The sequence below is a fragment of the Dermacentor silvarum genome, chromosome 4 (assembly GCF_013339745.2).
Source record: "Dermacentor silvarum isolate Dsil-2018 chromosome 4, BIME_Dsil_1.4, whole genome shotgun sequence".
Taxonomy (NCBI): domain Eukaryota; kingdom Metazoa; phylum Arthropoda; class Arachnida; order Ixodida; family Ixodidae; genus Dermacentor; species Dermacentor silvarum.
Genome location: NC_051157.2, coordinates 21,218,998 through 21,338,110, shown reverse-complemented (window position 1 = coordinate 21,338,110; position 119,113 = coordinate 21,218,998). Strand labels below are relative to the sequence as shown.

The window sequence follows — 119,113 nt, the reverse complement described above, 5'->3', positions numbered from 1 at the left end:
TAAAAGTTAGCTTATGTGCTACTACCTCTGCATTTACATGCACACATACATAGGTATACATGGGAGTCCACCGTTTCCCCCCGCCCCTCCTTTGAGCATAGAGAGGCCTTGAGCACTGGTTAGAGTTTTACATCACAAATGGACTAAAACATTGGGCAGCCCATGGACAAACCCTCAATTTACCACGCTTCCGTCATGCAACAACTGAGTTCAGTTTTCCAAGAACACGCTTTCACTACCAGCTACCTGCCCTGCCCCAACACAGACTTAATCCAGCACTGCCGTGCGTGAGTAAACAAATTCTAGCTTTCTTTAAATGTATATGTCGCAAAGTGTAGTGTTGACCGAGTGAAATTTTATATGATGGGAATTGAATGTATTTGCCAAAAGGATACAAAAATGATGAAAATACAAGAGAAGCATCTGGATGACTCTTCATTGCAGTCGATGACTGTGGATTAACTTACTGTATTTGTAATTTTCAAATCTGACCCAAGTCATGAAAATGTTTCGTAGAAAATACTTAAACACTACACAAGTAACATCTATGCAGCTGTATTACATTTCGCCAGGTGCACACAACATACCGACATATAAATTTTGCAAGTTTATAATTCCGAAATATTTGTTCATAATGGTTTATACTACAAAGTTGAAAGTAACATTTGTGTAAGCTAACCTGCTTTGACGAGATTTTCGAACTAAATAGTGTGTGCTCATTAGAGGGACACATAAAGACTAAATATAAGTTGAGCTGTATTAACAAGTTAATGTTCTCCACCGAAAATGTCACTCTTACTGCTAAAGGAGGCTTGGTAAGCCAGATAAGGCACAATAACAAAAGTCTGGTGGCGATACAACCTTCAAGTTCCCTCCTTGGCGTGACGTCATGGATTTTGACGATGTCTACTCGGGCCTAGAAAACTTTTTTATCGCTAAAAATGTGTGTTCTAACAAAGCCAGAGACTGAACGTAGCAAATTTCAAGGCTTTGACTGAGCCACCATTGCCCAAATACGAGAAAACAGTTTAAATTCCGTCGCGTTACACTGACGTACAGGCTCCAGGGTTTCGGCGCGAAATGAAAAAGAAAAAAAAACTTTGACCTTCGTGTTTTTTTTTTTTTTTTTGGTAACAGTCAACCTCTTTCCGGGAAATTAACGAAAAAGGAGTTTTTAGTGTATGGAGTTTCAGCGTTAGTGTAAACTAATTAAATTTTTCTTTTTAGTGTCCCTTTAAATGCAGATCCTCGTTGATGTGTTCCTGTTTGTTGTTTTCCCGGCTCTTCTGAAGCACCACAACGTTTCGCTTCCGCAAGGTCACGTGTATTAGCTTCCCACGTGTTACGCCCGAAAACTGCAACGGCACACCACCGACGGGGGTGCCTACTTTGACCACCGTGTGCCACTGCTGAAAACAGTCACTCCGCAGAACCTGCCGTGTGGTGCAGGAAGATCCCCATCACCATGTCTTGATCGTTACCGGTCACCCATCTGAACACGGCTCATGAAGTTGTATACAAATCCAGGAAGAGCTGGACAAAGGCACAATAGGTTGCCTAACATCCACGTTTGCTAAAGTTTCTGTGTGTGGCTTCCTAAAGAGAGCCATAAAGAGTAATTCTAACATTTGCTAGTGCCCCTCATTTGCAGATGCTGTCTCGTGACCTTCGATCAATATCTTGCATGGTTACTTCTGTATACAAGGCTACGGCAACTGAGAAAGGGCTGCGAGTGCTCAGAAAGAGGCAGTTGACCCATGTGCCTCATGCGAATTACAAGCCCCGTCCATTTAGTCTGATTAACGGCTATGATCGACTGCTACAAGAAAGTGCTTAACATTCAACAAGTTTTACTCTCCTCTAACGTTTTCTGTGAGTAATATTTTGTCACGTCAGTAGTGCTGCCACAAGCATTATCGGATGTTACGTTTTCCCAGACCGTGCGTTATTTTTCTGTGGTCTGCCCAAAAATGTATCAACGGGGCTTTGCTCTACTACAAACAAATATGCAGTCAATATGCTTCACTTCCTAAAATGAAAAAAAGGTGTGCCGTCTTTCTGTGCAAAGTTTGACAGGCAGGCAACTTCCCAAGTGCGAATATGTTGCGTGCATTCGTTAGCATGTCCGGCTCAAACGACAGATTGCGGCAGGTGGCACAGGTAGGTATAGAGTGTATATAGCGGTGGGCAAAGACTTATTTGCCATATGGTAAGGAGGTGGCCTGACAACGATGATGCAATGTAAGGGACGAATGCACATGGCAAACCCGCTTTTTAGTGCTGTTGCGCTAAAAAAGAAACACAAAAAAAGAACATTTTAGTTTAATGTACCTTTGCAAGTTTTATATAATATATATATATATATATATATATATATATATATATACTCCGATATTAACTGTTATGAAAAATTTATTGAAAGCAAATTTTCATCAAGTTTTGTACAATATTTTAGGGCCTAAAAAGTAATCTGGGCCACAAAATAGTAACTAAAATTGCACTTTTTCGAACAATTCTGCATTTCTAATGCGTTTCAATAAAGAGCTCGACATACCGAGTGTTGGGTAGGATGCGCCTGTTGCACTGGTGTTGCCAGGCTCGGCAATGCATCGGAGCACTTTGTGGCACAACCACCTATGGTGTGTTTATTTTTACTCACGGCTGTATCAGTGCGTGTCCTCTGCTTGTGCATCGATATAATATACAGTGTAGACCGCTTAAAACGTAAGCCGCCGGAGTCGTGAATATCTGCACTGTAAGCGGTACCGCACTATAACCAAAACAACCAATTTCAAGCCCTGCACCAGTGGTGTACCGACAGGGGGGGATTCGGGGGTTGTAACCCACCCCCCTTTTGTTTAACCCCTTTTCTTTCCTTACGCATTTGAGTGCTGCAACTAAGATGTAAGATGCGCAATCGTCTGCACACTCACAAAAAGCGAATTTTTTTGACAATTTCCCGTGAAGAAATCGAAATTAGTGCTGTTTAGATGGTATTGGCAAACTGTCAACCCCCCCCCCCCCCCTGGGAGAGATCCAGGGTGCGCTACTGCCCTGCACGTATGCAAAACATGTAGACCAAGCAGGCCGCGCGTATCCGAGAATCGAAGCGTGCGACTGGGAGTTCTGCATCCGTTTAAATTTACGAACGTTGAAAGGTTATGTCCAAGTACCCACGATCTTCGCATGAAGCAGACAAAGTAATAATTTTTTTTTAATGTCTCAGTTTCGCCCGAAAGGCGAAGCAGCGACAGCAAATTAGTAGAGAGCTATAAGGAGTAGGGATAGTAGTTTTATCGGCTGCATAAACTTGACACAAACTGAATAACAAGTGTGGTGTCAATGCGCACAAGCAAACATGAATAGACTAGATGACTGCAGACAACCACTGTCAAAACGCGGGGGTGGGGAAACGCGGCCGCCGCAGCGAGCGAAGGTTCGTGCAGTCTATCGCTTCAACGGAAACTGAGCGGCGTAAGCACAGCACATACAAAGGTCAGAGCCGTGTGGAGATCGCTTTCAAGATACGGTGCGCGCCACAACACCGACAGCCAGCACAGGCGTGAACGCATTTGTTGGCAGAGTAGAAGCCCCCGTCCCTCCCTCCCGTGATGCCTTCCCGCTTTGCTCCTTTCGCGTGGGATATTGCGTCGCCAGTTTCCCTTGCGTCCGGTTGCAAAATACGCATTTGGTGCCGCAGCACAGCGTCGCCCACCTTCCCTCCCATACCCCCACGGCCTTTCGCGCAATGGAAGTCGCGTTTGCTCTCCGCTGTGCGTTCGCTCTCCGTGAAGGCGCGCGCTTTCACTCGCACATACGGCGCGCGGCGACGATTTTATCGCCCTTGGACTCGTGCTCCACGTCTCATGCTCCTTCTCCGCATCGCCCTCCTTGATCTCCTCTCCCATCGGTGGGCGCACCTCGTTGAGAAGCGTGCTCGCTACCGCCCTGGTCGGAGAGATTTTCCCACGGAAGCCGCATTATAACCGGTATTTCGTCTCACGCGGCTGCACTGTAAGCGGTATGCGTATACATGGAGTGCTATGGGAAAATTAATGGGAGTCGCAAAAGACCGCACTACAGTTAAACCTGGATAAAACGAAATTGACGAATTCCCGAAAAATTTCGTTATAAAGAGGATTTCGTTATATGCAGGTTCAGCACGAAAATTCGAAAAAGAAACGCTTACTGTATTTACTCGATTCTAACGCGCCCTCGATTGTAACGCGCACCCGTTTTCCGTTTTCGTCGAAGCACTTATCCTTGGAATGTCACACCAGGTACTGGACGCCTGTCGTTTCGCACAAGCGCGAGGCATCGGAAACGAACGTCGTAGTGTTACGATGGCGTCGTATAGTGTTACAGTAGAACCCCGCTTTTACGTTCCCGGGTGCTGCGTTTTCCCGGCTGTTACGTCGTTTTCGACCGGTTCCGGCACAGCTCCCATAGAACCCAATGCATTGGTAACCCCGCTGTTGCGTCGCAACTGTGGGACCGTTCCCGCATCATACGTTGTGAACTGTCGGCCCGAGCGGCCAACTTGACTTTTCATGTCGCTTGGCTTGGTGGCTTGACGATGGCATTGGCCGCCCAAAGTGCCGGGGGCGACAACTATGACGTATTTTCGGTCTCCGCCATCAAAAGTATGGCCCTTGAGATCCGTAATTGCTATGTAAAGATGGTGTCTATGACGCATTGTGGCCCTAAAATTGGTTTTGGCTCATAGATATTCCGTATAAAGTCCAAGGGCGATAACGCAGTTGCTGCGCGCCGTATGCTGTATGTGCGAGTGACAACGTGCGAGGGGAGCCGACGACCGCGTCTAAATCTCGCGCGCGCAAGAAAAGCAGGGAGGAAGCGCGCCTTCTTCCGTTGCGCTCGAGGCACCGGCGAGGGGGGGGGGGGGGGGGATAGCGGGCGGCGTTGTACCGTACTCTGGCATCAACTGCGTACTGCGCGGCGGGTCGCGCGGGCCGTATCTTGAAAGCCATCTGCGTTGGGGTGGAGTCTAGGCAGTGTGGGTGCGTCGGCGCTTGGTAGCTTCGTGCGTGATGTGTGTTCTCGGCGCTCAGTTTGCGTTGAAGCGATAGACAACAGCACGAAGGTCACTTCGCTTGCTTCAGCAGCGGCGCTTCCACACGCCGCCAGCGTTTGACAGCGCGTGTCCGCGGTCATCGAGTGTGATGTGTCACAGCGTCTTCCAGCGCGTCGGCAACATCAACTGGAAAAGGAGAGTGCCGGCTTGGCGGGCTGGGCCAGCTGCAGCAAACGGCAGAATCAGGTTTGAATGAAGGGAGGGGGAAAGGTCACGCCCGCGGCGGCAAGGTCGCCGGGTCGAGGGATGCAGGCCCACCTCGCACATGCACGCACGCACACGTGCGCTCGCTTCACATTCCTTCGCGGCGGAGAAGGTGCTTCCGGTTGCCGCTCGCGCAAAAATGACAATATTTGGGGCGAAATCTCTAGGCTGTCGGAGGGGGAAATTCGTTATATCTAGGGGGTCTTCCGCTGCCACTTCGTTACGTAGAAGTATCAAATACATCTGCTTCTGTGGAGTAACGGCGGGGAATAGAGAAACTTCATTTTATCTAGGAATTCGTTATATGGAGGTTCGTACGCAGTTGATGCCAGAGTACAGTACAGAGAGTGCTATCCCTCTCCCCTCGCTCCCTCGCCGGTGCTTCGAGCGCAACGGAAGAAGGCGCGCTTCCTCCCTGCTTTTCTTGCGCGCGCGAGATTTAGACGCGATCGTCGGCTCCCCTCGCACGTTGTCACTCGCACATACAGCATACGGCGCTCAGCAACTGCGTTATCGCCCTTGGACTTTATACGGAATATCTATGAGCCAAAACCAATTTTAGGGCCACAATGCGTCATAGACACCATCTTTACATAGCAATTACGGATCTCAAGGGCCATACTTTTGATGGCGGAAACCGAAAATAGGTCATAGTTGTCGCCCCCGGCACTTTCTACGGCCAATGCCATCGTCAAGCCACCAAGCCAAGCGACATGAAAAGTCAAAATGGCCGCTCGGGCCGGCGCGGGGTGGCAGTTCGCAACGGTACGATGCGGGAACGGTCCCGCAGTTGCGACGCAACAGCGGGGTTACCAATGCATTGGGTACTATGGGAGCTGTGCTGGGACCGGCCGAAAACGACGTAACAGCGGGGTTCTACTGTAACACTATACGACGCTACGACGCCATCGTGACGCTCGCTCTTCGTTTCCGATGCCTCGCGCTTGTGCGAAACGACACGCGTCCACGCATCCGGTACCTGGTGTGACATTCCAAGGACGAGTGCTTCGACGAAAACGGAAAACGGGTGCGCGTTACAATGGAGGGCGCGTTAGAACGGAGTAATTACAGTAAGAGTTTCTTTTTCGAATTTTCGTGCCGAACCTGCGTATACCGAAATCCTCTTTACAACGAAGTTTTTCGGGAATTTGTCAATTTCGTTATATCCAGGTTTAACTGTATATTCATATGCTTGAGCTGCTGTTGCGCATAAGATAGCTCTTGATACTTGCCAAATAGATTATTTGGTTCCTTTAGAGCTCTTGCATAATCCTTGCTTCTTGTAAGTCTCCGGTATATCCATGACGGCACATATGCGGGACCTTCTAGGCTGTGTCGTCGTCGCCACGCGGCTTACCTCTGCTGGTGGAAAGACTTTTCTTTTGCATTTCAGATGTGTAAGGTGCTTCATATGCCACAGAGGCTGGAAAAAACTGATGCTAGAATGCTTGTTGCCAGAACATCGTGCCCTCTCGCTGTGCCCGCATTCATTGTGCTAAGTGACAAAATTAAATTTAAACAAAAGATGTGCATTGCTACAGCATGCTGTAACATGATTAAAACTGACTTGTGTGTCAAAGTGGAATTGAGCAGACTTGGACTATGCCTGCAGCCATGCCCAAAAGAGCCGTTAAAGAAGCCAAACACATGAAGGGTTGTGTTCATACAAGTTCGGCCGGGCATGTCCAGTAAAGTACACTGAAAGGCAATCGGTCCAGTGTGTACACTGATGTCCCAACTATTTGCATACATTGCTTTGGAAAACAACTTCATTATGTCACTACAATGACATCCATGAAAAGGAAACATTTAGTAGCTAACAGTGAAGACATGTAACAAATAATGAGAATAATTATGAAAACAAAAGGTTTAAGAGTCTTTTATTTAGAGACAGAGGCACCAACATAAATCAGTACACCTGACAATATACAGCAACTTATCAAATAGCAAAACCTCTTTTCAGTACGGATTCTTCTAAAACAAAAATAACTGTCAATGAACATTGCTGAAATACCATTATAGTACATTTTTTGCCAGCTACAAAACATATACTGGTCTGAACATCATGTACATAAAACCACTGCTTTCATTTCTAGCCCAGACCACCAAAGTGCTAGCAACAGAGAAGGCTAATGACATCTTATGACATCAGGCACAATTCCGTCACACCTCATCTCGTGAGGAACTTATAACATTTGATGTTTACCTTTTCCATAGTTTTCTTGCATGTCTTGTTATAATACAATATATGAACTCGACTTAGGTTCTAGGAAGGCCAAATGGCTAGTCATGATGGGGAAAACTTCAATTGCACGATGTCACGAGAATAGGCGTGCCTACCTCCCACCACAGACTTGATTTTTCATGGAAAAAATCAGTCAATGTCAGTGAAACTGGCATATTTAATTTCAGCCTTCTAGAAGCTAACTGACATGTAAACTAAAAATCACAGGGAGAGTGCGTTCAAATATTATTTTGTACACTAAAGATAACTGATAAAAAAAATACAGAAAGAAAGTGACACCAGTAGGAATTCCATTAATAATTTTTGGCATAAATTCGTAGAGCACTGCTTAATACAGCACGTGAGGTAGTCTCTCGTAACCATAGCGTGTGAGGTCTTGTTTTATTAAAAGTCAACAATACTATACCCCTGTTGATCACTGCAGCTCTACGCGAAGCAGCTCCCAACAAGCGAGACAGCAGTGAACAAAGTGTTCTGCTTTTTAGATAAAGCATGCTTTGAGCACATGCATGAGTATCTGCTTGCAGTTCATGTCTCACAGTGTTAGCACCAGCTTCCCTTTTAAGTTTTTTGTCACTTGCCTTTAGCATCCCAATAACGAATAACGAAGGCTGCATTATAAATTTGACTGAATCTCGTAAAATAGCTGCACAAACATCATACATCTGCACAGTACTCAAATATTGCCACCAATATGTGAATCATAACTTCATCAAGATTGTTGATCAGCACAGTGTTCCAAACATGAATACATTTACAATGTAAATCATTGCTCAAACTTGGCAATATTTACGTGTTTAATTGTTACTATACAGGAAATCGGGTTACAAAAAATTTTTGTTTAGTATGTAATATGAACATCAGAGTGCAAAAACATCACCAGAAAAAAGCAGCCGACAGCTCTCTGAATTGAACTGATTTATGGTGCACTAAATTCTGCACTTCAGTGATGCTGCAGCAGAGATTACGACAAAGAGATCAAGTTGGTCATAGGCCAACTGCTACACTGATCTGAGAGGGGCAAATATAGTGATGCAACATGGAATGTTACTGCCATGATTTCAAATCTTCGATAAATGTGTAGACTAAACTCATCTGAGCCGAGTCAGTCCAGCAACAAGAGCTAGCATTCAAATGCTCTGCCTTGATAGCTGCTTGCATTTTTTAATGAACTCTACACAAAAGCTGCCACCTGTTTCATAACTCAGCAATATCACATGATGAAGGCCAATACAGAGAAGCACCTAGAAAAACGAATAGCATTTTCACTTAGTTCATTGTGAGCAGCAGTTGTTGGCACACAGATAATAGTGAAACGAAGCTTAGTTGTAAATATGTTTCAGACAATGTAACATTGGTATTCCACTGAGGCATGCATTTACCTGCTGATTGCGCATAGGTTAAAAGCTAAAAGAAGGGCGCTCAGTGTGTAAGCACACTATGTCAAAACAAGACGTCATTAGCACCCTGAATTACAACGTGACGCACACAATTTAGCATGTGTGTGCAATTACTGATGTGTCACTAATACCTTATGGGTCGCAGCGATCTTGACACATTCTAGTCCTCTCACCTCACTGTACACAGTGGTCCTTTATGAAAGAGAACATGCGAGCACATGGCCTGTGCTCTGCAGCGGCAGCTTAGAGCTACAGCAAGTGGCAGCAAGAGAAAGCACGTCCGCTTCTGGCATCATCTATTGGCGGCCAGAATAACTAGGCATAGTTGATAGGCAAGCGCCTGCTGGATTTAGCTGGACTCGCTCCCCCGCATGACTTGTGCAAGGAGCGGGGCTTGCAGCGCAGCATCTGCTGCTAGCAAATTGCAGTCGGCACACAACCGCACTGGAAATGTGGAAGTGCCAACATATGCCCGGTAGTTATTAGGTACTCCCAGCATATTTTAATGCGTAAGCACTCTAGGGCTACTTTACTCGGAAATCTGACCGTCTGTCTGTCTGTAACACGTCACAATGAGCTCCATAGATGTACATGGGGTGCTGCAGGGGTTTATATGAGAATGCCTTGTGACTTTGTGTGACTACTGAGGTTTATGATTATGACTATAAATAGTGAGTACTTGGAGGTATTAGTTGCAATTAGGTTAATAAAATACTAATAAGATTAATTACCATTAAATTATTAGGCCTGAAAAAGACTAAAAACAAATGAAGGTAAGGAAGCCTAATTAATATCAATTACAATGAAATTACTGAAGCACAATGACGATTAATTAAGGGCAATTAAGAGTAGGGAAGCTAAAATAAATCTAGGTTAAATTAGCATAATCCATTAGGATTAAATTAATTAATCTTCATCAAAAATAAGTACTCCTAATTAATCAATTAGCCTTCATTATTGGTGTGTTGGTGACATTTGCTTAATTAATTAATTGTGTTTATTTGCCACCACCAAAGTTTCAATTGAGTGCATCGCTCTCTCCTAAATCACTTCGAATCAGGTTACATTTATTCACGCTATGCGGGGAAGCAGGAAGCCAGAGCTGCGTGCTGTAAAAGATTACACTTGGAGTACTTATTAACTATCGGGTGTATGTTGGCACTTACAAGTTTCCACTACGCTCATGTAGAGCGCAGTTTGCTAGCAGCAGATGCTGCACTGCAGGCCCCGCCTCTTGAGCATGCCCATCAGTCGTGTCTGGTTATTCTGGCCGCCAATAGATGACGCCAAAAGCGGACGCGATTCCTTTTGCTGCCACTTGCTGGCGCTCCAAGCAGCCGCCGCAGAGCACAGGCCACGCGCTCGCGTGTTCCCTTTGATAAAGGACCACCGTGTACATTTACAACAGCGATGTTGACAGAAAGCGAATGTCAAAGCCAAAAGAAATTGTGCCTTAAAGCAGCAATATAAACACGTCCTTCAGTCAAACCACTGTACATCAATATGCTAACGTCGGCATCTGGTCACACATAATGCACTGCAGCAGAAGCAAAAACAAAGGGACCAGATTTTGCTGTGCGTATGCCATAGGCAAAAAGCTAGAGAAATGTCAATAAGATGAAGTCTCAACAGGCGCAAGAAGACTCTGAATATGATCGATCATTGGCATGACGTAACATGACAGAGCGTGAGCGCTCCTCTGCCTGCCAGTGTGCTGGTGTCATCATGGGCTTGCTGTTCTTTAGCTTGTGTGCCAAGGTCATGAAGATGGCCTCTATATGGTCCGACTCACTCTCATCCATAGCCGAAGTCTCAAAGAGGGGCATGTTGTGCATATCAGCAAACTTCTGTGCCATGTTGGTGCTCACTGCAGCCTGTAAATATTGAGGCAAATTGCTGCACAGTCAGATTATGAGAAGGTAACAGATTATATAACGCCCCTTTCTCATGACCTTCACACTTTCCCAACCACACCTGTACAGTTTTGATCTCTATGCAGCTGTACCTCTCTCTGTTTGGCAGATACTTCTAAGTGAAGTGAAGTTTTATTCAAACCTGTAGCAGTTATACAGTACACTTTAGCAGAAGGGCAAAAGACAAAATTACTGACGACGCCCATCCCCCTACAATCAGTCGTAGCATTTGACACACAGCAACGAAGACACTTCACTACATAAGGAACATAAAGCAGGGTCAGTTTCACAATAAGAAAGCATGCATTGAATAACATTGTGTAACACCTAATGGCACTTGCTTTTTGTTATGTAGCAACCACTCCGTACCGCTCTTTGCAAGCCCTAAAAGAAGTACTCTGATAGACGAGGTCTCAATTGTAGAACATCATAGAAGGCTACAGTGAAGAACCGATGAAGACAAGAGAGGCACACAAAGTACACAGACACAGCACTGACTTTCAAAACGAATGTTTATTTTGCCGGTGCAGAGTTAGTTTTATAGTGAACACTTGAAAAAAAAAAAAAAAAAAGAAACAAGATCACACATGCGCACACAACCTGCTCATAACGCTTTCGCACCCTCAGAGGAAGGTCAGCTCTTTTTCACACAAGGCTATCGATGGATGACTGAAGCACTTATTACCCGCACATGTAATTGCGGCAGCCTCGATAATTTACCTAGTAAGGCTACAATTGCTCCTAGATACAATCTTACATTTTTTGAAGACAGGTTTGCACCCAGTCGTGACAGTGCACACCTAGATTACCTTGAATTGTGTTGTAAACGTTGTGGTGTTCCCTTAGCCGATCGTTAATGCATTGGCTAAGTGCATGTACATCATCATTAGGAGTTCTCAGCATCTCAATAATGTCTGGCTGTGCAGCAACCTTGATTCAACTGTTGAGACTAGCCACAAAACATATCTAATCTGCCTCTTTTAACAGTGTCCCTGGCGCATGCACTATGGCACATTGCGGGAAATTTGCTTCTTTATTTGCCGATGTGTAAATTCGCAAAAGGAACAAAGAACACAATGACTGAGTGTGTTGGCATACAGGCAAAGTTAGCCTTGCAGAAGGTGCAGGCATTGTTCCATCTGAATGTACTGTTTACTTTTTCTTTTTAATTTTACTATCAGGGCTATGAGTGGGATGGTTGCAGAGGAGAACATAAACTGCTTTTAATGTTCACGGGCCAATTTTCTGACAGAACAATTGTTTTCATTTTTAATTCTGTCTATCCTTCATCAATGGCTCACATGACACCACACCTCCAAATTCCTTTGATTGGCCATTCATCACGATGGTGATAAAATGAACAGGGCCGAATAAAAATTATTCTGACAAAATATGACCCCATGTTCTTTAGTGCAAACATTCTGCCCTGTAATGATGTGTGCTTCTTGGAGTAAAACAAACAAATGGAAACACTTCCAACTGTAGCTGTGCATCTCCTAATTAGTGCAGCCAAACCTTGTTTATAATGAAGTCACATCCAAGAAGAATATGCCTTTGTTGTATTTGACATCTGTTATAAGTGTAAGTGCGGATATTGGTGGAAAATAATAATAAAAATAAAAGGAAATGCAAACACACATGATGCTTTTTATGGGCCAGCAACAGGTCTCCTGTTGTCTTGAATGACCCTTTGGAAGTGTTTCTGGGCCGATACATGACATGTGAATGATACCAAATTACAAATGCGCTTTGCGCTATCTTTGGTACACAACTGGGCCTGTATTTTGTAGCGATGCCTTATGCTTTATTCTATGCTAGTTTTATCATCCACCGCTCATGGCCGGCTGATCCCGTTGATAATGTGAGCGGACCGTCGCTCTGACCACTGACCAAGCGCGAAAAGGCATTAGCATCGGAAAGGCATCGCTACAATATACCGGCGGCCCTGTTCCACTGCTGTGATCACAAAGGACTGGCACGTTGGCTTTCCAGCAGTGGACCAGTCAAGCCAGACCATTGGCCAAAAAGAGTCCGCATACACAATGTGCTGTTTAAAGTTGCTCTTGATGAGTATTTGACATTTTTGCTACCAGAATACATACTCCTGGGCTACCAAGTGAAATATTTGTTTCCCTGTAACCAATATTATCTTGCATCTTGCATTTCTGGTTTTGTTATAGCAGTAAAATACTCATGGAAAGAAAGAAGCGCCAATAAAATTTTGATTTAAAACTTCGTTATATCCATATTGAGGTATGACTACCAGCAGCGCTGTGGCCGCTTATAGCTCTAGTTGGTAGATGTAGCAAGAACAGTTTGGTGTGGTGAAACAGTAACCTACCTTGTCTTTGCAATCACACTTGTTACCAACAAGAATGCGAGGAATGTCCGAGGTGAGTTGGTGCTCATCGCATTCCTCTACCCAAAGGGGCAGGCTCTGGTAGGATGCCATCCTTGTGACATCGTAGACAAACACCACCGCATGCACATTGCGGTAGTAGTGCTGGACCATGCTTTTGCGAAACCTTTCCTGGCCAGCTGTGTCCCATAGCTGGAGCTGCATTTGAACAATGAATGAAAAGCTGCACCAAAGCCTCACTCATGTGATTGTCAAGGAACAGGGAAGGGACCAATATTTATGAAAGTACTTCCTTAGGACATGAGAACAATACCAGGGAATTTGTTCCACAGATGCTTCTAAATTCTAAGAACAAAAGACTGTGTTCTTCTCGCTATAATGAACTGAAATAATATACTGCTTCTTTCACCTTCAGCCATTTAGGTTCATCTTTGGCTTGTGTACTGCTTGAAGATTCCTTATAAAAACAGAAGTAAACTAGCTCACATAATGCAGCAGCCATGTTGGCACATGAGCATTTATGACCTCACATAAGGGTGACACTGCTTTGCTGCAGACTTGCTGCGGTGCAGTGTTAACACAGATTACGTATTGAGACAATTTGGTCATACGTACGTGTACCTATTTCTGTGTTTAGAAAACTATGCAGTGGGAGCTGAGCTGTACAATAAATCATCTTGGCATCAGCATTAAAACAACAGCAGCAGCTCTATAAAGTGGTGTTCTGGGCATTAAGCAGTTTAACGAGATCCAAAACACATGCTCGGCTATGCGGTATGTGGGGCTTGATGTCTGTTTAGCACGTTGCATCACATAGCCTTTACATGTGCTGATGGCTGTTCTTTTGGACATCATGAAATGGTTTTTCAAGATGCAAAGCATGCTTCGGGCATCCTTGGCTTCACTGCTTCATTTTATGCAAGACGTGTTCTGCCTGAAAAACAGCTTTTTCAATACCAGAATTTCCTTGTATCTGATCTGGCATCGGAAGATAATTGCATTGCTATATGCAATTTTATTATTGCATAGCATTAGCACGTTGATGTTGGCAACATATTATACGCAATAGTATTCATAGATTGAACTCTAAATTACACAGCCATTCCTGCATTTTCTTTAATATCATGCACATGACAGAGGTCACATACCTCTACATACCAGAAACCACTGAGCATTAAACGAACTTGAACTGAATGCAACAGTCATAGTTTCCTGGAATTTTTTTTTACAATGCTGAATGCACCAGGTCATGCTGCTGGCAGTCAGCAAACACACTATGTTCAGTGACAAAGCTGCCAGAGAAAAGTGGATTTTCAGACGCAGCTATGAAGATACGCTTACAAAAGATTACTGAAACCTTCATTGTGAACACTGAAATAATCAAGCATCATATAAGCCGAAACACTGCAAACTGTCGAGAAAATTCAAACAAAGCTTCAAGGTTCGGCGACGGGTCGCTTCCTTTCGCCGCCTTGACGTTTCAAAACATCATGAATGCGTAAGAAGCGCCACACAAAACCAGCATGTGCCAGGTTTTACAGTAGTTGTTACAGGTGTGAAGTGCGCTAGGACAGCGTGCGACGTGCTGATTATCCCGGTCATAATACCAGCAAAACAAAATATGCGAATTCACACAGGGCACTTTCTATCACGATGGAACTCGATCCGTATCACCGTGCTCAATCGCGATTAGCTCCTTTGTACAAGCGGCTGAAGGGAGCCAAGCGTGATGGAGAAATTCGATTCGGATCGGACTCGATCGCAATCGAAAATGCCCCGCGTGACTACCGTCATTCTAGCCAGTGATAGTTCCGGCAACCAGGTAAACTTTGTTTTAAAGAAAATAAAGGCAAGTGATGATCAACCAAACAAGAAATAAATGCTGTCAATGACAATCAAATACGCAGACAGACATAAAATACAGTATTGTTTGTGTACTCTGAGGAAACTTGGCAATTCGTAAGTACTTTACGCGCATGCAAAGCATTCTTGAAGAGAGGAAAACTGCAACACAGAGGAAACAGGAAAATCAGGGCGCCAGAAAATTGCGCAGCCGCGCATATATCGCAGGAAGTACATGCAATTAATATTTACATACCTTAATCTGCTCACCGTCTACTTCCACTGTCCTTTCGCGAAAGTCGACTCCAATGGTAGCCTCTGTTTTAGCAGGAAACTTTCCGCAACAGAAGCGGTAAGTCAGACACGTCTTGCCCACATTTGTGTCTCCAATGACGATGATCTTGAATATGCGCTTCTGCTTCTCGACGCTCACTCTGTTCGGAGAGCCTGCGGGCGATTTCTCTTCCATGCTCTGCCAGCAAGAGTCCTTACGTAACCAAGGAGCTCGGCGCTTCCACCGTTCGCTGTCGCTTCGGTGCTCACACCAAAACAAACGCAGCTGTTGGACGCGCCCCGACACATCAACTTTCGCGAGGATTAAGCGTTAAGCAGCTGCCGGGGCGAAACACGAGCGATCCACAAAATAACAAAAGGTGCTTTCGTCCACTCCACCGGCCAGGTCACGGAAACATACAACCGTAGGACGTGTCAAGCGGCACCTTTGTCACAAGAACATCGGTTTCGATATCCCATTGCGAGACTAGCGAGACCATTGAGACGCCATGTTTCATTACGGCTTGACTGATGATGATAAACAATGGAACCAGTATAATAAATTGTAACTGCATTGAATCAATGCAGAGTAACTTGTAATCAAAATATAATGATAACCAATTCAAGTAAATTATTTTATTATTATATTTTGCGAAAAAGGGTTCGAGGATACAATGGCAATGCCGTGCGTCCGCCATTCACGCTTTTTACCACGCGGTTCTGACACGAGTGTTATCGGAAGGAGTCCTCTGTGAAATTTCCCGGTTCCTCTCTTGGCTCCGGGATGTCTCCCAGCCAACCGCTACCACCAAAAGAGAATGCCCTATTTAAAAGAATATTGGTGAGTATTGACTCGTTTTGTCCCGCAGTGCGCGCTTGAACAACAGTCTAAGCCTACTTACACAACTCGAATGCACAGAGAAGGACATCGTTTCCGCGCGATTACAGATTTTTACGGCATTGCTTTAGGTTACAGTTGGGGAAGGCAAGCTTCGAGTTCAATTCCCAAAATCTGCGCTGTTTTTAGCGTGACTACGTTGCTTGAAACTTAAAATTCAAGGCGTCGTCTCCGCTCAACCGGCGTCATCCGATAGCTGTGATCGATCAGAAATTCAAATAATTGCACATATTTTTGTACTGTCTCGCTCATCTTTTGTTGAATAAAAACCTGCGATCGCTCGCTGTTTCTTTCAGAAATGCTACGAACACAAACAATACAAGAATGGGTTGAAATTTGCCAAGCAGATTTTAACCAACCCGAAGTTCGCGGACCATGGAGGTGGGTGTGCAATTCCTTTTAAAGCAAGGGCGCGTATTGTTATCGAAATAGCTGCCTTGTTGGGCAGCGAAATTGTGTCAGCGTTATCGGCTCAATTGAATTATTATTCGTAGTTATTCGCGCTTTGCGTATATTTCTTTCCTAGAAAAAAAAAAAAAAACAGCTTAGCTAACATATCTTGCAGGTGCTATCGGCTAGAGATTATGTGCCAGGCTGCGTTTTTCTCAAACTTAGTGGTAGAGCTAAAGGCAGTGCAAACAAAAGCATTATTTTTCACGTTTCGATTGCCGTTATTGACGCTTTATCGGCGCTGCCTTAACGTGCGCTACGCGCAGCTGCCGGTCTTATGGGTGTGTCGGTGCTTGATGTATTAACCGTTTTTCCACGGTTTTTCGTTCCGTCAGAAACGTTGGCTATGAAAGGGCTGACTCTGAACTGCCTAGGGAGAAAAGACGAAGCTTATGAATATGTTCGGAAAGGGCTCCGGAACGACCTCAAGAGCCATGTCTGTATCCTTTTATGCCGCTCTGATGAACAGCAGTTCGCTGCGTGGTGGTGAAAAGAAACTTGTGTGGTTGCTGGCTCGCATACTCGAATAGCTTCATGTCTGAAAGGGGTATTTTGACTGGTTCAATTTGCATGGCAGTAGGCTGCTGGTTTTAAACGAGTGCAATTAAGCAGCATTGGTTTGCACTTGCTGATGTTAAAAATAGGACAGTATGTAGTAAAGGTCATGTTGTGCTGGAACCAGTGTTCTGTAAATACAAACAGGAACCATTGGCTCTGATAAGCTGATAGGATAACAGATGATCAGCCTTGGCTATCGTTAGTTTTGTTGGTGCAGCATGGTTATGCATGCCGAAGATGAAGTGAGACATTTGGTTTAGCTTGTGGAAAGTACCCGCCGTGGTTGCTCAGTGGCTATGGTGTTGGGCTGCTGAGCACGAGGTCGCGGGATCAAATCTAGGCCATGGTGGTTGCATTTCCATGAGGACAGAATGCTAAAACACCCGTGTCTCGGTCATTGGGGGCATGTTAAAGATCCCCAGGTGGGCAAAGTTAATCCGAAGCTCCCCTACTATGGCGTGCCTCATAATTAGATCATGGTTTTTGCATCTAAAACCACAGAACTTAATTTAATGTTAATCATGCACTCTATTACAGCACTGTTTTGTAGTTGTCATGCACATCGCTACAGTGAGAATGTAGAACTTGAATGTTAATCGACGTCTTGGGTTGTATTCCCATTTCAATCTGCTTGCCAATCCTAAGGTGCCTCAGAGATGCTGAGTGGTGTTGTGTATAAGCAGATTGCAAACTAATGCAGCATGATTTGGCACTGCTGAGCGATGTCACGTGTAGTCTGCAGATTGTATTGGTGGTTGATCTGTCATGTGAATGCCCCATAAGAGGCTGTAAGCAGAGGTTCTGGGCATTTCATACAAATGTGAACTTGCCTAGTGTTGTATCTGAGTTCACAGAAGAAAGACTTCAGTGCCCTCACTCCTTATGGGCACTACTTCCTCTTCACTATATATTTCCCCAACTGTTAAAACACACACACACACACACGGCACATTATCTCTTGCGCAGTGTATAAGCTTTTAACTTTGTGAGACGTTTTCTCACTCGAGCGCTCTTTCTGATGGTGTTTTGACGCTGCAAGGATGATTCTGTACGCTATGGTTCACTGTTGTGTGATTGCACTGTTTCTTCTTTTCGTGACGTAGATGGAGAGGTAGCATGCTGCTCAGCTGCAGGACAAATCATGTTCCTGTAGAGATTGCGGGTCGGGCTGCGATAGCGTCCACTCTAGAAGACTAGGACAGTCTGTTATCAACTCCTCCGCAGTTTCTGGGTGCACTGTTTGAAACTTGGAAGCGTTCTATACTCGTCCATCTTCTGAAAGAAATGAAGCTATGCCTCGCTGGTTCATTCATCTTCTTGGGATACGAAAAGTGTGGGGACATCTGGCCATGGGACTCCTGACTTCCTTACGCGGTTATATTTACCGACGTCAAAGTGTCTTGTTTCTGCTTGACACACTGGCGCAGCACTTTCATCACTTGTGCAGGGTTTTTGCCAAATAAATCACCTGGTAGTCCGATTATGTTTAGTCATGCGTGTGGTAGTTATCTGTGCAGCAAGACGTCAGGTGCAACTCCCCCTGTGGCATGAGGAATGCAGCGGTTGACGCCCAAGTAACCTGTGGTGGTGATGGACATGTCATGCCACTCATGTACTACCATCTCTGTGTAAGACTTCAGGACTCTGTTGAACCACTCCACGAGACCGTTTGCCTCTGGATGGTAGACAGAAGGGAAACAATGGTGTTTACCACGATCCCGAAGGAACACTTTGAATTCAGCTGAGGCAAACAGTGGTCCATAGTCGGAAACTATCTCACTGTGGTAGCCCTCATGAGAAAACACTTGTACCAGGAAGCTCTTAATTGTTGCAGTAGAAACTTCTCTTGAAAAAGTGACTTCTGGCCACTTGTTATAATCAATAAACGCCACTGCATAACCACAGTCAACATGAGCTTGCTCGAAAGGTCCAATAATATCGATAGCAATCTTACTCAAAGGTGTTTCAGGGAAAGCTACTGGCTGCAGAGGTGCTGCAGTTAGCCGTGCAGACTGGTCACAGGACTGGCAAACAATACAGGTTCTTCCGAGTTGTTCACCATGTTCGTCCATCTGTGGCCACCAGTACAACTCTCGCAGGCGCACTTTCGTTTGACTTATTTCCGGATGTTATTCAGAAGCGACGTCCATCAAACAACGTGTAAACGTACCTGGAACTTTTATTCTGTCACCCCGAGGAAGTAAGTCGTGTACAACGGAGAGTTCAGTGTGTAAATGAAAAGATGGCATAAACTTTGTTTGTAGGGATTTCTTATGAGGCCAAGATGACGAAGTAAAATCCATGACCTGGGCAACAACTGTCATTGGCATGGGCTGCTTGTAGTTCTTGTATCTTTACCATAGGAGAAAGAAGGCAAACCCATCTTCAACAGCATTATCGTTGTGCGCCTCCTGCGAAGTCAGTCGAGAGAGTGCATCGGCCACAACGTTATTGCTTCCCTTGCGGTACTGGATGGTGTAGTTGTAGCTGAGTAGGAATGCCGACCTAGGTGAAATGCGTAAAGGCTGATGTCCGGCTTCTTTTGTTGACAACAAGGTGACAAGAGCACTGTGGCAATTTTGCAAGGCAAAGGTACAACCCCAAAGATACACATGCCAATGCTCCCATGCCCAAACACACGCTAAGGCTTTGCGTTTGCCTGCAGAGTATTTCCGTTCTTGTGGACCCAAGGTGTGGGAGGCAAAGGCAACCATCTGTAGGGATCCCTCGTTGTTGCGCTGCAGTACAGCACGAACTCCGTACCCAGAAGCATCAGTCTGATAATCACAGAGAGGCTCAGCTCGAAGAAATGTGGCACATTGCAAGTTGTCAGTCGTGGTTTTAAATTGGTGATGCTGTCTTCAGCAGCTAATATCCAAGCAAATGGCTTGTTGCCTCGAAGCAGAGTGCGTAAAGGCTCCACGACATCTGAAAAATGGGGAACGAACTTGAAATAAAATCCTGCAAGTCCAAGCAGAGAACGAAGTTCACTTGAAGGCGCAGGAGCTTGCTTTATCGCTTCAATAGATGTAGCTACTTTAGTCTCATAGCCTGTGTGTCGCTTTGGAGACTTTTTAAGCATCAAACAGTATTATCCAGACTATTTCAAACTTTAGCACTCAGTTCATGGCATTGACAACCACTGAGCTGTGGTGTGGCTGATTTAACTAAACTGGCAGTATGCAGAGCCTAAATTGTACAGATTTACTCACTATGGTAGCTTAATGGCTGTGGCATTCTGCTGTTCAGCACAATGTCATTGGTTGCATTCTCGGCTTAAGCGATCACACTCTGAAGTCTGAAATGCTAAGAACACTTGTTTACCTACATTTGGTTGAGGATAAATGTCCTCATGTGGCAAAAGCAGTGTCTCATAGCCCACTGTTCAGCTTCAGAATAAAAGATCGTAAATTAATATATCTCAGGTTTTTAATTTGTGTTAAATTTTCGATATTGTGTGTATTCTTAAGTATATCTGCCCATTATTAATGTTTATATAATATCAGCTTGATTAGATTCACCTTGAACAACAATCAAATCAAGTTCAGAGTAGCAGTTTGTGTTCATTTTATGTCTGCAAGCTTGTTGTGTTTTCGCCTCCCTATCTGGTTGTTTTTCTTGACATGAGACCTCCTGAAGGTTGGCACGTGTATGGCTTACTACAGAGGTCAGACCGCAAGTACGATGAAGCTATCAAGTGCTACAGGAATGCTCTCAAGTGGGACAAAGTAAGCTATCTTTGAACGTAGTATGATGCATACACCTGTCTGGTTGACCATTGGTTTCAGAACTTGCAGCTAGTCCTGTAACTGCTGTCATAATTAAATTGTTACTTGCAAATCCATCTGTTGCGCATGTTAGAAGGAGGGTATACATAAAGGGCCCAAAGGCCCACTCAGTATAGCCTTCTCACATAACTGCCTGTGCCTTATAGCCTTCTCACATAACTGCCTGTGCCTGCTACTGCAAAGTGCAATGCAACAAAATTGGTTCCTAAGTAAAGAACTTCGTGAAGAACCATGCTGGGTTAGTCAATACATTGATCCACAAGGCCAGACACAACGTGAAAGTATAGTGGCAACTTCGTCTTAATGATAAAGTGTCACTTGCGTTAAAACAATGTTTTATGCACCTTACTGATACTTTGTTAATCATCAAATAAGAAAATGAAAGAGAACATTTAGTTCCTAATTGTTTGCAGCTTTTTAGTAAAGTGAGTACATTAGAATGGGCCATGCATGTGCTCACAGCTGCCAAGTTAAAAGCACTGTGCAGCTGTTGCCTGGTGTCAGAAAGCACCAAGTTCATAGAAATAAAACTAAAGCAGCGCTGTTCGTTGATGTGCTCCACTACCTCTTCTGTGTGTTTCATTCATAGCTGCAATCACCTGACATGTGCCATCTTGAATGTTCACATGTGCGTTGTACTTGCTGATTCATGTACGCTGTTCGCTTGACTGCACTTGGTACTGTTCACCAAGTGGTTCTTCCAATCTGCTTTCTTAGCAAGGGCAAAAGCCATTGCAGTAAAGGAAAGAAGCTTTTTCTCAGTTTCATGGAGCATAGAAATCAGCCTGGCAAAAATTGGTCTCAAGCAGATCAGTATGTTGCACCCTCTCTACGCTGCATAGGTATTTTCTCTGAGGACTTCATGGTGCATTACTGCCTTATTAGTGATAGCTTATAAGTCGGTAACGCCGCAAGAAGTCCCTAGAGTAAAAACTCGCAGACACCTGGTTATATGGCCGCTGCGAGGCTCTGATATAGTCTGTGCCGCTGGCTGCTTCTAGCTTACATTCAGCACTGACTGCACGACCACACATCACATCTCCTTCTGTGCACAAAAGCCGTTCCTGAAGTGGAGGAAAAACCTTTTAAGCCCCGCTATTTCATGCTGGCCACACAGCACGCACGAGATATGCTCACACTCAAGCTATGGCCACTTGATCTTGTCATAAAGTGACCATGCTCAGGCAAAGGCAGCGGCAGGCATGGTTCGAAAGGACACACCCAATACCTGCAGCCGGCATTTTAACGTGGACACCATAGCTGGCACTGCATCTGTTTTCTTGGGACTTTAAGAAAGCACAGCAAACAATGTCATTGGTGGCAAGAACTTTCTCTTGACATGAGACAGGTGATGTGCCAGGAGAAATTGGAGTCAATGTTAAAACATGTCTAGGAAAAACAGCAAGTTGAGTACTCAGGCACAAGAAAAAGGTTCTGTCCCAGAGTCTACTCTTTACATCATTCTTTCTAATAAAAAATTGACTTGAAGGCCATCAGCGGCAGTCTCATTGTGACAAAATTTATTGTGCTAGAATATGCTGTAGCTCACTTTTCTCATGCAAAACTTGAATGTTATCTTTTGAATGATGTTAGGATATGTTGGAATGGTTGTAAGTAATAACTGGGCTTACACTGATGTAATCACTGTCATGTCTACTTGATCATAGCATGTTACATTTCTTGTCTTTCTTCACAGGATAATATTCAGATTCTTCGGGATTTGTCACTGCTTCAGATCCAGATGCGGGATTTGGAAGGATATAGGGTAAGCAGTCATTTCCTCAGCAGAAGAGACCAATTGGCTTGTTTTGGATGTGTTCAGAATGTGCTCAAATTTATGCAACCTCTTTTGACAAGTAAAAATACACAGCATAAGGGGGGCATTGTACGAAGCAATCTTTCTATTGCATTGAGTGTTGGCAGCTTTGCTATTGCTGCAAAATTCTCAAAATTCTTGCGGAAACACACTCTTATTTCAACTGAACTCTTTCGGTGTTCATGTTAGCAAAAGGAAGAAGTGGATTGCAGAGTAGCTTTACCTCTACTTTATAATAGGTAGTATACCTGTAAACAGCAGTATTATGTGGTTGTGCATTTCCTTTCAGGATACTAGGTACCAATTGTTCATGCTGCGGCCAACACAGAGGGCATCGTGGATTGGGTTCTCGATGTCAGTATCACTTGCTTAAGGACTACGATATGGCGCTCAAGATATTGGAAGAGTTTAGGAAAACGCAAACGGTAAGAGTACTTCAGTAATGCATTATATTTGCTTTGTCAGTTTAGTTGAGGAAACCCACTCCTTTGTGATATGTAGTTGTGTACTGGGCTTGCTTACGTGCATAAGCGGACGTTAATGGCTTTAAACAGAAGATGTACTTCATTATTTGAGATAATTATTTTCTAAATTAAAAATACATAAGAAACATATTTTGTTAGCTCTAAGTATGTGCTCATTATTTGTTTGAAAATGATGCATGATGCTTCACGTTTTTGAGTAAACAGGCTTACTAGTTTGTAAGAGTAACGCTAGTTTAAAGTTAGACTGGTAGATTGCACTACTGCATTTGTGAATTTGTGTTTTCTTATGACAGGAAGTTTCATTCGTCAGAAGAGGCAAAAATGAAAGGCAGGTGGCAGTGCCAGCTTGAAAGTCCTGCACTAACACCCTGTGATGTCCAATTTTAGCAGTGTCTGATCAAGGCTAGTGGATTATTCATTAAAGGGGCCCTGAAACACTTTTCAAACATAGTAAGAAAACATTGCTGATCTGTCGAAGAGGCTCTTGTGACCATGTGAGCCAAATGTTATTGCACTGCATGCATCAAGGAATATACAATCACCTGCAAAAGACAGCAAAAAATGCTTGCTCTCGCTTCCGCAATGTCGTCATGCAGCATGATTGCAAGCAGAAGGACCCACTAACAGCTATTGGGCTGATTTCATGATTGTGAGAACATTCTCAGTGATACTACTATAATTGCTAATTTTGAGTTATATAAGTGAAACGCATATATGCCCACAATCTCAAAAAGACAAAAAATAAATAAAAATAACACTTCATCTTTGCACTGCCGGTCTACGCACGACAGTAGTGCGTAGTGTAGTCTACCACGTCCGCCATGGGCTGCCACTGCAAGCCCTCTCGACACCGAGACACTCAACTTTTTGGTGGGGCTTTGGCCCCTTGGCATCTTTCCTGTGTAGCTTCCAGTGCGCTAGCGAAGATGCAAAGAGAAAGAAAGCCGTGCATCTGTGCAATGACAGCGCTTATACTTGGATTAGAAAAATTGTTGCGGCATGAGATTAGTGAGACGTCCTTTAATAGTGAGGCCATTCTATGATTAGTTAGAAAAGTGTTTCAGGGCGCCTTTAATAAAGAGGACTGAAAAATAAATCTCCAGCTGGCAACTTTTGTGCACTGAAAGGATCTGAGCACATGACAGTGAAATCCTTGATCTCAGCATGACGTAATGGCCAGCTGTTTGGTTATGAAATACAACAGGAGTAGATTAGTTTTCAATTCTCTCGGTTACTGGGTAATTCTATCCCCTTTGTACAAACCTACCGAGTCGTTAGAGTAAGTCCTTCTGATCATTAATTGATGCATCTAAGTGCTCCACGTAAAGCATGTAACTTATTATAAGGTTTTAAAAAGGTACATCGCTACCAATTGCAGCACGCCAATCGGCTGAGTTTTGTGACCAAGTGATGCGATTTGACCATACCACGTCAGTAGGGCCAGCTATTCGATTGGCTGCCCAGGGCGCGTCATCGATAATTCCTCCAACATTATGGTTAGTTAATTTGTTTCTATAAAAAGAAAGTAACAGAAAGAGAATGCACAAGGACGTGTATCACTACACTAAAAGCACTTTGGGCATACTGCAAGTGTCGTCTGCTTGTGTTAAAACATGCTCAGTGTTGACGAGAGCTGCGCGGTCAGTGTTGGTCTTGTTCTTTCTTTTCGCGAGCACCATGGTTCGCCCTTGTTGCATTGTGGGCTGCTAACGTAGCGATCGGTGACATGTCAAGCTGCGACATTGTGCCCCGCTGCAAGGCAGCAGACAAGCGGAGTGGCTGCAGTGCATCGGACTGTCGGTGTCTAAACGGCGCCAGCACCTACGTGTTTGCGGCCGTCACTTCACGTCGAAGGATTGCCACAATAGAGTTTAGCGTGTCCGGTATTCAGGAAAATGCAAGTGCAAGTGTACTTGGCCGTTTTACGCGATGAACGTTGGCACAAACGTGAACTGCTTGCACGGTGCAGCCACCTGGCGGCACAAAGCTCAACCAAACACACATCTAATATAGCAATAACCAAGTTTTTTCTACTTTGCTGCTGGCTCAAATTTTCAGCAGGAGCGTAATCTTGAACACGTTACCTTTTTATATGTTTAAAATGTTTTACACTCGGTTACAGGAATATTAGCTCTGTATTTGGCTGGTTAAGCTCTGCGCCACCAGATGGCTGGACCGTGCATGCCAATCAGGCCGCTTACGTATGTCTACGAAGCTCCTTCATTGCAGCGGTATGGAGGGATTTTAGTTTACTCCTCTGCCTATCCGTCAAAACACCCAGCTCGCCTGTGGTTACCGGACAAGCTCGGCGCTGCGACCAAACGCTCGCTGCTTGATCACTCTTGTTGGGGATCGATGGCTGGGCGGCTAGCGGAGAGGTTGGAGAGCCTTCGCGCTGGCTCCAAGACAACCGGAAGTAGACAACAACACGTAGAGCCAGCGAAGGCGGAGCTTAGCCCTGATCACTCGGCGAACGAGTTGAGGAGGAAATGCATGGCTAGGGAGGAGGGTAACCTCTAATCGTCCATAGCTCTCTTAATATGAGACCCTTCACTTAAATTGTGACGCGAATGTTTTACTGTAGCTGTACCCTACAACTCAACAAAATTTGTCCGAACCAATTCAGGGACTCTTTAAGAGGTGATAAAGGGTCCGTAAACAGGTACAAATGTATTGAAAGAACAGTCTGCAGGACCTAGCTTCATCTTTTTTTTTTTTTTTTTTACCCTGTGCCAAACTTGAGGGCTCAGTACATCACGATGTTTCTGCTAATTCTGGCACACGCCATAGGTGTCTCCTTGCAAGTAGCAAATAAATAGTCAGCTCCAGTTACTGCTCAGGTTTTTCGCTATACTGCATCACAAGGTTTGCAATGGCAGCACACTGGCCTCATTCAAGAAAATCTGCTGGTGCAGAAACTGCTGTTATCTATCCAAAATCTTCCAAAGGCCTGTAGAGGCAAGGTGGGGCAGACAGTGCATAGTGTAGTCAAATGTTTGTAATGTGGCTGTTGTGGGCATTGTTTAGAAAACTATTCAGGCAGGAGTTTAGTTCCTTAGAATAGCCAGCTGGAAAAAACGACTGAACATAGCTTGTGGTCTTTATGAGCAGGTTTAAAGTGCAGGGTGTGCCTTGAAGGCACCAGTGATACTGACAGTAGAATTTTTTCTTCTTTTTCTGACTGCAGAAGCGTGGGTACGACTACGAACACAGCGAACTATTACTCTATCAGAACATGGTGATGCGAGAGGCTGGTGAACTAGATGAGGCACTTGGCCATTTAGCACGCAACGAGGAGCAGATCTGCGACAAGCTGTCCGTGCTTGAAACAAGAGGTAGGTGCTTGGTATTTGCATGGCAGCTTTTTTTATCAATTCTAGGCTTCATTTTTGTCTGGCGCAGGTATTGCTGTGAAGTTCTAGAGCAAATTCGAACACATATTGCACGTAGAGTAAGACCACAAGCCAACTAAGGAGTTCTGTATTGCGTTTTTAAAAGCACACTTTGTGAACTTTGTCATAATTTGGAACATTCTAGTTAGAAGTCCAGATTCCTTGTACTAGGCAATTGTCATTGAATGCTATTTTAAAATTTATGGTTTTCTAATTAAAAGTGTGTTAGAACTAGAAAAGTGCGAGCACAGCTTGTATATAATGCCTTAATTACGCTGGTGGCAGCTACAAAATACCAGACATAGGAATCCTTATTACTGCTAAAACTAAAATGTGTAAGTAGAGAGTTTTACATGTCTGGCATTCTGGTAAATGCAAGCGGAGTAGGCGTTTTACCGAATTACCAGAGGTGCAAACAGAATCGGCCTGCATGGTGCAGCCACCTGGTGCCGCCGAGTTTGCTGCTGGTTTAAATTTTTTGCAGCAGCACGATTATGCCAATGCTGAACTTAACACCAGCAGCAAATTCGAATACACTTGGTTACTACAGTATTAGCAGTGTTTGTCAGGTTGAGCTCTGCGCCATCAGGTGGCTGCACCATGCAGGTCATTCACATTTACACCTCCGCTCATCTGGTGAAACACCCAGTCCGCTTGCCTTTATCCGAATACCGGACACGCTAAAACTCTCTAATGTGTCAAAACAGTGCAATGGTAATAGATGCCGGTGAGGTGTTGGGGTTCATCTCGCATGAACAACTTGCAAGTTATCCTTTTGGAAAGAATGCATGACAATATCAAGTGAAATGTTACAGGCTGTTTTGTAAAAACGAAGCCTAAGATGGCAACCTGGAAAACAACTATACAAGGAAAATTGTGCAGACCTTTTCTTACTTGTAGTACTTCTTTTCCCCCTTATTAAATGTTGTCATGATGCATGTAGGAAAGATGGTAGAAGCTGTGAACTGTGCTTAAAAGATTATGGCAGGCATGTTTTAATGCTGTTTTCTCTCGGTGTCTTATTCAGCAAACCTGCTGATGCAGGTGGGTCAGTATCCAGCGGCTGAGGCAATATACAGGGAGCTGTTGAACAGAAATCCTGAGAACCACGAATACTATCATGGCCTGATGAAAGCACTACGGCAACGTGAGTCCTTGTTTTTTCGCGCGGCTCTAGAATGCTCTTTTATAGCTTCAGTTTTGGATTTGTTTGTAGCAGCATTGTGGTCTTTGTTTCCCTAAGGCCTTTTTCTCCTTGTCACTTAAATCAGTTTTGCATTAAGTTCTGCAGTCATTAAGGTTGCTGCCTGTGGACTGTCTTTCTTCAGGGGCTATTTCGTGCTAGCACTCTTTCATTGATGTGTCCGCAGCATCAATGGATGTGTTTGTGACAAGAATTAGGTTGTGTTTATGTGCTAGCTGCATAAGGTAGCCCACCTGCATACATGGCACTTGGTCAAAAATAAACAGATGTTATTTTTGTTTTTCCTTTGTGCCAAAAACACCATGCATTTTTTCAATCATCCCTTTGCTCAATGCAGAGGGTGTTGAAGATGAACTCAAGCTGTTCGAGGAAAGCCAGGAGAAGTTCCCCAGGGCGCAAACACCTAGGAGACTGCCACTCAATTTTGCCACAGGTGGGCTGTCTGGTTGGCTATGAAGAGGGTCCCTAGGTCCCTGCTTGCCTTTGTTGTAAGATGAAGCTCCATTCTCAGCCTAATTCGTTGTCGTGCTTGCAGGTGAAACATTTCGCACGCTAGTGGACAAGTACATGCGGAAAGCACTTCACAAAGGTGTACCGCCACTCTTTGTAGACCTTCGGCCTCTCTACAGCAGTCCTGAAAGAGTTGAGTACTTGCGACTCCTGTCATTTCATTTGTTTTTTGGGCTTGGCTAAGTGCCTTTGTGCCAGGTGCCCAGGGCATAGTAGGAAAATTTAGAGGTTTGGGAGAATTAAAATTATACCTCTGTTTGCCCTCTAAATGGCCTCTCCCAACTTCTCTTTTGCTTTCAAATAAGCGCTAGCATTAAAGCTGCACACTAAAAATGTTTGCAAATCGGAGTGGCTCACTGGCAAAACTTAATCTGTTGATGCATATGTATTTTCTATTTCAGGTAAAAATTATTGAGCAGTTGTTGACGGGTTACATTAGTTCACTAAAGAAGTATGAAGTCTTTTCTGAAAAAGGTAATTGTGCGTTTTGGACTGCGGCTAGATGTTTTTGATTAGTTTTCAGACCAGTGTGGGCTGACGCTTGGTGGATGTTTGTGCGCACCTTGCAGAAAAGGACTCTGAAGAAAAGGAACCTGCCACGGCGCTCTTATGGACTTACTACTATGCAGCACAGCACTACGACTACCTGGGCTGCACTGCCAAAGCTTTAGACCTAATAAATGCAGCCATTGAGCACACCCCAACACTCATTGAGCTGTTTGTCGCCAAGGCTAGGATATACAAGGTGGGCACATTTTTTTCTTCATTCCCTTTGGCTCTATAGTATGGTGTACAGTAGTACAGTAAAATCCCGGTCGCACGTCGCAGATCGCTTTCAAGATACGGCCATTTGATACGGTGCTGGTGCGGCCGAACCGTATCGACAACGTGCCGGTCGCTTGTTGCAACGCACCGGTCACGTGTTGCAACATACGCGCTGAATGTACCGCTAAGTTTACGTGACCGCCACATTCAAACGCAACGTACGATGCAGAAAAATTGAAGATTGACGACGTATCAAGGGGAACTTCTTAATACATGGAAGTCAATGTAGGATTTAGGTTGGAACCGGGAAAACGCGAAGTAGCAGCAGCGGGGAACGTATATACATATGGGATTCACTATTAGGAATTTTTTCTGGTAAAAATAAATTCATTTTTATTGCGATAGCAATTATATGGACACTTCAACCGGATTTCTGCCGTCGGCGTCGGCGCCGCCGTCGCCGTGAGGTTCCCTATAGATAAAATCTTCGCCGCGCGCCGTATGCCCGAGCGGAAGCGTGCGGGGACGCGCGCTATCACGGAGAGCGAACGCACTCAATCTCCCACGCGCAAGCAAGGAAGCGGGAAGCCAGCGCCGGAGGGAGCGGGGGGGGGAGGGTGGGGCGCACTTCTGCTCTGCCAACAACCGCGCTCGTCGCTCGCTCGCACCGTCGCTTATCTCCACACGGCTCTGACCTTTATGCGTCGTGCATTCGCCGCTCAGTTTCCGTTGAAACGATAGACCGCACGTACCTTCGCCCGTTGCTGCGGCGTATGCGCTTGCTGCCAGCGTTTTGACAGTCGTTGTCTGCAGTCATTCAGTGTGATCTATTCATGTTTGTTTGTGCGCGCTCACACCATGCTTGTTCATTCAGTTCGTAATAGTCGGGCCACATTTTCCAACGCACGCTACACATGCAATGCTGCCCGGATCGGCAGTGCAGCGCTACAGGTGTGTCCCTTCGCACGCGCTGCCCACGGGAAGCGCTTCTCATCAACACCACCGTTTCACACGCGCCTTCTCGTGGTCATCGAGTCTCTCTTCATGTCTGTCTACTTACGCCGCAGCACACCTGCTTACTTAATCAGCTCATGTTTACTACAATTCATATTGCTACCAAAGCCGCTCACCTTACTTCGTATGACATTGCTGTGTTGCTATCGCATTCATTGCTTCGCCCTTAGGGCTAAACTGTGACATTTTTTTCTTGATTTTGTGTATGTTTTGATGATACGAATTTTCGGTGATACGAATATTTCACGCGACCCCGCGAGATTCGTATCACCGAGGTTCTACTGTAGTTATGAAGCCTAGCAATGAAATTTGGAGATGTTTAGTGGTAGCTTGGAACAACTATCCTAACATGAACGCTTTGTCACCTACACTGCTGTCTGTCCCTCAAGCAAGGCATTCTAGTGATATTTGCAATGCCATTTGTACGAGCTATGGTAGTCCAAATTTGTGGTAACAATTGCTTTATTGAGCCAGGGTAAAATTTCGTCATGATGTGTTTACAAGATTGTTCCTTCAAAAACTTGGTTTGCCAGGTGTATTTTTTTACCAGGCTGACGAATTGTCATTTGCGTGAAGGGTGTGTAAGTTATGAGGCTAGCTCTAATCTAAAATATGAAGAGGATGTGCTAGTCCCTAGTAGTAGAACATCTCGGTTTACCTAACCAATATTCCTAAGCATTGTGGAATCTTTGCCTGCTGTGAGGGGGCCCTGCAACACTTTTTAAACATGTTAAATAGACCTTTCTTGCTTATAGCAATGGTGTTGACGTGACACTAACTTAGCTTTTCTCGGCCAAAGCAACTTGAGATGTCTGAATGTCATGCTTTTTCTGATGTCACCTTTCCATGGCAATGCTTGCCAACTGGATTGAGGATAGTCAACATAATATGGCACAGTATTGAAAACAAATCAGCAGAGGTGAGGTAAAGCAAAAGCCTGCACTGATGATCTGCAATTCATTAATCCGTTCAGTTTCACTGACATATACTGGCAGGTCTCTGCGTTCCTGTCCCACCCACCATTTCCCTGACATACCCATACATTTTCCGCTTTCTCCACCCGGATGTGCGCACTAACCTAAAGTTTGCAAGCTCTGAGGTGGTTCTGCCATCTGTTGTATAATTCTAGAAGCATATTTTCTCCTCTCTCTTGGTTTACTCAGTCTGGGTTCTTGGTACGCTGCGGAACACGCCCCTTCGTGTGTGGTTGTGTGCATGTCCACGAATGGGAGGGATGTTTCCCGGACTTTGATGGCAATCCTCTGTTCAAACATTCGCCCCGTAGCGCAAGGCCACCACTCTAACACGTTTCTGCCATATGTTGTGCATTTATAAACTTGGTCTGCTACTGTCTTTGCTACGGCGCACCTCCTTTCCAATGACAAGGGTGCTCCTTTCATCAGTGTGCTTTCTCCAGGATGGCTCTACCCTCTGCCATCTCTCTTTCATTTCTTGTTTTCTGTTTCATCTGTTGCTCTCTTTTCTTTGTCTGGTCACGTTTGAACAAACGAAAGCATTCCATCCTTGAGCATGGTTACATGAGCCACCTTTAAGGTGGCTGTTTGCGAGGGTCCTTCAACTCTTGATTGGCGCGGCGGCTCTCCGACTCTGAATAGAAGCCATGTTCGGAATTGGGAAAATGACAGCTTGTCATCCGAAGCAGTGGCAACTTCAACAACGTCGGATTCTGACCCTGACGCGGCAATGCCATCGTGAAATGTGCGCATGTTTTTGAGTCTGCTGCACATTTTATTCCTTTTGCTAGATAAGAATATGACGAACATGTTTAGAGTGTGTTTGCCATTATCCGTGTCATTTCTTCCCTTCTACATAACCAAAAAAAATTAAGCCCGTCTCGCACTTGTGAAATCTGATGAAACAGCGGAACTCTGCAAGCGTGGGTGTATAGCGTTTATATTGTTTTTTTTTTTTTTGCTTTCCTCTCTCTCCTTTCTCTTGCGCTCTCATTTTCTCTTTCTCTCGCTCATAGCAAGTTGTTACAATTGTCGGTACAATGCAACCATATGGTTCCCATAAATGCATGTTCTGCAAGCTTAGGTGTAGAACGCAGTGGTTATGACGCTTGCCTTCAAACCGTGGGTACCCGGGTTCGAATCCCGCCTCGCCAAAAAAGTTAATTTTGTTTTATTTATTTCTCGCCCTTTGTCTCTCTCTCTCTCTGCACCTCCTCTCTCGCCACTCTCCGACCACCTGTGGCTACCGCTGATCAACGCTCGGCAAGGTTCAACCTCGGCTTTAAACAGCTCCGTTGTTAACCGTTCTGTTTGTTTTATAAGATTCAAAAAAGAATCTCGATACTGTAGGGTGCGTCACCTCCGAAAAAGCCTGACATTAAAAGGGTTAAGGATATCTAAAGAGATGCGGTCACTATACCTATTCAAAAACTACACATTAATGACTACATATGTGCCAACTGATAAGCTTTCTTTTAAATTTTTTTCTTTGTGTATTTTGGAATTTCAAACTGTACCGGGCAATTCATTGTTTAAATATAGGAGGTTGTAAACATTGTGCAGGTTTATTTTTATCACACTTCACACATTTTTATAAACTGAATCTCTTAACAGCTGCTAATTTCTACCTATATATATTATACTTTGCTTGTTTGACACTGCCTGCGCTGGGGTTAAGTGCTCCTTGTGTTGCACTCTTGTTTTCACAGCATGCTGGTGATATCCACGAAGCCTTGAGGTTTCTGGATGAAGCTCAAGCTCTGGACACAGCGGATCGCTACATCAACTCAAAATGTGCGAAGTACATGTTGCGGGCAAACCTCATCAAGGAGGCAGAGGAGATGTGTGCAAAGTTCACTAGGGTGAGTTCAAAGAGGTTCGTGCACACTTGTACGAGCACTGATGCAGGACATTTTTGTTTTTGCATTAATAGGGGTAGTAACGGCTTGCACCTTCATACGACCCTGTGGGCAAAAGATGTGTTACTTTCATTGGTACTGGTTTAGGTTACAATTGTCATGAGTCCAAGTTTGGCATTATGTCAATGTGCCATCATGCTGTTTCATTGATCACAATTGGTGATAATACCATATAATCTCAAGTAAGGGCCGCACCCCCAACTTGGCAGTGTTCCTCTTTGGCAGTGTGCCAGTTGCCAGCACCATCTTTTCTTCATGCAGTTAGTTTTCACAGCCAGATCCTTTGGCTCATCTGTCAGCTCCCGAGAGTCCGCAATGAAGAGGAAGCTTTTCATGGCAGACAATGCTGCATTTAAGCTCAAGATTGTTGCGTACGCCTAGGAGAACAGCAAGCTGGCAGCTGGCCGCAACTTTGGCATCGTCAAGTGCATGGCTGAAGCAGAAAGATGAGCTCACTGCAACAAACAACTTGAGACAGGCGTTCTGTAGAAGAGCATGCAAGTTCCCAGAACTTGTAGTCGGGAAAAATTAGACAAAGTGACCCAGTCCCGTGTGAGAGCTGCACCCCGTCAAAATTGTGAAACAGAAATGCACCCCTTACACAAGTCTATTATATGGTAGACAGGTTTAGTTTCATGTATCCAGGGGCTTAAAGCTCTAATGGGCGAGAAGTGCACATGCTCAGAAGATCTGACCCAGAGCTTGCAAACATGTGCAAGTTCTGCATGTTTCTGTAGCATGCCTTCTGTACATGACAAGTTGGTGGGCACCAAAGTAAGCTTGGTCCTGACCACTGTTTGTTTCAGCTAACCTTTGCTACAGTAGCATTGTTGGCGCTTCATGACATAAGCTAGGCCATGGCTGTTTGGGGGTTCATTTGTTATGGTCAGTGGCATCTAGCATGCGGTGTGCACAGCAATGTACTATGTTGCATTGATGAAGCCTGTATACGTGGGAAACCAGAAATGTCTAATGTGGGTAACCACAGCAGTGACTCGGTGGCTATGGTGTTATACTGCTGAGCTTGAGGCCGCGGCTTCAATTCACAATGAGGGTGGAATGCAAAAATGTTAGCGAGATTGAGAGTGGGATCGAATTCTGTTGGGTCGGGACAGAACACAAGGCAAGATGGTAAAAAAAGAAAATATTCAACCACAATAGATTTAGTAATGTTTGCGTTTTAGTGCTTACGCGTGGACCTTGTTCACACCAAGATTATAATTGACAAAACAGTCGTTGCATAACACGGCCGAGACACCTTGTGTATACTAAATAATCTAACCGTGCTTCTTTATCTACTGTAGAAATTGTAGTATTGGTTGACCCCTGGCTTTGAGGTGACCCCTGGCTTTGAGTTAAAATAATTACTGAAGTAAATGCAGCTAATGCACCACCATGGTAGCAACCTAATCTGTCTAAGTTCTGTTTGACCGCTACAGGAGCTTGAAAACATCACAATGTACCGTAAAAACCCGCGTATAATACGGACCCGCATATAATACCAGGTGTTATTTGGGGATAGCAAAAACTAAAAAAAAAATGTTTTCATCCGCGTATAATGCGAGTGAGGAAAACTCACAGAAAGCATTTATTTGCATTGCAGTTAACGTTCAGTCCTCGTTCGTTTCACTGGCACTGTCTCCTGATAGCCCCTTGTCGGAGATATCTTCCCACAGAAAGTCATCTTCAGTGCCGTCAAGCGCGTTGGCGATGCCGCATTTCTTAAAGGAGTGACTGACGAGCTCCTTGTGGATGCTGGCCCATGCATCTGCAATCCAGCTACAAAGCACCGCTGGAGAGGCCCGTTTCAGCCGTCCGGTAGCCGTTACTTCCAGGTCTCCCAACCCTATCCACTCTTGGTAGCAGCACTTGATCCGGTTTTTAAAAGGCTTGTTAATGCAAACGTCCAGCGGTTGCAACTGGAGTGTCATCCCAGCCTCGAACACTGCCCTCGGTGTCGCCGAAATGCCACCCTGCAGCGCAATTTCTGATGGTCTTGGCAGCTAAAATAACTTTCCTTTTAAAGGCAGCTGGGTGCTGCTTTCGCGGTCCCAACATCGTGCGAGATAGACTAGCGAATGTGCCAATTCTCAGCGTGGTCAAAATGGCACCCGTTGAAAGCAGCAGCAGCCTACCAACGCCACCGCAAGATGATGCATCCTCTGCTACGAGTCTTGATGATGATAGCACTGAGGAAAAACGAAACCGAAACTGCAAATTTTAGGCTGAAAGCTTTGGGATCCGCATATAATATGCAGCAGAAATTTTACATGGTAAAATTTAGAAAAAAGCTTCGTATGATACGCGGGTTTTTACGGTATTTTATTTACATTTATAGGGAATGCTTATGATGCAAGCTGCCACATTTTAATTAGTCACATCACTCCTCTACAGAGTACTTGAAACTAAAGCATGTCAGTGGACAGCTTATTTAGAGAAATTGGACAGGGATATAGAAAAATGCCATGAAATTTCATTTCACATTTTCTTTAGCATGCAGTAATTATTATTAATAATAATACAGGGATTCTAGTTAAGATGAACCTACTCCCTACACCAGTGGTGCAACGAGAGGGGGGGGGGGGTGTTCGGGTGTTGTAACCCCCCCCCCCCCCTGAGGCCGAGTTAACACCCACCACACGTCCAGCCCCACCAGTCCAACGTGTAGCTACAGTGCTCTGTTCACATTGCCGTTACAATTTAGGAGGTGGCTTGAGGTGGAATTTTCCTCATTAACGAAAACACTCTATCACTGTCTTGTATTTATTCATTCACTCTTAAATTACATTGAGTAAAACGCTGAAATAAACATCGTCATCATCCTTGGTGACTCATTATATTACTATAAATATTAGGCATTTTATTTGGTGTTGGATTCCTGTGGCTAAAGCAAGGAAATTGCATATAATGCAAAGTGCATGCTCCCCCCCCCCCCCCCCCTGGCAGAGATCCTGGGTGCGCTACTGCCCTACACCTAGAATTGAGGTGTAATGCATGAATTCCTGCTTGTTTGGCACATTTCTTCTTAAGTTCATTCATTTGCTTGGGCTGCTCTTCAAATGCTGTTTCAGTGACTTAAATACCTAGTTTCGAGAAGATGCTCACATCTTGCAAGTTAGTATTATGATGAAATAATCCCGAGTCTGGACATCAAATCAAGTAAAATGCATACTCACGGCAAATTTTCTTAATAATCACAGTTAGGCCTGTGTCATACTTCTAATCTTTTTCCTCTCACTACTGAAGCCATGCAACAGGCATTTAGTTGATGTGGTTACTCACCTGCATTCTCACAGATGGAATATATTTTTTTTCTTGCCACTTTTGCTTCTGTCTTTGCAGCTGTACAGTGCTTTTTGGTTTTAAGAGGGCTGTTACGGGGGCAAGTGGTTGCACTGCTTGCAAGCTACTATTTTCACACTGTGTCAGCTCCCTCTGGCTCAGTGCAGTAACAGTAGCAAGATCAATGGCATATGAGCCTTTAGCGATGAGCCTTCTATAAGGCAGTGGTCTTTCCTCCTCCGCTGTCTTTTCCAGCTGTCGCACATGTACTCTTGTATCTTTTATTTCTGGCTCGAGATTATGCTGTGCTGGCTGAAATGTTTCTTGCAATTATCCATTCCATCATATGTGTGCCTCTGGTGTAATAATTATTCTTTCCAGAACGCCTTTCACACGTGCTTGTAAGCGGACAGGCAGCACACTGTGTAACTTCATTTGCATCAGAAATAGAAGTGTTAATGTGCCTTTTCCTCACCCTCTGGCATTGCCTTTTATTTTTGTATGCTACTGCATAATGCTTGGCTGATGATTGAATTGATAGGGCTACAATAGGGGCCACAAACAATAAGTCTACCGAGGAAGAATCGTCTCCTTTATGTGTGAGGAGAATGTACTTCTTCCCAGTGTCTGTAGCGAAATCTCATTTCATATGCATACAGGCAAGAGCAGATGGATTTGACAAAGCATGTGCCCATGAGCATGCACAAACACACGCACACTTTCCATGTAGATGCTTGCAAACCTCACAGGTTGCATTTCAGTTATTCTGCTATGTTAAAGCTTAAACTGCATCAGTCTTGAAATGTTAACTGTGCCATAAACTAATTACATCTGGGGTGTTCAACGTGTTCAGCATGGCTCAACATTAACACTATCTGTGGCCGCTTTTGGCAGCATATGAAGCCACTCGCATTGCAAGGTTCTTTATGCACTTGTAGTGCTAGCATATACAATACCATATTTTCCCCTGCATAGCCTACTCGTGCATGTAACCCCTGCCACTAATTACAGCCATTGAAAAGGGGGGAAATGAGTGTACTACTGATCCAGCACAAGTACTGACTGCACATGACACTCATAAATTTTATAAAATCAGCTCAGCACAGTTGCCTTCAAAGCACTTTTGTTTGTTTGTTTGTTTGTTTGTTTGTTTGTTGTGTGTGTGTGTGTGTGTGCATGCGTCTGTGTTTGCTGCTACCTTGTAGTTGCTTCTTGGCAATGCAGAGTGCACTGGTAGGCGAAACTTTGTCTTTAGGCGTGGCTTTGTGCTGATCAATGCCATAAAGTTGCATTAGAGGGCAGACACTACCAGTGCATACTGAACAAATCCTAAATAGTATTCTTGGTGTGGGTTAGTGTACACATGAAACTGTGGTATAATGTTTCAGTGCAGGGTTGTGATTCATCACTGTGTGTCATCCTGTGATTATGTTCTTTATGTGCAGGAAGGGGTGTCTGCAGTGGAGAACTTGAACGAGATGCAGTGCATGTGGTTCCAGACCGAATGTGCCTTGGCATACCAGCGGCTAGGGAAATGGGGCGAGGCCCTCAAGAAGTGCCACGAAGTGGATAGGGTGAGTGGGAATTCAATGGGCACACACGTATGCGGCCTTGTGTTCAGCGGTGGCATATATGCCAACTACACAGCCACTTTTAATAAGTTTTCAGGCTTAGTGAAAGTACTGCCATCATTGTGTGTGTGTCTGTAGGTATGAATGAAATGTGAATAGGATGTTTAAGCAGGCCCACTACATTGGAGCACACTAGCTGTGGCGTGTCATTGAACATGAGGTTGCAGTTTTGATTTCTTACTACAGCAGCTACATTTAGGTAGGGCAGGCTGTTACTTGGCACTCCCAGCTTCAAAAAGTTTGGAAACCCCAATGATGAGGTCAGCATGATTTTTTGGAGCATGTTAATGATGCACAGCAACTTTGAAGTTAGCCTGCAGTCATCTCATAGCCCTGAGGCAATTCCATCTCTAGTACAAACACATGTGCAAGAATTCAATGGCTTTGTTGATAAATGTCGATATCGTCCGCACTAATGTGAACCTGATCTTGGAAACGGGGTTCTTATTTTTCAGTTTCCGAGCAGTCTGGTTGCATGCCTTCTGTGCCCTGGTGACAGTTATGCTCACAGCTTTAGCACTTGAAAACCTGTCTACCTTGATGTTCGCAGCACTTTTCGGAGATAATGGAAGACCAGTTCGACTTCCACACGTACTGCATGCGCAAGATGACACTGCGTGCCTACGTGAGCCTCCTAAGGCTGGAGGACGTGCTCAGGGCTCATCCTTTCTACTTCAAGGCTGCCAGAGTAGCCATCCAGGTAATCCCAACATCAAATATTCAAGCATGCAGAGTTCATCAACTTGTAAATTCTGCCGCCAACTTGTTTATCACGTTAGCATGGGACTGTGTTGAGTTTGAGCAGGGGGCTGTTGTGCAGACGAAAAAAAATGCATTCACTAACAAAATGTCACTACAGTAAAATCTTGTTACTACAAACACCACATTAATGAATTTCTCAAATTTACTAACACTATTTTTAAAATCCCCACCAGGATTGCCTATGCCTTCAATCAAAAAATATTTCAGAACTAGAATTTGAAAATACTACATAGTATTTCAGAATAACATGTAATTTTTTTGCTTGTTTTTAATCAGAGCGCATCAGCATTACTAATTCAGCTAAACCTGTAACTCTCGCATCTGTTGGTAAACTGTTTACAGCGTGTCCTCTCCAAGGCAGAAGTAGCTATCATCATTAGCGCATTTAGCGCCACCATACAGGTGCTGCTAAATACGCAGCACCCCATTAGGCCTTTGTAGCCTGTTGCATTGTGCGTGGTTGTTTGTGCCGTTCACGTGTACAATAATTTTTTATAAGATTGTTACTTGTGCATGATCTTGCCATAAAGTTTGTGTGAGAGGTTGGTGCTCTACTGACAATGGATGCAGCTAGCGACGACGTTAAAAAGAGGCAAAGGTGGTTCTGGCTGCAGGAAAAAGTGGACAATTTGGGAGAAGTCGATGCAAGAAAGAAGCAGATTGATCTTTGTTGAGAGTGTGGCATTGCCCTATTAATCTTCACGACCATTTTGAAGAATAAAAAAAAAAGTGTGAAGCTTCATCGGGAGTAGCAAATCGCTCTTACAGAGAACAGGCTGCGACCTGAAATTTGCAGTATAGGGATGAGGCAGTGCTTACAAGGGGACACCAAGTCATCGAGCACTGAGCGAGATGAATATATATTCTATTGATAGAGCATAGAGATGATAAAGTATTGAATTCGTACATTCTAGTGGCCATCACTAAAGTCCATGCTTTCATCTGGAGGTGTAATGACATTCCCGATCATGTGATTCATCAAGTGGAAGGTGTGGAGTCGTTTCAGAAGTCCATGCAACCTTTTCGTTTTGAGTTTGCTCGTTCACACAACTGTGTCTATTGTTAAAGGGCCCCTAAACCACCGAAAGGTCGAAATATAGTTATGGTGTTGCAGCTGTGGCGAGTCTACAACAAACATGTAGCCGCAAGAATTTTTCGAAATGGTGCCGTAATAGCAGAGTTACACGCATTTGATGGTCGAAACACGGCCCTCGCTCGTTTTGTTCTTTTCTTCGCTACGCTCCATTCATCGGCTGGTCTCTCCTCGCCGAATGCTCCTCCAGCGTTTACGGTCAGTCATGGCTTTAAAAGCAAGGAGCGCTAGCGCAAAAAGTATCAAGTATTTTAATGTAGTGCTCAGCTGAAGTGACTCTGGGTATTTTGTTGATACCACAGAGCAATGTAGAATGGCGAACGGCAATTTAACATCGTGAAAAATACGAGGACGCAGTGCCGCTCATCCATGTGTCGCTCGTTCAAGTCGCTGGGAAACGTCATGCTCCTCCAATAAAATTCTAATGAAGTTTCATCGGGGAGTGTTTGACAATATCGACATTGGAGGGGGGGAGTGTTACCGACTGACTCCCCCCCCCCCCCTCAATCTGGAGATCTTGGCAGGTATGCTTTTTACACACCTCTGACATAGTTTCAGCCAGCCTTTGCAGCTGCAGCAATGAAGACACATCTATGGTGACTTTTTAACAAATACTAACTACGAGTTGCAAACGTTCAGTGTTTTGTAGGGAAGACACAATAAGCTAGCACATGCAAGGACGTCAACCAAAAATCCTCTGCTCCTTTCCCAGGAGAGTGAAGGCACTTAAGCTGTGTTTGGATTGATGGTGATGATGACTGGTCATGCAGTGTCGACGCATAAGCTCTGTGCCGTAACAACATTCAAGGACAAATTACAGGACAATAAGCAAGTCATGACTTGCTCAACGATGAGCCGCAAATACGACAGAAGGGCAGAGATAATCAGGAATATGCCCTGGTAAAGTATTGCATGGTTTGGCTACAAGAAAGTGCAAGTGTACTGCATTGCCAAGACTGTCGGGGCAAGGAAGGCAGATGGCAAGGCAAAGAGGATCGTGGCTTTGGGATAACGGGCCCTACCACTGGTCACCCGACTTGTGGCCCCCCTTCCAGCCCTAACTGCAGCCCACTCAACTAATATGTGTGGGGTGTTGTTGAGGGAAAAGTCACTGCGAAACACAACACCAAGAAAGCTTTGAAGTCATCTATAAAGCAGGTGATGATGAACCTGGACAGAGAGGAGGCGAGGCATGCTCAGCCGTTTCAGGTCTAGGCCTAAGGAGGTCGTGGCAGCTGACGAGGTTACATTGAATAGTTTCATTTGACAAGGTTTTTTTAACTATGTACAAAGTTTTTTGTGTGTACATAGATTTTGTCCTTCCATTTCGGGTGTTGTTCATTGTGACTTTTCCTTATATTTCCGGACAACCTGTATAGGCTTGTGTAAATGTATTGTGGTTTTTCTGCCCGATTGCTGATGCTTTATATATATATTATGTCGCTACCTGAGCTGTAAAACGTTGCATTTGCAGGTGTACCTTCAGCTTCACGACCACCCTGTTGCGGAAACGGAGGCGACAGAAGAGATCAACACGGGTGAGTCAGCTCTTCTTTGTCATTTGCTTTTCAGGCTGCAGCGGAAGATATTAGCAGACCAGACATTGCCTGAGACAACACGGTGGCACTTGTGCGTGGCAAGCAAGCAGCAAGAAAATGCGACACTGGCAATTTGCCTCCGTTTGCAGGGAGCCACTTGCATGTTCTGAAGTCCTGTGTCGAAGCGCTGGTGTGAAGGTGCACCAAATGTCCCCTTTCATCTACAATTACCACCATTCAGTGCTATTTGGATAATTACTACTGTAGCCGCTGTTTGGCATAGTTTGAAATAGTCAAAAACAATTATATCAGACCTGGGTAAATTGAAATGATTCTTGTGTAGAACAATTTCTGTGAATTGTGGACTTGTAGAAAAACTCGAGTTACATAGAAAGTCGCATCCACGCCCAATAGATGGTACTCCGTGTTGTGCCAAGTGCCTCCGTAAGTTGGCTTTGCCGCATAAAAAGGCCACCAATTGGTCGGAATGCCTATTCATTAGGCGGTGCGACTCGTTCGGGTCCATGGGCCCCGGCCAACGAAGAGGGTTCGGCTCTGTCCTTGTTTGGTAATGAATGATTTGGCATGTCACCCTTCTATCGTTAATGACGCTGCCTGCCACCGACTGCGCATGCGCAAGGGGGTGTGGAGGAACCGGTAGAACGGTAATGCTATGCAAGCAGCAATTCTCAGTTGTGAGAAATACTGTCCCGTTTGTTGATGGCTCAATCATATGGAAGGCAGGTAGTCTGTTGTTCATACAAGTTGCACCGTGTGATTAGGGCAGGTCCGGTATAATGTAAAGACTTTACTAAAGTGCAACTCCTTTTTGCGCTTCGTCAGCGGGAGCGGCGCTCCGCTGTTATCCCGCGATCGGCCGCCTGTGGATGGTGGCTAATAGACCCTATCCATAATTGCAAATCTATTGCTTTTCTGCAAGGCAGTTTGCCCAACTAATGGCGGCTTAGTCATTTTTGCAAATGGCGTGTGCAAACACAGTTTGCTTGTGTTATGCCATGGAAAATGTAGACGTGGCTCTCTTCATGAAACCATGCGCAAGTGGATGAAACCATACTAGCCCCAGCGTGTGCAGCTAGCACTTCATCTTCATTGGAATGATGACCGGTGCCGCCACTAGTTGCGTAAATGCGCAGTGCAGAGAAGCGCGCTTGCGAGTTAGGTAAAAGGGTCTATATGAAAGGCATACCCAAAAACAACTTGTATGTTAATGCTCGACGGGATTAACCGAGTCTCGCAGCGACACCGCTTAGCTGCCGCCGGCTCCCACTGTCACGATGGTGTCGCAAACCAGCCTCGGTCACCCCCGCGCGCTCTCTCCTGAGAAAGCAAGGCAAGGCCAGCGGGCAGCGAGGTGTTGTGTCCGACGGCCAGGTGGCCCTGGAATTCCGTATGCACAGAGGGCAGCTCGTATCGGAGATCATTAGCACCGGACTTACATCACGGGGCTGGTGGCCATACCGCCCCGTTGCCATAGCTCCCCCTACCGGCTGGCTGCCCTGCACATCCCGCGCGCTCGTCCTGAAGAAAGAGAGCAGGGGGAGAGGGCTCGCCGGGCGTCTGTGAGAGCTGATGCTTCCTTTGTTCTCTACATCGAAGTCTTTCTCTTTACTTGGAGCCCCCTGATGGCCCCCCTGCGAACAATGCAAGCCCTCCCCCTCTCTCTCGTACCCCCTCTCCCGTTGACCAGCCTTTTCCCGTGGTGGGCTGGAGGAGATGGTGTCATCCTGGCCGAGCCTTTGTTTCTGTGCGACCTCGTTTTCTTTCTGTTCTTTTGTTTTTCTCGTTGCCGCTGTCCAAAGGGCAGCTCTTCACTCGGGAGAGTTGCCCCTTGGCCTTTTGATTGTTCCCCTCGGCCGGCTGGGATGGGAGTCTCTGGACCTCTGTTTTTTTTTTTTTTTTTTTTTTAACTGTTGGCCTTCTAATTTCTCCCCACATTGCGACGCTGTTTGGGCATGACGTGCTACTCACCTCTGTGAGCGGGATTCGTTTGTCGTGCGAATCAGTAGTATGCGCGTGTGCCAAGTTAATCGAAGTCGTGGTACTCTATGCCGTTTTCACGCGGCATTCAGTGCTAGCATTCAGCGAAGTGTGCGGTGTTTGTGAGTTCATTGAACAAATCTGTTCTGCAACTAGATCAAAAAAGAAAAAAAAAAACGATGATTTATTCTCTCTGTGCAGCTACAGGGATGCTTGAGGCTTCCTTTTTTATTTTTTTGGTTAGGTTGAAACAGCTTACAGCAATAATTTTGTACTTGCTCAAATGGATCAGTACTGGTTTTCCGCGGTTATTGATTTAAGTAAATGTTCGTTGTACTGATAACTGGCTTACTGTACGTGTCCAGAATAGGTGACTGCAGTGAAGTAACAATCGCCTTTACTTAATATTGTTGTAGCGTTGCTGGTAGCCGCGTGGGGGGTACACTCCGGTCGCGTCTCTTGTTGACACATAAGGCGGCGTCACGCATCGCAACACATTCATTTCGCGTGTCCATACTGAAAAATCGGCGGTACAAAGCGTTTGAGCGCCTTTCTTCTATCTTTTGAGGGAAAAAAAAAACAATGTAGCCACCTGCTTCACCAAAAACAGGAATTTCTTTCACTCTATCATGCTTGTGTTTCTGCGACCACTGCGTTTGCCGGTTCGTAGTGTCATCGAATCGTTCTCGGGCTGACTTGATGCAGCGTTGCCTCTCGCCTCGCGCGAATGACATAGGCACGCGCTCGTCGCACTCTCACGCATACCGCCCGCACACACCGCCGCGGCTTTCCAATAGAAGTCATTGCTATGAGGGTTCCCCGCACAAACGCGCACTTCACGCACTGCCGTCAGCCTGTTTCGCCTCGTGGTTCGGAACCGCCGTGAGAATGCCGAGCCACGCGCTCACCATATCAAGATGAGGGAACCCAATGTTCCGCTAGGGGGCGGGTAAGGGCAGGTCGCGACACACGGCACTCGCGGGCCTAGCGAGTTCTCTATATGGGTTGTGGTGTGGCGCGTGTCAGGTCCTGATGAAATAGACGAATCCTCCCGGCTTGCCCTTGGCGAAGGTGGGCTTCAGCGGCAGGAAGTGGTAGCGCGTGGCAGGCGGCGGGTCGGGAGATTGAGGTTCCGGCACCTTGTAGGGCGCGAAGACGGGTTCGCTGCGCGGTGGCGGCGGAGCCACCAGGTTCCCGTACTCCTGTTCACGGGGCGCCTTGAAGAGGCCGCCGTGGAAGATGAGGAAATTGTTGCGCGACACGCGCTCCGGGTCCAGGGCATCTCCGCGGCGCTTCGTGAAGCGGCCCTCGCGCTTTATGCGCTCGAACTCGAGGATGCTGATGCGCTCGTCGTTGAACTTGAATATCTTGGGGTACTGCGGGCCGCGGATGTAGTCGTACTTGGGGAAACCGCCTGGCGGGAGCCTCGCCTGGGGCCGCGGCGCGGGTGGTGGCGGCGGCGGAGGGGGAGGCGGCGGTGGCGGCACGTGCTCCACCACGGCTGTCGGTGGCGGCACCGGGTCCTCGATGAAGTTGACCACCGGCTGGAGCAGCGTGAGCGGAGGCGGCGGGGGCGGCGCCGGCGGCTCGGTCAACTTGGGAGGCGGCTGGAGCAGCAGCTGGGCGGCAGGACCCTTGGGCGCCGAGAAGGGGTCCTCGAAGAGCCGCGGCAGCTGTGGGATGAGCTGGTACAGTGTCTCCGGGTTCTCGTGGAAGCTGATGGGCACCGCGTTCTGATCGAACACGCCGCGGTACTCGAAGTGGTTGGGCCCCACGTTGGTGAAGAAGAAGGACGCCTGTGCCTTGGGTCCGGGCGTGGTTCCGTTGCCGGAGCCGCTGCTTTCGTTCACGGCGGCTCGTGTCCCATTCTTGCTGGTGGACGGAGGAGAGACGGATGCCTTGAGCGGGCTCTTGGCGCCGCCGAACGTCTTCCTCGACCTGAGCGCACCTTTGACCTTCGGAGACGGCGGCACTGTCGGTCGCGGTGTCGTCAGCTTCGACGGTGTCCTGAACTTAGTCTGCGGCGGCGCTGATAGCGGAGGAACGGTCGGCCGCGCGGTTTGCTGTGTCGTGCGAAACTTCTTCTTGGGGCCGACGATGTCGTCCGGAACTAGGCGTCGTCTCTGCGGACCGCCGCCTCGGACGGCCGGCGTCCGTGCTGATGCAGTCGGCGGCGGCCGCGCCAGGGTCCTCGGCCTGACCGTGGTGGTCGGGCGCGTAGCCTCCACTAGCCGCGGTTGCGCCGTGGTCGTCGGTAGAGCGGCGACTGTGAAGCCGTACGGTCGTGGTGGCTTGAGACGCGTTCCGTACGGCAGGTCGTCGGTGTTCTTCTCCTCGCTCTCCGGCAGCTGCAGCTTGCGGCTCGGCGAGGATATGCTCTCGGCGGCGGCGAATCCCCGGCCCCTCGCCGCCTTTGGCCGTGTCGCCTCCGGTGGCTGCGCCCTCAGGTAGGCGTCCATAGGGTCGACGGGCTCCGAGGCGCGGCTCGCCGGCACGACCAGCAGCAGGCCTAGCAGCAGCAGCGGCAGAAGCGGAGCCTGCGACATCAGAAGGGAGTGCGATCACTTAGTGAAGTGCGTGTGCCGGAATTGCGACGCGCTTTTCACCAACCGGATTACATCTTCATTTGCTTTTTGCTTAGTCGAGGTGGTGGTTAGCAAGATCTATTTGAACATCTGCGCTAAGTGTGATTTTCTTTCTTTTTTTTTTAAGGAGAAATTGAGCTCGGTATTCGCGAGGAAGTGGTGAAAGCGGTGCGGCATGCATTTGTCCAAGCACCGACCGCATCATATGAAAATGAGCGCCCAGCGTGCCCTGTTCTGACCTGTCTCCTCTCGAAAGCGGCCAGGGATGGGCACGTTGCCAGCGCACGCGCCTATGCCACTTACGCTCTCTTTCCTGGAATTGCTATTAAGCGTACGCTGCGATGTCTCCTCTTATGCGAAATTACCGATAGCAGATATTCTGCGCGAAAAGCTCGTTTTGTCCTGGCTTTTCCCGGAACGCTACCGTTTCGACACCGCGGCCTGCGTCGCGCCGTCCTTCTCTTTTCAGTTCGCCCATCGAGCTCGAGTCTCCACGCCGCCCTTCGAGCCTCGTCAAGCGGTCGATTCCGACGGCCACGTACTGCATAGTCTTAACTGCTTTGCCCGCTTGCATAATCGACGGGGTCGACATGGGTCGCCGCGGTGGGCAGCGTGCGCGCGAGGCAATACGGAACACACCGTCCCCTAGAGCGGCGCTGATGCAACAAGCGGCCGAACTCGCTCGGGCAGTGCAGCAGGGAGCAACTTGGCAACAAAACGCGAACAAAAACAATGCGGCCGCCCCCCGTGCGAATTCCCGGCGCCACGACCTGTCGGTTCGAAAGGTTACTGGATCGACGGCGCCGAAGGAGACCGGCAGGTCGTCGGGTTCTTCGTGTCCTTGCGCAGCTGCGTAGAAAGCGAGCGTGCCTCTCACGCTGCTTGCTCGGCGTTGACATTGTCGTCGCGCGTTCACCTCGTTCATTTGCCGAGTCGTTTAGTGCGTCCTAAGCACTGTCGTTTGCATAGCATCCACTCTCCGGGCCGCGCCTACGCGTTCTTTTTCTCCAACCTCTCTATCTGCCTCGTGTAAGCGTTCGTCGCGTGCTCGCGCATGCGACTCATAATCCCTGGCCTGCCTTTTCGAGGGTGGCTGTAGGCACGATGCCGCCCGCAGCGTCGCAATAAACGTTCGCGTGTTCTCGCTTGCGCATTCGCCGGAGGACGGTTCCCTCTGTGTGCGGCGGTTGTCATCGAAACTGGCTCTGAGTTGTCGCCCCGAACTATAAGCGCCCTCCCTTCTAATACCCGTCGTCTCCCGCGAGGCCATCCCGAGTGTAGTTTTTAGCGCTGACCGCAGGTAGTTCTTGTGTTCATCGAACTTGGCACGACGCGCTCATCCTCGGCTCTTCACGATTGTTGCGGCTTTGGCTGCGCGTGCGGCATTTGGAGGACTCGGGGAGTATCGTGCACGCCGTCGTGACGGCGAGCGTGCGTCGTTCTCACGCTAGCCGCTCGGCCTTGTCTAGGCGGCCACCATTCGACGGTGGCTGAACGTCGATCGCTTGCCTGGGGGGAGGGGATGTCGGGATCGATCGTTGTTAACTGTGCACTAACTGGACGAAACTAGGCCGTAAGAATGAGTGAAACTAGGCTCAAAAAGTCGTTTGCAATAGTGTACTGAGTTCACAGAACGTGGCACATCCGTTGAATTTCCTGCGCGCGGAGCGCACAAGTGTCCGTGACTCATTTTCAGCGACTGGCTGATAGGTACTTGCACTGTCGCGTCGATAATTCACCGATGTCCTCGCATAGTCGCCTTAACTCCAGCTTTGTCGTCTGCAGGTTTAAAGCAAGAGGACACACGGTACGACAGCAGCTTTCGATCTGGCGTGCGACCCGTCGTACCAACAGCTGCATCCACTTAGTTTTGGGTGGGTTCCATCAGGGCCCAGCAGTCAATGCAGCGACCTTTGAGGAACGTTACATGTCGTCAAAACCGTACACCGCGTTAAAAAAAAAAAAAAAAAAAGGTTTCAGATAATTTAGAGCAGCCTGTGGTCAAAATTTTTCGTTGAATATACGAGTGGGTGCGTCGCGAAAAGCTTGCCAAAATAGACATTTGCGATACCGAAACCACTCGCCGGATGGGACGCATGATCCAGAACGCGCGGATTCTCGGCATGGCCTCCGAGATGAGGCGGGGCCCGCGGAGCACTCGCAGATCTCGGAAGCCACGAGCTGGAATTCGAGACGTATTTGCTAACCACCAAGTGCACACGTCGTCTGCTTAGGCGCTATATTAAATGTTGTTAATAAAAAAATTAAGTTGCTATATTAAAGGTTGTTAATAAAAAAAAGTTATCAGCCATGCAGTTTTGCCAAGATTGCTTCGATAGTGTGTACTGCTCATTTATAACCAATTTAACCAAAGTGAAATGTCATCGCAGTTGAACTTTAAGGACTCCGTTAGGCGTGACATCATTTGGCGGCCTCTCGCGTCAGGAGCACGCAGGAACGCGGTGTATAGTCGCTCCAATTGATGTCGGTGCCGGTCTTGCCTGAATCGCGCTGTAGGTGCACCCCGCGCATCTTCCTCGCTTCCGGATGCGTCGGCGACGCGCAGGGCAGCGGTTCCTATCGACGCGTGCTTGGTCCATTCATCGCGACGCCGCCTGCGCGGGTTGCTTTTGTCGCCGGACCCGCGTGAGACAAAAGGGGCCTCCTCCATCCACTCTCACCTCCCCCGCTGTGCGGCCGTTCAAGGTCCCCCCACACCCGGTGCCTGCGAGCGAAGAATAAGTGCGCGTGACCTGCTTCGGCGATGTGCCCGGGGTCAGTCGCTGCCGCCGTTTGCTGTGCCTCTGTCGCTATGATCAGGGAGGGGACGCTTCTTGTGACCGGAAGTGTGTGTCGCGGCGACGAATAGGCAGATGTCACGTCCAGTTTCACTACGCCACCGCTGCGAAGATGCTGTAAAGTTGTAATTCTCAGGTGTACACTAAATAGCAACACCTGTTTAGTTTAATCCCGTAAAGTAAATCATTCAAGACTCTGTTGAGAATATCGTGCCGAACCTTGGCGCTGGCACGTTAGTACGACGTCACTGATGTCAAAGTATGCTTTCGCATGTTTGGGCCCTTTTTGTTCAATAAAGGTTGTCAAAACTCACTTCTGAGTTCCTTTAGAATGCAATGTAATCCTTGTTTGTTGACAAATTTTTAACTAGTCTTGAACAGACAATGGTTTAAATCTGATATCACGAGGTGCTAGCGCGTGAACTCCAATCCCGTCTGTGGTTATTGAGCCTTTTCCAGCCTGCCGAGACCCCGCTCCCGTCAAGACCAAAGTTTCTGACATTCCAGTAGTACAGTTTATGAATGCTCCTTAACATTCCTTTTTCGTATTTCCAACTGACAAGTTTGATTGAGGTGGCGTGCGTTTGTTGCGGACGGCTTTTGGGATCTTTGCGTGCCCCGTGCGCTGAAAGCGCCGGTTTCGGAATATGTGCCTGTGTTTGCATCTAATGGCGATGGCTCGACGATGAGTCGCCAGGCACCAGTTAGCATGGGAGACAAATAGAATGGACCAACCGGAACGTCGTTAGGTTTAACACCGATATACGGTTTGTCTCCGCGCCCGCGAGTCTCATACGTGTCATTCACATGACGGACCCTATAGTACCGACACTCATGTTCGCCGCGGACGTAGAAAACAAAGGAATGCCGGGGCTGCAGCAAGCGACTTTCTCAACACAGAACTGCGATTCCGAGCGGATAACGGCGGTACTAGCGTCACGCAGCAACAGTGCGCGTGGAAGACGCGTATGACCTGTACGTTTTAGACATCAACTCATCACATTCCTCTAGGTCTCCCGCAACAGTGCGACATGACGCCGATATCGTTACTCGCATATCGCGCACTATCCTATACTGTGTAGGCAGCGCGTTTTGTTCGCACTTCATTGGCATTCAATTCATTCCTGTCGCTACGCGCTTGTAGTGAGTACATTCAACTGCGCCCTCTGGCAAGCGCACGAACCGCGGCCGTTGTGTTTTTGGATGCGTTCGCTGCTTGGCCGCTTGACACACTGCGCCGTTTCGTCCGCGCAAAGTGGTAGCATTAAGGGGACTCGCTCGTCGCCGTGTGAGGTACAGGAGTAGAACAAGTTCTCGCGCGTGCCGCTGAGCGATCCTGCTCCGTTGCCACGTGACCAAGGTGTGTATAAATATGCTGAGTGAGTCAGAAATGGGCTTAAATTAAAAAAAAAAAAAGTGATCCTCTCCGGCGCAGAACGTGTGCTGCGGTGACTGCACTGCCCCGTTGTAGCAGCAGCGGCGGCAGTGCAAAGCGCTCGGCAAGTCGGCCTTTTTTCCTAGGAAGCTCCCGGCATGGCATTTGCGTGCCACGGCGGCCTCTTTTGTGTGTGCGCGCTGTGTTGTGTGTGTGGTCTCGGCCGGCGCGCGGCGGTTTACAAGCGCGGCAGAAAAAATAATGCGGGCTTTCTCACTCCCTCTCTCACCCTGTCTGCCGGGACGAAGGGGTTGCCGTTGAAGAAACAATCCATGCTTCGTCGCCACCGCCGTAAACGCCGCTTGTAGCGGCATCCGTAATGCCCGGCTCCCTTAGCACGGTAGCCGAAGTAGCCACGTCTTCGCCGTCATCGTCACCCCACGCTATGCGCTGTGCGTCGCCTCTCGCCATTGTTCGCAGTGCGCGCGGGCCAAGTATCACCCGGCGAAATCTGCGATATTCCCCGTGATGGCGCCGGTGTTTCTTCTCACCTCGTTCGCCTTCGGTGGGATCGCTTTTTTTGGGCGTGCCCTCTTAGAGCCGTTGCCCCCTTTATCGTTCTATTTTTTTTTTTTTTTTCCCTGTCAGGGTTATCGCTGCCACCATTTTATGGTGCCTTGATAAAAGCGCTGCCGGTGGTACTATCGAGGCATCCTATGCCACCGGGTCTTTGGTATGTGCCCTCTGGAAGACTTTGCATATATAACGGAGCGACGTCTCTTATCTTCAATCCCCCTCCACTCGGGCGACTGACTCCACAGTCAACCCCTGTCGTTCCAGTCGGCATTGTCTGCAGTGCGAGCGAGTTCGCCGTGCAGGCTTGTGCCCCGCGAAATGCTGATTTCGTGGGAGGAGACGTCGTCGTCGCCGTGGCGGATTTTCATTTTCGTACATCTCCTTCTCGGACGCCAGTTTCGCTGCCTTTTGATGGCACACGCCTCTTCATTCTTTCTCTGCGTTCGCTCGCGGTAGGAGGCGGAGCTGCGAAATTTCTCAGTGCGGTTGAAAGAAGTTTCGGAAAAGAAAGAAAAAAAAAAAAGTAAACGCCCGGCGCGTGCCTGCACCGGGTCTTGGTTTCCGCGTACTCTCTTCGCTGCATTTGTGATGAGCGAGGTTCTGTGTGTTTTCTGCTGGCGCTTGTGGCACGACGCGGAAGACGACGCGCCAGCTTTACGCCTCACGTGAATGAAGTACGAAAGCGGTTTGGACGCGTGGCTGTGGCGATGGGGAAATTTTAATGCAAATTAACGCGCCAGTGTGAGCTCGTATGCTTCGCTTGGCGCGGTTGGCCTTGGCCGCAGTTTTTCAAGAGTGGCCTTGAAACTGACTCTCGGAACGATGCGCGCCCGTTACGATTGACCATCGACCTGTGCCTGCGGCGGTCCTTCGCTCCGGTTCTCGCGTCTGCATTATCAGTTCGACGAAAAATGTCTTATCTCTCGTTTAGCGGTCGTCTTTTTCATTTCCAAGAAAGTCGAGAAACGTTAGAGGAGTTGGGTGACCCGATGTCTACGCTTTGCTATAAACCTGAAAGACCTATCCGGGAGTAGAGCAGCATCGCCGGTAGTAACACCTTGTAGCTCTGTATCAATCGTAATGCGTTAGAAATGTAGCAGTTCCTTTTTTCTCTGGCACAGCCCGGCTACTGCTCTTTGCCAAGGTGTCCAAGGCGAAGATGACAGATTTCTGTCATAGCTGGAGGACAGACGCAGCAGCTGTATACGTAGGACGATCGCGGCTGTGTAAAGGGGTCGGTACCTTGCCCGAGCCCCTTCACAAACGTGCCTTCCGGGTTTATTACGTCGCTCCCGGTACGTTTTGCACCAGCAGATACGCAGTAAATGTTGACGGAGAAAGCGCCACGTTGTGCCGCCACCAATACTGTCGAATGTCCAGCTCGTCTACGTCGAGCTGGTACTCTGCGCCATCGCGAGCGAGTGTCGCGTGGTTGTAAATATTCTGTCGTGTTGCGCGTCGCTGTGCACGTGACCGCCTGTGCTAATGCATGCTGTGCTGTCGTCTCATCTTTGTGCAAGACACAGTATTATCTTATACCGCGCGTCTCACACACCGCAGTGACCTTGGCGTTGTGCTGCTGAGCACGGTGGCGCAGGTTCGATTCCCGGCCGCCGCCGCATTCCGGTGGACGGCCGAGTACTAGAACTAGGCAAGGCTCGCTCCTGCGCCGTGTGCAAGTTAGGATAACCCCAAGGGGTCAAAATTATTTCTTAGTCATCCACTATGACGTCTTCCCATAGTCCCTGTGTTGCCTTGGGATGTTAAAACCCACCAATCAGCCAATTACATCCTATCGTACGTCGCTGTGAGCGGAGCCGTATATTTCAAGCGCGCTGGCTTTGTCTTTGTGCGCGTTGCATTCATTATCAGACAGGCGCATGTGCGTGTGTGAGTGATGGGTAAGATCGACCGGGGCACCTTGCCGGCTTCCTCTCTTCGCAGCCGTTGGCGAGGGGAGTTCCTCGCGGGGGACATTTTGCTGCTGATTCTCTCTACCTTTTTTCTACGTGCACGCACGCGTGAGTTGCGAGAAGAGTCGACCTTCGCGGCCGCGAGGGGCAGCTGCCTACTGAAGTCACCTCGTTCCACTGTGCGTGTTCGCGCGCGCACGGATATGCAAATTGGCTTACTGCGGCTGCTGTTACTTTTTGTGCGTTCTCTCTTTGCTCGACACCGGTCTTCAGCTTCGTCCAGTGTGGCTTGCGCGAGCGCGCCGTGCCTACCGCTAGCCTCGACGACTGAGCCAGCCTCGCTTTCTTTCTTTCTTTCTTTCTTTCTTTCTTTCTTTCTTTCTTTCTTTCTTTCTTTCTTTCTTTCTTTCTTTCTTTACAAGTGACACGTTCCGAACGTGTCCCGCTGACAGGCCGCCCGCCGCTCGACCACATGGGGTGCTGCTGTCTGTCTTGTGGCACGCGCCTTGCGCACGTGAATTTTTTTTTACCCTCCTGTTGCTTCCACTCGCAAATCGTGGTACATTCTTGCACTACGTGTACGCGTATGCAGACACGTTCTTTCCTTTTACCGTCAAAGGACATTATTTCGTTGTTTGTGCGCAGGAAGATGGATTGGCCTTTCGGTCTATCCTTTCTCTCGTCTTTTTTTTTTTTTTTTTTCTCGAGGGGTGTGGGCGGAAGGTACGGAAACAAAAATAGTATAGAAAATAAGGCTGAAAATAGAAACGCGGCACTTGCAGACTGGTGTATTTCAGCTTCAGCGCCCGTGAGCGTCGAAGCAATTTAGCTTTACCGCTGCGCCGAAAGTGCGTGAACTTTTGTTGTCCCCCGGTGTGTGGTCCCGACTTTCATTCATTGGAAGCTACGCTGTCTCCCCGTTACTCACTTCGCTGAAGCGACCAGCTCTCGCACCCGGATGTGTGCCTCGGGGACGAAGCGCAAATAAATATGGCAGTGAAATTTGGGCTAATTGGTAGAGCCTAACCGCCGTATTCAGAAATGCAACTTAGCTTGAAGCCCATGCTTGACTTGATTTAAAGGACGCCTGGCGTGAACATGCCATGGACACTCATTGCGTTTGCTTCGGCACGTTCACAATAGGCGTCACTTAAGTCAAGCACGGACTTGAAGCGAAGTTGTATTTCTGAATACGGGGGTAGACACCACGGTACGGCACATCGCGAGGATATAGCGCTGAGCGACGTAAGAAGGACGTATTCGATTTTATAGCGCTGCTGCTACACGCGCCCTATCTTTTTCTTTCTTTTTTTCCTAATTTAAGTGCCTGTACTACCCGCCACTTTTAGTATTGTGAATGGACCGCCCGAGGCTATCGCATGTTCACAGATGCATCGCATGCATCTGTTCCGCTAGGTTTTAGCTGAGAAGCTCTATGGTCCATTGTCTTTGCAGCGAAGCGCGAATGTGTTATGAAACGCGCGGAGAACTCGTCCCACAAGCGGCAAGCCTTCATCAGGCAGAGCGACAGAATGAAAGAAGAAAGAGCAACCCGCGCAATTCCGCGCGCGTTCTTCGACGCTCAGAGAAGCTTCGAACGGGTCCGAGCGGGGGCGGCCGGCGGATACTGCAGCGGCGCGGCGTCGGTATTCGGAAAAAAGAAGGTCGCGTTGGGGTCGGCAGCGGCGGCGTGGGAATCCCATCCGCCTCTTCTGCCGCTGCCCAGCGTGGCTCGGACGTTCTCCGTGCCAACCGGCGTGCTGATTGCCGCCGGTCGGCCTTGGACGTCCGCGTCGGCCTAGCGCGTCCCGATAGCTTTCGCCGTGGCCCTTTAAATGCGCCGATCCCGTGATCGATCTGCGAGGCCGCGTTTCTTTCGCCGCCGGCGGTGGCTCATCCCTTCGGGGATGACCCGCGGCTTGGTTCCGTGTGGAGCTCGATCACGGCGTCGTTTTCGAAGGCTTCCGTTTTTCACGACGACTCGCGCATAACTCGGCGCTTCTTGGCTATCGACGCCTGTAGTGCTGAATGCTTCGCTGGGAGCTCGGTTTGAGAGATCGCCTTCATTAGGCGCCTTTCACTGGCGCTTTGTCTCGCATCGCTCAGGTGCAGGGGAATTATGAAACGGTTCCTCATTGCTCGATTGGGTTTTCGGGCTGTGCGGAGCGGACGTCGTTGCTTATTTCATTTATAATTCGTGCGAGTGTGCGAACGTTACCGAGGCCGAATCGGAGAAGTACTTGCGGAGATTTGGCCTAATGCGACGCATATAGATATTGTGATCGCCTAGACACCGTCACCTTACATATTTCCGGTTGCGCAGCATTTATGAAGCTAACCATGCCGCTTGGAATGCAGATTTTAGTAAAGACCGAGAACTTATAGATAGTAGATCTGGGTTCAATAAGGCAAACTAATTTGCGTGCCTTGTCAGTGCTGGTATAGGCGACCGCGTTAGACTCGGTAACGTGCCGTTTTCAATCACAAACTATCCTTTGGTCACGAAGGAAATTGGCCTGTCCGCTGGAAGGTTTTACACGACTATTTCGCGAGATTGAGCGGTATAGTGCTACATACGACACGCATTTATTCGCAAATTGACCACAATTTTGTCCTCAAACCGCTTGGTAACAGCATAATCGCAGAAATTTCTCGCGCTTTACGGGAACTGTGGGAAATTGCTACATTGCGCAGTGCCACCACCATTCGGAGGCCATGGCCGCTATAACGTAAAACTATTCGAATCTGTTCTTACTCCAAATTGGCCATTAACCCTCAGTTATAGGTGAAAACGGCTCCAGGTGTGCCCATATGGGCAGACCTGGAGCCGTTAACGTTATACCGGCCCATGATAATATCTTCGACATTGAGCTGCATCTTCTGACACTCAGTAGTTGTAACTTATGTCGCCAATGTTGTTTAAAACTGATATTGGCAGCCTCTTGAGATTTCTTTTTGATGGCTGTGCCACAGCGCGCGTGCGAGCGGGAAAGAGAGATCTTGACTTCCAAACCTCCGCATTTCTTTTCGAACTCCTTGAAAGAACACGAGACGCCCACGTTGTGTGCCGTTTTAAATGCTTCTCCGCACCTTGCTGTTTGTTTTAGAACCTAGGACTGGACCTCTACCGCGCCGACGCAAGTATATCATTGCCAAAGTGTTGGCGCGTCCGAAGGAACCGTCGCATGCATTATAGTGGCGTCAGGGAACGTTCCAGGTCAGGCCAAGGTTGGGAAGCGCACTTGTACAAGACCCGTGGGCGGTTCGTGGCCTCGCTCTCGAGAATTTTTTTTTTTTTTTTTTGACGACTGCCAGGAGCGGCCTCGCTCCGATGATATCAACACGTCGGCCCGGCGTGCCTGTTGCTCGTCTCTTGAGCTCCCGAAGCCACCGCTGTGATTGACGGCTACGCACGCACACAACACACCCTTGTGGTTCTCGCTAAGCCGCCGGCGGCTTTTGTCCAGTAACTTCGCTTCGTGGTGTAACTGACGCCACCGGTGCAGCTCTTACGCGTACAAGCAGGTGCACGTGCCGTTACGGGACCGGGCACTCTTAGCGTAACACCGACGCTCTGATTTCCACATCGACCGACGCTCTTCTTTTGAGACGGTTCTGGTCTGGCTTCGTTTATTTTTATTCATTTTTTTTAAACTTTGGAATGTGCGTAAGCTCTCCACGCATGTCTTTCAGTTCTTGTTGGTTGCGTTATTTTCCGTTTGTTTTTAACTTCATTGCGGATGGCCTGTGGACTGCACGCGAGGGCTCTTTTTCGTGAGGTTCTATTTTTTTCTTCTCTGCCTGCACACTAATCTCCCTCCCGCGTACCACTTACTTTTTTCTTTTTCCATTCATTCATTCACACTTGCTGCAGCAGGCGCGTGTTGTTGCAAAATGGGGGAGGCGCTACGTGTGGGGCAGCGGGCAACGACGCGCCGGCCAGCGGCGCGCATCGTTAGCAGCCAAGCCGAGAAGGGGTCGCGGCCGCCGTTGCGATGCTGCATGCAGCCGCGGACGCCCTCCTCGCGCTGCCGCCGTGCGCGACACACTTTCGGGCTTCTTCATTTGTACGTCCCATATCGCCTGGCGCCGTAATAACGGTAATTTCGCCGCGCCGAGTCGCATCTGCCCCCTCCTCCCGCATTTCCTTCTTTTACGCGTACGCTCGCCTTCCTCTGTCGCCGTCGTCGCCTTTGTTTCGTCGTCGCGGCTCGCGCAGCGACGACGCCTCTCGGCCGACGGTGACACGCCGACAGAAAGGATCTGTGTCAGGCTTCCTTCCGGCGACCCTTCTTATTTCACTCTCCCTTGCGGTGCGGAGGCAGACCACCTTCCCTGCCTCTGGCGCTGGAGAAAGGCGTGTCATTATCGTCACTCGTCCGGTCGCATCCGCGGGCCGCTCAAACTCGGAACCTGCTGGTTTTGTCCGCAGCGCCGGAACTACGGTGGAGCTTGCTTTCGCTTATTCCATCGTTTTCCCATTTTTTTTTTTCTTTGAGTCTTCCCGAGCACCGAAGCTTCCTCGACGTCTAGATGTCGTCCACTTCAGCTTTCAGATAGCTTTTTTTTTTTTCTTTTTTAAACATTTCGTTGTCTGTTTGCCCGTTATTTCGCGCCATTATGCTCTGAAATGATGCGCACCGCACCATTGACCGGCCCGGCTCTTGTTTATCCTCTGCGCCTTCTCCTAATGCTGCATCGTACGAAATGACTATAATGACTCTGGCTTATGGATTCCGAAACTAAAAAGTTCCGGGTAACGGTGCGAACGTTTTGCCCGCATTGCGGGACCTGTCTCGGCGGGTTTTTATTTTCTATTTTTTTTTTCGGTTGTGCCTTCCCTGTCTGTCTCGTGCCGTTTGGACAGGCAGCTCTTTTCCTTCGCCCTTGATGCGTAAAAGGGGCAGACGCCTGCGCCGTTCCCGACGCTTTTTATTCTTCCTTCCCGCGTAATAACGGTTTTCTAAGAGCCAACTTCAAACGAGAAACTTGTTGAATGCGTGTTCTGTTGCATCATCGCTCGTCCCAGCTCTCACTTTTTCCTGTGTAGTTGAGCTGGCCAACGGGCGCGTTCTTTTCAATTGGCGTCCGCGCGCCGCCGCCGCCGCCGCTTGTTGGTTTCGCGCCTCCGTTGTCCACTTGGCTCACCGAAATGCCATCGGCTCTGACCGTCGTCTTTGGCACTCGTCGTTATACGGTTCGCATTGTTTCTTCTCGCCGTGCCTTTAGCGGCACGTCGGCGCGATTATCGGAACCTCGCCGCGCCGTGCCAAGACAGGTGCCAGAGGACGCGAGAGTTTTATTCCTCCCGCGTTCCTCATCGCTGCGCCGCCGAGTAGTACCCGGCGATGATACGGACGCTCTCCCGAAGGTTGCCAAGAAAGAAAAGAGCGGGGCTCTCAGCAGGGGCAGGCAGGTTGCTGGCGCTTGGTACGTACTACGCGCTGGTATGTCGATAACGCTGTAACGGTGACTGCGCGTGCATCACACGCGGAGGCGCGTTAATGTAGAGGTACTATGTCGAGGAAAGGATGACACTTTGGCAGAGGTGCGCCCCCCCCCCCCCCCCCCCCCTCGTATCTCTCTTTCCCACCCTGTTTTTACTGCGCGACTGTCTGGACGGCAGGCTCGGGATGAGTATCGCACGCAATTGGCGTGTCTGCTTAGGTTGATGCTGAGCTTGAGCTACCGTGCGAAGAGGCTAAAGCCGCGCTTTTCTTTTTTGACATTGAATAATTGCTATCTCGTAATTGGGATGAAGTATGTCGCGGTGACTTACTGTACTTCTTTATTGTTACTGATGGGTGCTTGGCTCCCTCGCTGCCGTTGGCTCGTGTTCGGTAACACAGGCTATGTAACCTTGAATAAGCGCGACCCGTCCGTTAAAGGCCAACTGCAGGAAAGTTTGGACCGCGTTAATCCTGGTTACTGATAGTGAGGATATAGATAGAGCAGCGTATGTGCAAAATGGTACGTTTGAAATACGGACTGGATGTATCAAGAAAGGCTCGCAAAAGTGCACGTTCTTGATACCGAAAAAATAAAAAAATGCCGTTATTTCTGCTCGCCGGATCTGACGCATAACTCAGAACGCATGGTTCCTCGGCATGACCTCCAAAGCGCGCGGCGAAATCGCGGAGGTGACGTGCTGGGACTAGCGTCATATCCGCTGGCCACCTGGTGCAGGCGTCGCCTGTTTCCATGCCTGTTTAGATGCCTCCAAAGTGGATGAAGTCTGCTTATAATGCTATAAAGAAAGGCGAGACCGATGGTGGGATTGAACCTGTCTTCCAGCACAGAGGCCGTGTGCTCCAACCATGAGGCCACGATCGCGCGTATGCTTCTCGATCTTTGTAAGGTCTGGCGCGTGCGATCACGTGCCAGTTTCTCGCATTCTTCCCTCCTGTCAGCTAGCGCTTTTAGACGCTGTGTGACTGTACTGCCTTCGGTATCGGCCCGCATTTTTCGCCAGACAAATGGCCACATAGTGGTTGCAGTCCGCCTATACTGCTATGGCAGTAATGTATACTGTTCATTACAAATTTAGCCAAAGTGAAGTTTAAGCACACCATCTTGGTTTGGTTATGTAGTTCGCTGTTGGGGCTGTTGGTTATGTGGTTCGCCTCGTGCATTTTTCGTGAGCGTTTTACGGACCGCCTCGTTGCTTCGACAGAATGAACAGCTTCGTCTAGTCAGCCCACTTTGAAGTGCACGTTCACATTTGCGAAACCCGGCGAAGTGTCGAAAGCGGACGAATACCAATCGTCGAGCTACAAGAGAGGGCAGCGTAGTAGCCTAATAGCGCCGTCTCGTTTCGCCTTCGAGTGGCGCGTCGGCGTCCACTATCGTAAGAGCAGGCTTCGCGACGGTCGAACACTTGTTCGCACCCACGTTGAGCGCAGCAGCGCCGAGAATCCTGCGTCACAATTATGCGAAACCTTGACTCTCGCAGCGGTTGTTCTCCTGTACGAAGAAACGCCTCCTCCGTCGAACATGGTTCACGGTCTCTTCTTTTTAAGCATAGGTTTCGTGTTCCTGCCATCGCTTTTCCGCCTGCGAAGGTGGTGGATCCCGCGCGACTCGTCGGCAAATATCACGGTTGGAGAGAACAAGACCGTCGCTCGTTGTTTTTGTTTATGAAAAGGGAAATAATAACTTAGCCGTATTTTACATCCGCTGTTTCGTGGGACGAGAAGGGAGGCGTGTTTTCTTGGGCGCTCGTTCGACCGTCATCCCGTGCTGTGTCGAAATGGCAGCAATTTGCAAGATGTTAACGCAAGCTGGGCGGGCGTAGGGAGTTGCCGGCATAGGAAAAGACCTCTTTGTCGTGCTGTCACTTAGACTTCGTAATTAGCCAGTGAGGCTAGTACCGGCGGTCTAGAGTCTTAAACGGATTCCTGACTACCACGTTGTGCGTGAAACACGTCCGACGTGTTCTCTTTCTGTGGTCAGCGCCTTAGAAATAGCGGCGCAACGGCAGAATCCGGCAAGTACATTCCGCGGATGCCGGGGTGCCTCAAACAACGGATGCGCGCGCGCCCTCGCCGCTCCCGCGTGTTTCCACTTCATATTCATGCTCGTGCCCAACGTGGGCGGCACCGCATTGCGAAGGAGTCGCGTATGCGCTCCCCGACGACGACGACGACCACGTCGTAACCTTGCTCACCGCGGGGTTCGCAGGGTAGAGATCCCCGAAACGCTCGGTAGTTCCCAGCGCGCCGCTTCCGAACGCGAAGAGGCCTCCGCGCGCTCATGCGATTAGCCCAGTTGTTTTTTCCTCCCCCCACCTTCTATCTCGGCATTCTCTCCCCTCACCCCCTTCGCTTTCGTTCTTGTTTTTGTGTGTCGAGCTCAGCTGAAGTTCCTCCCGCTTACACACCGGCTCGGCGGAGCTAAAGGTTGTTGCGCTTCTGTTTCTGGTCGGATAGCCTGCGTGCTCCGTTCCCGAGCGATTAACGTCATTAGACGTCGCGTGACGCAAACGCAGAGAGCGTGCCTTCTTTCAGGGGCGCGCGAGATGTGTAGCGACGCGGCCGGGCAAATTATTGGCGACGTAATTTTATCGCACTTTGCGAGGACCCGATGGCTAAGCTCGCAGTGTCCGTGTACGTTATTCCGTTACATCCGCGTGGTCCAGTTGCACCCTTTTTTACCTTATTATATTGGCTCGCATTGTCCCTTTAAACCTGTATGGTGTGCGCCTTGAGATGCTGTCCCATGCGTTCTTTCCCATCTCTGCCGTGATGATGCCCGCGCATTGTACACGGGAAGGGTCTTTGTTATGAGTTATGATGCGCCGACCTGTGTACCATTGCCAGGGTGGTCGGGACGGAGCTTTCATTGTTTTCAGTAAGCCGTCTAACAAGTAGCAACAGCTTTTTTGGGGGAGCTCATTTTCCAGCGCTTGTGTGGACGCAGATTTAACGAAATATGTGCACTACCGTGCAGTATGCACCGGCGACATATATCGGAACGATCGAATGGATCAGTGGAGCAATGGATTTTTTGGTTGGTGATAGATGGGGCTGTTTTTTTGTTTTTAAGTGTCGGCAACAAGTAACGTTTGCACGACGCGCATCAGCATGGACTGTGAACTGGTGGCACTTGAAAACGAGAAAACTCGTAAAAGCCCGAGGCGCTTGTGTGCTGAACCGCCGCTCCGATCTTCGTATTACATGTCCCCTCTAGCGTGTTTATGGTCACTAAATCGGCTTCTTTCGAGCGGTTTTTTTTTTTTTTTTTTTTGAGAGCGCTGCCCAGACCCAACAGGTAGAATGATGCGACCTTGTCTAACCTCTCGGAGTCGTCTTCTGCCGCCGGCGGTTTCTATCCATTGGCTGTGCGCACGTCCGGCCTCTCGCTGACCAGTTTGCGACGGCGTCCTTCGGACCGCTGTATTATAATACGATCGGCCTCTGGGTACGAGGCGAGCTCCTGTTCCTGCCCGGTCGCATTGCGGCGCATTCCTGCGTCTGCTGAGTGACCCCCTGAGCTTGCCTGTCACTGCGCGACGCCTTCTTGACGGTGAATACCGTTCCCCCTGCGAGTTCCGCCGAAACTGGGAGTTATATTCGCAGCGGACCCGTTTTTGGCGCCCGACCTAGAGTTGGCGTCGGGGGCGCCTGTGGCGGAAGCCACGACAGGTTGTTCTATTGCGCTTGCAATCTCGGGCAGAGGGAGAACAGGAAAGGGGAAGGGCGGAAGCAAGCAAGTAAGCAAGTGAATCTGCGGAGGGCCACCTTACTGTGACGGGCCAGAACGAGCGATGAGGTGTGCGGGATGTCGTCGAACGAGTTGGTTCCGATCCCGTGGCACGCATTGGCGTAGCCGCTCTTCAGGCAGATGTCTGGCGGCGACGGTGCTATCTTAAAAGATTTTGTACTCGTAACAACCATTGTAATTGCGTGATGCTCTCGCTGTCGTGAAGCGCCGGTCTGAGAACGTGTAAACTGCTATAGCGAAGAGTTCTGGGAATACGATGTTACTAGATAAGAAATCAAATCGAAACTTACGGGTACGTCGCGTACTTCGACTGATATTGCAAGACATCACTGACAGAGCGATTGCTGCCGTCCTACTTTCTTGTTGCATCTGATTATCATTTAAGCTGTCTTAGCTGAAGTTGCCCGCTTCTACCTCTTTGTATGAAAGAGCTTTAGAAATAGCGCACGAACCGCTTGCGTTCACTGAATGGAGCCTAAATATTTCGTACGCAGTTTCCGGCAACTTAGGGTCGATAATACTTCTGCTGGCCGAAACGTTCATTGGCGTTAAAATGACGGCATTTTCTTTTGCCTTCTTTTCTTCACCATCTGATAGAACATCTGCCTAAAGGTGAACGAAGGATCCCGTTCACCATCGTAGCTCTTCTGGCAGCCGGAAACCGCGCGCGCACGCACTTATACGCAGGTTCCTTGCGAGCGTTAAATAATACTTTTGTCCGACGTTTGCTCGAACCGAACGAACTGCATTTCAGCCTGCGGGGCTCCTCCTCCTACGTACACCCACGCTCCGACACTCTGGACTGGTACAAATTGCCTTGCATTGCCGAGCCTTCCTTGTTGCTGTAGTTCGCTGTTCTGCTTATTCCACGTTGAAACGCATGCTCCAGCCGAGCTCGTTATGGGTGTTATGCAAATCTCCGCTATGAGCATTCCCCCTCGAGTTTGCATGTAAACGGCGTCGCCGTAACGATAGCGCGCCGTCGCCTCGTAAGCGATTAGATTGATGAGCGCCGGCCGCTATAGCAACGCGGCTTTCCTTTTTCCTTCCGGACTGCCATCGTTTTCGATCGAACCCGTGACCCCCTACCCTGCTGCGTGGCGCTATTTTTCGCCGCGATCTCTTTTCGAGAACGCTCGTGTGCATTACGGCTGCTTGCCCTCTTCCTCCCCTGTGCCCGCTTGCGTCGCACTGGGGGCTTAATGTAAGCGCGCAGTGTTGCTGGTGCCATGGTGCCAACTAAACAATGATCGGCAAGAGGGGGAAAAAATACAACCGAGCCTTTCTTCTCCTTTCTTTCCGGAGCTGCTCGCACGAGTCGACCTTTCAGGTTACGTTGTCTCTTCCGGCTGTGTCCAACACCGCGCGCGTGCAACCCAGGACGGGCATTCCTCGGCGGGCGCAGCGCGCCTTTGTTCGCCGATACTCCCGCCTTTGCTTAGCCTGGTGCCGGCTTGTTTTCTGCTGCTTTGCGCACCAGCGCGGCCGCACGGTGCTTCCGTTGGGCGCTTTACAGTTGTCCGCGTGGTTGCGTTTGTGTTGTGGCCGCGTCTCCTCTTCCGTTTTATCTTCGCGGTCATCGTCGGGCCGTTATATTTTTTCCCCCCTTCGCGGCGGTTTGCCGCCGGAACTGTTTGTCCGTCATTGGGGTCATGTTCCACAGCCGTCGCATTGTTTCTCCGTCGCCTCGTCACGCAGGGCGGCTTATGGATCTGCCCTCACGCCGGGGTTATGCGCGTGTGCGAGCACGAACCGGACGCCGGTTTCCGTCCCTACCGTCCACTTTCGCTTGGTTGTTATGAATGGCCTCCGGTATATAGAACAAGTGCGACGTTTGCGTGTGTTGCGCTGCGCCGGCAGTGTTCGTCCTCGCACTGTGGCGCCACTGTTTTGTTAGTCGTCCCTGCGCAAAACACATTTGAGCTAAACACACAACGTAACCATTTATAAACTGCCCAGAAACGCCTACGACATCTGAGGAAACGACCGAGAAGTATCGGAAAGCTTCGTCTATTGCAATCGATGGGTCACCACAGCTACTTAGATTCAAATGCATGTTGTTCGTGTGGAGGCTGCTGCTTTCCGTGTGTCGTCATTTATCCCGATTTGGCTTGCCAGAGAGACCGATGCGTCCCGGTAGTCCAGTACGCATCTGTTCAGCGCCCTAACTTTCGCACGGTTAGGTTACTTTTGTTTTACCTCCGAGTATGCTTGCCAGCTTGCCCCCTTATAGGCCGATCATCGCACCTGAACAGCTGCAAGGCCTTTTACATCGCCGCGTGTGATCGCGAACTCGTTTTACCAGTCCAGTTAATCCATTGACCACCGGTGTCGGTTGCTGCTCTTCTCTCAATGTCATTACTTTTTAACATTCCCAATCGGCTGGAAAAGTGCGCGGCCCCGTCGAAGTATACTCTCGCCTCACGCTTTCGTTTTGCTCGTTCGTTTCGTTACGCTGTCCGATACTCTCTCCCGAATGCGCTCGGGGCCTCCGCGGTATAAAGAATTGATTTGTCCGCTCCTCGCGAGTAATGAAAGGCTCGAGGGTGCGAGTTCCGCGATAAATGACTGCTTATTGCCGCGCGGACAATGGTGGTGATCGCGTGACCCGGGGGGGATTTGCGCGCCGTGAATGGAGCACCACCACTGCCGCCGCCGACAGACCTGTGAATCGGGAGGAGGAGCGATCGCCGCCGCTGGGCAAGGTCCTTCATTTGCGCCCGGCTTGTGCACTGGCCCCCCTGCCTGCCTCGCTCTCGCTTGTGGGTGACGGGGCTCCATTTCGTGTCCTTGCGATTGTCATTGTAATGCCCCCTGCACCCGCGTGTGCTGACGGCAGGCGAAACTGGTCTCGCTGCTTCTTCCCGCGTGGACCGTTCGTTCTCTCTCTCTCTCTCTCTCGTTCGCTAGCGAGACCCCCTTTTGTGTCCGTCTCGTTTTCTCAAAGGAGCTCTCCGGGTACAACGCTATTGCCACCTATTAAAGCGCACTCTGTTCTGCTGCGGGCCTTGCGCGAGCACTGTCGTTAGTTCCAGCAAAACCCGTTGAGCGGCGTTCCTTCGCCGTCCTGTGTCGCAAAAGCGGGAGACCATCCATCACTGGTCTTGTGCAGATTCCGTCCACATCATCGCGCCGCCGCTGATCTTAAGTCCATCTTTGTCGGCCTGCGCGCCAGCGTCAGTGTTTGTTTGTTTTTCCTTTCGCTAAAAAGATTGAGTCACGTGCTGTGCGGCAGGTTTACTGTAACGTTCGCATGGCGCCTGTGTCGCGTGCTTTCGAATCGTTTTATCCCTTCCCGTCCCCTGTCATTGTGCTGGGCGTAGAAATCGAGCAGCGAGAGCAGTGGCGATGGCCCGGCTTCCTTCCCATCGGTCGTTGTTTGTATTGTTTGCCGCGGCGTTGTTTGGGCGACCCGTTGAATGGTCCTGACCTCCCGCTTTGCTTTTTACGATCTGCGAGAGCGGCAGCCAAGCCATGAGCGCCGATTATTAACCGACGCCCATTGCATCTCGTGGTAATTTTGAAGTCTCTTGTCAACATCCGTAGCTGCGCTTGCGTTGTATCCGTTGAACGCGAGCACACTGTTATTCGAATTGTCTTTCTGTTCTGTGTGATTTGTTGCTCTGTGGGTTTCATGTCGGCCCTTTCTTTCGGTCGACGTTTGGTATACATTAGTGCTTCATTGGAAGAAAATTTGAAACAGCTTATAAGAATGCTCCTGCAAGTGAAACTTCCTCATTGTTCGGTTATTTGAGACGCACTTTCGAACGATGCCCATGATTTCACTGTACCGCGAAATGATAAGTACAGTCAACCACAATATTTTACGGAACACGAGATCGGAGGCAAAGCTGAATATCTGCGCAGCATCACAACGCAGCCTAGAATTCGCATTTACAGCCTCTACCAGTGTATGTGAACGTTGTGATGTTCGGTTTTACTGACTACTGTTGCAGGCTGCTCGGAAATTGAACGTTTTCTGTGATTCTGTAGTCCGTAAACTTTTGTGGTTGACTGTACAGTTGTCCGCCAAGGACCGCTGGCTCTGTATGACGAAGCATGCCGTGCAAAGCCACTTAATGTCACGCTTCTCGGCACACCAGTGTTTTATCGTTTCGTGATATAGGCACAGCGCGCTGGAAGAAAACAGGCTGAGACAAACGGTTGATCTGCATTGCTAGAAAATGAAATCCCCCCCGTTCCATCTTCGAACACGTTGCACGCTAGTGTTACGAGCTCGATTCGGAGAGCGCTCTGCCCATCGCTCGCGCGTTGCAATTCGTACTGAACTCAATTTTACAATCAAGTGGGTAGGCTAAAGCAGCGTTAAACTCGCCTTCACAGCGTTGTAAATCAATGCTTTTCCAAGCCACCTTTCTCGGAAGGTTACCGCGTTTTAACACCGCCGAGTACGCAATCGCCTTTTTTCGCCAAACGTTTGACTTTCACCTCCTCGTTGTCTGTGAACGTTTTTTTTTTTTTTTTTTTTTTTTTTTTTTTTTTCCAACGCGATGGCCTTTGCGAAACCACTTGCGTGCGCGCGGGCGATTGTTCCTTCCGCGCAGTGCGTTCTCTTCGCCGAGAGCCTGTTTGCGCTGCCTCAGGGCTTCATCAGCAGGGCCGCACAATCGCCGGCCGACCGCGGTATCCTCTCTGACCACTGTGCCCTTCCAGTGCAGTCGTCCTGTGCGCCCTGACGCAACCGGCCTTCGCGTCCGCGAAGTTGCCCTCCCCGTCCGGAGTTTGCAAGCGGATGCATTGGCGGGTGTGATTGGGAAAGTTCGCTTCGTCAGCGACAGTTAGCCTGACGCTTGCTTCCACCACTTAGCGCGCACCTTTTAGTACGGGCAGTCGGCAGGCAAGTCGAGAGTTCAGGCGGTATACCGGTCCGTTTATGATTTGCATTTTATCGTAATCTGCCAGTGACAGATTTCCCGGCTTACAGAGTGGCCCGAACGCTTCCAGCGACAGCGCTGCCTCCGCGTCATGTTCTTCGTGTACGAATGACCGTTATCCGCACCTCGCGACGCAGATGCATGATCCTCTCCGGCTCGCTCCATAAATCTCAATTGCCCGGCGCAAATGTGCTCTTACCTGTCGCCGTGCTGGGCGCAAGGACGTCGTCGTCGTCCGCATGGCTCCTGCCGGCGCCTGCGGCGGCTCCTTCTTTTCTCGCGTCGTCGGTTGGGTCGCCAACAAGTGTATATCCTCAGTAGTAGACCGGGGTATTAGATGGACGGAGTGAGATGCGGAAGCTTGTCGATAGCAGTCCTTCACGCCTGCGGCACTGCCTCGTAGCGGGGTAGCGCTTCTTCGCGCACTGTGTGACCACGGAACTGGTCAACTGGCGGGGCCCGGTACACGAGCGGTAGCGCCTTGAAACAAGAGCAGTGCGCCGCGGCAGCTGCTTCTCCGCCGCTTCTTGTCTCGCATCCCTGATGAGTGGCGTTGCTCTTCTCCCGTGCGCTGGCAGTTGGTGGCGAGCGTCTTGCGAGCGGGTCGGCGCGGTGCACGCACTCGGGGGAACGTGCGCGCGGTTGCCCTTCTCGGTCGTCGTCGATCAGGCGGGCGGAAGCCTGTCGTTCCGGCGTCTCTGGAGCACGTGGTTGACGGCGTCACCGACGGCGACGCGAACGCGGCAAACTCCTCCACTCATGACGGGGTGGGCGGCCGCTTCGACGAGCCGGTCTGGAGGATGCGCGACCACTGACTGACGACGATGCGGCTCGGCAGACGCTCCCGGAGAAGAGTCGCCCGCCATGCTTCCCTTCTCGCCGCTCTCTCCTTGACCCCTCGGCCCTCGCCCCGCGGGAAAGTCTCTCTCCGCTTTCTCCGTTGCTCGCGGTGTCCGTTATTCGCTTCTCGCGGCGGGCCAGCGCTTTCTCTCCCGGCCGCATCGCGCGTCCGTGCGCCAACAATGCGTCGACCCTGCTCAACCCTTTCCGCCGCATCATTTTCTGCTCATTTCTCTGGAGCCCTCGCTCTCTGGAAGTGGTAGGTTCCGTGTGGTTTGTTGTCATTACGCGATTATCGCGAGCTCGGTTGGTTTTTCGTGACGTGCTTTCCGTAGCGGAGATGCGCCATTAATTGGGCGCCCGCTCTCGGCACGAGCCCTTCTTTCCATTGCCCCCCCCCCCCCTCCTTTCCCTCTCTACTTATACCTGTCTCGATGCTTGAGAAGCGCAGCTTATCTTTGTTCTTCGCAATGAGCCACCCGTCGCTGAATGTAATCTTTCGTGCTCGGGCGCGCAGCTTTTCTTCGGAATCACTCGTTAGCCCTCTGTCTGTTCTGCGCGCATTCCCTTAGTGTTCGTCCCTTGTTCGCCTTTCGGTGGTCGCTAATTGGCGCTAAGGCGAGCCAGCCCTCCCGTGCCCCTCGTTGGGGATAGCACTTCGGATGCCGAAGAATGCACGGGGGGGGGGGGGGGGAGCTAGCTGGCTTTCGGCGCGTCGTTGGAGCTAGACCAGCCTGTCCTTAGCAGCTGCGCCAGAGACCTTAAGACGCCCTGCTGCCTTTTCGCTATGGCAGCGCTTGCATTGTGATGGGATCAGATGCGTGGTATGGAGAATCACCCTCATTGCTCAAGCAAGCAGCCTGACGGTGATTGATTGCATCGACCTTTCCTTGCCGAAACGTCACCACATGTCGAAGAACTCGTGTGGCAGAAAATAAGAACGTCTGCGTGAGTCGCAGTTTGTCATGTGCGAGTATAGGAACTGGAGAAGTTCGGTAGCTCACCATGTTGTTCACTTCAGAAGTCGTTTGGGTGGCTTCTAGATGTCCAGGGACAGCCTCGAAGGAATAAGCGTGATATGCAGAGTCATACCTCGGGTATTTAACCATGTAATGTCTAAACACAATTCCACATTAAGGAAAGGTAGGACAAATTGTTCACCTTTGTTTCTGGCTATGAAGAGTACAATTGAAAAAGAAAAATGAAACGGTATTTTGGTAAAGGCTTAGTCGGTATTGTTATCAAATAATTAGTAATGGTATGCCGATCTATCCACAACACAAAACTCGCTCTAGCGTATGAAAAACGGTATTGTACGCTATGCGTTACTATATGCTATGCTAAATCAGAAAGAAGTTTGAGATACCAAACGCAAGGTAGAATAAATGTTGGGCCTTACAAGGTGATAGTTTCCTCATAGGCCGACTGCATTCTTAACTCTCCCACTACACACATGTGCGAGCGAATAACAGCACAAAATATAAAAAAATCATTTCTGAAACGCTTCTTCAGAATGAAGCACCATGGAATGCTTCTTCGCTTGGACACGCATCTTATTCAAGGCATTCAGTTGCGTGTGTCGTACAAGAAATAATCTTTAAGAATATATCTTGTGACAGGGATGAAAGAACCCCCCCCCCCCCCCCCCCGAATGGCGCCTTATGCTCTATATTTTCCTCAGGCATTAGCATGTTGCATCATGAGTGCACGCAGAATAGCCGTTCACCATGCTTTGTTACGTAACAGCGCTGTCACTGAGTTTTTTCAATATGCACAATTCCAGCCGCGTATTGATTTCACTCTTGCGACGCCCGACGCTTACCTGCTCCGCGGTGCCATTGAATGCAAGCCGGATTGTGGATTTATTTAGAATAGCACGGTTTCTATTCAGTTCCGGTATTTCCCCGTGAAGTAGTGCAGAACCGCGCCAGGATCTAATTCTGAAGACAGCACATCAGCGCTTGGGGAGAGGGGAAACGAGAAGCACGCAATAAATTTTCGCTGAACGCCGATCCGGCAAAAGATGCAACAGGTGCAAGTCAGCGTATCACCGTATTACCACACGGCCAGTTATCTCACCGTACGGTAGTACTGCGGTGCCAAAATTCTAGTGTGCGCGTCACCTTCACAGCTCGTGTATGGAAAATAACCGGATCGCTCTTACCAGCTTCGGATATATTTCATTTACTGCCGCGTGGTTTTTTTCTCGCATTTCCTGGAAGAAACTTGTGGTCGAATTGTGCGTGCCTTCGACTGGCGAATGTGCGATTCATAGTATTGCTAAAGTGTAGAATTTCCTCTGTGTTATTGATACCACTCGCGAGAAAGATGTCACGTTGGGAGCTTCGATTTTGATTTTATTTTATTTTTTATTTTTTGCTAACACAGGTATAGGTTTTCGACTTGTACGACCTAACGGTGTCAGTAGAACCACACGGCTGACTTACATATTTGCTATAGCAGGGCCTTTGCATTGGGATCAACGACTGCAGTTTTTATTATTATTATTATTTTTTTTTTTACTTGGTAGCCAATGGCAGGCCTTCTGGCATAGCTAATTCTTTCTATCACCTGTGCTATGTGTTGGGTCGTCTGTAACAGCCTGGCTGATCATTGCGCATGCTCACCCGGCGGCGGTATTTTCCATAGCACAGCGACCCATGTCAGCAGCTCTTTCGTCACCGCTCCGCTTAAGGTGTTTACATGAAGACTCCAAGTACAAAGCAGCAGTAGTAGAGTATGCCAATTAATTAGCAACTCATACGCTCAGCCCTTGTTGTGCTAATTCGCGCCCATTACACACGGCTGCACTTTTTTTTTTTTTCGACTACGATAGTTTGCGTGAGCGTGTTATCTTTGCCTAAAGAGGCAGAAGTTGACGCGGTGCGAGTCACCACCCCGCGTGCGCGCAAACACCTCGGGTTCATGGTATACGGCAAACACGCCGCCTGCGCTTTTCGACCTTGCCACCTTCGCATGGACCGAGGCTCACCGCACTTGATGCATACGGCCTCGCGCATTTCGTTGCTGGAGGCGTTTCCGTTCTTTCTCTTTTCTCGTCGTAGCTGAGCGACGTGCTTTCCCCCCTGTTTCCTGTCATCTCCGTTGTTTCGGCGCCGGAAGCGCGGCTCCATCTCTTGTGCCGGAAGGAACACGAGCACCGGTTTGGGGTCGTCTTGACTATAATTTGCTAGTGTACTAGTACACTATAGTCTCGAAGCTTGAACGCCTTTCGCGTTTGTTTCGAGAAGTGATTGTCGTGCGCCAGCTTTACGAGCCCGATGCGCCGAAACAACGGGCTGAAGCCAGCTTAGAAGAAGGCCTACAAGTGAGGCGAACAGCTCACAGGCCCATATTTACAGATGCTTGTTGCACAGGTGAAGAAAAGTGGTCCCAGGCTTATTCTTCTTTCACCACGGAGTTGGGTATAACACGAGTCTGAAACGGCCTCCCCGTATTCGCTGCATCCGTCGCCTGTGTCACACTTCTCTGTCCGCTTCTCTCATCACCTTGTTGCTTGTCTCCCACAAACCTGTATGGCGGTTGATGGATCCTCAAACTAAGAGACTACAAACGTCATACCTACCCTTTTCTTCCTAAACCCCATTATTTTCAACTAGAATCATTCTATACTACTGTTGCGTTCCGTGAAGCAGTGGGTCCCATGCTGCTCAGTTGCTATAAGTACACAGATATCTTAGTCGACTTCCTAAGCACCCGGGGAACTTATTCTGGACTTGCCAATCTACTAGAGTATATAAATTAGAAATACAGCTTATACCAGACATCTCAACCTTTGATCATGACGTGGCTACACATATCATCTTTGCTGCGTACGCTTCCGATGCTGGCGGGAGACTGTGCGCGCTCTCCCATGAAACATACGCAAGAGCAGCCGGCCGAAGTGCTTCATTTCCATCGTGTGGTCTTTTTTTGGATTAATTAACGAGTTGGCCCTGTTCACCTTAGCCGTGCGGGACATGAATATAGGTTGTGGGAACAGCGCGCGTTTTCTCCTCGACATTGGCGGTCGCCTGGCGGGAACGCGCTCTTACGAGCGGCGGAACTCCAAGCGCACGCTAGGTATTGTGCGCGTTCTCATGCGGTGGTGACGAGGAAGTTGTAGAGCTGATTCGTTTAAGGGCAGCGCTACAAGGGGTGAGCGGCGGCGAAGTTGCATAAACGCGTCACGAAGCGTTCGGCTTCCTCCCGCGCAGTTGCGCTTGTGACGCGTGTATGACGAAGGCGTGCTATTCAGTGCTCGTTTACCAAACACTTTCTTCTTGGAGCTCGAAGAGGAGCAGCTTATGCAACGAAATACGAATACGTGCCGCAACTCCCCTCGGTCGTACAAGAATAGACCGCTCAAGCAGTCTTTTCTCTCTTTTTACCTTCTTCGCGCAAAGAGCAGCGCGGTCAAACGCGTAATCCGTTTACCTTATCCGTAGCGAGTGTGGCGCTACCAGTAGGCACAACCTGCCCACTATTGTCTCACGTCCTCTTTGCCCGAATTTGGTTTGTGTAATTTACGCCTACACCGGAGGCGTCGGGCGCGTTACATGTTGTCCTACGCTGCAGGCCTCTTCCGCAGAGGCGAGTATGCTGATGAACGCGGCTAAAGGTCCTTTGGCCGACGTTCTCGCCACACCGACCGCGTGTCCGAGACGCAGCGATTCGTTTCTCACGGTGCTCCCGGCGGCATATGCTCTCTTTCCGGCGTGACCAGTGGTGGTGCTCTCGTGATAGCCAAGAGAGAGAGCCTCGTCCCTTGTCGGTCGGCACTCGTTTGTCTCCGCTATCCGCCGGACCGCTCGGCAGAGGCAACGCACTCGCGAAAGCCGAAGGCGAAAGTGCGAAGCAAAAAGCAATAGCGGGGGCGATGACGACTGCGCGCATCATTGCTTTGCGGTAGCGCGCGCGCTTCCTGGATCACGCTCCGGCCGTTCCGGTGAGCGGCGCGTCTCCCTCCTCCGCCGGGCGTCCGTCCGTCCGTCCAACCGACCCCCTTTGGCGCATCGATCGTCGCGCCTGTGGTTGGCGGTGGCCTACCGTCGAGGCAGAGAGCGGCTGGCCTTTGTTGCGAGCGCTCGCACCGTTTGCCGTGGGCGCCCACCTGTTTGTGCGTGCGCGACGCGGATGTTTGTTTTTCTTCCCCGTGTCGAAGAGAACCGTTCCCTGCCTTTGTTGTTCTCCTCGCTTGTCTTTGCGTTGCCGCGGCCGGCGACTCGGGTTGCGCCCCCGATCGCCTCTCCTCCTCCACCGCCCCTTTTCCTGGGTGCCCACGTGCAAACAGGGGCTGTGGTCGCTACACATCGCGCCCACTATCGACGTGTACAACGTTGACACCAGCGCTTCAGTTTTCGTTCGGCTTCCTCGCTGTGGCGGACGGCAGTGCTCATTAACCTAAAGCCACGCCTCGTCTGAGGCTCACGTCTGTTTACCGCGAGAAATAAAAATCCTCTTTCGCTGGACTTCTGAACGCCTGTCAGTCTTATAGCGCATTGCATCGGGTATGCCTTGCAGGGCTGTTTGTACTAACATTCAGTATACAGATTGATTCGGATTGGAGATATTCGAAGGCAGGGCATTCAGTATCAGCATTGACAGCCTATTTTATGCTCACTGCAGTATTAAGGTTTCTCCCCGCGATGTCCAAGTAATCTTTTTGCGCCGCCTAATCCTCTGCCGTACTCGACTGTGTTTACCTTCGCTTGACAGCCACCCCCTGAATCTGATAGGGCACCGGTTATATGCTCTACTCATTACATGTCCCCTGCGTGCTTCATCTTAATCTCAGTTATCGTATCAGCTGCATACCAGTTTGGTCTTGAACTCTTTCGTTACCGCCAAAGAATGTGCTCATTTTTCGGTGCTTTTATGTTTTAACATTTAATTTCAAGATGTAGTAGTCGCAACATATCTATATAAAAATTATAGCCTGATCTCTGGTGTTTTGAATGGGTGTATACCAGTAATAATTTATCAGATATTCGAGATTTTTCAAGTGAATCTTTAAAAAAGCACCTCAAGGAATACGAAAGAAAACAATATTTTGCTATTTTTAGTATAAGTACTGAGAGTAAAAAAAAAAAAGAGAGAAAAAATCGGAAATACACATAATATGCACATGCTTCCTAGTTAGTCACATGACGAAAAAAAAAAAGTAAATTTGTTGCCGTGAATACTAGTCATAGTGATGCCCATGTTATGGGGGAAAGCAGTAGCTTCGCAAATGTGAAAAGCGGGTAAGTTCCTATCTTACAGGGATCATTTTTTTACTCATTGCAGCAGGCAGCTGGCGTTTATTTTATTCTTTAGGCTCGCCAAGCAATGGTTGTCACGTCAGGAAGCATGCAGAAGCGTCCTCATGCTCGATTATTGCGTTCGATCTGTGCAATGCAAGGTTATCTAGTGTGCGTTAAACTGGTGCTGGAGCCTCCGTATGCTATGATCAGTTAATGTACAGTAATGTGCAGTGTTGCACAATATTGTACAGTAATGAATAAGTGCACTTGCATAGACATTGTTCAGAATGTAAGAGATTTGACAGATAGTCAAGCTTGTCGAAGGTCGATCGGAAATCGATCTTGTGTGAATGAAAACCCCACAGGACGACGGGAAGGATTGGTCGTAATAATTTGTACGAGCGCTGTCGAAGCGCCAATGGATAAAGGCAACCCACGGTGGGGAAAGTAATGTTGCACTTGATAATAGTCGAACACAATTATGAAAATAGCACGCACTCATGAGCATCTACTGTTGTTTGAGGCACCTTTAAAACAGCCGATACGTCGGTTCCAAAAAATTGACAACCCGAGAAAGAAGCTTCTGCGTCTTGACTGCTGCTGTCGTTAAAAAAAAAAAAAAAATGTTGCCGAGTCGATCAAAGCGCAAATCAGAGGCCAGTTTCGACGATACCTCCAGTGAAAGATTTATTTTTCCAGACTCCCCACTATGCAGCAAATTGTAAAATCTGAAAAATAGTTCAAGTTCAGTCATCATTTCAGACGGTTTCCAACGGAAATGCTTAACGACGCGTAGAAAAACTATCGATCAAATTGACCTATTTCTATACGAGCGGTAACGAATCTGATCCGACGTATCGGCTGTTTTAAAGGTGTCTCAAACAACGGTAGATGCTCATGAGTACATGCTATTTTCATAATTGTTAATCCATACCGCCGTCTTCGTGTCACCTGATGTGACGACTATCATTTTTTGTCCCATTTCTCCTTGCGCGGTCCTTAGCTTAGTACTTGTTGAATGCACCGATAACTTTTTTTTTTTTTTTTCATTGTTTGTGACCTGCCGGCCATGACTTGGCAGGGCATTGACTGCTGGGCAATAGTGCAAACGCAAATGGCGAAAGAGGGCTGCTCCGGCGCTGCATGTCTTTCTCCTTTCGCAGATTGATCGAACCCGGCAGGTTGTGCTAACCACGCAGCGGGGTTTAGGGAACCGCTTGCTCTTTTTGACATTTCCTGGTAGCCGCTGCCAACGTTGTCGCTCTCCGTATTTTCCTGTGCCTCTAGCGCGAACCGCCTCGTAGCGGGCGTTGCTCGAGGCCTGCAGCCTTTCATAGTGACGAAAAGTATTGGTTCACCGCGTGCAATTTTGCGCAGCCTTTACAGTAATTGACTGGTGTGGTTCGCGATTCTTCCGTGTGAGAAGAATGTCACTGTGGCCTCTTGCGGTATGCATGCTAGATTTATCGTCTTTCGAATGCCACAGCCTGCGCATACCCTCTGCGGGCCCGGGGAATGCGAATCGAGCTTACGCCCGATACACGCCGGTTCGTAATCACGACCGACGTGGGTGTGTGGACGGCTCAACACGATCTTGCATCATCGGTTTTGCGGAGGCGTGCGCGTCTTCTGTATGGGCCGCCGCCGCCGCCGCGGTGGGGGTGGGGGGGGGGGGGGGGGGGGGGGTACGAAAGCCCGGCCAGGTGCGATGATAGGGCAGCGGCGGCACGAAGTCTTTGTTTGCGCAGCATCGATGTTGCTTCTTCTGTGGCGGTGACAGCGGAGTACTGCCTGTCCAGCAGGCGCGTACGCGCTTACGGGGTTGGTGTTCACTGACGGAGCCTCCGCAATGTGTAATCACGAGCACGCACTTCGACTGCTGGCAGGACCGTGTAATGGGACGACTGAGCCGCGCGTGTCCGACCACGTCCGCCCTCGACGTTTCACTATCACGCCACCCGTCACGGCTCTTGTGCGGCGGCGTTTCTGGTAAAGCGCGTAGAGAACCCGCCATGGCCCCGCGGTCGAAGCCCGGTCAGGGAAGGCCTTTCGTTTTTCTTTACGAATCGTCCCAAACTTTTGGCAGGTAGCGCGCTACTGATGCGGCGCGCGCTAGACGGGCACCTTGGGTTCGTATTGTGACGACTTCGTTTAGCTATAGTATAGGCAAACGTTGCTTTGAGTGGACGTGGTATAGCAGCGATCATCGCAGGCAATCTTGAGCGAGTTAACGTGCGAGCACTCGTGTAAGTGTACTGGTCGGGACTAGCGCCGCGTTTGAGAAAGGAGCGCACGCACCGCCCGTTCGGGTAACATGTTAGTCTGGCGTACCCCGTTCCCTCGACACGTGCTTATAAGCGGCTCGTTTAAATGAATTGGCATTTGGTAAATGTCCAAGGATGAGTGTGTTCCTTGCTTGCGGGTCGGGTCATGAAATCGCGAGCAGCACCACCGCCGCTTTCGCTCCTGTAGCCGGCGAACGTTCCTATTCCGAGTGTAATTCGATTACATAGTTCTTTCGTTTTTGTGTTTCGTCTTGCTTACCAATACTCAACTCACGGTAAAAGTGGTGTTTCTGAAGTATTCCAGAAGCGCAATTTGCCAATCCAGCTTCGCTTAAATTTTTTTTTTCGGGGCTTATTTAGAGAAAGAGCGAGTGCTGAGCTGTCCTCAGAAGGGTTCTACGTGACGTGTTTGTTCTAAATTTCTTATCGTGCTTCCGGGACGACATCGCGCCCAGACTCCGTCGCGAGACTCACCACAACACACCCCACCCCCTATTGCATAATGGCGGGTCGTTTGTCGCACGGGCCCCTCGTGAAGCGAAAATAGGCGACCGGGATGGCACTTTCTCCGACAAAAAAGCAGACGTCTGCTACGGGCGTGATGGACGTACCCCATTCGTCGAATGGTTTTGGGACCCAGCTGAAAGCCAAATGGGAGGCTCTTGCGGGGCCTTTAGTTTCGCTTCCTCTGATGTTTTTTTAACGAAGGAAAACAAGTGGACGCCCGCCGCCGGTCTTGTTGTGCCGGGGCGTACTCCGCGAATTCTCCTTTGACCGGAATGAGCGCGGAATGCCGCCGACCGGCTTGCGGTATTCTTCCGTGCCTTGCCCGCGTCGCGTGTGGCAGGAAACGGCGGCTTCTCTTGACTCCGGGGTGCGCCTGGGCTGCTTGACGTCGCGACCGCCGTCCTTGCCGCCTTTGTCTCTGTTCGTGGCGCGCCTCTTTTTCGGTCGTGCTTGGGCATCGTCCGTCGTCGCCCCTTTTCTGTCGGACTTGTGACGGACGAGCCCGCAGTTTCGTTGCCACAGGAGGGAGTCGCCTCGTGTTCGCATCTTGCGTGCGCCGCTGGCGGTTCTCGCCGGCAAATCGTGTGGCTCGGCCGTGAATGGGATGGGCTCGAAAGCGCTTCGCGTTACCTTGATTGGCTGTTTGCAGAGGGAATACGTGAATGGGTGTCGTTTGTCCGCCGCGGAAGAATAGTTTTCCTGCCTATCCTCTTTCTTCTATAGTGCTTCGCGCATTTGTTTGCTGCAGCTTCCTCGCAGCTGTGTAAGACGTGCGCGTGCCCGGAAACGTGCTGGCGTGTGTGTATTTTACACTTATAGTTTCCTGTAAAAGGCTACAGCTTTCTGTCGGCTTTTTTTAGCCGTACAGTGGACGGAAGACGCGCGCGCGAAAATGTCATTGTTACGCCCTTATTTTTACTGCACTCCAGGACGTTTTATTTAGGAACCGTCTTGTATTTTGGTGGACCGAGCTGACCGCGAGGCACAACCTCTAAGCAAACAAATGTTCGCGCTTCGTGTAATGGTAGTCAGTGCTGCTTCCTTCACGCAGTAAATGCCGAGCAGCCGAACTCGGGTGTGGATGTACGTAGCGGTACCCTTCGGGGCGGCGGATTCCATGAGAAGTGTAACACCTGTAGTTTCCCTGTTCCCACCTTATGCGCACCTGTTGTTTTGCGGTTGATTTAAATTCAAAGCCCGAGATGCAGCAGCCGCAGCAAACTGATGTCTGAACGCAGAAGCGTTTGTGTGTCCATATCCCAACTGACGTTAAGAAGCGCCGGTCGTTAATCCGGAATTGCCCGCAACAACTTGACCCATGTATGCTTTAACATTGCTGTAAGGGTAACGAGCTTGGCTAGTTTGGTTTACTTGACGACGTGACGTCCAGCACGACACCTTACTGCGAGCACCGGGTCCACGCACTCGATAGCTCTTCGAGGGGAAGATTGCACTAATGGGAGGTGTGCCGATAGTGTATGGGGCGGAAAGTAATATGTGCTGACCCTTCTAGACCCTCAGCGTAATGCAGCGGTTGTGGGTCAGACTCCGACCGGCGCGAGTTGTTTTTTCGACCACTTTCATTTCTCTTAACGTTATGTCATTCCTACATTTCAATGAAAACAAATGATTCCCCCCTATGATTTCCTTGGCATCATTTTCTGTTGGCTTCATATTGTTGTGACCCTCCCACTTCGGTCGTCTTCCGCACACGAGAGCGAGCAATGTCTCGTGTCCTGGGAACTTCCGTCGTCATCTTCCGCGGCGCTCTCTCTCTGCCTGGGAACAAGGTCGTGCGGTGATGTCCGAGCTTTCGCCGCGTCTCCACTCGGACAGCCGTACGGAAGTTGCGGAGCAAAGTGGGCGTGGCGACCTGCACGTATTCGTACTGCTGCCGATTGAGCTGCGCCGCATTACGCCTAAAAGGATTGCCCCCCGGGAATACCAATACGAAAGAATGGCCTTCCATGCCGGGCAAGGGGCGCGGCGGCTCGCTCTGGTTGTTGTATAATCCGCCGCTGGTCCCGCCGTTTGAACTTTGCACGCAACAAAGGCCGTTCGGAAGCTGGCCTGTCTGCCCGACCTGCACGACCCTTCTATGGACGATGTCTTAAGCTGATTCATCGGTGGCTGCCGGAACGACCTTTTCTCTGGGCTCAGCCGAAGCGAAAGCAGACCGTCGGTGATTAAGGGAAACACAAAGAAAGTCTGTGGACTCGGTCTGACTGCTAGATATAGCTCGACCTGTGTTTGAGCGCGGTGTTGTGTAAGGAACTGTTGCCGTCGCTGTACTGTCCGATGCGTCGGCAATGGTTGTGGTGTTGGCAGTTTTCGGTCAGGACACTATTCTTGCGAGCCGCCAGAAGTAGGTCTTTGTTGTACGCAAGAATTTCCGGTACGCCTGACTGTGGTCGATTGTTCGTTTGCGTGTCGCGTTGGGCTCGCTGGGTGCCGTTTCGTGATCCGCTGACAACGGTGAAGACAATGGTTGTGAAGCGAGACAGTGCGCAGATTGCAGAGAGGGAGAAACGATGTCCGTGCTTTCGTGGTAGGATGGTCCCTGCACTGCATTGAGTCCCCATCAGGACTATGCGGTGAAGCGGCAGCCAAGTCCTTCCTTACTTGTGTCTATGCGTGGCACTTAACACAATGTCCTTAGTTGCTTAACCAGTTGCCCGTTGTTGTTTCGAATATCGCGAGTCTCTGACCTCTATCTACTGCTGCATACTCTGCCTGCTGCTGTACAGCGCAGGTGAGAACACTACTGACATGGAAGCTGCTTGCCTTAGAATAACATTTCCCACCGGCTCAGCACCTGACTACTCCGCGTATGCAAGTTATGGTCGAATCTATGGTTGCACGCGCCTATGCGGCCGTCGCAGGGTTAAAATCTCGTTGGGGGGGCATGTGGTAAGCGGAGAGTCGTGGACCGTAGCTTAGCACGGTAGATTTGGCCAGATAATTCACAAGGAAAACATTGTATCTACTTATTTTGAAGGCGTAGGCCGTCTCGGAGCATGTGGTGTCGTCGCCTACTAAATGCCCGTAGCTTGAGGTTACACGATCCCTTTGAACATAAGTGGGAGCATTTAACTAAGTACCTTCTTGTCTACTTGTCGACAACGAGAGCTGTTTTTCCTGTTTATCTTGTGCTGCCTCGTGTGGCGAGGAGTTGTTTATCTGCTTTGTGTACCCTTAGTGCTTAAAGGCGTTGAGACACCAAATTTTGAGGGTATAAAAGGCCTGCTGTAGGCTTCCTCCGTATGAAGCGACACTCAACATGAAGTGTTGGACACAGCAAACGTTTAAAATATATTTTAATTCGCTTCCAAAGAGTGCCTAAATGCTCGTTCTCGCGATCGAGACCCATCGCTAGCGCGATTAACATCGACGTCACTGTGTTGGAAGCGTAACGCGTTTTAGTGACATCATACCACATTAGAGTGACGTACAATGACCGGTGACCGACAGCACGGGGCAAGCCTCGAGAGCCTCGAGTCTAGAGTGGAGTATAAGCTGCATCGGACGCAGACGCAGAGTCGGAATCGGAGCTGCCGCAGCTAGCGATGGCAACTGTCGGCGTGGGTTTGTTTGCCTGCGCTGGTACAAAACGGGTGTGCGAGAGCAGACGATGCAGCAGTGCGTGCGGCACAGCCTTGTGGGCCCACGTGACCAAGCTTCCTAGCCAGTGAAGTCACTGTCCAACTCGGCGCCGAGAAACCGAAACCGAAAATGGTGCACATAAATAATGCGATATTAAATTATTTACCGAGAATATATGAACCTTCCAGTGTGTATCATGCTTTCTGGAGCAATAAGAAACGTTTGAAACAAACAACGCGCAAGCCACAAATTTGATGTCTCAACCCCTTTAAGTGAGCAAACTGCCTGCTATGAGTCCACGTGTGTTATGCTTTCGGTTGAGCGTGGGCGGCGCGCTGGTTCTCATCGTGCGCACTGTGCCTTATACACCTTGTTACAATCGTGCCTACTGCGCGAGTGCTACACCAAAGCTACGCCCACCGCAGTTTCACGACTGCATTGTAACTGAAGACACGGAGGCGACGTTAGGTTTGTTTTCTCCACATCATCTGCTCGGTCTTGCTTCCTGTCGGGTACACAATGAATAGAGGAAGTGAGAATCGTGGCTGAGTACCTGTTAACCGTGGTTGGCCTTCTTAAGGTTGATTTGCACTTCCGTTTCTTGCTAGTGCGTTGTCTCGTTTTTATGGATAATTTGCACTAGCTTATAGTATACGATTGTTGGCTACTTTTGTGATTCTCGAGCAGTTCGCCGCGCAGCAGGTTTAAAAGAAAACTGCAATCTAGCAGAGCTTGTTCTTTGACACACAGTCGAGGACGGTGGATAATTTTTCGTCGCGCGGGAGTTGAATGAATAGTAGGCCGTAACGTGCTTTGATAGTCATGTCAAATGTTCCGAAGCAAGAGCGCGAAGAGAGCTGGTTTTGCGCGGGACCTCTCATGCGTATAGCACGGTGTAGCGGTGCGACTCTATAATATAGCCACACGACCCAATAGCAGCTCAGCTCACGTGGACACTATCATATGAGAGGAATTTCCGAAAAGCAGTACGCGTCTTTGAGGAATCCCTGACCTGGAAGAAATTGCAGTGACGTGACCATCCGCGATGTCGTATACGACGTCCTTTGTCGGTGCGCGCAAGCTACTGCTTTTCACACCGTGTCAGCTCTCTCTCTGGCTCGGTGTAGTAACGGTAGCGACAGCAATGCAGTGGCGCAGCTGCCCTCTGCGACGAGCCTTCTATAAGGCAGCGGTTTTCGCGACGCCGCTGCCTTTTCCAGCCGTCGCACACGCGGCCTTCTTTTCTCTCTGGAATGCAGAAGGCGATATGTGTAAGCCCCGTTGCGGGCAGACGGGAGTTGTGCACAAGACCAGGTTCTTTTCTTGGCCATCACTTTGGGGGGCTCGCGCGTATTCTGAATAGAATGCGACGAGCCTCCGCACTTCGTACATGGCGACCATGCAACTTGAAGTTGCAGGAGTTTGTAGCACAATCGAAGCTGATCGCGCTTCTTAGGGTGAGTTTGTGCGTTTGGCTGTCTCTCGCTCTCTTGAAAGGATAGAAGTCCAGGTGGATTGATTCCGTTCACCAAAAACCAAACTTCGCTGTTTGAGTTACTAAACTGCGATTTCTTTATGCCTTGTCATAGGGACCGCCACGGAAGAATTTTTCAGAAACTATTGTCGCGCCATTGGCGGGACCTGCACTTACGAGCGAGTACTGTGAACTATGAGCAGCGCTTCTTACATCGTTCTTTTTTTTTTTTTTTTTGTCGCTGTTGTTGCTGTTGTCGCCAAGCGTAATGCATAGCGCCTCTTTGAAGTACCATGCAAGAGAGAGAAAAAGGAAAGGAGAGCAGTCTTGTTCAAAGTCGCCGAGAACAGTAGAACCGCCTGGCAAAACTGCTGGAGGCGGCGGACCGTGAATTCGCTCGACTTTCTTTCTCGGGATTTGCCAGCAGATTACATGGCCCTATGTGGTGGCAGAGGGACTTTGATAATGTGCCCGAGCGCTCGGTACCGCTGCTACCGTTTTTCGAAGTCGCTTAAGCAAACATTCGAAGACGTTGCGCTTTCTTGTCTTTCTGTTTTTAAGCTTAACGCATGTTTCGCAAACCGCGCATATCCGCTGTTAGGCGTCCCGGATTCGGCCGTGCAATTTCGGTCGCGCTGTCCGGAATCTTCCCATGGCATTGAGTGTAGCGATGGAGTCGCCGGCCCTAACCTTTAATCCTTCTCTATCCCCGCCTAACCCTTCGCTTTCATCGCGTGATTTCTCGGTGGTTGGAGATTCTCTGCGTGCACTCAGCTGTAGCCAGGTCACCCGTTATGCGTACGCGGTAGCCACCATGGCCTGTGTCGAGTCGCTTAAGTCTGTTTCGTTCGCGGCCGCCGTTGGCGGTTTGCGTGCTACTGCGTTTCGCTTTGATTGGTGTTAAATTGATGGGCTCGCGCGCGGTAAGCCGACTCCTTTACAATGGCGGCGCAAGTTAGGCAAAGCGTGGCCATTGTCTTTGAGGTAGAACTGCAGCGCTTTCTGTTTCTCACGACATCCTCGAATTTCATCGCCGGCCACGGTGGCGACGGTGTCTTGCGCAAGCTGCTCTCCCGCTTCCATGCCAGTGTGCAGGTCTGTGTACAGCTGTGTCCAGCGTTGGTTCTGCGTGCCCTCCTGGCCTGTGAGGCAAGAAAACGTCGAGCCCAAACCGAAACCCGGAAAGTGTCTCCGCGAGCGCGTTGAATCGATCTCGCGCAGGTTTGACTCGATCGTCCGTTAGTCTTCCGCAAGCCTCGAGCGTTCGTTGGAAGAAACAGTACGGTGATTGCGTTTCCGCGTCGTGAAGCGGATTGAAGTCATCGTCGCCCCGCTGTTCGAAAAAAAGGAGAGGGGAAAAAAAAAGAAAGAATAGCTGGAAGGGGGTGGTCAAAGGACCACTTTTCCGGTGAATCTTATTACTTCCAAGTATCATTGGCTTCTCTCTATTTTTTATCGCGCGTTGCGTAGCCGTTGTTTATGCGCTCATGTGTCCCCGTCCTTTCGAGTCGCGACCTGTCATTGGTGTCGTTGTCCGAGGACGCCGATGCGGTAACGGCGCTGCGGCGCTCCATCGTTGAAAGGATGGCGTGAAGTTCTTTCATGGGTTTTATTTACTGTATTTTTTTTTTCGCTTTACTTGATCCCCTAATGGACGACTGGGGTGACGGAATTCCCGTGGGTGCCGTCCTCATTTGGCCGGTGACGTTGATGGCAGTGGGTAAGCAAAAGAGGGAGGGAGGGGGGGGGGAGGCGTTCTTCATAGTTTTTCGCTGCAATCCGTCTCCACACCCCTCCGCGGGCGCGCGGCACTCCGTTCGTTTCGGAAGCGATCGCCACTGCGTCGCGCGCGCGCGTTGCTGTCGGTATGTGTGTTCTCTCTAATGGCCTGGCCGCTACCCCAACGTCGTGGCGACAGGTAACACAGCGCAATCGTGTTTGTTCGAGCTTCTTCATTAAACCTGCGGTGTTTCTTCGCCTCGGGGTGTTAACCTGTCCTTTCACATGCGCTCTGGGTGGGCGAGCCTTGACCGCCCGCTGACGACGGTGAACGGCCGCGTGCTTTCCTTGGAGGTTTTTGGTGTTGCGGCATCCGCGAACGTGCCGCGTCTTCGTGCCTTCGGTGCTTGCTCGCGTGTGCTTTTTTCTCATTCGGCTTCGGGCCCTGCGGGCAGTGTCGCGTTGGTCCTTCTTTTGCCTGCGCGGGGACTGCGCCTTTCAAAGCTTTGTGTGCGGGCAAATGCGCTTTCGCTTTCGTAACGTGTTTGAGAACGTAGCCCTTTGGGTTGTGCAGTGCGGCGGGAGTGCATAAATATTTGCTCGCAGTGAATGAGTACGTTCAAAGGAACGACTGCAAGTTGAGCACGTTGGTAGGGATGTGTTACTTGAAAGGCAGGCGGTGCTAACGCGGACGTTAGCACGCAAAAGGTTAGCACCTTATCACATAGTGTTAGCACGTGTAAGTCAGCCCTCTAGTTTGTTGCACAAAGAGTAATTGTCATGCCTAAACAGTTGTCCTTCGTGAGTGCCCGCACGTGTCTGATTGGCGGGCTGGAGTTGCCTTCCCTGAGCATGCGCAGATAAGTTTTCCCTTCCTCGTTTTCAGCCGCTGTGCGATGTTTCAGACGATGGTCGGCGTATGTGTTTCACGCCTGCCTTTCATCATCATCATCATCAGCCTATATTTAGGTCCACTGCAGGACGAAGGCCTCTACTCTCCTGCGATCTCCAATTACTCCTGTCTTGCGCTAGCGTATTCCAACTTGCGCCTGCAAATTTCCTAACTTCATTATCCCACCTGGTTTTCCGCCGTCCTCGACTGCGCTTCCCTTCCCTTGGTATCCATTCTGTAACCCTAATGGTCCACCGGTTATCCATCCTACGCATTACATGGCCTGCCCAGCTCCATTTCTTCCGCTTAATGTCAACTAGAATATCGGCTATCCCCGTTTTTTCTCTGATCCGCGCCGCTCTCTTCCTGTCTCTTGACGTTACTCCTAAGATGTTTCGTTCGATCGCTCTTTGTGCGGTCCTTAACTTGTTCTCGAGCTTCTTTGTTAACCTCCAAGTTTCTGCCCCATATGTTAGCACCGGTAGAATGCAATGATTGTACACTTTTCAACGACATTGGCAAGCTCCCAGTCAGAATTTGGCAATGCCTGCCGTATGCACTCCAACCCAATTTTATTCTTCTGCAAATTTCACACTTTCTCGATTAAGGTCCTCAATCATTTGTTGTAATTCGTCTGCATTGTTGCTGAATAGGACAATGTCATCTGCAAACCGAAGGTTGCTTAGATATTCGCCAGTGATCTTCACTCCTAAGCCTTCCCAGTCTAAGAGCTTGAATACTTCTTCTAAGCATGCAGTGAATAGCATTGGAGAGATTGTGTCTCCTTGCCTCACCCCTTTCTTGATAGGTATATTTCTACTTTTCTTTTGGAGAACCAAGGTAGCTGTGGAATCCTTGTAGATGTTTGCTAAGATATCATGTATGCCTCCTGTACCCCTTGATTACGCAATGCCTCTATGACTGCTGGTATCTCTACTGAATCAAATGTCTTTTCATAATATATGAAAGCCATAAAGAGAGGTTGTTCCGCAGAATTCTCGATTACCTGATTAATGAAATGGATATGATCCATCGTAGAATATTCCTTCCTGAAGCCAGCCTGTTCTCTTTGTTGGCTGAAGTCAAGTGTTGCCCTGATTCTATTGGAAAGTATCTTGGTGACTATTTTATACAATACTAAAAGCAAGCTAATGGGTCTGTAATTCTTGAATTCTTTAACGTCTCCCTTCCTATGGATAAGTATAATGTTTGCGTTCTTCCAGCTCTTTGGTACACTTGAAGTCGTGAGTCATTGCGCATAAAGGGCCGCAAGCTTTTCAAGCATGATATCTCCTCCATCTTTGATTAAATCTACTGTTATTCCATCTTCTCCAGCAGCTTTTCCCCTGGTCATGTCTTTTAAGGTCATTCTAACTTCATCGCTAGTTATAGAAGGAGCCTCTGTATCCGGTTCATCACCATTTCGAATGAAAGTAGCTTGGCTGTTTTGGGCACTGTACAGGTCAGTATAGAATTCTTCCGCTGCTTTTACTATGTCATCGAAATTGCTGATTGTCATCGAAATTGCCTGCCTTTCAGTAGCGTTCAAATGAGGAAGACTAGCGGAATCATTTCGCGTATCTGGCGGGCACTTGGGAGCCCTATGCTGTGAGCTGCGTAATAGTTTTCGAGCCACGCCTATTGTAGGTGTCGAGGCAGAGGGCGAGAAGCGAAAACGAAACTAACTGGAATATGGGTCGACCCCTGACCTTGACTTGGCCAAACGACGACTCACAACGCGCTAAAGACAGATATATATATATATATATATATAAAGCGACGGGTGACTTTTCGGCAAGAAATCTCGAACTATATTCCGGTTTATACGGTATACTGAGCTTTCTACATGTGTGGCAACCTTCGCCATAAGAAAGATGCCGTTATTAAATGTATGTGTCTTAAAGGGACAGAACAAACCGCCCGCTGTATCTAGCGAAAATTGTTAGTTTGCTTAGAAAAATTATTTCTAGGATGTTATTTCTGGCCGTTCGATATGGCTTTGCCAGTCTTTCCGCTGGCGGCAGTGGCGCGCCTTCCGTGCACATTGGATGTGCGCCATCCATGTCGACCAGTATAATGGGGCGGTCGTTTGCGCGGCGCAGTACATGTCGGTGCGCGCTCGTCCCTTCTCCGATGTCCGCACAATCAATAATTTCACGCGCTCGCAACCTACTGGCGTTACTCGGGGGGGATATCGACTCCGTACGCGCCGTCACCTCTTGGTCGAAGCGCCGTCCAAGCCATCCGCGCGGTCATTTCTGATCCGACGCGTCACGGAAAGCCGGAGAGAGAGGTGTATCGTGCGCACTGTGGATCGCGTGCTTCATTAGGCGTCTGTGGCGAGGAGGAGCGAGAGAGGCGGCGCTGCCATCGCTTCCTTCCCTCTCGAGTTGAACTTAGGTCGTGGTCAGCGCTGCCGCGAGCCGTTCCCCCTATTACGGCCGCCGGCACACGGCGCGTGCAAATGAATGCTGATTGTCGGTGCCTGCGCACGCGGCTGCAGAACTGAACAACGGGATGAAGCGGGGGTAAGGGGGGAAGCAAGAATAAACAAGAGCTACGGGGATCGTCGGTTTCCTAACCCGCCGTCCTAGGAGCAGCAATAAGAAGGAAGTGTGGCTGCGTGCTCGAAAATGAAGCGTTTCCGGGTAGACCTCGAAGCGGAGCGTGTGCGTCCTCGGAAGGTGTTTTTGTTTGCTTCCGCTTATTTGCGTACCAGTATGTGGTTAGTGAGCGTGCGTGCTTATTTCGAGTTTAAATCTTGGCTTTCTGGATTGTTTCCGCTAATGTGAAGGCGTTTGGAGGTTTTGTTCCACAATTGGCGTTATGCGGAACTTAGATGCAGTGTGCAGAATTATGCAATTATAGTCCGGTGTGCGTTGGTGTGATGGAACGGGTCGCAAGAAAGCTAAAACAAACGTTTGCTTTAAGAGGAGTTGTTCATTGATGTGCTGAAGACAAAAGAAAGGTGGACGACAGTATGGCTTTGTTGGCAATGTTTAAGGCGGCCAACGCAGTCAGGCGTCGTGTAGTGACGATGCTGGTTGTTAGGACGAGCAGGAATGGAAACCCCTTCCTCAACATTGCACAAAAGGACAGCGAGGGACGCACTCAAACAGTAGGAGGAACTGGACGTATTCGCGGCTGATAGCTTTCAAGGAACATTGAGAGTAGATAAGCCCGACTTGCACCAGCCTATTTTCTAGCCTTATCTGACAATACGGTAACAATAACTTCAATACGTCTCACTGAAACTCTCTATTAAATCATTGCCGCATATTGGTGGTTCTGGTTCTCCGTTAATGAACTTCTTAAACGCTGTGCTGTGTAGCAGTCGTGCGAATTCCTGGAAGGTTATATGTATAATGTGCATGTGGCGAAAAGGCCTTCCGGGATGAAGCGCGCGTTTGAAGAGCCAGGCGGCCGATGAATTGTACGCGAATTTCGATAGCGCGTTTTCGTCACTAGCTGCGTGCAGCTGCCGAAAGCGACAGCCATTAAGGGTCATTTTTCAGTCGTGTTTATGCATAGCGTTCGAGAACCAAAATGTTCACCTTTCTCTTTTTTCGCCGCTGTCCGATTAACTATGTAACTATCTCTGAAGGGAAGCAGCTGCGTGTGTTGGGCGGCGGGAACCTGTTACCCTTTCAACTGACAGCGGATGGAACATGCGCCTCCGTCATCGGAAGCGGTTACATCTTTTCCGACGTTACTCACGCCTTTGCCATTGCGCGCCCGGCGTGGTTCATAAAAGCACATATGTTACTCCGCCTTGTCTGTTCGAGGTCTCCTTGGCTACACTATGACGGGGCGTAAACAGCCTATAGAAGCCTGCAGCTCTCAAGCGCGTCATGCTTTTGAGAGCATGAATCTAATCACGGCAATACAACTCGGGCGCGAGCGCCTGAGTGAATGCTATCCGTTAGCAGCATTCGCACACGATCGGCTCGATCGATCTCAGTCGACGCCTATCGTATTGCGCCAGAGTAATACGCCCGCCGTGCTCACTCGATCGTGATGGCATGGTGGAAAGTTTTTTTTCTTTTTTTTTTTTTCGATCAACGCGTCTGCCGAGCCCCTTTCTTTTCCAAGGGAGAGCGAGGAAGCGCTAGCGCCTCCTTGTTTGGGGCCTTCGTTCTCCGCTCTCGATTTCTCGTCACCGCGTGGTGCTGCCGGTAATAGCCGCATGGCTTCGATGCGTCGAACCATGCGGCTAGCGTGCGATCGTAATTAACCCTCGTGGCGCGCGAACTTACACAGGTGCATCGGGCAGACTGGGCCACGCGAACTCACGATTGTACGTTACAGTCCGCGAGCTGGCTGGTGCGACCCGTTCGTGTCGGAACTCGGAGCGTGTGCCTCTCAAAAGAATAGCAAAAAAAAACAACAACAACAACAACAACAACAACAAATATCGGTGTGTGTTTCTTCCGGGGTCGCCCCCGCCGAACCCTTCCGCCGCTCGCGGGTCGTGCCTTGTCGAGAGGCCGGTCTGGTTTTTCGCGCCTGCGAAATTTGGCGCACAAAGGTGAACTCGATGAATGGCGTGCGTCTCTCGGAGAAAGTCTCGGTGCGTGCCATCGCCTCGAGAGAGCAATCTGCGGAGATGGGACGTAGTGGGAAGACTGCGCAAGCTGTCGAGGACTTCCCGTTGCGGTCGTGCGTAACCACCTCCTGAGAGGAGGCAAGGAATCATTCGTGTGTGGAGGATGGGGGTAGCCCCGAGAGAGCAGCAGCCACCGGTAGCGTGCGAGCTTAATCGTACCTCTCCTTTTGCATATGCATGGGCTGCCTAGATTGGGCCGGTTGATTTGCCTCGCAGCAATGTGCCAAAAGTGCAACAAGACGCGAATGAAACAAGGCACACGCACGCACGCATCTCTATCGATAAAGAAGCAGCACTTTAGCTGCCGCATGGTACTTTTTTGTTGTTTGTTTTTAGCGCATACCAGCAAACTGTCCGTAAAGTGTATATAGCACGCTTATCCACAGCCTGTTACCTTTTGGGATTGATTCAACGGTGGTCTTGCATTTGTGTATTAACTGGTATGTGCGACATGGGGTCGGCCGAGAGCTCATCGGGCGACCCCTGCCGACCCATTAACTGTTTACCTGTGTTGTCGAATTAGTGCCGTTTCGTTTTGCCACTGTGATCGCGAAATATGCAAACACGGCGTTTTTCACAATACGAATAGACGATAATCAAAACCCGCAAGTGCGCTTCTCCACATACTCGTTTGACCCTACCAAGTTGGCTGACCTCGGGCTAGAATCGTAAGTAAAAGTGTTGGCATGCGGACTGGTGAAGTCATTCTTGCAGGCATCCGTTCCCTGCACCGTCCGAGCTTTCTAAACTCGTGTCTAAGCTATAACGGGGCTACCCGCGGGAACGCGGCCATTTTGGTTATAGTGCATGCTAGCTGTGTGGGATAGCCTGCTTAGGGACTTTCACAATTTCTGCCTTTGTGAGCGACGTAAATATTGCACGTGCACAGTGGCTGCGTGCTTGGAGCCTTGACACACGTTGCCGCTAGCGTGTCAAATTACTATACGAGGCACCCTCTCCCTTTCTTGCGGCATTGGCCGTAGCGCTCAACTGTTTGCTAGGCTCAACACAGCCGTAGGAAGTTCATTGGTCACGCTGTCGTCGCCGTCGTCGTGCGCCACCGACGTGGCGGGAAAGTAGGCATAAAACTAGGCGCTTCCTCGCGCGTGGTGGTCACGCAAGGTGGCTAGCGCTCGTTGTATGCAGAAGCAGGTACGCGTGCTTACTGTAGTCGGCCTGAATGTAAAGGTCCGGCAGAAGGTGTACGCGAAAAATCCGGATAACTGCTCGAATATCATGTACGTTAGCTAGGAGGCGAAACAAACATCTCACCTTTAAGAACGTCGTACACTTATAACTGGAATGTCACTTTCTTTCCTCTCTCTCTCTCTCTCATGTGGTGCAGGAGATCGTATTCCTCATCGGTCACTTTCCAGGATGTCGCAGTTCGCATTGATTGGCTAAGCCAACGGGAAAGGATAGGCAAAAGCAATGGCGCACGTCTCTCGAGCTCAATTTCGGCATCGCATAGTGCTTGAGTGCGTTAACAGGATGTCCGTCACTTATGTGAGGCGTCGCGCAATAGTGAATTTAAATCTTCAAAGCCACTCGATCGAGAGCTCGAATGCTCGACCACACGGAACATGGCAGGATATTGCGGCAGGCGTATAATGTGTCCGCCTGCGTGCCAGGGACGACGCCGCGGACATTGCGCACGACCTCGGCGTTAGTCGCACGAGCTCACTGTAGCAACCCATCTCTTTCCCGGCAGCGTGCGTGTCGTACGCTAGCTAATTGGGGACCGGCCTCTGTGTGCACCGGGCGGCATCCATGGAAGCGCGCACCGGGTGACCTTCGATGTGCCACCGCGTGATCGCTCGCTTCTGGCGGAGTTCCTCGAGGATGAGGCGTTCCCCCAGGGCTCCTCCGGGCGGACGTGTGCTGTTCGAACCGAGCGGTGCCGGAATCCGTGTACGACCAGCTTTTGACCTCGGTATTTGTAGGCTTGCTTGAGTCGAGGGAGGTGCCGTCGCTTTGTTTGTGTTAGCAGCCACGGTGGAGACAGGGTTCGCTAGAGGACTGAATCAGTGAACAGCGGCGACGCGCCTGTTTCCTTTGCTTTAGTGGCTGCTTCTCGATCCCGTCCCGTGTTTTGACGTCACGCCCGCCCTAAGCGTGAGCGTTTGTGGCAAAGACGCCTTTATTTTGGCGAACGAAGTCAGCATTCCGTGAGGTGTTCACAACGCGGCAAATTGGGCATGACTTCGCTCCTCTTTCGTACGTTGGGGGCGAATTCTTTGTTATTCATTAGTAGTCGCTGGAAGCGGTGGAGAACACTGCGCCTTTGCGGATTGATTAACTTGATGACGATCGTACTCTACCGACGTGTCACCTTTAGTGAACACTGCTCTCCGCTTCCGGCTAGTAGCCGAGCTCTGGGTTCCGCCTTGTTTTCTTCGTGCATGTCTGGCGTTTACCTCTTTTTTTTCCCCTTTTTTTCTTTCTTTTTAAGCAAGACATAAATCATAAAGGACATATCTTCTATCGTCCAGACAGGCCTGTTAAAAATAGATAAAGCATACAGGATGCATTGTCGGTTCTGTCTATTATCGGTCAACGTGGCCTCTTGCTGTAAACACTTATCGCCCCGGACTCCGTCCGTTTGGCCTTGTTCTCGCACACTAGCTCTTCACTTCGCAGTCGCGCCCTTTAAGCGTTTCTCGACAGTCGAGGCTGCGTTGCGTAAGGTGTTTCGACTCCTGCTTTCTCGCTTCAGCAGGTCTAGGTACAAATCAGTGCGCCCGCGAGTGCCCGTATTGCGACGTTAGAGCAGCTCACGCTAAGTGCCGCTTTCCGAGGATGCGGGGGCACTTAGTGCTTCCAGTGGTCGCCCTTGGTTGCTCGGGTCTGCGGGGTGACGCCGCGGCAGTGGACCGGCCTCCGCGTTTTGCTGCAGCGTTTCGTGTACTACGACGCTTCTTTTTGATTCTTGTAAAATGAAGCTCCGCGCGTTCGGCTGTCACCCCTCCTGAGACTCTTGTATCGGCTTGCGGTCAACCGAGCCAGGACGACGGCTGCATGGGGCCGTCGTTTCCCAGGCCTTCATCCCGGGGCAGCAGCAGCTGGCTAAGCTTTAGGCCGTACTCTGGCCGCCGCGTGCTTCGAAGAAGCGGCCCGATTGTTGCGGCGGCCGTGCGCCATTCAGTGTCGGGATGAATTGTTGCGCTCGTGCTCGCGAGCGCGCACCATGTCGGTGAATTGGCGTCTCCGTCCGGTTCTGCGCGTTCCGCTTCTTCTTATTTTCGCTCCGCGAGCTCGCTACTGCATGCACTTTGTCTTAACGCGCGGCTGGCCGGATAACCCGCTCGGCGCGGCGTTGAAAATTGTTCCCCCCTGCACCTCGGCATCTTTCCTCCGGTCTTCTCTCATTCTTGCCGTTTTGGCTTGAATCGCGCTCGCGCTCTGCATGGCATTGTTCGCATATGCTCTCGAGCCAGTGTGTTGCGGGCTTCCTAACACCCATACTCTTTTGGAAGAGTTGTAGGTCAGTTGCGCGTCGTTTTTGTCTGCCGTCCTAGTGAGTTTTATTGTCGGCGCGTCACGCTCGCGCGCCAGTTACGTCGTCTTATTATTTTGCGTGTGACTCTATCGCCCTTTGGCACTGCGCAGAATTTAAGAATGAATACGTAAAGCGTTCACCTGGATGAATCTGAGATCCCATCCGTTGAGTTTCTCGAGCTGTTAACTGTCGGGACTTGTAGCTTTGTTAAAGTGACACGAGTTTCCCTTGCGGAAGTGCGCCACCGCTTCTATATCTTATTTTATACTTTGCAGATGCATTCAGAAGTGAGTTTCTGTATCGACGTTACACATTCTGAAGTAATGAATTCCTGATTTCCAGGTCAATCACACGCTTGTGCTTGAACGAATTCGCAGCGCTAAAAAACTAACTTTTCTGGCTTTCGAGCAGTTATAGAAGCTTTAGAAGTAACCAGTACGGTCTCAACGGGGCAGGCCCACGTTTATATAAAGAATAGCTATGTTTCCCGTCGCGCTGCTTTACTCTCAAAGACTGCTTCATGTTATTATTATTATTTTTTAAGTCATTGCATTCACGGATGCTTCGTCGTGCAGTCATTCGACGTTTGATCCTGTTCGCGAAAAGGTTGCATCATGAACGCTGCTCGGGCAGGCGATGAATCACAGCACGCATCGAGCCTAATGGTGTGTGCTGGAGCGCAACCACTACAGAATTCCGGCGTTCGAACGTGACTGCAGTGCGTTAGTGGGGCTGTCTAGCGATAGCGACAGTGGACGTGAGGCACTCCCGAATTCTTTATTTATATTTTCATGTGTGTGCGAGCAGAGAGGTGGAATTCCTAATGAGCCGCTGTTTCAAATTCATCGAAACTTCTCCCCCTTTGGTGCTTCTTCGCCTGAACGTTTGCGCGTTCAAAGTGTGGGCCGTTTATCTCTAGTGCGTATGTGGCGTGGTCTCGAATTAGGCCGTAGTGTTAAAAGCGGACTCAGCGGGGGAACTCGTTGTGCAAGTTGACGAATTAAGGGCTCGAACTGAACCGTTACTTCTCTTCCTCTCTCTCTCTCTCACTTTCATTATTTCGGCCAGCTTTTGTTCAATTCGTCATGTTGAGTAACACTCTAATCGGGGAGTTAGGCTCAGAAAACTGCTTAGTCTTGCTTGCAGCAAGACTAAGCAGTGTCCGGGCCACTTCAGAAGCCGCCCGTGCTTGATTTGGTTTATATAACTCGCACGCAAGGAAGTTCCGAATCTTTTTCCACGCGGGATCCGTAGCACGCTTCCAGACCTCGGTGCTCTAGAGTACTTGCGCCGTTGCCTATCGAAGTTGAGACTAAGATTTGGACACTAGCCGTTCCTTTTTGTTCGTCTGCTTCGTAGCCTCTTTGGTTCATTTACTATTTCATGAAAGCGAAAGTCGCTCGCGTCTCTTCACTTGAACGCCCCATTTTGCCAGCGCTAGCGATCGCAGAGCACTTGTTTTTGCAGTGCTCCGATAGGCAAAGGCACATCTAACTCGGCGTGAGTAGACGGAAGGGTTTGGTATCTGTCTTGCAGTGCTTGTGGGATGTTTTCGGCAAGAGTCTGGCGTGGCGGGTCAATTGCTACTTCCGTGACATTTCTCGGGATTTTCTGTCCTCTGACAGCACCTCCGGCCCGTGATTTCTTTTTTTTTTTTTTTTTTTCGACCGAGGCTTTGTGCGCACGTACAAAGCATTCGGAGACGCCATTCATCCGCAAGTGCGTTCGCGTCTTGCGACTGCGCGTGCGCTGGCGCGATGTTCTCCGGTCTCCATCAATCATGCGCTAGGCACGAACACGCCGACTTCGTTTGTTTCTCGCTTGTCTTTCTCGGCGAGAATCTGTTCTTTTTCTCGTAGTTAATTTATCAATGGAGCGCTCCCCGCGCCGCAGTTTCCCCTTTACACTGTATCTCTCTCTTTCCTTTGATCGCGTTCCTCGGTGTTGGACATTGGCAACTCGGCGACTTTGTAAGGATGTATTCTGGCTGCGCTGCGGACCGAGTGTTGCGCAATCACGCACCCTGCTGTTGAGAGAACGCGCGAACTCGTTCTTTCTCGCTCTCCCCCGTTCGCGTGTTGTATGGAGCACGAACGAGGTTCACCAGCATCGGGACACAAAGCTCGCACCTATCGCGATGAAAGGGTAGGGGGAAAGGGACTTGATTCCGCCGGATCTGCTCTGCGTTCGAAGCCGGCTCATTTCTCTCTCGTCAAAAAAGAGAAAGGAAGCGTACGCGCGGTGAACGGGGTCTATGGGCCGCTGGGCAGAGAAAAGAGCAACTGTAGCGTGGGAGGATGGGCAGTCCTGGCGTGACCTTTCGTGACTGCCGCTGACCTCGTCGAGCGGTGCAGCTAGCCCATAGCGCTTTATAGCGTTATAGTATGCGCCGTGTGTGTGTGTTTGTATGCGCCCTCGCGCTGGAGGTGGAAGCTGGCGGCGAGGTGAGTTCCCCTCGCCGATCACGATCGAATGTACCCTCCGTCCCGTTCAGGCTCGAAACACCGCGCTTTGTTTGCCACTCTCGTGTAAGTAAGAGGAGATGTTATACCGTTGTTTTCCGACGGAGTCTGTAATTGCGGACCTCCGCTTTGGCTTATATAGTATATGCCGGTACAAGGGCACCCACACTGCAGCGTTCAGTGTTATAGATGCGCGGCGCGAACTCCCGGCGCCATCGGTGGCGGTTATCGTGCGGCTTTTGGCTGTGGTCAGCCTGAGTCTGCCTTCGTTTCACCTGCTTCTATACTGCCTGCGTGTTTAGTCTGCTTGCAGTGCATAATTTGTACGCTAGGGGCGTGGGGATGGATGAAGGGGTTATTACGGCAAGGGAGAAGGGGTGGGGGGCGCTGCAGAGTCGGAGCCATTTGAGGCTGGTATCCTTATGCAGCGTATGAATTCGTTGACTCTTCTCGACCGGGCCACTTCAGAAGCCGCCCGTGCTCCGTTTTGAACCCCACAGTCATCTACGTGGCTTCCGTGTTGTGGAACGTTTCATTTTCTTTCGCTTATCTCTGGGACGGCAATTCAGAAAGGCGCTGCAATCGAACCCTTAACTACAGCGACTCCGCGCTTCTGCAGTTGTTGGTTTTCGCCATTGGAAACTCGATTATGCTTAACGTTAAATGTTCGTTTCCTTCGTCACACTTTCATACCTACGCAACAGGGAGAGAAACTTATGCGACCGTGGTATTTTCTGCAAGTCGGAGGCGACTTTCGTGTTGCGCTCGTTTTCTTGCGCTATCCCGTCGCTACTATTCTTCGTAATAGGTCCTTGCCGGAAACCGCGGTGGGCACGAAGGGTCGGAGGTGCGTGTTGTGTGGGAGCGAGTGGCAAAGAGAACGAGTTAAGAGCACTGTTTCTCGCAATGGCCGCGGAAATTATTAGCCTGTCGGCGCGCGCGCGGGCGGGCGTGCCAGGAAGATTTCATCGCGTCGCCGACGCCCCGCCGCGGTTTGTGGTGCGGTGGGACCGCTAGCGGTGCGCGTCGGCCGCCACGGTTGTCACGTGTGCGGCGAGCGTGCCTTGAAGCCGCGAATTGATTCCCGCACTGCTCAGCCGCGTACCTCCGCTCGTGACGAGGACCCCCCCTACCTCCCAACGCCTTGTCACTATTCTCGTTGCACGCTCGTCTCCTTTTTTCTCGAGATTGGGACACGATTTTGCGTCCATTCCGCGTGTTTCGCGTCGCTCTGCAGCACGGTGATTGTACAGCTTCGCCGCCGCTTTACGATCATCTCGTCAGTCGTGGTCTTCTCGACTGTTGGCCGAACGCGCACCGTTCCTTTGCCGCCGTCCCTCGGCAGAAGGGAGGCGACCCCGCGTGTCTCGAGTGCACGCGTATTCTTATTCGGTTATTGGGCACGCTCGCGCCCTTTGCTTGTTGACTGCAGCTGCGCGTGCTAAAGCGCACGCCTTCCACGGAATAGCGAGCGGGGTCAGGCGGCCCGACGGCCGTCGCATCACGCACTTGACTGACCGCCGGCCGGAACGCGTGGCCTATTCCGGCGCCGTTTGGCTGGCTTGGAATTTCCGGCTCTCGAAAGACTTGCATATGCCAACGGCTCGGCTCATAACTCTCGGCCTCGGTAGTAACCGGCTCAGCGGAATCAGAATCCCTGCGCCCAGGCGCATGCACGAACTCCAGCGTGGCTGTGTGGTGTCGCGCGCTTGGTTCGTGAGGCGTCCGACCCACGCGGACTATCTCGCTTTCGTACGGTTGCTGCTTCGGCCGATGGTAGGGGTGCGCCTCTTATTGCCCACTCGCTGGCCGCCTCGTGAACGGCCCGGTTCCTCAGCTTCCGGCGGCCATCGCGCGCTTCCGCTGTGGCAGCGCGCAGAGTCGTTCGTCGCGCTTTGATTCGGAGTGCCGTCATTGCGCTCTCACGTGCGGCGCCGCCAGTCGCCTCACAATCCCCGCCTTCTGTGTCCATCGGTTGTTGAGAGTGGCGACGGCGGAAATATACGGAGTCGACCGATGCTTTTGCATCCTTGTACGACCACCACTGTTGGCGAAGAAAGTGCCTTCCGATCGTCGCGTGCTTGGAGGGGGGGGGGGGGGGGGGGGGCGCTGTTGCGTTCCTGCACACGCGCGAGCCAATTTTAGGCGGCCGTTGGTCGTGTACGTGTGTGCGTATTACACGCACCGGTTGGCATGGTTCGCGGTGGCCAGGCTGATATGTGGCAAATATCGCGTCACAGCCGACAGGCAGCTCGACGGGGCACGCTCGTGGCGTGCTTGCCCGCCGCCTCGTGAAGTCTGAGTGTTCCGCAAATAGTGAGGCGAGTGTTTTGTCCTCCTAGCCGAGAGCAGCGCCTCATCCTGTACCGTTTGTATTGCCGAATCTGGAAAGGCGAACGGCGCGCCGCGCTCGTGCTTTTGGCATTGGTGTCTTTTTGTTCACCAGCATGTATTTGAAATGTCTCAGTTGGATACTGACAGGTATTGTTCTTTTCAATGTATAGGAAGACAACATTCTGCCAGCGTGCTTCCTAAAGATGTTTCTGTGTCGAAGAGCACGGATGTTTAGATTTGCACTCGAGTCGAGGCTGCTGGTGTCGCCGAGTGTAGCGGTGTAGCGCCTAGTCGAGCTCGCTAACGCTATAGGCCCGACAGTCTTTGTGCGCGGTGCCAAGGTTCGTTTGATGTTTTGCATTCGTCGGTAAGGGATCATAACATTACGGGGTGTCACGTAACAGCACCCAGCTGTGCTGCTTATGACACGCCTTTTGAATAACACACTGCTTTAGTGCACCGATAACTTTCCGTTGTGACTTTATTTCTACGCGCGATACAATAGGCGGCAGCTGACGGTCTCTGCAGCGTTATTCAGTTATCACTCTTCGATACCGGCCTGTGTGTGGTCCAGCCGCCACAGGATCTCCTTGCTACTTCACGCTTTCGTCATCTGCACGCACGGAACGTCGTCGGCCGCTGCGGCTTGCTCCCGGCAGCTCTGTTGTGCGTGGCCTGTGGACGTAATCGATTGTAAGAGGCCTCCCGTTAGTTTCGGCCCCTGCTGACTTTTGATTCCGGCCGCGCTATGTGGCATGACCGATGGCAGAGCCGGTGGAATCGACCCCTGCTCTCGCAGGAGGGCGCGATCCTTCCTCTCTGACGGAGGACCACAACGAGCGTGTGATGCGTGTGTCGCTCATTTGCCGAGGGAACATGTTCCGTACATCGCGGAAGGATGTCGCGCGCTGTGGCTTGTGTGCTGTACCGCTTTTCAATTCATGCCTCGCCTGTCTGTCGCGCTGCGAGTCATCTGCTGCGGTGTTCTCGCAATACCTCCCTGCATTTCGTGCATATCACGCGCTGCTGCGTATACATGCTTTGCCGGCGATGTGAAACGTGCCTTGTTCAAAGCGGTGGCAGCCCAACAGCGTTCGACGGTTCGGTGCGCGGCCGGTCGTTCTCGTTGCGGAATGAACGCTGATGAGCCTGGCCGGCTGTGTGGCATTCGGTGCTGCCGCATCGCATTCCGTCTGCGCGTGCTGTCGTGGCGGCAGTGACGTTGATGACCCGGTGGAAGAAGGGGGGAGTCTTCTGGTCGCTTTCGCGGTTCTTTGGCTCGTTTCGCGGAGCGGGACTCCGGCGTTTTCTTTCTCCGGCTTCCGGCACCGCGAAAGAGGAGCTCCGGGAACCTCGATTAGCCCCGATCTCTTCTTTGCCCAGCTCGCGCGGAGAGTTTGGTCGTGCGGAGGGACCCCCCCTCTGGTCCGGTCGTCTCTTCATTTGACCGGACTTTTGTGCTGCGACGAAAGGGCTTGCCTCCTCCATCTTCTCCTCAATGGGACGCCGGTGACGGCCCGCGGCGTCTTCCTGCATTCTTCAGCCCCCTCCGGGTGTTCATTTGCTTGACTTTCTTTCCTGGCGCTTTCTTCGCGTCATTTTTCTGCTCTTCCGCTTCTTCGCATCTCTCGCCTCTCTGCCGATCTTTGTAGTAGCGCTCATTTCACGAGACTGCCGGCATGTTGTGTAAACACCTGCTTGTGGTCTCGGAGGAACGCTAGTCTCCGCTGTTTGCGCTCTTCCCCTTCGTCTTGCTTGCGGGTTATTGTTGTCTGGCCGCGCGATACTTGGGCAATCGCTGTTTCATCCCGGCACCGTTGTAGCGCCGTCGGATTGGTGTATTCTCTCTTTTATTCTTGCCTCTGCGTCTGTGCGCTTGTTTGCTTTCGTTTGTGTGTGAGCACTGGGTATTTCTTCGAGCGACAAGTAGCCTGCGCGGACTACGCCGCCATTTCGCAAGCGTTCCCGTGGTGCTGCTTTGTTTGTTCGCCATGATCGACTGCCATCAGTGGAACCGTCGTCGCCGCGTGCGTTTGTTCGTGTCTAGTTCTTGCCTAGAGGTTCATTTTCAGAACGGGCTTTTCTATTCGTTTGTTCATCGGGAAGGCAAAAGGTGGACTCGCCTCTACCATTCTCGCGTGTTTGTGTGCACTGAACGAAGCTGCCGTTGCGAAGATTACCGTTCTACAAAACCTCGAATGGCTGGGATGCCATTCCGACCACAAATTGGTCACATTCGGTTCGCTGTGTCGTGTTTTGCTGAGGCGGCCTTTCCTGATTTCTCTCTCTCTCTCTAGGTGCTTACCATTGTTCGTCAGCCTTGGACTTTATTCCTGTCCTGTCGTATTTGCTCTTGCGGGGCTACTCTGATCGACAGGATTAACTGTCTGGCACTGTCTTCGCAGGAGTGTAGACGAACAGTGGTAAATTGCGGTTTGTGCCGACCCGTTGTGATTGGCGACCTTTTTGAGGACTTCCTTTGCGTTTGTTGCTCTTCGTATCTGCTCAACGAAGCTGCCGGTGCCAGCGGGAGCCACGTGTACGCATGGGCTTGCCTCTAGAGCCCTTTGCCTTCACCCCGGACTGAACGTTTCCTTGGCCACGTCCGCCCGCCGCCGCCGCCTCAAGAACTGCAACGCTACAACTTCAACTTTGCGTACCGTTGCGAGGCAGAGTTAAGAAATGGCCACAGGCCGTCGCGTGGTTATTGCGGCAAGCTTTTAGTGGCGCTGCTGGAGAGGTGGCTGGTGTTGCGAATAAAGCCCGTTGCGAATGCTCGTAGCGGGAAGGGAAGAAGCGAGGGGTGGAAAGCGGCGGCCCCGTTTTCCCTTTGAAAAATCGATCGTTTCATTGGGGGGACCTTTCGACCCCGCTCTGCGCATTCGGCACTAAGAAAGAAAAGAAACTGCCTTTCCCGATGGGGGGACGCTCGGTGGTGGTGCCAAGCGGCGGCGGGCAGCTGCGTAATCGGACGACGGTCTCGACTTACCGCTCCGCGAGCCACGAAACGAAACGGACCGACCCTCGAGTGGTTGTGTTGAGGGCACGGCTGCTGCGTGCTTTTACTGTTAGTCGAGGCACGCGAATATCAGTGCGCGTGTGCGGTTCCCAGAACAGTACCTTGATGAGAGCTTACTAATCATATTTTTTTCGTACTTCACCAAATAAAAATGTGATCATTGATTGAATTGGAAATTAAAGCGATTAAATGCTCAAAGCTTGCCCATCTATAGGAATCTTCTGACCAGTGCCAGTTCGAGAATATTAGTTCAGAATATGTACGGCCACATGCATTGACATTCCTCGTCTGCTACATCGAGCACCTGTATATATTCACTCGGTCACATCTCTAGGACTGATATTTCGAAACTCGGGCTGTTCTTGAGATTCCTGATAAAACTACACTCCTTAAGAATTTCCTCACTCCTATTTATTTACCAGCTTCAGCAAATGCCTAAAGTTAATTAAAACGACACTTTGGTTATTGGTGTGCGGTCATAATCTGTAATTAAGTGATTGAGTGTTGTCGGATGTGTTGCTTTAAGAGCAAATTCATATCTATTGCTGTACGTTTATAGCACACGGGGGAGGAGGGGGCATAACTCTTTGCAAAACACGTGGTGTATTCTGTGGTAGTACCAGCACGAACACCCATTAAGTTAGTTTAGATTCGTAAAGTATGCTTTAAAACAGTTCGCATTTATTTACCGGGAAAAGTCTGATTCGTGATGTAAGTAGTCAAATTTCTTGAATGACGCACCTAAACCACGATGCCGTGCAAGTCAGTGAAGTCACGCTATTTTCGGCTGTCTTTCTGCAGTAAAAGCTTTCCATGAGTTACCGAGTTGAGTATTTACCTACTTTTCAATGAAGTGTAAGCGCCCTTTAGTGACAGTGAACAAGCCCCGAGTAGATGCTGTCAAACCTCTGTGACGTCACGGGTGCTTGTGTGGGAATTCCACGATGTTGTCGCCACCAGTTCTTGCATGCACTCTGGCTTGCCATAGGTGATGGCATCACTGATTTGCTTAATATATTCCAGAAGGGTAGTCTACCAATCTAGCTTAATTCGATAATAATGCTATTTACTTAAGCTTGTCTTTTTAACACATTCTTAAGGAAGTGCATGTGATCGCACATATAGACACTTTCAAACTGTTGCATCAGGAACGGAACTGCTCATGTTGATAGCTTACTTTCATAATTTCCTCTGGCATATTTGTTATCTCTTTAATCTTGTCACCGTTCACGTTAACCCCCGTGTAGATATACTCTGAGTAGTCAACAGCGCTCTCCCCGTGTCGGTTCTTCCCGTCCATTATGCGTCTTCCGTAATTCTAAGCGCAGTTCCTTTTCTTCTTGGTATCAACCGGTTCTTAGCGTTTCGATATGCGAGGCTGTCTCAGTTTCCGCTTACGCTGCTGCCGTGCATGTCTGTTTTGTTCGATATGAGTGAGCCTTCTAGTCTTTTCGTAAAACGCATCGTCGTCGTCATTCGGTGTAATGCTGCTTAGCGCAAACAGGCTGGGGGAGAACACGGAAGTGCACGCAGGTTATAGGTGTGTGCGCCAATGTGACAAGCCGCGCTCGGCTGCCTCAGAAACGGCCGTTGAAGCGCGTGCATCTTGAGATATGTGAGGGGGAAAAAAGGAACAGCTGGAAATGTCAGGATCCCCCTCTACCTTTATGTAACATCCGCCTTGTAGCTCGTTTCGTAACGCAAACGGGTGCCTGCGCGAGCTTCTCTGAACAGCTTCGAGCGTACGTCAGTTGACTTTTCGGCTTGGAATGGATGCGTTACATCCCAAGACCCCAGGATCAACCGTTTTTCCTGTCGGTCAGCGTTAATGGGTTAAAAGGGCCATCAGCGGAAGATATCTGTACATTGTTCTTCCCTCCTTCGTCCCCCCATGTCTCCCTCACTCTCTTTCATGTCGTGTACGTTTCTCGACTTCAGCTTCCATACGCTGCGCGGCAGCAGATGAACGTGTAGCCCTGCTGTGTTTCGACCTTCTTGTCGCGCTCGCGGGCCAAGGGGTCTGCGAAGTTCGTCTTGACGACGACACTGGCTATAGTAGTGGTTGCGCAACTAACTACGCGCTTAGTCTTTTTTGCCGTATCGTTTGAGCGTTGCGGCATCGCATGCATATTGCTGCGTGTCGTGACGTTTCGCGTCACATATGAAACGAGCAAACGCCGATGCGAGCGCTAACGGTGCGGGGCTCTTTTCGGCATGTTCCGTTTGCAGCAAAAAATTACGGAGTTTTTGAAGTAGCGTCCCCAAGTGGCTTTACGTAACGTTAAAGCCCGAACTCGTTTGTACGCCGGGCCGATTGCGTATCTTAAGTTTGGGTCCCCTATTTATACTCAATTGTTAAGCCTGCTGGTGGGTACGCATTGAAAATGGCGGCACAGCTAAATTAGTTTGTTTTTCCCGTTTCATTGGTCAGGTCCGCTGCTATATAGCGCGAATTACGTGGTGGAACCTGTAGAGGTGTTTTCCGTGGCCGCATTGTGCATGACCATTTAGTTTAAAACTAGCCAGCCTTGTGTGCACTTCATTGCACTGCGACCTGCGCTCTCCGTTAGTTGTACAAAATTGCAACCGAGAGAAGCAAACCTAACGGCGGCGAAAAGTGGTCATTACGTTGCGAGTTCGTTCTTGTTTGCGGCTTTCGAGGGACGGTGTGTGCGTTGGTGCGACGTTAGGTTTAAGCGACTTCAGACCACCAGCCAGCGCGGCAGTCCCGTCAGGTTTGTCGGTCGGCTGAGGGTCTGGCACGCCGCTGTCACGGTGCACTACTCGCTGGCGGCCGAGAGCGCGCGATGGACGGGCGAAGTAGCGACCCCGTCGTTGCATTGCTTAATTGTTTCAGGAGAGCTGCTCTTCGCTCCTCCATCGGTTCGTGTCTAGCGCGCTTCTTCTGGCCTTGGCTTGGAGGACGCACGCGCTCAGTATCGTCCCGTGTGGTGGGAAAAATGAACCTCCAACTCGGCGGACGTCACGCACGACCGAGCGCCGTGCGACGCGGTCGTGCGCGCTTCGCGCGATTGCCGCGCGTCCGGCCCGATGACAGATCCATGCTTGCGACAGACCCGCCGGGTCCGCGCTGGCACCGTGGCACTCTCGTGACTGACTGCACCGGCATTGCACGGCGCCTCGTCGATGGTAGCTGGTGGAGGGGGGGTTTCGGGAATTCCTGTCTAGATTTGCTTTGGGAAAGCGCTGCATTCTCTCCAGCGCACGGATTTCGATTTCATGAATGCACGTTTCGTGAGCTGACGTTCACGCGTACCGTTAACGCTTCTTCAAAAATTTTTGACAGCGTTCGCAATCCTTTATTGTTCGTAAGAACTATAATTTGCTGGCTACCTTCGCTAATAATTTGTTTGCTATACCACGGTTAGCCGACGGCGGTTCTTACGAAACTCGGGACCTAGAACAGCGGTTGAATCGTTCGTAGCACTTGCGATAAAGTGTACTCATAAACAGCGGTATCCGGTGTGCGCTGTTTATAGCTCTTCTACGTTTGACAAGTCGACTTCATACATGCAGGACGCCTGAAAAATGTGTTCGTAAACAAACTCCGGCAGAAGTGACCACAACAACTAGGCCGTTCACTATTCTGCAGGTTGTCTGCTGACAGAACGGTGTGGCTGAGATTGCCGTGCGTGCCACGCAACACTCGAGTTCAAGGGCCGTATTCTGTATCGATCACTTTCGTGGATATCTCGATCAGTAGACATTGATCGGCTAAATCAGCGGACAGAATGCCCGTCACGCCGGATGCGCTGGATTCAAGGACGCGGTGGCATATTTACGTCTCCCCATTGATCGGTCGAGGGGTTTTAGAAGGGGGGGTCACATCGCGGTGACCACCCCATCTGCTTAGTGACGAACGATACGTCGGCGTTGACTCCGCGCGTTTTGGAGCGAAGGCGAAATCGACGTGCGGCAAACCGTGTCTCTTCGTCGTCGCGTTGCAGCGCGCAGTCCCGCAATTGTTTCTCTGCCCATTAGTGAGACCTTATCTAGTGGACCATCAGGAAACGCTCATGATGGTTGCATTCGTCAGTAATTTATTTTTCTGCGCCGCGCGGAAACGAAAACGAGGCTAAGGCCGGACCAGAGTTATTTTTCTTATTCATTCCCGCACTCGAGTGATTGGCGCTGTCGGCGCGCTCTGACCTGAGGCGCGCGTTGTGGCAGGTATAGTCTTGCCGTAGGCGGAAAAAGAGCCCATCCGGCGTCTTCCCAGCGCTTCTGATGAGAAACGTTTAGTGCGGTAGAGTGGCGGCTCGCAGCGAGATGGAAGGGGGTCCGAGTGTCTGGGCGTTTAAGACGTCGGGGTGGGCAGGCGGCGCGCGGTCGGGGAAGAAAATAAAATAGCGGCGGATGACCGTTTCCTCGGCACTGCTCGCGGGCCTAACGCGAGACACCCAAGGCCGCCATGCGCGCGCGTGTTTGTGCATGGGCCGCACGAGTCCGCTTTTGGCAAACGTGAACGGCACGCTGTCGTGAGCGATATTTTTAGGGACCCTGAAGTGTGCCGTGCGTATCACGTGCGCGCTTTGAAAGAACCTGAATTCCCGGAAACGCGAGGTGCCGCCAAGTAAAGTTTGTTGAAGGGAGTCCCCCGAGGCGGAGCGACATTTTTTGTCGTATGTGTAATCGTTAACAGCGCCCAGCTGTGCGCGCGTAAGGCTGCAAGTTTATTACAAGACGTCTTAATGCTGTCAGACGCAAAGGGTTTCCTGCAAAAATTACTAGTGGGATATCTGTAGTCATTGTATACGGGAGTTGCGAAGTCCAGCCAGCATGAGAATGATGTGTAGTACATGGATTTGTGCAAACTCTGTTCTTTTGGATTTGAACAACTTTGTGGCTTTGCAAATAAGTGGGGTCCAAACCCCGGGCCACGCTAAGCGACGGCTTCCTCTGAATAACAGAAGTGCATCTCAAAGGCTTTTCTTTCACTGGCTGCAGGATTAAGCAAACGACGATAAATAAGCACGTCATGGTCGCCATGTATTAAACTTCCCGTATTGATCATCTTCAGCAAAATATTGCGTTATAGATGACACATGTTGCCCTGATTATTCATGGGCGCTGACACTTATTATCTGCATGCGTTTAGAAATATACTAATGCTTAAACGTTTAGCAATGTAAAGCGTAATAATAACGCCACAAGAACGTCCGAAGCCACTGGCACGAATATTAGACAAATCCATGTGCTACCCATACTTTTCATGGTAGTACCGATTTGACAGTTCAAAGCGCGAACCTGTTGCGCGCACAGCATCGTAAGTCAAGCTTCTTCGCATCAGACGATAAACAGCGAGTGAGTTACGTAGTTGCTGTAAAAGCACCAAGAGCTGGCGGAATCTTAAGGGTGCGCGAACTCTCTTTCTCCCATGCAGCCAACATGGCCCCTGGCGAGCTGAAGAAGCTGAAGAGCAAGCAGCGCAAGGCCCGGCGACGAGCCGAGCAGGAGAAAGAGAAGCAGACCCTGGCGCAGGAGAAGCAGAAGTCCCGGCAAGCCCAGCAGGCTCAGCAGGCGCAGCAGCAGCAGGACGGCGGTGAGATGGACGGCCTGCGGGACGAGGAATTGCTGCCCGACAAGCTGGCCAGGGTGCGTGTGGCACGCTCGGTGTTCCCCTTCTTCTAGCCGTTTGGGGCGACGTATTCCACGTGGATGATTACTTCGCACTCGTGCTAAAGACGCCCTCCTCTCCTGAAAGATCTGCCGTTCTTTGTGCTCTTAAAACTGGCTCATTGGCCCATCTCCCAACCACCCGTGGGCCTTGTCATCGTCGAAATACGAGCAAGTTTTACATTTCAGAATCGTTACTTCGTTGCTGTACTGCCTTTGTGTGAAAGTCCGAGGCACGAGGGACCGGAACTGTCGCTGGACCATACGGCTGTGCTCCTGTAGTTGATAGCAACCCTGGAGTTCTGAAGTTTTGCTGCCCCTTAAGAGTTGGAAGGGTTAAAGTTGAACACGGCGAGTGTTAAGCTACCCTTGCAGTATAGATAGAGCTTCCGTGATGGATTACTGGAGAACCAGAATGCAAGATAAACGCATGTTAGAATTCTACAGGACGGCTAAAGAAAAGTTGAAAAAATATCTTCTGGACAGCTCCGAAGGGGAGCGCTTGACATTTTGATTGAATGCTGAATGCTTGAGTACAAATTAATAAATGAAAGAGTCAATCACCAAGATCCAAGAAGCATCAGGGTTTAAAAGCAGCCGCGTGACGACTTATGGGCAACAGATAGAGATAAGCAAGAGGAGGCTGGAAGACTATTGCAGAAAGGAGTGCGTGATCGATTTGTCAGGCGTTGAAGGGAAATTTGATTCGCACAAATTTCCCTTCGTTAGCAAGATGTGTGGCATGTGGCAGCCTCTAAATATCCGCGTGGCCACACTTCCAGCGCTCGTTTTCTCAGGTCTCCCGTTCTCGATAGCAGGTGACGCTGTGAGTCGGCTCTCACTCACTGTTACGCTTTTTAGCCTAACTAGCTGTTAGCTATCCAAAATCCAGGCGAGGCCGAGAGATCTAGTTGCACGCTGTGGTATAAATACATCTTACAAACAGTGATAAGGTGCCTCAGAAAGGCTGGCCTACGTTTCGATAGGGTGACCTATCTTCGTCAAAGGCGCCCTTGTCTTAGTTGTAACAGGCTAGTAGGGTGACGTCACGTATGGTCGTTATCGGCGGAGGCTATCTGTAAAGGAATTGTTTACAGCCAGCCGCCGCCGACACCACCACCACGATTTACGCGCACGTGCGAGCACCGACTAATCCTTTCGGTGTCATAAATAGGCAAAGTGCGTATTATCAGAATTGAAATCGTTAACTAAGAAAACAGCAGCTCTGCGATGGGTCGGAAATTCGCCCGCTTGATCTTGTGTCCATCGCTCCATTGGTGCGACTTAGTTCAGTGTTGGCCTTGTTATTCTAAAGCGAACCACGAATGCCGTAAGCATGCTGCAAGAAAGGCGCGGTCGGTTTGTTTATAATATTTGGCTTTGGGGTCACAAACATGGAAAGTAACAAAAACGGTTGAGGCCGCCGGCCTGCGTATATGTATCAGGCTCTTGTACAAGATACTCAGAAAATGTATTTAAGATAAGTTACTAAATGCCACGCGACAAAATAATTCAGGAAAGTATTGAATACCGAATTCAGAAATATACTTGAGATATAGTACAAAAAAAGAGAATTTTGTTACTTCAAAGATGCAAGATAACTTTTGTTCCAAAGTGTAAACGACAGTAAAACGAATCGAAGTTTCACCAGGAAGCTTTATTGGCTCGCAGGATGAGGTTCTTTTCAGATTAGAATTGAATGTTCTTCATGTCGATAAGATCTTAGTCTTTGGTAGGCAGAGCTTGCATTGTGCTTGGACTCTCTTCTCAATAATTTCCACGCATTCAAAAAATTCTCATAAAGTCCAAAGCAGCACCAATGTTGTTTCTCGGATCTTAGTGTCCATCGCTCCAGTGGTGCGACTAGTTCAGTGTCGGCCTTGTTATTCTAAAGCGAACCACGCATGCCGTAAGCATGCTGCAAGGCGCGGTCGGTTTGTTTGTTTGTTTTTGGCTTTGTCAAGCTTGAGAGCCGCGCTTTCTCTCTCTCTCTCACTCTATTTTGTTTAAGGCGATTATATGTCTCATCGTTCAGTTGACTATCAACTTCTTTGAGCGGAAACCGTGTCGTCAAAGCGAAATCGTACACGATGACGTCTCGGTGTAGTAATTCACTTACTACGCCGACCCGGCATCGTGTCTTACCTATATGCAAACTCACACGCAACAAGTGTGATGGTGCGCGGGTCACCGTCGAAATCGTGTTAAGGAAGGGTTAATTTAGGCACTCGAACCCACGACCTTCGGTGGAAGTCGAACCCTCGAGCTTATGTGGGAGTCGAACCGACCACCTTTGGCGTTAAGGCGAATTGAGCACAGACACAATTAATATAGAGATAATTAAAGCACTCGAACCAATGACCTTTGGTGGGAGTCGGCACTCACCACGTTTGGTGTTAATTAGGGCGAGGTTAATTAAGGTAGCGTCAATTTAGGCTCTCGAACCCGTGACCTTTGGTCGGAAAAAACAATAAGTAACAACGCATTCGAATGAGAATGTCAAGTAATTTAATGAATGTCTCTTGAGCGCGCAGGCTTTCGCCTTCACCCTCATTGGCGTATGCTAAAGTGACTGTCAATTTTGTTTCTTATGCTCTCTCTCTTATAACTTTAAGCCTGCCTCTCGAATGGTTATCAGATAGACGAAACGGGTGGGGGATCCGGCCATCGGCGTCCGCCGCGTCCGCCGCGACGAGCTCGTTGCGCGCCGATACCGCACCTTACAGGGACGAAGGGCGGTATCTTAAGTACTGAGTGCAGGGTACGCACAAAAGTATTTCTTACAGCAAAAATAGAGTTGTTACGTTATTGAAAATATGCCAAGTTACCTTAAAAGTGGTTATGCCCCATACTGACGACGCGCGTATGACTTCGATCTGCTTTGCGCTGGAGAGCCGCGATGGTGTCGCCATCTCTCGACAGAACGCGGAAGCAGCGCCGGGCTCCCGAGAACGTAGGAAAGGTGGCCAAACGAGCGCGGCGCGCGTGCTTCCGAACACCGCTGGAGTTTCTCAGGAAGTCACCAGGTGGCGATGCGGTCTTTTGGGCTTGAAAAGCACTTAGCAGGCTTTCGCTGCGGTGTAGAAGGACAGGGATAATGGGAATTTTTCTTGCGGTACGAGATTATATCAGGATGTCTGCCATCGGCTAAAACCTGGAATATTCGGGGAAAATACGGCAAATTTTTTTATTCGCTTGCTTTGAATCGGAGAGATCGGCACCTACAGTGATTAAGATGAAGCCATTGGCATGCGAGAAGAAGGAAGCGAGATATCAACTGAACTTACACAATCTCCAAATAATAGTTTCTTTTTCTGGTTATTATGGGCTGGCATAGTAACTTAGTGGGCTATAAATCACTTTTTTTTTCTTGTGCCTGAACCCCCACTGTCATAGCCTGCCAGGGAATTTTCATAAATACAGTAAGGCAGAACTTGAAAAAAAAAATCTGATAATTTGAAAGTGCCTACATAGTAGCCTCCCTGTATATATGATATATAATTTTCCCTTTCGAGTTCTAATTGTACAATGACCTGCTCTTTTGCACAGTAGGAAATGAAGATTGTGCAAAATGATTACTGTTGTGTGAAAAGCTAGTGCTAAGTAGTGATAATCATGTATGCACCATGCAGACTGAAGAGCCGCTGGAGCAAGCAATCCAATTCCTGCGGCCGCTACAACAGCTGGGTGCCCAGCGGCTGGAGACACACCTGCTGGCATTTGAGATCTACTTGCGCAAGAACCGACCCCTGCTTATGCTGCAGTCCATCAAGCGGGCTTTCCGCCTCGACCCTCAGTGCCCCCGTCTGCATGCACACATGTGCACTTTCCACAGCCTTGGTACGTGCATGACAAGCACAGAAAGACTGCTGTAGGGCACACTTTTTAAAGGCCTTAGAAAGCCTTTCTTCAGCCTCAAACTGGCTAGTGTTGTAATGTTACAGTGCTTGTAACACTTCCCACAAAGAGGAGGTCAGCTCATCAAACTTTTTGCCAGAATGTATGGCAAGTGAAGCCTACCAAAAGTTTCCAGTTGAGATTTTTAGTACTGGCGCATAGCTTGACACTCACCATGCATTAGAAAAGGCACAGGTGTTGTAAGCCACATGCAATTCTCATGGCCCACCTTGACATTTCGATAGTCGACCTTTATATGTTGCATAACCACTGCAGTTATCGCTGCCCATGTCCTTGTGCAAAGAATGAGAAATAAGTTATTCTTGGTATTCACCAGTGTGACAGAACACATAACAAAGGTTGCCAGAATGCAGCCACTGACAGGTGGGTCGTGTGCACGTCATCAGTGAGCAGCTGTCAATGTAACCACTGGTGCATATATCACTAGACAAGACAGTCAGATAGCTTTATTGGGTTCTGTCTTCACAATGTCTGTTTGCCCACTGCCTTTTGCAGTCTCCCAAAGGAAGGACCTCCCAGGGCCTATTGTGACTGTGCTGGAGAAAGAGATGGCTGAGCTGTACCAGTCAAAGAATGCACAGCAACTGAATGAAGAGTTCCTGGCTCAGCATTCACGCTCATTCCCACACTTGCTAGAAGGTGTGTGTGCGTATGCACCACAATTTTTTTCTTGTTCATTGTGCACTTTTCCAGACCTTTTGTATTCCTATATGAAGCTTCCAGCTTTTCTTAGCATGTTGTCATACCTTGTATTCATTAGGTTGCCGCATGATGTACTTCCTGGACACATCCACGCAGAAGCAAGCTCTTCAGATGGTGACATCACTAAACAATGACCTGGAGGGAGTCACTATTGAGGTTAGACGTACTGTCTTTCAGTATGCATTCAGTTTTATTTTCCCTTTTATCTTTCTTACTAGTGTAACATTGCATAGATTACGTGCACTTAAACAAGAAAAGAGTTTCGTGGGTAGCATGTAGCAGAAGAAAAGCACTCCTTCCAAGTGGTAAAAAATAAATAGTTTATTGCAAGCTAGTTGCAGCTTTTGGCTCTAGCTTTACACTGTCACATGCTGTTTTCTACAACCGGTCAGGCTACTTCATAACATTATTTTTCGTACTCGTTTTCAATTTGGAATATTCTGCACTTTGTTTTGCACAGAACTGCTTGCGAACACTTGAGTGCCTGACCAAGGGAGACATGGGTTCGTGTGAAGCGGAGCTGGCACTTTTCCGTGCTGCTTGCCATGAGCGCTTTCCTTTGGCCATCGCATTCCGACCACCACAGTCATCAGCCAATCATGTGCGGCCAGAGGAATGACCCCGGGGTCTCCGGCCGTGCCATGCAAGTCCCCCCCTCATCCAGTGCCTCTGTTAGGCGTGGTCCGCGGGCACAGGCGAAGACGACCTCCTCTGCTCTCCATGTGGCACCAGGCCCAGCCCACACACAGTGAGAGAGGAAAACTACCACCGTCGTAGAAATCGTCTTCAAACTTGCTCTTCCCGACCGTGGCACCATACGTGGCTGTGAGTGTGATTGGTGTCATCGGACGATACTAAAAGCGCCGAAGCTGCAGAATAAAGAAAGGATGGTTTCCTTTTCAGACTCTGAACACCAAGGGTGGGATTGTTCAAGTGTTTAGGACGGGGTATTCATGTTTTTTTGTTATTTTCTCCTTGGCAGTGAAAAATGGACTGTACTGTGGCATGCCAGAACAAAGGACCCGTTATTGGGTGTATGTCTTGGGTACTACCGGCACTGTCATTCCTCAGTGTGATGGTCTACCTCTGGTATGAACAGGTGTGCTGAACAGTCCGCCTTGTGTGCTGCAACGTCAGGAGGTCCGTAGTGGAACAGTTGTGTGGGCAAGTGCCAGCCTGTGGCAAGAGACAGTGTCTGTGACTGCTGTTGGATATTAGAGCCATTTCTGAGATGTCCATTGGCATGGGCGTCAAAATGGTTTGAATTGGTGTACCAGCAGAAACGTGTTACACTGAATCAGATGTACCTTTCCTGCAGTGAGATTTCATTGATACTTATGACAACAGCAGAGAGAGTGACATTACTTTTTAGCAAAGTTGTGGAGAAATGCTTCAGTTGCAAAAGCAATATTAAAGGTGCAGAATTGCAGTAAAATCTTTCCATAGTGATGCAACACTGGGTTATGAATATTGGCAGCAATAGAATTACCTTGGGAATGTTCTTGTAAAAATTATCATATTGATCTTAGTCTTCAAAAGGCTGTAATGTGGTCGGCCATAGTGTTGGTCTGTGGTGTGTGTTGATGCTTTCGATGGAATGAGTGTCTATATATCGTAGGGTTATGACAGCAGCTGGACATTTTTAATTGGAAACCACAGTATACCTATCTAGTGGCATTCGAAGTGGCACAGTGTGGGCCCTCTGCGTTCCCTTTGTTTTAGGAAAGAATCATAGGTACACTGTGGAGCAGTTGAGCGAACAAGGTAGGTTGCTAGATAATGATGCAAAAGTGCTTGACAAGAAAGGTGTATAAGCAGACTTCATGTATACAATGAAGAGTGGCACAGGCTGCCTGCTTATGGCACATTCTGTGCGTGTGTGTAGTGTGGTGCTGGTGCACTTGCATTCCCTGAATGCACATTGCAACACTTGAAGGAAACTGTGTGCTGTCAACATGCTTGAGGACATGTCCTTTCACAAAAGTCCAGCGTCGCTGGACACTTGAGAAGCCTTTTGTACAACGCTAGCGCGCACACGACACGCAGTCGCACTAAAATCGAATTTAACGATATCCAGTTGAAGTCTGTCCCTTGCGATTGCGAGGTCCGTCTTTGGCTGCAACCTAGGGACCTTTTTGTCCCTGAGTGAGCGCCCTGTTGATTTCCCTGAGTTTTGACTCGCCCGCGTCCTTGTTCCTTTTTTTTTTTTTTTTCTATGCGAAGAGTGATTGGTGCCGTGTTGTTTGAAATAAAAAATATGCTGCAATGGCAGATGCCTTTGTCAGTGTTTTATGCAGGCACAAAATAGTACCTGTATATGATCACTTGTGTTGTTTTCAAGCATGTAAAGGTGCCGCTTATTGGAGACGTAAAAGGGGCCATGACACCATCATCAAACTATTCTTAGATCTTGAACTGCACGGTGACCATTGCTTATTTCTGGTTCGTACAATCGCTTTTCGGTGCATGCAGTACACAAAAGCATGGCCTCCGTTACTCGGGAAGCTTGCTCTGTGGATGCAATTTGGAAAAGCTGCCCCTGGCACTCATGCGTTGAGATGGGTAACCGCATTGGCTCCGCCATGTAAACGATGGGCGATTTAAAGACTGGGAGAAGTGATTGTATAGTAAGGTGGAACAATAAAGGTTATTCGTATAGCGACTGCACCGGGGAACGTTACCGAGTCAAACATGACAATCCGCTGATTCAATGTGGTTGGCAGGGGCGCAACATGCTTTCGTATATCTCTAGATTTAGTGGAGAGCCACGTGAGTGATGTGTGGAGTAGTACTGGATATGTGACCTGTGTATGTGTCCTGTGCAAGCCAACCAGCCGAATCTAGACATAGCACAGTGCACGGGAACGTCGACGCTTTAAGAAAAGCGATTCCATCATCTTGCCGAGATCTTCCACCGCTTGGGCTGCATCATTGTTGACCAACGCTGTCAGTTTCGTTGTTTCTGGTAGCAGCGTAGTCGCACTCCTCTCGACGACGCTACGCCATGTGGATAGCCATGTCCTCGCAACACAGCCGTAGTCGCAGGTGAGTGTGTTGTGCGAAGTTGTAGACTTTTTTTTTTCTTTTCTTTCTTTCTTTCTTTTTTTTTTTTTTTTTACCAATAACCTTGGCAACATTAGTGTGGTGGGAGGGTTAGCGGAATTCCCAGTAGGATGAAGGGCGCTCCGTATGAAATATACTGGGTGTGCGAAAAGTAACTGTTCCGTAGGGATCATCATCAGCCTATTTTTATGTCCACTGCAGGACGAAGGCCCTGCGATCTCCAATTACTCTGTCTTGCGCTAGCTGATTCTAACTTGCGCCTGCAAATTTCCTAACTTCATCAACCCACCTAGTTTTCTGCCGTTCTCGAATGCGCTTCCCTTGATACCCATTCTGTAACTCTAATGGTCCACTGGTTATCTGTCCTACGCATTACATGACCTGCCCAGCTCCATTTTTTTTTCTCAATGTCCATTAGAATATCGGTAGGGCTCCGTGTTTTCGGATAAATCCGAAAAAATTCGATAAACACTCTCCGGTAAAATTTTTGACAATTCGGATTTATCCGATAAACTCCGATTTTAACGGCCAATATAACCCTATTCCATTCTATATCGAAAGTTCTAAGCAGTCATTGATACATCGGCCGGTTTGGCCGATATAAACTTTACCTCACGTCAAGAGCTCGTAGACCACACCCATCGCACATTTAACAAAGGGCTTGTCGCGCACGGAGCGAGAGACGTATGGCCACTCAACGACTGTCGCAGTACTTCATGGATACTACGCTGCTGTCGCTGAAAAGTCGAGCCAGACAGTTGAGAGGAACCTTTTCGATGTACTCCAGTACACCAGTGAATCGTTTTGGTATAGTGTTCAAATTGTGAATCTAAATGTGAAGCATGAGTTACCCCGCGCGTTCGAAACCTATGCGCCGATTTTTAAGTTTCTTGAAACTGACGACATGAGCCAACTCATGAGTGATTTTACGTACTATCAGAGCTAATTGATCAGTAACATTGTTGAACCCCTGTCGCTTTGGAGTTTTCGCGCTGTCCAGTGGCCAGTGCTTTCTCGCTGTGCGCTGAGTCTTCTAGCTCAAACGTTGAAAGGGCATTTTCAAAGCTGAGAATCATCAATCGAAAGGAGCGTGCTTCCATCAGTGACAGCAACCTCGTAAAGTATGATTGCGTCTATTACAACAAGCTTTAAGGTTGTAATACGCACAAAAGTAGGTGTTTTGCATTCAAGTATTTGTGCTTGTGCGTATATGTGCTTGTGCGTTTAAACCTTCCAGACAACAAAAATATGCTTCGTGTGTTCTGATGTTTTGATGTTCAGATATCATTTATCTAAGATTTTGGAGTATTGAGAATAATGCAAAATCAAACTCCGAATTTCGGCGAATTGGGGATTTACGAGAAATAAAGTCCGATAAACTCCGAAAACACGGAGCCCTGAATATCGGCTATCCCCAGTTAGCTATCTGATCCACACCGCTCTCTTCCTGTCTCAACGTTAGGTCTAATTTTCGTTACATCGCTCTTGTGCGCTCCTTAAATGGCAACTCCGGCGATTTTTCGATGTCAACGGATGTCGATGAAATTCGTTTTTAGGACATGACGGAAAAAGAAAGCAGGCTTGAGAGTTGCGTAGATTTTTTACAATCGAATTTAATTAATTACCTCGAACAACCTACCTTACCTCCTCAGTTACAGGCCACATTGTGTATGACGTCAGGAGTGTACCACGCAGAGCATGCAGACGACAGCGACGCCGACGAATTTCAGCCCTCGCCATCCGCACACACAGTTTGAGCCGATGCCGATCGCGTTCAGCCGAGGTTCAGCTTCAGCCTATCACAGTCGCGCCGAGTTCGTGCGTCTGCTGCTCGCGGACCTGAGCGACTGATATGAAGCTAATTAAGCATTCAGGATGAAGAAAGCTGCTTCTGTTGTTCAGTTTTTGACCATACGGATTTGAAATAGTAAACCATTCCTCATTTCGTACAGTGCACACGCAAAAAGCTAGCAGCGACGACACGACGCGCAATCAACATCCGTGTATACGTTGCCGTTCTCGAATGCGGCCAGTCGCACTGGTCGGTGCTTCCCTAAATGAAATGTGACTACGGACATCCATGGGTGTATTTTTACCCATTTTTATGCTGACTCTTTATTTAGGTTACGAGGTGCACTGTCTGCTTCGTATCCCAAATGGGCAGCAAGCTGAGGGCCCTTCGATACAGCATGTGTAAACAACCGTCTCGTTCAGATGCCATCGATATCATACTTCTCGGCATCGGCGTTTCCGCGAGAAAACTATGCGTTCTCTAAATGAACGATCATACGAGCAATGTCTACTTTACGCGCATGTCTACTTTACGGAACACTAATTGTGAGCATGGCGGGAATACGAAGAATGATAAGCAGGTTGCACAACAACGCTCCCCTATACTACGGTCTCCCGCTCGCTGTTTTCGAAGGTGTGTGGTCGCTCATATCAGCGCGACCCAGAGTGATGTAACGGTGCTTACATGCACAAAATCTGCGTGTTTTGATATGTTCTGACATTAATTGATGTCACCGATGAGCGGCTACCTCAAGCGAACGACGAGTGGTCGTTGTACCTGCCGATGTAAACAAATGCACCGGTCGGTGCTTTGGACTGTCAGCGGCGTTCTTGCGGGATACAAATGCGGAAAGTCGTGCTCCACATTGAGAATGCGAAGCGGTTCCCTGAGAAGGGGTAAAACACGTAACATAGCAAGCAGCACGTATAACAATCAGTGGTTAGGGCTACCCTTGGTCTTCATGTTGCAGCGCGATATGTTGCGCATGGGCGCTGGCTCTAGTGGTGGCGGGTCGAATGCGGACCGCGATTCGTGGCTATTGAATTCGTCTGAATCATAACTGTCACTGTTTGGCAGATCCGAATGGGTGGTGTAGCTTACAATGTCACCCGAAGGTCTCCGAAGGTCCGGCGCGGTCACGAATAAGCTGAGCGTCTGCTCTTCGCCGGTTTCGTTCGCCCCGCGGGCGAGACCGGCATGCGTTGCGTGCCTTCCCCGCCGGGGGTACACTCGTGACGTCACGCGCAGAGGTTCGCTCGGCTGCTTGGTCAGGTTTCGGTTTTGTTTTTGCGCTTTTTTGCTTATTTAAAATTATTTGGAATTTTCGGAACAATTCTATCAGGCGCGTCACAGGAGGGTATCGGGAACCTAAATATCTTATTATCTTGACATGGTCAAAAAATCGCCGGAGTTGCCCTTTAACTTGTTCTCGAGCTTTGTTAATCTCCAAGTTCCTGCCCTATATGTTAGCACCGGTAGCATGCATTATTGTACACTTTTCAACGATAGTGGTAAGCTCCCAGTCAGGATTTGGTAATGCCTGTCGTGTCGACTCAAACCCAATTTTGTTCTGTAAATTTCTTTGTCATGATCAGGGTCCCCTGTGAGTAATTGACCTATATAAACGTACTCCTGTACAGACTCTAGAGGCTGACTGGCGATCCTGAATTCTTGTTCCCTTTCCCGGCTATTGAACATTATCTTTGTCTTATGCATATTAATCTTCAACCCCACTTTTACATTTTCTCGGTTAAGGTCCTCAATCATTTGTTGAAATTCGTCCCCATTGTTGCTGAATAGGACAATGTCATCTGCAAACCGAAGGTTGCTGAGATATTCGCCGTTGATCCTCATTCCTAGCCTTCCCAGTCTAAGAGCTTAAATACTATTCCTAAGCATGCAGTCAATAGCATTGGAGAGATTGTGTCTCCTTGCCTCACCCCTTTCTGGATAGGTAACTTTCTACTTTTCTTGTGGAGAACCAATGTAGCTGTGGAATCTTTGTAGCTATTTCCCAAGATATTCACGTATGCCTCCTGTACTCCTTGATTACGCAATGCTTCGATGACTGCTGCTATCTCTACTAAACAAATGCCTTTTCATAATCTATGAAAGCCATACAGAGGGGTTTATTGTACTCTGAAGATTTCTCGATTACCTGATTAATGAAATGGATATGATCCATTGTAGAATATCCCTTCCTGAAGCCAGCCTGTTCTCTTGGTTGATTGAAGTGTTGCCCTAATTCTATTGGAAATGATCTTGGTGAATATTCTATGCAGTACTGAAAGCAGGCTAATGGGCCTATAATTTTTCAATTCTCTGAGGTCTCCTTTCTTGTGGATTAGTATAATGTTGGTATTCTTCTAGTTCTCTGGTACCGCAGAAATGGTGGTCTTTAAATTTGGAGTTTTACTCAAGGTACGCAGGGAATAACTACAGGAGATGCTGAAAATGTTCACAACCGGCTTGAAAATATGTATATACTTGAATATACGACGCTGCGTATTGTTGAAACACTCGGAGGAGGTTTGCAGGCGCAATCTGCGAAAATTCCATTTACTCCGCGAAACCAGTCGCTCACGGAGGACGCGGTAATGGTGAACGAACCGACGACCTCGTCAGAGCCATCCCCAAACTGCGATTATTCATGGCAAACAGTTGGGTTCTGCCAGCAAGGATTGGGCTCTGCCAATGGGGCTCTGTCAAGAAGGGCTCTGTCAGGAGGGCCAGGAAGGGTGCAATGGGACAATCTTTCACATCAACTGACATCAGCCCAAACTGCCACGTCCGCGCCGGAGACGGGGTCATTGTACGTCCCTTTTAACGCGACAATGTTAAGGGCCCCGTGTCGCAGAAAATCCGGTGTCGGTGTCGGAGAAAATCATCCCGACCGCGCAAGCCCTTCGCATGGCGCAAGGTGTTAGTGAAGGAGAAAATCATCCCGAACCATCCGGACCGCGCAGACCCTCCGCGTGGCGCAAGGTGTTAGTGAACAAAAATTGAATTTCTTAGTGAAATCCGTTAGAAAAATGGTAAAGTATCACTTAATCACAACCTACAGACATGGTAGCGTCGGATTGTAATTTGGATGTACAAGAAAACATAATTCTGTTACAAGGAAACTCAAGCACAAACCCCTTTTGCCAGCATTTCTACCATACCAACAGCGGCGCACTCGGATATGTTAGCTGCGAAATTCATATCCATATGGCACTCGCATCATCGATCGGCAGGTCAAATTGGAACTTAGCCTGCCTAATGCGTTGTGGACACGCGCACGCGTCGGGGCAATAGCAAACAATTAATAAAATAATAAAAAGGGTCCTGGGGCGTGTTTTGGGCCAATTAAACGCTCCTCGGACGAAAAGGGCTACCAACCTCCGGAGTGGTGGGGAATGATGCCATCCATCTCCTGACACCGGATTGGCGAACGGCGACCGGAGCAGGATGACGGAAGGATTAAGAGAGACGGACGCTTGAGTGAAGAAAATCGGCAGCTGGAACTTGAACGTGATCATCTTACCTTCAGTATTCATCATCAATCTTGTACAAAATGTACGTGTGTTAAAAACGTCCTGGATATCTGGCCTAGCCCCACGTCCCCTCACTTCTCCACGGTGAATGCACATCGCACATCTTCGGACGCCCGGTCGCAGCAGTAATGATTGTCTGTAGCTCCTGCAGTGTGAAAGGGTGGTTTTTGTACAATCCGGAAGAGGGGGGGGGGGGGGGGGCGGACTG

The 119,113-nt window shown here is 49.4% G+C and overlaps 3 protein-coding genes across 3 annotated transcripts; 1 reads left to right on the top strand and 2 right to left on the bottom strand.

The window, feature by feature from the left end:
- Positions 1-7,162: 7,162 nt before the first annotated feature.
- Positions 7,163-15,881, bottom strand: LOC119449608 (ras-related protein Rab-33B). The gene is made up of 3 exons (XM_037712821.2): positions 15,315-15,881; positions 13,199-13,414; positions 7,163-10,818 (listed from the first exon to the last, which is right to left on the bottom strand). Exons 1-3 carry the CDS (start codon positions 15,525-15,527, stop codon positions 10,570-10,572), a joined length of 678 nt encoding a protein of 225 aa, XP_037568749.1. The 5' UTR covers positions 15,528-15,881; the 3' UTR covers positions 7,163-10,569.
- A 119-nt stretch (positions 15,882-16,000) lies between these two features.
- Positions 16,001-112,783, top strand: LOC119449606 (N-alpha-acetyltransferase 15, NatA auxiliary subunit-like). Its single transcript, XM_037712819.2, is given in 22 exon segments — positions 16,001-16,172; positions 16,526-16,610; positions 17,015-17,119; positions 20,877-20,965; positions 22,722-22,790; positions 23,131-23,199; positions 23,201-23,266; positions 26,514-26,661; positions 27,746-27,865; positions 28,260-28,355; positions 28,458-28,564; positions 28,834-28,906; positions 29,002-29,177; positions 32,895-33,047; positions 37,832-37,960; positions 38,568-38,717; positions 41,347-41,410; positions 105,662-105,873; positions 109,527-109,734; positions 110,308-110,451; positions 110,573-110,670; positions 110,975-112,783. Coding segments are annotated over 22 exon segments (2,577 nt in total). The 5' UTR covers positions 16,001-16,115; the 3' UTR covers positions 111,134-112,783.
- On the bottom strand, positions 41,751-67,971 carry LOC119449607 (uncharacterized). Its single transcript, XM_049665331.1, has 2 exons — positions 66,972-67,971; positions 41,751-45,945 (listed from the first exon to the last, which is right to left on the bottom strand). The coding sequence occupies exons 1-2, from the start codon at positions 67,011-67,013 to the stop codon at positions 44,431-44,433; spliced, it is 1,557 nt and encodes a 518-aa protein (XP_049521288.1). The 5' UTR covers positions 67,014-67,971; the 3' UTR covers positions 41,751-44,430.
- Positions 112,784-119,113: the final 6,330 nt, after the last annotated feature.

Bases quoted from the DNA above. Each gene is read 5' to 3' on its own strand.
- LOC119449608 (XM_037712821.2), bottom strand. From the start codon at position 15,527: ATGGAAGAGAAATCGCCCGCAGGCTCTCCGAACAGAGTGAGCGTCGAG. The intron at 13,415-15,314 runs GTATGTAAATAT...GTTCAAATGCAG, and splicing joins TAGACGGTGAGCAGATTAAG to CTCCAGCTATGGGACACAGC. The intron at 10,819-13,198 runs GTAGGTTACTGT...CAATATTTACAG, and splicing joins AGTGTGATTGCAAAGACAAG to GCTGCAGTGAGCACCAACAT.
- LOC119449607 (XM_049665331.1), bottom strand. From the start codon at position 67,013: ATGCGGACGACGACGACGTCCTTGCGCCCAGCACGGCGACAG. The intron at 45,946-66,971 runs GTAAGAGCACAT...CTGATGTCGCAG, and splicing joins TGCGCCCAGCACGGCGACAG to GCTCCGCTTCTGCCGCTGCT.